Source organism: Hibiscus syriacus, unplaced genomic scaffold (genome assembly GCF_006381635.1).
Source record: "Hibiscus syriacus cultivar Baekdansim isolate YM2019G1 unplaced genomic scaffold, ASM638163v2 tig00111689_pilon, whole genome shotgun sequence".
In the NCBI taxonomy this organism is placed as follows: domain Eukaryota; kingdom Viridiplantae; phylum Streptophyta; class Magnoliopsida; order Malvales; family Malvaceae; genus Hibiscus; species Hibiscus syriacus.
Genome location: NW_024063154.1, coordinates 516,637 through 638,532, shown reverse-complemented (window position 1 = coordinate 638,532; position 121,896 = coordinate 516,637). Strand labels below are relative to the sequence as shown.

The 121,896-nt window shown below is 34.4% G+C and overlaps 11 protein-coding genes and 4 pseudogenes across 12 annotated transcripts in view; 8 read left to right on the top strand and 7 right to left on the bottom strand.

Moving 5' to 3' along the window:
* The first annotated feature begins 8,382 nt into the window (after positions 1 to 8,382).
* Positions 8,383 to 9,852, top strand: LOC120167562 (annotated as a pseudogene).
* A 617-nt stretch (positions 9,853 to 10,469) lies between these two features.
* Positions 10,470 to 11,100, top strand: LOC120167617 (gamma carbonic anhydrase 1, mitochondrial-like). The gene is made up of 3 exons (XM_039176576.1): positions 10,470 to 10,584; positions 10,810 to 10,877; positions 10,909 to 11,100. Exons 1-3 carry the CDS (start codon positions 10,470 to 10,472, stop codon positions 11,098 to 11,100), a joined length of 375 nt encoding a protein of 124 aa, XP_039032507.1.
* Positions 11,101 to 14,288: 3,188 nt separating this feature from the next.
* Positions 14,289 to 17,201, top strand: LOC120167560 (uncharacterized sugar kinase slr0537-like). Its single transcript, XM_039176541.1, has 8 exons — positions 14,289 to 14,659; positions 15,052 to 15,318; positions 15,408 to 15,479; positions 15,601 to 15,639; positions 15,875 to 15,982; positions 16,239 to 16,336; positions 16,455 to 16,566; positions 16,738 to 17,201. Exons 1-8 carry the CDS (start codon positions 14,495 to 14,497, stop codon positions 16,984 to 16,986), a joined length of 1,110 nt encoding a protein of 369 aa, XP_039032472.1. The 5' UTR covers positions 14,289 to 14,494; the 3' UTR covers positions 16,987 to 17,201.
* A 339-nt stretch (positions 17,202 to 17,540) lies between these two features.
* On the bottom strand, positions 17,541 to 19,935 carry LOC120167559 (ornithine carbamoyltransferase, chloroplastic-like). 2 transcript variants are annotated; one of them, XM_039176540.1, is made up of 6 exons: positions 19,692 to 19,935; positions 18,934 to 19,268; positions 18,623 to 18,754; positions 18,248 to 18,523; positions 17,636 to 17,831; positions 17,541 to 17,555 (listed from the first exon to the last, which is right to left on the bottom strand). In XM_039176540.1, exons 1-5 carry the CDS (start codon positions 19,885 to 19,887, stop codon positions 17,649 to 17,651), a joined length of 1,122 nt encoding a protein of 373 aa, XP_039032471.1. In that variant the 5' UTR covers positions 19,888 to 19,935; the 3' UTR covers positions 17,541 to 17,555; positions 17,636 to 17,648. The 2 variants fall into 2 exon arrangements, with proteins under 2 accessions (XP_039032471.1, XP_039032470.1); XM_039176539.1 differs by lacking the exon at positions 17,541 to 17,555 and having other exon boundaries at positions 17,569 to 17,831.
* A 3,105-nt stretch (positions 19,936 to 23,040) lies between these two features.
* On the bottom strand, positions 23,041 to 49,787 carry LOC120167561 (dihydroflavonol 4-reductase-like). The gene is made up of 8 exons (XM_039176542.1): positions 49,783 to 49,787; positions 35,546 to 35,556; positions 24,527 to 24,660; positions 24,255 to 24,424; positions 23,874 to 24,068; positions 23,637 to 23,796; positions 23,373 to 23,565; positions 23,041 to 23,276 (listed from the first exon to the last, which is right to left on the bottom strand). The coding sequence occupies exons 3-8, from the start codon at positions 24,651 to 24,653 to the stop codon at positions 23,102 to 23,104; spliced, it is 1,020 nt and encodes a 339-aa protein (XP_039032473.1). The 5' UTR covers positions 24,654 to 24,660; positions 35,546 to 35,556; positions 49,783 to 49,787; the 3' UTR covers positions 23,041 to 23,101.
* On the top strand, positions 27,624 to 29,804 carry LOC120167558 (mannan endo-1,4-beta-mannosidase 7-like). The gene is made up of 5 exons (XM_039176538.1): positions 27,624 to 27,979; positions 28,066 to 28,260; positions 28,406 to 28,528; positions 28,820 to 29,022; positions 29,107 to 29,804. Exons 1-5 carry the CDS (start codon positions 27,656 to 27,658, stop codon positions 29,558 to 29,560), a joined length of 1,299 nt encoding a protein of 432 aa, XP_039032469.1. The 5' UTR covers positions 27,624 to 27,655; the 3' UTR covers positions 29,561 to 29,804.
* On the bottom strand, positions 29,863 to 34,032 carry LOC120167557 (glucose-1-phosphate adenylyltransferase large subunit 2, chloroplastic-like). Its single transcript, XM_039176537.1, has 15 exons — positions 33,890 to 34,032; positions 33,316 to 33,589; positions 33,071 to 33,178; positions 32,754 to 32,927; positions 32,511 to 32,603; positions 32,344 to 32,427; positions 32,166 to 32,221; positions 31,813 to 31,906; positions 31,507 to 31,692; positions 31,293 to 31,373; positions 30,827 to 30,913; positions 30,645 to 30,749; positions 30,339 to 30,445; positions 30,169 to 30,229; positions 29,863 to 30,087 (listed from the first exon to the last, which is right to left on the bottom strand). Exons 2-15 carry the CDS (start codon positions 33,544 to 33,546, stop codon positions 29,986 to 29,988), a joined length of 1,569 nt encoding a protein of 522 aa, XP_039032468.1. The 5' UTR covers positions 33,547 to 33,589; positions 33,890 to 34,032; the 3' UTR covers positions 29,863 to 29,985.
* Positions 34,821 to 35,408, top strand: LOC120167564 (50S ribosomal protein L31, chloroplastic-like). The gene is made up of 2 exons (XM_039176543.1): positions 34,821 to 34,932; positions 35,038 to 35,408. The coding sequence occupies exons 1-2, from the start codon at positions 34,873 to 34,875 to the stop codon at positions 35,371 to 35,373; spliced, it is 396 nt and encodes a 131-aa protein (XP_039032474.1). The 5' UTR covers positions 34,821 to 34,872; the 3' UTR covers positions 35,374 to 35,408.
* LOC120167616 lies at positions 44,226 to 44,975 on the top strand. Its single transcript, XM_039176575.1, has one exon. The coding sequence runs from the start codon at positions 44,226 to 44,228 to the stop codon at positions 44,973 to 44,975; it is 750 nt and encodes a 249-aa protein (XP_039032506.1).
* Positions 49,788 to 70,295: 20,508 nt separating the features above from the next.
* LOC120167615 (jasmonate O-methyltransferase-like) lies at positions 70,296 to 73,940 on the bottom strand (the record flags this gene model as incomplete). Its single annotated transcript, XM_039176573.1, has 5 exons — positions 70,296 to 70,634; positions 71,296 to 71,339; positions 71,421 to 71,690; positions 73,286 to 73,693; positions 73,794 to 73,940. Coding segments are annotated over 5 exons (1,194 nt in total), but the record flags the coding sequence as incomplete, so codon positions are not given.
* Positions 73,941 to 76,152: 2,212 nt separating this feature from the next.
* Positions 76,153 to 88,936, bottom strand: LOC120167495 (annotated as a pseudogene).
* Positions 88,937 to 89,846: 910 nt separating this feature from the next.
* On the bottom strand, positions 89,847 to 92,934 carry LOC120167530 (transcription factor bHLH110-like). The gene is made up of 7 exons (XM_039176524.1): positions 92,575 to 92,934; positions 91,708 to 92,299; positions 91,033 to 91,161; positions 90,879 to 90,944; positions 90,623 to 90,688; positions 90,280 to 90,339; positions 89,847 to 90,204 (listed from the first exon to the last, which is right to left on the bottom strand). The coding sequence occupies exons 1-7, from the start codon at positions 92,712 to 92,714 to the stop codon at positions 90,046 to 90,048; spliced, it is 1,212 nt and encodes a 403-aa protein (XP_039032455.1). The 5' UTR covers positions 92,715 to 92,934; the 3' UTR covers positions 89,847 to 90,045.
* Positions 92,935 to 99,680: 6,746 nt separating this feature from the next.
* On the bottom strand, positions 99,681 to 103,307 carry LOC120167614 (annotated as a pseudogene).
* Positions 103,308 to 113,643: 10,336 nt separating this feature from the next.
* On the top strand, positions 113,644 to 115,163 carry LOC120167494 (annotated as a pseudogene).
* A 5,424-nt stretch (positions 115,164 to 120,587) lies between these two features.
* LOC120167589 overlaps positions 120,588 to 121,896 on the top strand; it is a 3,637-nt gene continuing 2,328 nt past the window's right edge. The window contains exons 1-2 of the mRNA XM_039176561.1: positions 120,588 to 120,790; positions 121,672 to 121,896. The exon at positions 121,672 to 121,896 is cut by the window's right edge and continues 215 nt beyond it. Coding sequence (XP_039032492.1) covers positions 121,775 to 121,896 — 122 coding nt within the window. The 5' untranslated portion in view covers positions 120,588 to 120,790; positions 121,672 to 121,774. The remainder of the gene's footprint in view (positions 120,791 to 121,671) is intronic.

Below are 121,896 nucleotides of genomic sequence, written 5' to 3'. Positions count from 1 at the left end.
TTGGTTTGAGGGGGGGGGGGTTGTCTTTTTTGTTTTCTGCCTGGCGTAACTGTTTGGTAAGACGTGCGGTGATAGGGTTTATCTTTATGTAGCTAAATGTCAACAGATGTAGTTCTTTTATGAGATCCTGTGTCAGATTTTGAGTAGGAGTGACTCTTTACTTCCAGCCATATTAAATAATTGAATTTCGATATTACCCGTTATCCACTCCTTTGCCTGAAAATTGGTTCTTTTAAATGGCTGTCCCTTTTTCTCATATGTATGTTTTCTCATATGTATGGGGTAAGGGGTAAGGGGGAGGTAAGATAGTATGCTACCCCCAACATCAGGTTGAGAACAGCTTCCGTAAGAGACCTCCAAATTATGAAATGCCCTCCGTAAAACTCGATCCCACGACCTTTTTAGTATCTATATTATTTGAACTCAAATCCTTAAGAAATAACAATAATTTATTTACCACGGAGATCAGTATCTAATAACTCTTAACCTCTCGACATTGAACACTCACGATTCTAACATTCTATAGTGTTCAAACCCAAATCCTAAAAATATAACAATAATTCCTTTATCACAGAGACGACTTGCTTCTTGCAAAAGAGTTTATATTTAGATGTGATTATATGAGATTTTTTTGTTAAAAAGATATCTTATGTATCGAATCATCTTTATTTTTTTATATATAGGGTAAACTACACTTTTAGTACATCACCTATTACTTTTGTTCTATTTTGGTCACCTAATGTATGATTTTGTTTCAAAATCATACGTAATATTACGTTTTGATTTCATTTTGGTCAACCACAGTTAAAAATTTAACGATAATATTGATATCACCATAAGATAATATCACATCATCATTTTTTTAAATGTCACATCAACAATCATGTTAACTTTTAAACGACGGGTGAGTAAAATGAAATCAAAACGTAACATTATATATGGTTTTGAAACAAAAAGTAATTAGATGATAAAAATAGAACAAGAGTGATAGTTGGACTACTAAAGTGTAGTTTATCCTTATATATAATATAGACAAAATAATTTTGTTAAAGTATTTTTTTTATTGATATTCAAGTGAGTTTTTTTAAAAATATTTTTTAAAAAAAAATAAAAAAAATATTTTGTAATTTTTTATGATTTAAATGGAATAAAATGATTATTTATATTTTTTTCTCAAAAAGGTAAAACTAATTCAAGTTGAGGGGAAAAGATGTCATTCAGGAATCCAAATTTTAGTTACTTGATAAGATAAATCTTAGTGTTAGTGTATTGCAATCAAAGCTATTGCACCACAGAATTGTTAATGGTGTGATTAGTAGAATAGTTATGAAGATATTTTGTGGCATATTATATATTCTTAGATTTACTGAGGAGGCATGATATGATGAGATAAATGCGAAGGGAATCCACACACGAAAAGTGCTCATTAAACCCTTATTATCCAATTGTAGGTTCCTTTCTCCATTTTCTTTATGGAAGCCGTTGGGCCGTGTGGTCCTTCCTTATGATTGGAAGTATCTGTGTGGTAAATGATTAATGGTGTATATTGCCAAAATTTAGGAAAGTCTTTACTTTTTATGAAATTTAATGCCAAAGCAAGACCACCTGCATTTTCAGCACCTGGATGAGTCTACAATGTCTCCCATCTTAGGGTATTAAAGGCATAAGGACCACTCATACAAGGAAACTTTCAATAAAGCAAGCATTTCTGGGAACTCCATAAATTAAACACTTATTTTGATTCATCTTTAATCTCATTGGAAGCGTGTGTCGGTTGCTAGGACTATTAGAATCGAGAGAATTTTCCTTTGGCTTAATACCCAAATAAATGCCCAAACTATACCTTTTTCTCAAATTGGTGCCTATAATATTTTTTTGCTCATCCAGTTGCTTATTGTTACAAACATGACCAGTTTAGATGTCCAGGACATAACAGTCGTTATTTTTTTTGTTAAGTGTGACGTTTCACAATTTTGTAATTTTGAAATTTATATATATTTTTTAAAAAAGTATTATATTTATAAAAAAACCCTAATTTCTTTTAAATTACAAAAAAATCTCAAAATCCCTAAAATCTCCAAATCATAACACTAACTCCCCCGTCGACGTAGTATCTGTCATCATCCTAGTTATATGTCATCGTATTTGTCCTTGATTGGTCGTCAGAATCGCAATTTTCATCCTAGGGTATGTGAGGTTTAAAACGTCGATTCGTCATCGATCGATCACGATTTCATAGGGGTTTTGGTCGTCGGTTGGAGGTGATGTTGGGTGGAACTTTTTCGATAGCAAAGGGTGGTGGTCAGCGTGGGTTTAAGGGTTGAAATAAAGATTGTCAAAGTTTTGGGTTATTTCAAAATTTATATGTTTTTAAAAAAAATATATATATAATGTTATTTTTATTTTTTTTATAAAAATGTTTTAAAATTATCAGATTGTGACACGTGTCACTTATTGGAGGAAATTAACAACTTTGACGGTCTGGGCACCTAAAGTGACAATGTTTGTAACGTTAGGAACCTAGATGGGTCAAAAAAATACTATAGGCATCTATTCGGGAAAAAGGATATAGTTTGAATACTTATTTGAGTATTAGTCCTTTTCCTTTTTATTTGTTCTTCAATAATTTTGTTTTCATTGTTAGGGTAGTTTTATCACACACTTTATTTGTTTATCTTTATTAATGCAGGATGATTATAAAAACTCAAACACCCTTATAATTTTTTATGCTCGAGCTTGAATCTTCTAGAAATAATAATAATCATTCTTTTAAGATAGTTTAATTCGTGTGTCATTACTTTATTTTTATTCTCATAAAAAGTAATTTGACAATATTTTTTTCATTAAATTTTGTATCCGTTATTATTTAATTTAAATTTAATTATTATTGATCATCATTCATAAATATGATTTCTTCAATCCATAAACTTAAAATAATAATTAATATAGTAAAAAAATAATAGACCAATCTCAATATAAATCAAGATCGGTTCATCGAACGGAAATAATATAGGGTAAATTACACAAATAGTCCCTTGAGTATAAGATGTTGTTTTATTAAATCCACTGGTTATTAAAAATTATAAAATAGTCTCTAACTATAGGTCGTTGCTTTATTGAGTCCCTCAACTATTAAAAGTTACAAATTGTCATATGACTATTCATATGTTCAAAACTCATCATTTTTCGTTAAAAAATTGGTGGTCGTCTGAACTAGACGTTAATATGTTGATTGAGATAGATAAAATCTGATATTAGAACCGTTTGAGTTGCATTTTGTGAATCAACTTTACGTTTATGTTATGTCGTTAAGCTAGCGCTTAAAACATTATGTAGTCGAGGCAATGTTTGAAAGCAATGACGATGTCAATATACATTATTAAAATGTGATTTTATCATATCACAATCAACATGTTAACGTCCAGTTCAAACGACCATCAAATTTTTAACAAAAAATGATGAGATTTGAACATATAAATAGTTGAGCGACTATTTTTGCAACCTTTAATAATCGGGAGACTCAACAAAACAACATCTTATAATCGAAGATCATTTTATAACTTTAAATAATCAGATGATTCAATAAAACAACGCCCTATAATCGGAATCCATTTATATGCTTGCAACGCCGTATCAAAGATGGACAAAGAATGAAAGATCTTGCAACGAATTCGGATGTCCGAGAATGAAATTGACGATGCTTCGACATGCCCGATTTTTGTATTCCATTTGGATTTTGCTGCTTGCATAGCATTTTTCATCGAAAGCCCATGTTATAGCCCAAACTTCAAGCCCCTTACTATAAATTGTGTAAATTATTTTTAGGGGAAAAAATTTATTAATCCAGGATTGTAAGAAATGCCTATAATATAAATTCTCATGTTAGAAACAGAAACTTTAGATGTAAGAGTGAGACAAGAAGGTTTAAATATTGAAGTGGCAAACGAAATATAATTTGAGAGTTAAATATCGTTTTAAGTGATAAAATTAATAAATTTTGTTCTTAAGCTTTTTGTCTGGGATCACCAAATTTTAATTAATTCAATTAATTGAATTAGTTAGACTTAATTAAGTCAAGTTTTTGGATTTATTCAGTCAATAAATTTGATTCCATCAGTTTAGTCAATATTTTTAATTTTGGTTTAATTATAAACACAATAGCCATGCCCAAACCTGTCCCATTTCTATTTAATTCTAAGCCCAACACTCATATCCAATCTAATCCAACCATATCTATTATAATTTAAATTCATTTATAATTTATAAAATTGAAATTGAAAATTTCAGTTAATTTAAATAGACAAAAAAACAACAGGATAATCTATATAACTACATTAAGGAATGCGGATTATAAGGTTCACTTTAGTTGGATCTTAGCAAAAATATTTAAAATGAGGTATGAAGCTAACAGGTTGTTCTGTTCTGTTAGCAATTGGACTCAAATTAATGCTAGCTGGATTTGGGATAGTATCCGGTGTAGGAGTGATAGGGTCACTTGGCATCGCCTCGTGTGGTTCCCTGGCCATATTCCTAAGTTCTCCTTGATCTCTTGGATGGCAATCTTAGACAGATTGCCTACCAATGACAGACTTGTAAGATTTGGAGTAGTTGTTGACAGTGGATGCAGATTGTGCAGTTCAGGCTTTGAGTCCCGCATTCACATCTTCTCCAATTGTGTATATGCTATGGAAGTTTGGAGTGCTCTTTTGCAAGCTTGTGGCCTTAGCCAGGTGCCTCTGTGCTGGAGTGATCAGCTCCGGTGGTTGCTGCAAAATCTCGAAGGTAAATCCTTATTGGTCCATCTCCTTAAGTTGGCCTGGACTGGTTTCATCTATTATACCTGGGAGGAACGAAACTATAGGATCTTTAGAGGCTCGGCTCGTTCGACTGGAATTATTGTAAGTAGGATAAAAGAAGCTATGAAAATTAAAATGTACCGATGTCATGTTAATAGATTGGATGAGGCAAATAGGCAACTGTGTATAGATTGGGGTTTGATGTAATTACCTTGAGGTTACGTTTGTAGCAGCTTGTCTGCATTCTTTTGGATGAATAGATTTTACTTATAAAAAAAAAAATAACTACACTAAGGGTGCATTTAGAAAGCTATCTCATAATTAAATTTAGATGTAATTATATAATTATATTTGAAGGCTTCGATCACTAGAAGATTAACAGTAGAGGTGAAATTTGCAATGTAAGATTTCGGATAAGGTACACCACTTTTTATCCAAATCTAAAATATCACTCAAGTTCTCAAGTACAAGCCTGAGTATCTAGAGGAAAATGAACTGGCGGCATCGATTGGTCTGTTGAGCTACTACAAGATTTATACTTGCCGGCTACTTGTATTAGGGGCCACCGTTGGCTTTTTCTAATACTATGCATACACGGTTGTTTGAAACTCGACGTACAGCACACTTGCATGGCAAGATAACGAACAAAAGAACAATATCCACCATAATCTATACAGACAAACCATTGATCTGGGTAATCCAGTATATTAATGGATGTGGAATGTCCAATTTGGAGTTGAATACTTCAAATTGGGAGATAAGACGATATAACTGACAAATAAGGTCAAAACGCGTGCAACAGCCTACAAATTGGCTGGAAACATGGTTGAGGGTAAGAACGAGTAAAAAGGTCAACTCCTCGACAGAAAAAAAAAAGGAAAAGATGAGGCCCCACTCATCTATATAAAAGCATTTTCTCAAGATATTTGCTACGTGGTATTACTTAGTTTTGGTCCAAGCAAGTGAAGGATCGTCAGTGAAATGGGTTCTCTAATGGCAGGATGGGATTCTCCTGTATCAGATTCTGAATCAGGTTAATAGCGGTAAATTCTTATCTGCTTTATCCAACATGGCATAATGTTTCCATGGTGTTTTCCTTCCTGCTTAAAAATCTTTCAGCAATACTCCAAAGGAATCGATCACTTACCAAGGATGAGATTCAAGCTTACTGGAAATCCAAGAAGAAAACGGAGGAAGATCATCTCAAGGCTATTTATAGTCCATCAGATGGCAGCAACCAGCTGCAGGTACAGTTTTTTTTTCAGTATTAAAGATTTATACATGCACAGAGTTTTACTGAAATAGTATATCTTATTTTCATATCCAAAAAGGAAACTCCATTGGAGGAAAATGGAAGTAAATTTATGAGATCAAGTTCCATGCCTCTACCTCGAGCAAAATAGGGTTTCCTGGACACGGAGAATATGATAGAGAAAAATGGGTGGTCGGTAGCTAACATTAGTCGACTCATTAAAAAAATGCTTTCATGTTGACGGTTTTTGTTTAACGTAAAGTTTTTTTCGAAGGTGGACGAGGAGCAATTGGGCGTTCTTGAATGAGCCTTCCGTTCCTGATCACCCTACTGATAGTTACACATCGCAGTTACACATCGCAGTTCCACATTGCAAAACTTGGTGCTCCCAAGCTTAACAAAGATACTGGAATCAGTGCTTAATCTTTACCTCCTAAAGCTATCTTTTGTCAGCGTATCTAATGTATCCGTGTGTCCAAGACGTATATTCAGACACATGTTTCGAAATAAGATTTGTTTCGCAATCAACTGGCAGAACTGCAAGTTTTTTCTCATTTTCCCTCTGCTCTCTGCCAGTTTTATCAGGTTGTCAATTAACTTTGTTTACTTTTCAGAAACATACCATCTATCAGTGGCGGATTCAGAAATTTAGAAAGGAGGGTCCAAAAATTTTAATACTCTTCTTTTCAATATAATGGATATGCAAAATTTCTTTTTTTTCTTAAACTTTTAATATATTGAACTATATTGAATATCTAATCTAAAATAATGTGTGTGCATTTGGCCCCAATATGACCATATGCATCCGCCCCTGCCATCTATTGTAATTTAATCATCAAACAATAAAAACATCTGTGCATGGAAGATTCACATTGAAGACAACAACAAATCGGTAATTATGCTTCTTTAAGCCTATTTTTTTATAATAAGCTGTAAAATTACTTGTTCTTCATCGCTTATGCTTTTCTATACCACAATAAAGAACTAAACCTACGAGAATTCTGCAGAATCCATTCTGAACTAGATCTAAGATTTGGGCCAATGCAAAGAGTATGAAGTGAAGGGCCACTGGACCATTTCCCGTGCTTAGGATTTCAAGCCTGACGCGAACATGATACAAAATATGCAGTTAAAGATACACTTTGACCCGTTAAATGTTAATTTAGGCAGCTTACTTGGTAAACGATAAAAGAACTTTTTACAAAATACGTGGAGAACATAATTATAACAATTCTTGAAATAGGCAATGGATGTTCCTTGTCATGTTCACCAGGTTCATCACAGATCTTAAACATCGAACTGTACGGGACATGAGGTGTAAACTTCATGATAGCTTTCACCTAACCAATTCTTGAAGGCATGATATCAAAAATAGCTTCCAATATTTAAAAATGATCATTTTGCTTTTTCATTGAGTATTTTAGATTAAAATGATCTCAATATTTGATCGAATAGTCACTTTAGCCCTTATTCTTTATTTCAAGAGCATTTTGGCACTTGGCGTATTCTTGTCGTAAAATGAAACAATGAATGTCAAAATACTCTAAGAAAAATAATACAAGTTAAAATGATCATTTTAATAAATATTAGAAGCTAATTTTGAATTATATCATTCTTGAAATGGGCAATGGATATAAACTTGTTATGTCAGATCAGGTTCATCTCATTTTTAAAACATCAAATTCAAGGGGAACGACGTGTAAAATTCATGATAGCAATTGCCTAACACAACTAGTTCAACAATAGATTTCGATGGGAAGAAAATTGTGATTGTGAGTTTAAAATTCAAATTTTAAAAAGTTATATAAATTAACAATTAATATTAGCATTTGATGAATACATGTATAATATGAATATATATATAAGAAAACAATTATAATATATTTCAAATAAATTTCAATAATTACTTCGTAAATTTTTATATTTATTTTCAAAAAATTTGTGGGGTCACAATTGAAACCTTATATAAAATATTTTTATAAAATAATCTTACTGTTTTATGGGGTTAAAATTGGAATTTACATAAATTAATGTATACATAAATTTCTATTTTGAGGCAATCGGCCCCACAATTCTCTACGTGTCTTCGCCACTGAGTTTGGAGAGTTTTCCAGAAATGTTTGAATGACATGGAATTTTAACCTCCTGTTTGCTCCTAAACAAACAAGAACTTCAACATGACACACCAACAAATTTACCTTTAATGGAAATAATTTGTGGTCCTTAATGGTTTCGAACCACTTTTGTTCCAACCACAAGGCTATTCTTGCCACTTGACGTCCCTCATTTCGTCCATAAATAGTGCCCCGTTTGTGTTCTCCCTGCCAAACTCCATTAGGAAAAAAAAAAACAATAACTCAAAACCTCCTCACTGGGTAAGTAGCTGAAGAATTCTTCAATGGCCGGAAAGAGTAAGATTTTGATCATCGGAGGCACCGGATACATTGGGAAGTTCATCGTTGAAGCCAGTGCAAAAGAGGGTCATCCCACTTTTGCTTTAGTAAGAGACTACGGTCTCTGATCCCGTTAAGGGAAAAATCATTGACAACTTCAAGAACTTAGGGTCCAATTGCTGAAAGTAAGTACATATTTTGAGTTCTTGTGAATGTGGCACATTCATTAGAAATTTAGAGTGCTGAACTTATTTTTGCACGCGGGGGGATCTTTACGATCATGAGAGTTTGGTGAAGGCAATAAAGCAAGTTGAGGTGGTGATATCTGCAGTAGGTCGCAGTTAGGAGATCAAGTTAAGATCGTTGCTGCCATTAAAGAAGCTGGGAACGTCAAGGTTAGTTACTCTTTTGTTCTTTTCTTTTTCTTATGCGAATTCTTCATTCCATTGTAAGGGTTTCTTTTTCCTATCTGAACAGAGATTTTTCCCTTTGGAATTTGGAACTGACGTTGACCGTCATCATGCGGTTGAGCAGGCGAAATCAGCATTCTCTGTCAAAAGCTCAAATCCGTCGTAGTATCGAGGCTGAAGGGATCCCTTAAACTTACGTGGCCGCTAACTGTTTTGAGGGCTATTTTCTTCCAAATTTATCACAGGCAGGAACCACCACTCCCCCAAGAGACAAGGCCGTTCTCAATTTTGCCTATGTCTCACGATCATATATATCTGGTATCGATACCGCATTGCTCCGTATTCGGATCGTACTCTATGTTGCAGCTGTTTTCAACTATCAAGGTGACATCGGCACCTACACCATCAAGCCGTTGATGACCCCAGAACATTGAACAAGATCCTATTCATCAAGCCTCCTAAAAACATCTACTCATTTAATGAGCTCGTTGCACTGTGGGAGAAATTGATTGGCAAAACCCTCTAGAAAACATATGTTCCGAGGACCAACTTCTAAAACAGATCCAACGTTGGTGAATTCCCGCCTCGCTCTTGTTTTATTCATCAAACGATGGCCATGTTGAGATTTATGTTGGTTTTTTCCATATTTTCTTTTTTGCAGAGGCTCCAATCCCAATCAATATCGTACTGTCAATCAATTATTCGATCTTTGTTAAGGGAGACCACACCAACTTCGAGATTGAACCGTCATTCGGAGTTGAGGCTTCCGAACTATACCCTGAAGTGAAATATACCACCGTGGAAGAATACCTCAGTCGTTTTTGTTTAAGATGAACCATAGCTCCTTGTTAATGTACACCTAATAATCGAGAAGCTGTCACCGAGATTTGTGCTGACGGCTGTGTGTGTTCATAAGTTTCTTATTATCATTCGATCCGAATGAGAACAACGGTGTTGTTTCTATATTATGAAATATAAGAGCCGCTGTTGTCTTTACTCTTTACTTAATTCTCTGTTATCAATGAATTTGAACAGAACAGTCATGGAATTTACTTGCTTATGTTGCTCTAATCAGTCGAAACATGAATCCATACATTATTTTGTCAAAACAATAGAATTTTAAATGCGTCCCCACAAATGAATTTCCTCTCTAAAATACCTCGCCCAAAACAACCGAAAGGATTAACCAGCGGAAAACGACAGCATTTCCAATATTAAGAACTGTAACAGTGTAACCTACCACTAGTGTCATGTAATGGGTAATGACTCAACTCGACCCACTGCCATTTCTGATTCTCGTGTCAAATGCCAGTCAGTCACAACTCACCCCCACTCATCCACTGGGGAACTCCGCTTCAACCTCTCACTGCTAAGGCAAAATCATCCGTCTAACATTAGCCGTTGATTTTGACTTCTACTGACGTATTTATCAGGAAAAGGATGATTTCTGAGATCTGAAATCTACCCTACCTCGTGCAGAGGAAGATATAATTTTATTGTTCATTTGAATTTTTTCAACAAGATTAGATTGTAGTTGTTTAGGTTAGGGCTATTCTTTGACATTATATTTTACTAGATTTTGCTGATGGTCGCACTAATTTTTATCGGTGAGCAGGAGATGTCAAAAGGCATTAGTGTTGGATCTGGAACTAATATACAAGACAATTCGCTTGTTCATGTGGCAAAGTCTAATCTAAGTGGGAAATCATCAGGGACAATGAAACGGATGGGGAGTAAAATGCATCTACTATAAATATGAAGTTCAGACAACATAAAGATAAGATTGGCCTTATGATTCTTTGGTGGTAAGTCTAGTGGTAACTGATATAAGAGAGAGTTTCTACTGCTTTTGTTAATATTTTGAGACAGGGTGCTGAAAAAAGGTGTTTAAATTTTTAAAAGTTTTAGTACAGTCTGTATAGATGATGCCAGTGTTCTATCTTTATTGGTTATTACAGGTGTGGGGAGCGAATCTAGCAATGTTCCTGAGGAAGCTAACCGATTAAGAGGCAGCATTTATTTCTCAGTCAGCCACCAATTATACCAACCTTGCACAGGCGCATGCAGCCGACAATGCAAAGCCCTTTTACGAGAATGAATTTGAGAAAGTCCTCCGCAATAAGTTTGCTCGTAGGGATGAAGAGTATGATTCAAATTCAATGCTGGGCGTCGCACGAGAAACTCCCCCGGAACTAGTTCTACCAGACAATGTCCTATCTTACAAGGAACATAAGTCTTCTCTAATGTGATCCTTTTCAAAAAAAAAAATTAAAGGGTTTTCTTCAAGCTTTTGACATCAAGGAATATATTTTCTTATCTGCAAGTATATGGCAAGAGGGATGATTTTTCTTTCCCAATAATGCCAGACATATTTTCGAATAGATTTATGGCCCCTTTTAAATTCTATAGAAAGCCAGTCATTTCATCACCATAAAAATGTATTTTGTACGGTCACCTGTAAATTTGTATGGTCATATATAAGTACCTAATAACGATCTAGCTATGGAAAACTGGTAGTGAATGAGTGAAGAAGAAGAGAAGTGAGGACGAAGACTAAGCTTGATGTTATTTCAGAAAATCAGAACAATACAAAGTGTTTAGGAGAATTACAAAGTATTCGTATATTTGCATAGTGGACAGGCCCACTATTTATAATACCAACTGATTAGCCCAACTGAATAGATTCAGTTATAACAGATTAACCATCAGTTATAACAACCTTCAACCGGTTATAACAACCTCTATTACATAATACTCTAATACCTGTGGGATGTGGGGTCAGTTGCATTATTCTGCAGTTGGTGCTGCAGTGTTTACATGGTCAACCTCAAGAGCAAATAAAGCTAGTGGCCACTGGCTAACTTTAAAGTAACAGACCATTATTAACTTCTTACAGCATGCTGGAATCTAACCCATGTGCGAAAATTCCTAACCCCAAAACTCTAGATTCTAGGCTGTAGCCATGTTAAGCTAATGCTAATCTATTTCAGTGTTTATTAATAATGCTAATGATCCCATCTCTTTCTGCAATAATTAAGGAAAATCGTTGATTGATCCGAGAATCTAAAAAAGCCAAAGATACAATTAAGCCTCCCCGTAATTTCGGCTGCCTTTTTCTGACCGATCTTTATAAATATCGTACAAATCTGATATTATAGATCATCTTCCATCTTTTCTCTACATTTTGGTGTTTAAGTGCTGTGTTTATTTCCCCCATTGTCTGTGGCCATTAAAGTTAAACCCATTTATTTGTAAGATTACGAATGGCTTTTAATCATGAATTAGGATGATAGTGCAGTCAGAAGTGACTGTGAGCAAAGCTTAACCACTGGTTTGTTAGTGGTGTATATTTTATATGAGATATATGTATTTATTAAATTATCTAATTTGAGTTTTGGAATTTTAATGCAGTAGGGAGTTTAGAATTTAACAGGATAGATTGAGGAGTGATGCGATAATATTGTCTTCAAAAATTTTAAATCTTCATATAATTTAAATAATTTTTATATTTTTATTAATAATTTAGTTTTATTTCCTTTTAAAATTTTAATATATATATATATATATTTAAAAATTCACATATCTAATATAAAATGATTAAGCTTCCTGATGCAAAAACCAGACAACCATTCAAACTTCCAATATATAATAGTTGTAGTTAATACGTTAATTAAATTCATAAAGATTATGCAAAACCAGACCATCATTCAAGCTTTCATTTAATACATCAATTAAATTCATAAAGATGCACTACGTTTTGGCTTTTTACCGGATATTACGCTTTCTAAAATTAAACAACCTCACGAGATATTGAGGTGGAACTCGACAATAGAGAAGCGGTGGAGATCCTCAATGGTTATCCAAGAATGCATGAGGATTCAGCCATCAAGACAACACGTAAACTGCTTGGCAAACAACGGAACATCAAGATTTATTTTGTCCGAAGAGAAGCAAATGGAGTTGCAGATGCCATGGCACACTTAGGATGGAACGATAGATTGGAGCTGAATGTTCTAACAGAACCACCGGGAGAGATCCAAAGTAAACTGTCCCGCGACAGGATAAGGGAAACTTAAGTTTTTTTACACTGCTGGTGCAGTACTTTAATTGTAACCAAAAAAAAATTAACAACGCCATATAGATTAATAGATATCATTAACATTTTGAATAACATCTTAATGTCATGTTAGATGAATACATATTATATTGACAACGTAGATAAAAATACAGATAGTCAATCGTAATTTTTTTAGGTTTAAGTATTATACGTAAAGTAGGTTCAATCGACTATATATTTCTTATATTTTAATAAAAAATATATTATTGGAAATTTGAATGTCTAATTTTAAAAATGGTAATATATAAATATAAAGGCCCTACATTTTGTTCAAGTTGGAATATTGCAAATGATTATTATCTTTCGTCTGGGGCTGGGTGTGTAATTTTATATGTTTCTTGATATTTGAAGTCTGCAATGGAAGTATACGGCGATTATTTCTTGTCTTCCAGTTTTTAGCTTTTAGCTTTTAGCTTTTGTTTCTGTCCATGCAATTTACATTTATTTTTCGATAAAATATATGATTATTAAAATACGTTAAAATATTATTTATTATTATATTAAAATTTTAAAACTTATAAAATTAAATTTATCATATAATTAAAAAATTAATTTTATCAAATTATTATAAATTAATTTTATCAAATTATTATAAATTAACTTATTGAATTGTAATAAAATAATTTTTTATTTATCAAAATTTATTATTATTTTATAACATACAATGATTGTTTTTTAATATTTTAATAAATTTAATAATTATTTTATAGTTAATTTTTAATATAATTTAATGATTATTTATATATTTTGAATTCATGATAATTAAGTATAATTTTAATGAAGGGCAAGAACCAAGCCCCAATGCCGATGTTCCCGCCTTCCAAAAAACCGAACTGCAGCAAGCTCTTAAATCATGCCGCTTTCCAATGATCCAAAAATGGCAAAACAAAGTGTATAATACTTTAGAGTAATTAGAGAGTTGAACTTTGGTTATGAGTTATATGCATGAAACTACTTTCACCTAAATCTCCACACCATCTGTTTCAGTACTATATGGAGTTTCAGACATAAAGAAAGTGTGTAATGTGATGATGATTATCAATAATCCATCTCAGAATGGTCGATCAAGTGCCTGAGTTTCAATGCAACTGTGATAAAGGTTCCGAAATTGCTTTCACAAATTGATTTCAGCACAGTGGGAATTATTGAATGGGACACCTTTTTACCAGTTAAAGGAGTCAAGTTTACGGAATACCATTCGTATTAGCCGACGAACCCCAAGAAAACTTAGCTGTCCGAATCATGATTCAGAATCTACACCGTTGTTGGGGCCAAAAGGCCGATTTTTGTATTAATAAATAGAAATAAAAAAGGTAGTTTTTTTTTTTACTTTATAATAATAAAAAGGGAGTTAAATAGGCCGAAAGGGGGAGCGTGATATCGCGGACTATCCACATCTGCTTGCAGTGCGGTTTACGCATCTTTAGCCCTCTGCCTATATAATAACATATGCTCTTAGCGAAGTCAGAGTCTTCAAGGAATCCGGGAAACTAGAAATAGTAATAGAAGAGTCACCACTTAAAACCATGGGAGTGGAAGCTTTGTTAAACAACAGGGAGGCTGGGCTTCAGCTTGAACCCAAGGCCCCTGTTATACTTGGACTCCAACCAGCCGCCCTCATCGATCACGTCGCTCGTGTCGATGGTTCCTTGCTCGACCAAATTCCCGGTGAACGCGGTGGTTCAATTCCAGTATGTTCTTATTTTTTTGTTACTTTTTATCCAATTTTCTTTCTTTTGTTACCTTATAATTTTCTGGGTTTTTGACTAACAGGAATGATTTGATTGCTTTGAATTGCTCCCGTTCTACTCTTAATTTCGAATCCCAATGTGATGGGTCTTTTTTGAGTTTTTCTATCTTTTTTTTATTGGTTCAAGCTTGCGCAATTTCTTGTTGCTATTTTGGTTTATTCCTGTCATTTTCCATCTTTGGTTTCCATTCCAAGTGTTCCCCAGAGAAAAGTAATTACTTTCAACCTTGGAACTGAAATCTGTCTTCTTGGTTGATAAGTATGAGCATAATCATACAGTTAGTACGAACTTGGAACGAGGTTCTGTTGTTATTGAAAGCTATCACTGTGTAGGTGGCGATTGAAGAGCTTGAGCACATACTAATGGAGCTGAATAGACACATCCTTGCGTCAGCTGCTGATGGTCAATCTCCTATAAAGACTATGGCTGGGGGAAGTGTTGCAAATACTATTCGAGGACTTAGCTCAGGCTTTGGGGTTAATTGTGGGATGATTGGGGCCTATGGGGATGATGAGCAAGGTCAATTGTTTGCAAGTAACATGAACATTAGCGGGGTTAACACTTCAAGATTGAGAAAGAAGAAAGGAACTACTGCTCAGGTGATCATTATGAATGCAATTTCTATGAAATTGAATTGTGCTTTAAATGGTTAAGTGTTGAAACTTTCTTGGTAATTGTTATGGTTCAGTGTGTATGCCTAGTTGATGCATTTGGCAATCGAACAATGCGACCTTGCCTATCATCCTCTGTAAGAGTTCAGGTGAATGTCACAATCCCCCTTTTTTTCATATTTAGTTTTCTTTCTTGATTTTAAGGATATATGTTTGCTTCTTTCTGAATAGAAACTCACAATCAATTTTTATTCCCTTTTTTCTTTTCAGGGGGATGAATTGACCAAAGGGGATTTTAGTGGCTCCAAGGTGAGTATTATTTTATAGAATTAAAACAACAAATCTACATTAGCTGTTTTTGGATTTTTCTTCCCCGTCAGTTATAAGCAAGGAACCTCGATTGTCATATTCTTTTCATCATGGTTTTCAATGACTTAAGAATGTAGATGGATAGAATCACATTTAGAACACATTATATCGTTCAGCACTTTGCAGCTGGTTTGATTGTGGAGCATTCAACTTAATGGTTTTTCTGTCATTGCAGTGGTTGGTGGTGAGATATGGAGCATTCAATTTGGAAGTCAATCAAGCAGCTATAAGAATTGCCAAACAAAATGGTGTCTGTGTTTCGTTGGATTTGGCCAGTTTTGAGGTAATTAACGAATAGGGTGAAATAGCCGGTCTATGTTAGCATGTAACCAAAACAGTTTCTCTACTTGGATATTTTGAAAGTGATCATGAAAGGAAATTCTTTAGATTTGTGGTTGCTATTCTACTAAAGTGGTGGTATATCATCTCTGATTGGCATCTTAGTTCTCAATTCACAATTCTTCTTTGTTGTTGTTTTCAATAATCACAGTTTTCAGGTTCTGAATATTTTATCTCATAAAGCCTATGACTTTTATCAGATGGTTCGGAATTTTAAAGAATCTCTTCAACAGTTACTGGAGTCAGGGGATATAGATCTATGCTTTGCCAATGAGGATGAAGCAACTGAGTTGCTGAGGTGGCTGACACTTTTTTTCATAGTAATGAATGGAGTCGTTGACATTCAGGCTTTCAGAAATTGATGCATTAACCGCATGTGGTAGCTGCTGATACTATTTTCTGTTTTACTTCTTTAGGAGTGAACAAAATGCTCATCCCGAAGCTGCACTGGAATATCTGTCCCAGTATTGCCAATGGGCTGTGGTTACATTAGGGTCCAATGGATGCATCGCGAAGCATGGACAAGAGGTTCATTTTTTTTTATCACTTCAGATGCAAATTCTTACTGTTTGAGATACTATCAACCTATCAATGCCTACATTCAAGGATGTGTTTTGCTCTGACAGTTACCGTTCTCAACTCTGAAAATATGATCAAACTATGCCCTTCTCATAGTCTGTTGATTTCCTTTTATGGCAGATTGTTCGAGTTCCAGCTATAGGGGAGGCAAAAGCGATTGATGCCACAGGAGCTGGGGACCTATTTGCTAGTGGTTTCTTATATGGATTGGTGAAGGGTTTAACCCTTGAGGAATGTTGCAAGGTAGGCTCATGTAGTGGTGGATCAGTGATTCGTTCCCTTGGGGGTGAGGTAACCTCAGAGAATTGGAAATGGATGTACAAGCAAATGCAGATGAAAGGCCTCTCACTTCCTGATATGCGGAACTGAACATCTACATAATATAAGAACCATTCCATTCCACTTGCATTGCTATGGCTTTACTTTTCTGCAAGCAAAAGGGCAGCTTTTGGGGCTGGATTGACGTGTTTACACGACTCTTTATCAACGTAAGCTTCAACATATATATTCAATGTTGAGTCATCGTTGAATTATTTCTGTAGGAACTTCTCTGCAATGGCTTTAATCCTTGTATTGAATGTTATCAAAGGAAAAGACTTATTTTACCTCGTTCGCTTCCTTCGTTGATATTATATTAAACAGCATCATAAAATTGTTATTTTGAGCATGAATCATCACACTACAAATTATTAGTGCTAAATATCTCAAACATGCAATTCAATCCTAATGCCCGCACAATCCACCTCGGTCTTCCAGTGAAAAAAGCAAGTTGAAAGCATTCATCTTGATCAAACATATGCACCAAGATATAAAAGATGACAACACATTATTGACACTAGCAATGTACATCTACTGAGACAGGATTGTAATCTGCACGCTAGATAGTAAAAAAATATTGAGTTTCGAACCCTTACACTCATAAAAAGAAATCAAAACTCAAAAAAGTTTTGATTGTGTCTAGGATGAAAATGTAGTTCCAGAAGTAACATGGCGTAACGGTTTCTTTTTGTAAATGCAGCAATGCCATGCAATTATAACCCAAGAACATGGAGCATTATAGCATTCTGTGCGTGCATGCGATTTTCTGCTTGTGGAAAGACGATGGAGTTTGGAGCCTCAATAACATTGTCAGTCACTTCTACTCCTCTTTCAGCAGGCAAACAATGCATGAAATAAGCTTTTGGGCCTGCTGTCTTCATAAGAGCATCATCAACCTGAATCGAAACATGCAAATCAATCAAGACGGACACACAATTGAGATTGATCATACAAGGGAGGAAATTTGATAAGCAAAATAAATAATGATGGAAATTAGGTATAGAATGGAACACAGCTGATCAGGTTTCAATCCATTCAAGAACTGAACTATGTATAATGCAATTGTACGCACAAGTTGCAACACATAAATCTAATTAAAACTCATAAGATATCATTCATAATTCAAGCAGATATTTCTAATTATATATTTAAATAATATTAAAGCATAAAGGATTTTAGCATTTAAGATGGCATTGTCAAACCCAATACCGGCATCCCAGGAATAGCATTATGAACTAAATTAGTATCGCTATTACCCAATGTTTATATGATGATATCAATATCTAAAAAGAAGAAACTGAGCTAAAGGCACCTGAAATCCTTGAAACACTTGACGACGATATGCAGCCTCTTCCTTTTGTCCCATGCTAGCCCACACATCTGAGTACACGACATCAGCATCTTTAACTGCTTCCTTAGGATCATTTGTAATCTCAATCTTGCTGATCCCAGCTTTCTGTGCCTTATCAACAGTCTCTTTATCTGGCTCAAAACCTTTAGGGCAGGCACAGACAAAGTGGAAAGGAACAACTGAAGCAAGCAACAACCAAGAGTGCACAATATTGTTTCCGTCCCCAACATAGACAACCTGAAATTTGCATTCACATAAAACCAAAGTTAAACTGTACAGACAATTCTAGATCCGCAATATAGAACATAACAAAGGTGCAATGGAAAGAAAAGACACCTTTGTTCCTTCCAACCGGCCAATATGTTCAATAATTGTGAGTGCATCTGCCATTATTTGACAAGGGTGGTTGTAATCTGTCAAGCCATTAATGACAGGTACACTGGAAAATTTGGCCAAATCAAGAATGTCCTGCAACCAAAATGAAAATGAATTGCATCTTTACTCATAAAATTAACCCAGACTAGAAGATGCATCAAACACAAATCATGTGGACCTTTTAAAGCAATCCTCTGTTCCCAATGTTTCATTTAAGCAACAAAAACCTTATATATAATAACTCCACAAAATCTCACTAGTTAGTATCATACCTGATGAGCAAAGACACGTGCCATAATAATGTCATTATAGCGAGATAAAACCCGAGCAACATCACGAGTTTCTTCACGTTTACCCATCTGGATATCATCTGGTCCCAAATATATAGCATGACCTCCAAGCAAGAAAAACCCAGTCTCAAATGAAACCCTTGTCCTCATTGATGGCTTTGCAAAAATCATAGCCATGGACTTCCCCTTAAATGGAGTAAAGGACCTATCTCCTGATTTCAGCTGTGCCTTTACCTCTGCGGCCCTATCTAAGATCTTCAATATGGTGGCTTTATCAAAATCGCTACTATGCAAAAAATCCTTCTTCTCCCCTTTTGCTGCAAAATAACAAGCAAAACTGAGAAGTACCATAAACCATGTAAAGCTAACAATGTGTCCATTCAAACTATTGAACAGAACTTTTGCAAGAGCTTTTGATACATTTAGTATTTGATTAATTTTATATTATAAATGCTGCATAAAATTTTGAACAAATAGCGAACGAGCCAAAAAAAAAAAACTTCAATTATAGATGAGCTCATAAGCATGTAAAAGTACAAAACCTACATTACATGAAAAGAAGAACAAAATTATCTTTGCACTAAACGTTTCAATTATTATGCCATAACTAAGTAACAACCCTAACTCCAAGCACAGTAACCAAATTAACTTCTCAAATGAATTGTGAGATTATGCCCATCCCAATACAGAAACAAATAGAAGTTTTCCAAGAGACTAAAGTGTAAAACAAAGAATCGAACCTGTCCCATTGGCGGAGGAAGAAGGTGGTGACGTGGCAGAGGAGGCCTGGCAAGAGATATGGGTTCGGCGTACCAACGAAGGAGCAGCGAAGTAAATGCTAGAAGATCGGAGATTTCCGCCGTCGAAGGAGGAGGCGGGGACGGTGAGAGGCGACTGGTGTGACCGGAATGTGCAGTGGCCAGATATCGCCGCCATTGTTTTTGGTGGGGAAGCGAAAATGCCGGTTTTTAACGGGACCGGGGGGGGGCTTAAGAAGGGGTTTATTAAGTATGACATTTGTATTGGGTGCTTGGACAGTGAATAACATTAATTTCTTTTGTTAAGTATATAACGATCTAATAATTTTAAAAATTTTATTTAAAATTATATATTCTTTAATAAAAGAAAACACATATATTTTGAAATAATTTCAATTTTTTAAAAATTTTAGTTTCAACCCTTAAATCCACGCCGACCGTCATTTTTTGTCGTTGATGAAACTCTACTCGACCTCATCTTCCCCCAATGATCAAAATCCTTATAAAATTACGACCGATCGACAGTTGATCAACGACGAATCAATGTTTTATACTCTGCAAACCCCATGATGAAAATCGTCATCTCACACGATTTTGACGGTCAATTGACGACAAGTATGGTAGCATATAACTAGGATGATGACATAGACTATGTTGCGATGGTTGTTGTGGCCGAAAAGGGCGTCAAGTTAGAGTTAGGATTTGAAAATTTTAGGTATTTTGAGACTTTTTATAATTTAAAAGCAATTATGATTTTTTAAATATAATAATATTTTAAATAATTTTAAAGAAAATTAAAACTATTATATTGTGATATGTGTCACTTAACGGAAAAAACTAACGGTAGTTATGTACCAGGCATTAAAAGTGATCACGTTTGTAACATTAGGCACCTCGATAGTCCAAAAAATACTATAGACACCTATTCAGGTAAAAAATGTATAGTTTAGGTACTTATTTATGTATAAAAGCCTTAGTATTACAAAGGTTAATGTATAAATAAGTGTCGATACTATATTATTATTTTTATTTAGGTATCTAAATTATTTTTTATTCAATTTAATTGTCTAACGTTATAAATGTTACATACCACAATTGTAACGATCGTTACAAAATTTCTTTATCGACCACATATCACGTTTAAAAGAAAATTAAAATTTATATTTAAAATTAAAAATTAAAAACTATAATTTTTAAAAAAACCTTTGATTTTTTTAAAATCTAAAAAAAAACTCTAAACATTAAAAACCTTAATTGTAAAATCTAAAAATCAGTCGTCTATGAACAATTATCGCAGTTTTTGCCGATCTCCTAATGACCGTCACACTACCCCTAAATTCCTAAACTTAAATTCTTAAATTCCAAACATTTAATCCCTAAAAATCTTCTAAATCTCTGTGACCAACCTTGACAGTCCATCGTTTGCTCGACCGTGGCAGTCGACCGTTTGATCACTTACCTTCGGTCATTCTGCAATTTGAGAAAAGTGAACGAGGATGCAGGTGGGAGGAGACAATTACAGGTACGCAGAATTGAAGGAATTGGTTTTTTTTAATGATTTTAAAATAATAATTTTTAAAAAATAATATTTTTAGAAAAAAATTAAAATTATATAAATAGTAAATGTATCATTTAACATTCTATTTTACTTATGTCCTGTGTACTTAAAATTACAGCGTGTATAACTTTAAATATTTAGATTGATTGAAAAATAATTTAATTAACTAAATTAGAAAAATGATATAATTTGGACATTAATTTTTTATATTAAACATATTATAAAAATGTATTTTTTTAAATGCAAAATACACAAATCATCAATTAAGTTTTTTATCACTCCTGTTTTAATCGTCCAAATTTAAAAAAATATCAATTTAATAACCAAACTATATACATTAAATTCTTTTATTCATTTCTCCGTTAATTTACTAAGACTTCACTAAGATGTGACATTTTAACCATTTGTTTGACTTTTCAAATTTTTTATTTCCGCATTTAAAAAAACAAATTTTTTATTTCCATTTATCGTTTTCTTCTTTAATTTCATTTCTTCTTCGTTCTATCATCCGACTGTTAAAGCTACAGAGGATAAAACTGAGAATCTGGAGACATCAATCGATCAACTTCTTAATGTTGAAAAGCAGATTCATTGGCTGGTGATGTGATCGCTACCAAGAAAGCCTTCACTAAGATTTTACAGCTTTGCTTTGAAGCTAAATACTGAAAATCTCTCAATGAACAAATCATTAATTTGTGCAGAACCTTGCATTTGGCTTCCCTAATCCTTCTCGAAAGCTTCTGATCATTTTTCTTTTATCTTTGAAACTCAATGACTTGGAATCATTGTAAATTACAATGCTCTCTTCAAACACGTCCTTCTCGTTTCTCCGACTCTTCCATACAATAATATGATGCAATTCGTTTTGTTGTTTAAATAGAGATTATGGCACTTCAGTGATCATCAGCGACTACCCTCTCTTCTCAAAACTGCTTTAATCATTTCGACGAGTACCCTATCTTCCCAAACCGACGTTATTTTATTAAGTACCTCAACTATTAAAAGTTATAGAATGGTCCCTTAATTATAGGATGTTATTTTATTTAGTCCTCTGACCGTTAAATGTTACAAAATGGTTACTAAACTATTCATATGTTTTACACTCGTATTTTTCTATTAAAAATTGATGATTGTTTGAGCTGGATGTTAACCTATTGATTGAGATTTGACAAAATCATATTTTAATGATGTCTACTAACACCGTCGTTGCTTTCAAGCATAGACTCGACGGTATAATATTTTAAGCATCGGTTCGATGACACAATGTAAATAAAGAATCAACTATAAAAGAAAACTCAAATGTTATAGGATTAGATTTTATCATATCTCAATTAACAGGTTAACTCTCAGCTCAAACTGCCGTCAATTTTTAACGGAAAATAATGAGTTTAGAATAAATGGATTTAGAATAAATGAATAGTCATATGATAATTCTGTAACTTTTAATAGTCGGATTACTCATCAAAATAATGTCCTATAGTTGGGGGATCATTTTATAATTTTTAATAATAAGAAAACTAAACAAAATAGCATCCTATAGTCATGATATACTTTATCCTAAGTATTAATCTTTGATAGTTTAATCGATTTTATTTTAATAATAAAACAATATATTTTATAAAATTAAATTATTAATAATTAATTTATACTCTATAATTCATAATAAGTAATTGGGATATGCTTTTAATCTAATTTCCGGACAACCTGGGCGAGTCTTTTATTTCTAAGAAAGTTAAAACACATAAAAATCATGCAGGATTTAAATCTTTATTTTTTTTTCACAGCACGAAATGGAAAGACATGGCAGGCATTCATTCGTCGGCAGTTGATCTTTTTAGCCTACAGTGACATGCTTCTCATTAGAAAGAGGAAGCAGGCCCTTTTCTCGGCATGTCTCGACAGCTCCTATGAACATGTCTGCCAAGCTATATTCAAACCGAAACCCCAGCTCCATCAGCTTTTTTGAACAGAATTCAATACTCTTCAAGTCATCATTCACATCTTTGAACCTGACCAAAACTTGTCTCGTCAGGCCATGAATCAAAATTAGAGTGATCGTATAGGAACTTTGAATCATGTGAAGGGAACAGAAGGGGTTTGTTTACTTTGTTGGAACATCATATTCAGGGTACTTTTCTCTGAGCATTTTGGCAAGGTCGACAATGGTAGCATGGTGAGAGGCGAAAATGTATCGGCCTTCGGCTTTCGGATTCTCGAAAAGAAAGATATGAGCTCTACACAAGTCATCCAAATGAATGAATTGGCCTTGTTTTATGATCGAATAATGAGCTTCATTCCCTGCATTTGTCAAGACATCTCATTAGATTCAACCTACTATTGGCACGTTTTGGAATTACAGAAGCCTGTACCAGTGATTGGAGAAAGTGCAGTTATGAGGCTTGGCGGCATCGACTGCATAATAAATGGACCAACCACTAAAGGTGGTATTATGCTGACGAAATCTATGTTATTTTCTTTGGCAAACTTCCAGGCTGCTTGCTCAGCCATTGTCTTGGAGACAAAATACATCTATACTACCAGGGGAAACAAAGGGTTAGAATTTGACCATTTCTTTTGTTCTTGGTAAAGCCGGAAGAAATACTAACCCATCCGGTCATTTTCTTGGCCTGGATAAATTCAAGGTCGCTCCAACAGCTTTCATCATAACAAGGCCTTTGTTGTTCTGCAACGTCGATAGTTCCAGCAGATGACGTGAACACTAACCTTCGAACAGTTTCGGATTTGGCACATGCTTTCATGATGCTTAACACACCATTGATCGTCGGTCTTATGACTTCGTTCTGCAACTCAGACCAAAACCTTTTTACTTACAATCAGGAACAAACATAAGATTTTATGTAATGAGATGAACTTATAATATTTTAGGAAATAATTAACTTATAAAATTTTAGAAGGCAAAAACATATTATCAATAGCAAAATAATATCTAAAATATATGAGATTGACTAGCTTATGTATTAAAATACCTCGGGGTCCTTGGACTCGAAATCCATAGGTGTGTCGACATGGAACACACCGGTGCAGCCTTGAATTACATCATCAAAGCTTCCATCATCACCTAAATCAGCTTTCCAAAGAGTTAGGCTTGTCTTTGCTTTAGGTAGTTCCAGTAAATGTTTCACCTTCTTCAAGTTGTCTACTCCATTAATAAAAAACAAAAATGGAAATTATCAATTAAAACATTATTAAACTAATAATTTCATTTAAAAAAATAAAAATGATGGTTAAATCATGCAACCAGGGTCCCGCACAGTGCCGCGCACGACATAACCACGTTCTAGGAGCAGCTTGATGAGCCAAGAACCGATGAACCCAGACGCGCCTTTGACGCACACGATCTCGCCTTCCTTCTCTGATGACCCCATTATGAAATTCTCTGTTTTTAACACTAACTGGACTCTGTTTTTCAGGTTGGCTTATGATTCTTATAAACGACGATATAGATTCTCTCCATCTAACTCATGGGTCTTCATCACGTGGTAACCTGCCGGTTTTGCACGTGGGTGGTAGTTGGCTCGGTCGTTAACTACTATATTGTCCACTACACGTGGTATCTTACGTGCTTTGTTTCACTTGATGACTTGAATTTGAATCCTAACAAAAGGTCAATGCTACCCACCTATATTATCTAGGTTTTTTTTATTATTAATATGTGATAAATACAAAATACAATACTATCTAGGTTAAATTATGCTATTAGTTACTATTAATATATATATATATATATTTGAACAATGTTAACTCATACATAAAATAAAAATATTAAATCAAAGATACGAGAAAAACAAACATTTCGTTGAGAATGATGTTAAACACCAAAAAAACCCAATAAGTTTTATAAAACTCATTATCTCTGTTGAACGAAACATTTAAAAAGTGATAAAGGAGTGGTGAGTAAATGGTGGACAAACCAATCTGAAAATAAATATCGTGAGGATCTTTGTGTGAATATCAACACGACCGTAGAAATATATAAAAAACGTACCAAAAGTCATAAGAAACATATCATAAGAGTGTAGAATAACGTGTAACAAGAGTATAAAAAATATGTCACAAGAATAAAAAAATTTATTAGTATATTTTGAAAAAAAATGACATATTATGAAAAAATAACAAGAATAATAATAATTATTGTCAAAAAACAACTAATAATATGGTACAAAAATATTGGGAGAAAACTTAAGTTAAAAAACCCTTAAAAGATACTATTAGTATATTTTTAATCATTATAATTAGGTGTTATATTTTTAGTTTTTATAGCTTTTAAATTTTTAACTTTTATCGTCACCCAAAACCTTGTAAACTTGTCAAGTTAAAAGTCAAATTTGCAGTTAGTCCTCATGATATACATAAATTGTAAATTTGATTTTTTTCTCTATTTTAATCATTAATCCCAATAATTTAATTTCTTTGGCATTAGTCGTTTAAGGTCAGAATTGAAATTTTAAATGTTCACATGTTAATTTTAATTAAAAAAATATAAATACTTTTTAATATAATCTAGATTATTCAGATATACTCATTTTTAAATTAAAGGATGATAAACATTTCAATATATTTGATCTCACGTCTTCTCGCATGTTACACCATCAATGGTGTCAATTAAACTAAACTCAAATAATAATTTTTTTTAAAATAATATGATCTAATATAAAAAATTAACCTATGATATTTATTTGAATGGTCATTTTAATCCATATTATTTCTTTAAATATTTTAACACTCGGTGTTTTAATTTTTTATCAAAATGGGCATTGTTGGATGAAAATTATTACTTAATAACAGTCAACACATGTTGCTGATGTAATATTTTACATGCGTCTAATTACTGATGTGACATATGTCAAATGATATGTCATCGCATAGAGTTAAATGTTGCATGCTGCATCATCTCTTTCGGTGTCTTGTTGTATGTCATGTGATCACCTTATGTAACATCTCATGTGACATGTCAATAATTTAACACATGTTATAATGTCATTCTTGCAATATGAATTAATCGTTAGTCAGTTAATAATTTTCACGTAACATGAGTCATTTTAACTAAAAATTAAAACTAAAATGCTTAAAAAAGTATATGAATTTGTAAAAAAAAAAGAATATGAATCAAAATAATCATTTGAATAAATGTTCAAAATTAATTTTATCAGTATGTCAAATTATATTTACACTAAATGACATATACCTACAACTTTCGTAGATGAAAGGAAACTAGGTGCCAAATATAACTATTAAAGTACACGTGTCATTGAAAAAAGATTTACTATAATTTAGGGACCATCCATACCATTATCCCAAAACTGAAGTTATTCCATATAAAACAACCCTAATCAAATACAATTGCTGCCGTGATGTGCGCTGGATAGATGATTTTACGCGCATTTAAGGTAGTAGATTGGAGTATTAATGGGTAAACCAAAAAGGGCTCAAAATCCTGTCTTTTATTTTATTAAGAAGGTGACATGTGTTAAACATATAATTGAAAGATTAAATTTATTAAATTAAATTAAAAGTATGATTAAATTAAAAGATTATATAAGTATTGAAGATCAAATGTAAAATTATATTAATTTTATTAAATGTCAAGTTAATACTTCTGTTAAGGTTAACAGTAAATGAATTGATTGATATCATTTAAATATTTAAGGGATCATAGTTATTATTTACCCTAAAATTTAATACATCCGCCTATGCGTACCCTGACATCGGAGCTATTCCGATTGTCCATAACGAACAGGGCGAACTTTTGAGTTCAGCATTTTCAGCTTACCTAACATGCAATGAACAAATATTTTTTTATTTCATGCTGATAATATACATATGGCTTCCTTATGCAGAACAAGTGGACGATGTTAATCTGTCACACTTTTAATTTTTATGGTAATTCGACTCGCACTCACATTTTTTTAATCGTAGAACTGAATTCTAAAACCGTGATTTGACAGGGTTCAGGACAAGATCAATTTGTTCAGTTCAAGTGAAGAGTGAAACAAAATCCGCGGTAAGTTTCACGGATGTTTCGTTTCCATGAATTAAAGTATCAACAGTACAACCCCCGGCTTTCTCAGCGTTGGTTTTCCGATAGCTTCACCAGGTGGAGCCGTGGAGGATCTAGAAAGTAACGTGGACTACCAAATGACGGCCTTAATTTTAACACTTGGGTTTGTCCCCCTCTCCCTGTCGGGCCATTCAAATCTACTTTTTTTCTTTCTTTTGGGGCACTGCAATGCCCCGCAATAAAGGGTTTTCAATGCCCTCGTGTCGTAACCGCTTCTACTTCCACAGCTATATAAACCTACAAAATCTGTTTCGAGATTATTTTTTTCCCATTTTTGATTCTTTGCTGCTTTCCCAGAGAAGCCAAAAAATGAAGCATTGGGGTCTGGTTTTGTTTGTTTCTCTTTTGTTTCAACTAGGAACTTTTCTTCGGCATGTCAAAGCTGACGATGGATTTGTGAAAACGAAAGGAGTTCAACTAATGTTGAACGGAAGTCCTTTCTACGCAAATGGGTTCAATGCTTATTGGCTCATGTACATGGCCTCTGATTCATCTCAGAGAAGCAAAGTCTCCTCTGCATTTGAACAAGCCAAACAGCACGGCCTCGCCATAGCCAGAACTTGGGCTTTCAGTGATGGTGGAGACAGACCTCTTCAGTACTCACCTGCCTCCTACAACGAACTGATGTTTCAGGTTCAAATTAAAACATTTTCACGTCCAAAAAATCCGGTCCTTGATCTTGTTCTGATTGTTTTTCTTTTCTTTTTGTTTCCGTGAAGGGATTGGATTTTGTAGTATCTGAGGCCAAGAGATATGGTATTAAGCTAGTTTTAAGCTTTGCAAATAACTATGATCAATTCGGAGGGAAGAAACAGTATGTGAACTGGGCAAGAAATCAAGGGCAAACCATCGGCTCTGATGATGATTTCTTTACGAACTCTGTTGTTAAAGAATACTACAAGAACCATATCTATGTCAGTCTCTGTTTTCCCCCCTTCTCTCTTACACCCTTATCTTTTTTTTTTCTGAATAACATGGGGTGATTTGACAACGCACACAATTGATGTAAAGAGCAAGTTTTTTTTTTTTTAATTTCGTTCTTGTTTTTTGCAATAATAGACTGTTCTTACAAGACGAAACACCCTGACTGGAGTGGCTTACAAAGATGAACCAACTATAATGGCGTGGGAACTTATGAATGAGCCCAGGTGCCTCTCGGATCCATCAGGAAACACCATGCAGGTCAGCTATATATCATCATCAGGCTGTTTTGCTTCACTGTTAATCTGCTTTCGTTTCAATTTTCAAAAAACTTTTTTTCTAGTTTTTTTTCTTCTCTCTGCTGCATTTAATGCCAATGGTTTCAGTCGGTGCTTTTTGCCGACTCATGCATGATCCATTAAAGTGGAGTTGGAAGTTGTAACTGCACCACTTTACTATCAGCATTTTGTTTTAATGGATTCATCTTTTACCTGCCTCCTATGTTCAAACTATCGACCAACAGATTTTGCTTTGATTTTGTTTTCTGAACAGGCCTGGATTGCAGAAATGGCTTCCCATGTGAAGTCCATTGATGGTAACCACTTACTAGAAGCTGGTTTAGAAGGGTTTTATGGGCCATCGTCGTCTCAGAAACAGCAGTATAACCCTAACTTTCAAGTAGGAACTGATTTCATTGCAAACAATCAGATTCCCGGAATTGACTTCGCAACAGTTCATTCTTATCCTGATCAATGGTAATTTATATGCTCAGTGAAAATAGTATAAAAGACAATGTATCAAATCCTTCCCTGAATTTGAACCATTTGCTTGTTGAGCAGGTTACAGAGTTCCAATGATGAAAGTCAGATTGCCTTCTTGAATACTTGGCTAAACAATCACATCCAAGATGCTCAGAACATCCTTCAGCAACCATTGCTTTTTGCCGAGTTTGGAAAATCTTTGAAAATTGCAGGTCCTAACCAAAGAGATGAGCTGTACAACACTGTGTACACAGCAATTTACTCGTCGGCCAGAGGCAGAGGTGCAGCTGTTGGTGGGCTATTCTGGCAACTTTTAGCTGAAGGAATGGACTCTTACGGAGATGGATACGAGGTGATCATGAGCCAAAGCACCTCAACTGTAAACCTCATTGCTCAAGAGTCTCGGAAACTTAATCGGATTCGGAAGATGTATGTGAGGTTGAGGGACATGGAGAAATGGAACAAAGCAAGGCATGTCAGAAGAGCACCATGGTGGTCTGGAAATGGTGTCAGTAACACAGGAGGAAATTGAGAAAGGAAATGTATGATGGTTTTAGAATAATTTAAGTATTTGAAGATCAAGTAACAAGATGTACTGCCAGTTTTATTTTACATACAGGGTTTATAACGAGGTGAATGCTCTTATAGAAATGAATTGTTATAGCTAAAGATTAATAGATCCTGCAATTATGTACTAGTCTGATGATCCAGCTTATGTTGTGCTGTAAGCTCGAGTATTTGCTACTGAATGAATCCAAGAAGAGAGAATCATAAATGAAGCAAACGGAGTTCGAGTTTCTTTTAAATCTGCGAGGAAACTTTATAATCTACGTATACAAAGCATTACTCCTATATTTTTCATCACTATGGAACAGCAAAGGAAAGCAGGCTGTGGCCCCCCGGCTTTTCGTCACCGGTTCAATTCAAACAGCACAGCCTCTGCAAGTATTCAAAATTTTATATAACAGTTCCATCTCTGATTGTTGCATTCTTCAGTATAACAGTGATCCCAGACCTAATATAAAACCCATCTTCTGGTCTCTCAGCTTCTTCAACAGCCTGAGTGCGATCAAAGTAAATTAAAATTATCAAAGGGAACAAGCATTCCACGTTCATAGAAACAAGGAAAGCAATACTTACGTCAGCATTTGATATAATCACACCTTTTCCTATCTTGGCGTTCTTGTCAATTATGCAATTCCTTGCAAAACACAAGGCAAGAAGCTTTTAGTTAATTGTGTAAGGAATTATTTAGATCCAAGAACTAGGTTCTGTCGATCGGCAGATGATTTTTTCGATCTAAATCTTACTTAATCTTGGAATTTTGTCCAACTCCGACGGGAACCTTTCCATTGGCTAGCAGAGATGCTATCTCGGACTCAGTTTGGTAGTAGTCTGCTCCCATCATCATGGTATCCTGCAAAGAGAACATGTATATGTTTTCACACCAGAAGCAAGGAAACGAATTGGGATTTCAGATAAAACTAAATGTAAGGATCTTTAAAAGAAATTGAGAGAAAAGCAGGTGCTTCTAAAATACAGTTTATCATCAAAAAATAGTACATCTAATCCCCTTTTAGATGCTTTTCTATGGGAAGGAGAAGACGATGGGTCACCTCAAGCTGAACGCCAGACTCCAAACGTGAGCGCACACCAATTATAGAGTGCTGTACACTACATTCTCGCAAGAAACATCCATGCGAAATTATGGAGTCAACAATCTGCAGTGACACAGTAACCATGAGACAAGGTGATCAAATTATTATTTATGCCATAAGCTAAAAGCTTAACATCATACCCTGCATTTATCAACTTTGGTAGGAGGCAAGAATCTTGGAGATGTATAGAAAGGTGTCTTAGGATCATAAAATTGAAACTTCGGTGGCTGCATGGAGAACACGGACAATCATTTTTCAGGGAATAGATACCGAATGCCATGTTTAGGCTTATGAGAAGTACATGGGTGGAATGAGTGAGGTGCCTCATAGTGCAACATACCAAATGAAGAAATACGGCATATGATTTCGATATCTATATACAGACATGATGACATGGCAGCATCTTAATAGAAGGATCTATATTTGTTTATTTTGCAGAAGTAATGCAAAAAAAATACATAAATGCTTGTTACTGCAGATGGCTTCTTTAGGATCTATACTTATTGGATTATTGCAACTAGATATAAATGAGGGGGGATTTAGTATCTTTGTTGATTTGCAAAAGACATAAAAGGTTAAAACTTTTACAGAATAAGTGAGAGCAACCTGTTCTGTGAGGGCTAAATTGGCATCAAAGAAGGACTTTATTGTTCCAATGTCTTCCCAATAGTCGTTGAACAAATATGCCTGCAAACATTCAAACAGCCAGAAACTCAGCAGTTTGATCACTAGGTTAGAAGTCCTCGTTATTGCAAATAGTAACTGCTTACTGCACACAGTGTAAAACTAAAGGTGACAGTTCTTTTGAAAGTCAACTTACCTGGACATTGTGTTCCTTTACAGCTGATGGAATAATCTCGGAGCCGAAGTCATTGCATGATGGATAGCTCCGAGTCAGAAGCTTTAACAAGACATCGGTTTTAAACACATACACACCCATTGATGCAATGTATGGATATCTTGCAGCATCTTGCGCTGATAGGCCTAATATGGAGGTATCAACTTGCTGCATACAAGTGTGAAATCAAATTCCAGTAAACATACAGTTTTAGCTTTGATTATCAGGAAATAATAATTCGGAAACAAAACAATTATGAAAATGTGAGTTATGAGAACAAGCATGTACCATAGCTTTAAGATTGGGCCCCTTTGGTTTCTCAGCAAACTGGACGATCCGTCCTGCTCCATCTATCTTCATTAATCCGTAATCTGATGCACGGCTGCAAAAAAAGAAGGTGAAATTATTTCCTGATTCCGAAGGAAAGGAACCATTGTAAATACTTCATGCCCTGAGCAACAGTAATTTAAAAGCAATATTCAAATAATCCGAAAGCAAGATAGAGGACCAATATTCAAATATTGCATAACATTGTAATAAATCTGTTCCCTGTAACTCACACCTTACACTGAGAGAATCACATATAATGAATACTTTTGTCTCAGAATATTTGACATGACATAAGAAAACATGATAAATACCCGTCATCCATTGGTAAACATGAGACTGTGATATCAGCATTTGAGTCGATATGCCTCTGCAAGAACAATGACCATGGTTTAGCAGATGATTTTTCAAGGCACAATCTTCATTTATGAGAACGTACAAAGAAGAGGCTTTGAATGCCATACTTCAGCTGTTAGGAATTGCACAATGTACCTGAACAAAATCCATATAGTCTGCACGGTAAAGATGATCGCCAGACAATATCAATACGTGCTCTACATCTTTGGCCTTGGCATCCTGATAGCAAAACAAATCACATTCAGTGAACTTCAGGGGTAAGGCGGATGATCTCAGCTCAAACACAAATCATAGTAACTAACCTCAAAGACCCACACAAATTGCCTCACGGCATCAGCTGTGCCTTGGAACCACTTTTTCCCTGCTTCTCCTGATGTTTGAGTGGCCGCCAGAACCTGTGACAGGCAACGTAGTTTTCATCAAAAAATTTAGAAATGTAATGAAAACTTCATGAGGATAAAATTATCACAAGAAAAATGGATTTCTGAATAATACGCATAATTCAGAACATCTATCCCAGTATTGCTAAATCAATATAGCCTTACCTCCACAAAACCATCTCCAAAATTTACGCCATTTCCGAAGTTGTAAATCCGAGCTAAGTGACGGTTGAGGGAAAAGGAGTTAAACTGAGTTAAGATAAATATCTTGTTTATCCCACTGTTGATACAGTTGCTCATTGGAATATCAATCAGCCTGTAACACCCTCCAATTGGAACCTGAAAACCAAACAATAATAGAAAACTTTAATCCCACCAATGTGAAACTTCAAATTTGATGATTGGGTTTCATTTTCAAGTAGAAAAATATTTAATTTCAATCCAAAACATTAAAAAAAAATCTCCTGACAATGGTTTCTTACTGCTGGCTTAGCTCTTTTGCGAGTAAGAGGAAAGAGGCGTGTCCCAGCACCGCCCCCCAATATAATGGAAGCCACCTTCTTCGGGTCTGCTTGTGGAGTCTCAAAATTCTGACAATCAAAAGATTCAAGTGCCAACATTAAAAAGAATCTGAAAATCAGAAAGAAAGAAAAATAATAATAGATCTGACACTAGTTGTTTAACCCTTGGATCAAGCACGACATTAAAAATGCTTTCTTTTACTTACCATGGTCTCCTTATTAATTTCTGGGGTGAGAATAGAATAAGCAACGCCAAGCTTAGTTTTTTTTACCCCATTTTCAGGTCTCAAGCTCTTCCATAACTGTGTTCCAAAGTCCCTGCTTTTAAGACCTCCTCTGACAGTCTCACCCCAGAAAACTGTGCCTACATTACAGCAACCTTTGTTGACACTAACCGGGCTGGCATTGGCCTTGAGTGGCATGCAGAATGATTCCATAGCTGAATTTATTTACCAATAACCAAACGATTCTCCGGAAATTCTAACAGAAAAGAAAAGGAATAAATATTAAAAGACCAAACCTCGGCAAAAATGGAATCTTAGTAAGCAAATAAAGAAAATCAGACAAAAAGAAAGCTACTTTGTTAGTGGTCACAAGATTTCATGCCCACAAACTGTAACTACTAACTTGTAAGAACAGTGATCAAAGAGTGATTGATTAAAAAAGACGACTTTAGGCTTCATCGAAGTCAAAGAAAAATCGAAAGTCCGAAACACCCAGATCCGATAAAAACTCTAAACCGAAGAACCCATGTGCAACTTTTTTTCTTTAATTCTCTACCTGAAAAAAGAAATATCTTTTGGTTGAAGTGAAAGTGAAAATTAGTGGGAAAAGGTCACGGAGCAATGAGTATAAGTGGGAAAGATTTTGATCAAACAAGAAATAAGTGGGAAAGATCCATCTTGGTTTAATGAATATCGGCGTGTGAGCCGTCACGAGAAGCACGAAAGTTGGATCTTTTTCTTTTCTTACGGTAGTATAATTACGTTTCCTTTGCTCTGTAATTTACTTTTCTTAGAGTCTTATGCAGTTTCCCAGACTTGGTGAGCTTTCTTTATTTCTTCTACTCACCAATGTATTTGGGCCATCGACGTACATGGCCAGGAATAGCAGATGGGACCCTTTTTTTTCTCATCTTGAATCATCTTATATGTATTTATAATATCCGTCTTAATTAAAATTTTGACGCCGATACTTCGGGTAACGGTACGGAATTTAACGATTAGAATCAAATAGACCGTAATAGGGCTAGAGAGGCCCTTATGCCTCAAAGTTTTAGAAAATTACAATTTAATTTCTCAAACTTTTAAAGAAATTATCATTTTTAATTTTAAAATTCTAATAATTTAAAAAAAAAATTTAGTTAATTCTTCTTTTATAAGAAATTCAAAAAGAAATCTAAATTCCATTAATTTCTTATAAGAAATTTTAAAGTAATAGATATATTTTGTGAGGCATCCAATTATTTGATAGTATTCCAAGCTTAAATCGGCCGGTGGTGACATTTATTTTCAAGAGTAAAATCAGGATATCCGAATAATTTAGTAATACAAATATTTGATATAGGTTTGGGCCATCTACTTATTATCTGAATCTCTTTTAAAGCACAATAAGGTTTCGCATAGACCTAGGCCCATTGAAGGAAGAGAAGTCTTGGGGCTGTCCTGTAAATTCAGAAGTTTGGAAAGCCTACCTCAGAATCTCCACCACTAAGCGCCATCACCTCTTTCCAGTTTTCATCCCGTTGTATAGCTACAGAAGAAATGACCATAACTCTCCCCAACGCATTTCTCCAAATCCCCCCTTCATTCTCCACCAGAAAGGTAAATACGCCAATGCCCGAAACTCATTTAATCCCTTCTTCAACCCTTTAATCATCCAACTTAACGGGTTCCCCTTTTTTTCTTCCTTTCTTCGTTTGTTAACAGGCGGTGACTGCAACTGGAGGGAGCTACAGACCACAAATTACTTGCCGGAAGAAAGAAATCCACCCGGAATTCTACGAGGATGCTAAAGTTTACTGCAACGGAGAATTGGTGTTGACTACAGGTGGGACACAGAAGGAGTACGTGGTGGATGTTTGGTCGGGCAACCATCCTTTCTACCTCGGAAACAGGTCGGCCGTTCTTGTGGACGCGGACCAGGTCGAGAAGTTCCGTAAGAAGTTTGAAGGGTTGCCTGAGATTATGGAAATTCCGGTGCTTAAAGGCGAGATTGTTTTGCCCACTAAGAAGAAGTCAGCTGGTAAAGGCAAGAAGAAGTAGATTAATTAATTGCTACTAATTTAATTAGTTATTTTTCCTTGTTCAGCGTTGCTAATGGTACGGTATTGACATGCTTGGTTTGTGTTTGATATTATGCTTAATTGATAAAAACGAGTACTTAATCTTGTGACAGGCAGGGCGTTGGTCATGGTAATTGGTTAACAAAAATGTAGAAAAGAATGACTAACACTCACTAATATCCGTGAATTTGTTTACTGACAGAGATTGTCAATGACATGAGGACCTTTGCTAAATCAGTATTGAGTTCTGAGAAATTTAGGGAACTATTTTTCGTGTTTATGATAGTCATTGTTTTTGGGTTCTAATTGATAAATGCATCCTCGGAATATCAAGTCAATTTTGCTTGTAAACAATCATCTTATTGTTGTGTGTCATTGAACTCGGAATATCAGGCCACCATAGCCAGGTCTAATAAATCTCTCATCACAAAATTGGATTGCTGTATTTCCTGCTGCACTTTCGTTCCTCACTTGAAAACTTGCTGGTTTCATATTTGTCGAAAGGCTGAGTTTTTAGGGTTCCAAATGATGATTGTAGGACATACCCCATTTTCTGGAGGTATTTTAGGCAAATTTGTGCTTCCACCATTTGCATCTCCGCATTATTCCACAATTCATTCAAATCTTATGTATATGGGACAAACTGAAAGGAACATATTATAAATTAAGATATATAGCGAGTTTACCAGAGTAAACGAGGAGGAAAAGGGATGGTATAGATATTTTAATCATTGACATACTTATACTTTAAAAGAAATGATCCATTTATTATAAATTCATAATTGGATGACTTTGAAACGTATTTTTTATCCTAAATTATTAAAGACAAAGCAGGAGCCTTTTGCACTTTCTTTCCACATTTCCCCTTGACTTGACATGGTACATCAATTCCAATTTACGTTAAGATTATTCTAAGTGGATATACACTCTCTTCAATGACAGAATTGTCAAATTAAAAGAAAAGGGCTAATCAAGGAAAAAAAATTATCCTCGACCAATTATTGACCTGTTACCCTTCTCTGTCCTCGCTTGCTCACTCGTTGAGTTGAAAGTAGCAATGAAAATTCGAACTGTCGGGATTCTTCTGCAAATATTTGGTTGAGCTGGTGAAGAATAAAAATCTTATTTTCAAAATGAACTTCAACAACTACAGTAGACAAAACTAATGAAGTATTGGAATGTGAGAGAGGTTGAACATTGGCCTGCTCGAGGCGATTTGACCAAACTGACATATATTTATCGAATATTTATCTTTTTAGCACCGTTTGATATATATTTATCGAAGTGGCACCTTTTCGGCTGAGCTGGCGAAAGGCGCGTCTCCGGGGACGCGCTTTACCCGTGTTTTCGCTGAGTTGGATGCCACGTGTGGAAGGCGCATCCCCGGGGATACGCCTTCACGGGATTCTGATGACTCGACTGTCACGTGTGGAAGGCGCATCCCCGGGGACGAGCCTTCCATTAAATGCCATAAATGCCCCCATCCGTTTTCCCTAACTATCCCTCCTCCTCCCCCTATATAAACCCCCTCAACCCTCCCTCATTTTTCACACCAAAATCATATTCTCCTCTCTTATATAACTCAAATTCTCTAACTATTTGAGTTTTAAATTTGTTATTAGTGGTAAGAAATTTATTTTTATGTTAGTATTTTTTTAAATAGTTATTATATTTTATATTAATATATTTATGTAAATATTATTATTTTTATTAAAATAATATTTATATAATTATTATTTATTTAGAATTATTAATTTTTTTGTGCTAATTATATTGTTTTGTCTACAGTTATAATGGAAAACGAAATGCTGTTGCGATTGGATATTGATCATATCAACAGACATTTTAGCGATATGGTAATATTTTTTATAATTAATGTTAATATTTAAATTTATTTTTATTTTAAAGTTATTATGAATTTATATTATTTTTTATTTTTTATAATGTATATTATTTAGGATAATGATCGTATTTTATAGACTTTTATTAAAAATCCACGTATACCGACACCGGAACGTATTTTGCAATATTTGGCTTCTGTCGGGTTCGGGTATATTGCAACAATTATTGGCGGTTGCAAACTCGAACTTGTCCTAATTTCCGCACTGATTGAGAGGTGGAGGCCCGAGACACACACTTTTCACCTTCCATGTGGAGAGGCCACAATTACATTGGAGGATGTCTCTATTTATCTGGGGCTTCCCGTCGACGAAAATATGATGTGTGGTATGGCGGATGGTGATTGGCAGTCAATGTGCATTGATTATCTTGGAGCTGCTCCGCCAGAGTTTAATGGAGGTATAATAGCTTTATCTTGGTTGAAAGCTAATTTTGAGGTTTTAAATGAAAATGCTTCAGAGGATCAAGCAAAGGCATGTGCTCGGGCATATATTCTATGAATAATTGGAGGAATATTGATGCCCGACAAATCTCGCAACCAGGTGCATTGTATGTGGTTGCGGCATCTGATCGATTTTGATGAAGCTGGAAGATATAGTTGGGGCGCTGCAGTTTTAGCATTTCTTTTTAGAGAAATGTGCCGGGCGATGAATTATAAGAAAACTACTATCGGTGGATGTCTCCTGCTTCTACAATCATGGGCGTGGTTCCGCATGCCTTTCTTATGCTCGATCGTGAATAAACCATACGTATTCCCCTTATTGTTGAGGTAATTTTCGAACTAAATTTTGATTTAAATATTTTCAATTAAATATGGTGATATTTAGTTTATATTATATTTCATAGGTGGTCGTTGAAAAGAAATGACCATAAAAGTATACCTACTGGGTTAGAGGAAATTCGTTTACTTATTGATACAAAAACTGGGTCCGAGGTATGTTTTTAAATTTGTTTAATTATTAATATTTTAATTTAAAATGCTAGATATAATTAGAATATTTTATTTATTTGAATTGTATATTTATATTTCAGTTTCAATGGATACATTATGCGAGCGATGAAGTGAAGGCTTGAATCCCACCCCACCTTAGTGGGTCATTAAAGGTATGGATATCGATTATACCTCTTATATGTTATACTATTATTGAGTGGCATCCAGTTGATCGCATGCTCCTTCAGTATGGTTATACGCAATATATTCCTGGAGCACCTAGGAATTTAGACGATGTGCATAACATAGATAGACGAGGAAAGAAAGATGTTAACTGGGTGGTGAGACACAGAGATTGGATTGCGCTTTGGGAGAACCGATATACACTGTTGGCCCCTCGACAATATTACGCTGAAACTGGTCATATGGTTACGGATAACTATATGGATTGATTTAATGAAAATGGGAAGCCGTTTCTACTTTCGGCGGAAGCACGAGGGGTTAACATTTCTAGGCGCCGAGAAAGACGTCAACCGTCTCAATATCATCGTCCCCCAACGCGTGGACGGAGAGAAGGCGCTACCGGTTCTGCATCAGTCCCACCACATCCTTATCCGTCGATGCCGCAGGAATACATGCCCAGCCCTCCACTTCATATGCCAAGCCCACCAGTTCATATGCCATCTCCATATGGTTACATTCCGAGCCCGCAGGGTTACATTCCTAGCTCGTAGGGTTACATTCCTAGCCCGCCAGGTTACATGCCTAGCCCGCAGGGTTTTATACCATATGGAGGTGCATATACGACTATGTTTAATGATCCATCATATGGTTAATATGCATCTTATTTGGCTGGTGGTGCTTCTCCGCAGACACCTCAATCTCCATCTGGATCACAGACATCGATGTCAATGTTTCCACAGTTTTCACAGTTCCCGGGGAACGGTGGGATTGTTACTAGCACTCCTCCAGGGTCGTTATTTTATACAGGCCCTTCAGCCCCTTCAGCGTCATCTACACCAAATGAAGAAAATGCTGCTGATGATGATAGTGAAGATGAGGAGACTGAAGAACAAGTTCCACGAAGAAATCCTCCACGAAATAGACAACCACCGCCATGTGGAACTCATTCGAGAAGACGACATCGGTGATCCAGTTGTATTTTAATGTTATTTAAATAGTTATATTTCAGAATTTTATGTAATTTGGTTATGTTATTTAAATGTTTCATGGTTGTTACATACATATTTTTAATGTTATTTTTTATTCACATTTAACATTAAATGTTTGATAAATGTTTTTTAAAATACAAATTATATTATTCGAAATTTAAAATAAAAATAAAAATAATATTATTTGAAATTTAAAATTAAAATATAAATTATAGTATTCGAAATTTAACATTAAATTTCAACTTAATATTCCATTTGTATTCGAAATTAAAAGTTATATTCCAATTATAGTTCACAATACTTACATTGAAATTAAATTTATCCATACATATGATTTTATCATTAACATATATATTAAAACGTATACATTAAAATCAACTTATCACTTCACATTTATTCGTAAAAACATCTCGATGCTCATTCCATACAATTTCAATGTCACAATCAACTTATCACTTCACATTTATTCAATTTATCCATAACATTTTATCTAATTTATTCAAACTTCACATAACGTTTTAATTTAAGCTATGAACTTAAATTAATCTATATGTATAATTTATTCTTAACTTGCTGAACTTTCAAAAGAAGTTAAATTTTGGTTATAATTTACCTGATTTCACAATCCATCTAGTGTCCCCGAGGGACATGAGTGACATAATAGGGCAATGATAACATATTCTCTGACAAAATAATGGAAGGGGGTTTGAGTCGATGCTACAAGAGCTGTTTGGCAAAAATAAGAAGGAGTGCGAGTACATTATGGACATCAGCAAAGAAATGTGGACAAATGCATATGACAGGGGGTATCGCTATGGTCATATGACAACAAACTTGGCTGAAGCAATAAATTCAACCTTAAAGGGGGCGCGTCATTTACCAGTCACCGCGTTGGTTAAAACTACTTATTTTCGTTTGGGTCAACTCTTTGCAAAGCTCGGTGGACAAGCTCTTACTTGGATGCAAAACGGCCATATTTACCACCCAAGACTAGTAGTTGATTTACAGAAAAAAAAAATGGCTGCATCAAATGAGATGTTAGTTACAAATTTTTCTCACACCCGTTAATTGTTTCGTGTAACCGAAATGCCACGTCCGTTGCAAGGGATTGGAGTTAACTCTTTCAGAGTTAATCTGCAAGAGAGGTGGTGCGATTGTGGTTTCTTTCAAGCACTCAAATATCCATGCTCTCATGTCATTGCAGCTTGCTCACATTCGTATTTGGACTACAAAAATTATGTTGATCCCGTATACCAACTTTCACAAGTATTCAAGGTATATGAATTTGAGTTTTCGCCCATAGGAAACGAAAGAGACCCAAATGAGATTCAAACTTGGCTTACAATTGTACCAGATCCATTGCTATTGAGAGACTCATGTCGTCCAAAATCTACTAGAATACATTGTGATATGGATATTCGGGATAAGTCAACAGAACAAAAACGATGTGGGCATTGTAGAAACATCGGGCACAATAGAAAAAAATGTTCAGCTCTGTTATCATCATATAAACGTTAACTTTTATGTAATTAATATTGTATTTAAATGAATGTTTTTGTTTCTAATAATTTAATGTTATTGCATTTATATAATTTGTCAATGTATGTACACCTAAATAATTTTTTTTAACTTTTAAATACATAAATATTTTCAATATATTTATTTAATATAATAATTAATATTATTAGTTATAAATTTTTTTAAAATATAATAATAATTTCACCTTCTAAGTAGAGAAAAATGTTAAATTAAACAAATTAAAAGTTATTAAAAAATGTATGTATACGATGACACATTTCATGTTCTGATTGGAGGATTAAATTTATTAAATTAAACTTTCAATAAGACTAATTTCATAAAATATGTAAGTCTTAAAGATTAAATATGTAATTATACTAATTTATTAACTTATGCATAAATATTTTCGTTAAATATTGATAAGAGATGACTAGATTGATAACATTTATATAATTAACTGATAAAATTAATAGATCGATAATCAAAATCAAAAATAATAATATAACCATATGTGTAATATTATAATTTCATACATTTTTCCTATAACTACAATAAAATCAAAACTGGTTTTCATATATTGTTCTATCATATTAATGTAGATAATTCACTCCACCTTTAACACACATTAACAAAATACATTTGATAATTCTTACATTATAATCGAAACACTTTACATAATATATTATTAATTTATAATAATAATAAAAATAAAATATTTATTATTAAACAAAATACCAGTATGGCAGTCGAGTCAGTGAAGACGCGTCCCCGGAGATGTGCTTTCCACACGTGACATCAAACTCAACGAAAACACGGGTAAAACGCGTCCCGGAGACAGCATATCTCACGGTTGGTATCGTCTGCAATGAACATGAGCTGATCCATTTGGCTACAAAGGAAAACTGCGACTGTTGGCTCAGTACCCACGTGATATTCATATTCCTTTTCTTTCTTATTTTTCGTTTCGTTAGAGAAAATCGCGCGTGATTTTCATACCAGACCTTGTTTTCACTTTTAATGTCTTATGAGAGAGTGCAGGTTGAACCAATCAACGTTTCACCTCCCCACGGACAAAACCTCGAGTTCCATTGTCATGTTTCACAAGTTCATGATTTTCCCAAAAAAGAAATACTCAAACGGCAAATAGGATTGGTTTAATACTGACGGGGCGTGGCCAAACGGTGACTTATTCTATGAAGCATTGGTCCACCCCTGATTATTATTATATAAATTAATTAGCCTAATTATCGTACTTAATGACGATATCTCAATTGTTTGATAATTGATAATCAAACCCACCACAGATTCATATATGGTCCTTGTCAATCAATTTCAGGATTTGTTCATAATCACTTTGAGACGCATCAATATTTTTTTTTTAAAAAAAAAAATCCATTACACTCCACACCTAAACAGCAAAAAGTTTCCCCAAAATTATTAGTCTTGTCGAAATGACTTGCAGGCAATTTGGACCTTTTCCTAATAACTAATTGGTTTCTAAAGTTGAAATATAAGAGAGGCTTCATTTTCTAGTCAGCTCCATATTTGGCAGTACAGTTAACACAACTCAAATGTCATTAGTTGTTGCTTTTATATTAGATAAGTAATATTTTTACCAGTAAATGTTAGTCTAATGATAAAATATTTTATTCATTTTTTAAAATAATTTTATTGTAAAAATAATATTATTAATAGTAAAGGCCTTGAACTAAGAGAATATACTTGAAGCTTCAATTTTTTTTAAAAATAGTTAATACTTTCGTACTAAATGCAGTCCAGGCAATTGAGAGAGTTTCATGGTTCATTAGGAAACGTTATAGGAAATAAACTTCTTATATTAACACGTCTTAATTAATTTCAAAAATTAAGGCCAGGACCCACCTTTACTTTGGATAATAGGAAGATACGACATGCGACACGGTCATAAAAAAGGGGGGAAATATTAATTGGTACCACACTGGGACCCTTCCGTCTGCGCACCACCTAACCTGACTCTACCCCTGTTCGGTTCCAGTTCTATTTCACAGTGCCTGGTTCACTCGTTCTTCTATACTCTGGCGTTATTCAATAATCATATATTTCACATCACCTTTTTTTATGTTATTTATTTTAAAAACAAAAGCACACAATTCATTTGGAAATCATTTAATTCACATCATGTAAGATTATTTTTGTAAATAAAATTATTTAAATATTTATTATTTAATATATTGTTAAAAATATTATATTATATTATTTAATTTATTTGATAAAAATATAATATTATAATATTTAGTTAAAAATACAACATAAAAAATATATGTTTTATCAAATTGTCTTTGAATTCAAGATATGTTTCTGTTTTAACAAGTTGAATTTTCAACATCAAACTCTAAATATTACATAAAAATTATGTATACAAATAACTTAATATTTTTTATTTTTTAGTTCTTTGAAAATATTGAAATATAAACACATTAATATAATTTTGTATTTACTTAAAAAATAAAATTGTGTATTTACTTTTAGATACCAAGATATTGAGAGATAGATATACTTACAAATTAAGGTGTAAGTGTGTGTTAGTACTACTACATTTTTTTTATTCATACTACATATATGAGTTGTATAACAAAATATCATATTAAATTATTTGATAAAAGTAAAAGAAAACATAAATAATATAATATGGAAAACCTTTTATAAAAATTAATCCTAAAAAATAAACCTAATAAAACATATATCATAAATAAAATTTGAATAAAACACATACACAATAAATAATCGAAATAAAATAAAATATTATTTTTTTTGTTTTAATTTAATTTTATACGCATTGTATTATTTTATAATAAATATTAAAATTTGGAACTATTAAAAAAAATTTAGACTTGTATAATTATTTGAAAAAATAAAAGTCGTTTAAAATAACTATATTATTTTAGGAGTATAATTGTTTTAAGAAAAAATATTTATTTGAAATCTAAAAAAATTAAAAAAATGATATTTCATAAAAAGAAACTCAAAAATTATCACAATAGAAAATACTTTATTATTTTAAAAAGAAATATTATTAAACTAATGAGTATGTGATTTTAGATAAAATTATTATCTTTAATAATAATATTTGTTCGTGAATCAAAGGCCGCCTTATATATAATGGCTTTCGAATCTATTCATATCATTCAGTTTCCCCGTACCTAAGAAGAAAAATACTAGTGCCGCCCGCTTCGGACTTATTTTTCTTCATTGTTTTTTCTCTTATGATAAACTCTTGAAAGCAACCTTACACCTTCTCCTCTTTCAGTTCCTTCTTTGTCTTGTTATAAAAACATGGCTTCCGGTGAATTTGACAATGTTAAGGCGGAGAAAGAAGATGCTTTATGGAATTACAACATGGAGGGAAATTTGAGGATCGGTCTTAGCTTCGTCGGGATTTTGTTGGTTTTGTTTTTGCTGTCGTTGTTCTTGTTACCCTCTTTGATTCCTCCCACCGTCGAGATTGCTGGAGATTTTCGCAGATATTTGGTTTTCACTTATGACAAGCCACTCTTCATTTTCATCCTCGTAAACATCATCATCCTCGCTGTTTATGTTTTGTCTAAGAAAAGCCAGATCCAGGAACCAACCGCCGGTAGTGATATCTACGACAAGTACGTTAGCTCTCGCCGAAGTGTACCCCCATCGTCCGTCGATTCCGCCGCTCTCGCCACAGACGAGACCACGGTGGACAAAAAAACCATCCTGGTGAAAAATGCGGCTGCTCTAGTTTCTCAAGTAAAGCAGCAACGTACAATTACAGAGACAAAATGTTCCGTTTCCGCAGATAAACAACAACCTACGGAGAATCGTACAGATCCAAGCGAAGTGATCAAGCAAAGGGAGTACCTAAGAAGTCGATCGATGGTTTCAGAATCTCTAATTCAACGAACCCGCGAGTTTCGGAGGTCGGAGACGGCCATGATCAGTGGAGAACTGATGATTTCAGGCACAGAGCCACCGAGGAAATCAATGGATGAGATGAGCAGCGAAGAGTTTCGGTGGATAATAGATAGTTTCATTGCCGAGAAAAAAAAACCCTGATGCAAGAAAACAATGCCGTGGGATGTATATTTGTTAGTTACCATGGGATGTATAGCGATAAACTTTCCCAGGTTTTGTGGGATAATCAAGCTTTATGAAATATCCTGCTCTTTTGCGTTGTCTTTATCTATCGTTTACCATTTTACTGCCTTTCCCCCCTTAATCTACGTATTATATCCTCGATTTGTGTTGCTGTTTGACTCTGAATCATATGTGCAATTATGGTATATTCTTTTCTGGGTAAAAAGATGGAAGTGTATTCTGATTATGAAAGGAAAAATTTCTTGAGGGCACAAAACAGGAACCAACAGCCACGGAATTCAGGGACAATAAACCTCCTATTAATGTCCTGCTGAGCTGGTCATATTTGATTATATTCCATAAACTTTGTAAATTGGATTCATTCTTCATGCTTATAGCCTAGTTTTGCAACCTTTTTTCTGTCAATTTTATCTTATTCTATGTGTTGACCAATACCCAAAGATTAAATGATGAAAGGCAGAAATTAAAAAAGGCTATGAAATTCATCAAAAGCATAAAAAAGGTGGCACTGATGGGTGTCTCCCAATCATAAACATTTCACTGTTATTCTGATTAAAATAACGTTTGTTTGCACTAGCCTAATAGAAAAGCACTTTTACACCTGCGTAATGGAGTAACAAATTAGAGTGGTGGATTAATTTACTAGCAAAAGCTTGAAATCTTACACGGGAAACTAAATAACTTTTACCCTACTATAGGCACGTCCACTAAGCAATAAACTAAACAGCTTTGTCTTAATTTCACCTATAAACTTTGCTTGTATCATTATCTACACAGTAGCTAGTGGGGGCTTCGAGGAACTTTAGACATGCATCATCTTAACAGCTTTGTCTTTAATTTCAGTTTTCTGCAATTCCGGACAAAGTTTCCCACCAGCATTTTTTTTGTTTCTTAATTATCCGTTTTGTCCCTTGAAAGTGACTTCTCAATTCTTCTTCTAGTAATTCATTTCCCCCCTTTTTTCTGGGTACATGATTACAGAAACCAGTGAAGTACAAAAACCCCAGGAAGCTTTTTTTTTTTTTTAATCTGCCCTGGCTCCATTTAATTCTTCAACAAAAAACATGGTTTTTATTTGGTCCTGAGTGGGATTAAAGAAACAAGGTTGAAGTGTGAGGAGGATTCTTTGTAATGAAGTTATGAAGAACCTTGCTCTTGTCCATTTGTTCTGACAAAAAAAATGGCACATATTCTAAGAGTGTGTCCTTCATTAATCCACCAATAAAATCATTTTGTTATTAAAAAAAATAGCTGTGCAGGACACATTTCAGCATCACTGCATCACATTTTGTGCAAATTGACTACATTTTAAATTAGTGATTTTGACCGTTGCTGTGAAATAACATGATTTCTGATCTTTGCAACTCTGTAAGCAACCCTAAAAACCGGAAAACTCCGCCAATTGTATCATGATCCAATTCCATAATCTACATTTGACCGAGAAGTTCAAACTGCATATAGATTTCCATTGCTTAATAAGAGAAAACAAACAATCAGTTTCCATGGAAATGGAAGATCCCGATTTCTCGAAAAAAGGGCTGGTTGTTACATTCAAAAAGTAACAATAATTATAATAAGCGAAAAGGATCAAACGACAAATGCCGATAAATATATATTTTTATACTTCATATGGCAATTTATTCATATTGGAGCGATTGCATCCTTCGTCTGTAATTGAAGAATGTCATTTCATTTATATTTATAAGGTTGAGTAGCTATCGTATGGGGAGAGGGCAATCATTAATGGATGATCAGGATTTGTTTTTAGTACTTGTTTGAGTTGGAGTTTGATCGTTGGATATTTGCAAAAATGGCCAATCTGAGAAATGGAAAACAAACTTGAGAGTGATTGTGCGTTGGAATGGGCATGCTAATTTGGAAAAAGCAGAATAGCAGAGAGGTAATTATAAGACTACAAAAATAGAATAGGAAACTGCGTGTAAGTGAAGACCCAATAGGATGTTAACAGAAAAATCTGTTTTATAATGGAGCTTTCAGATGGCAATCATTCCTGAATGGAAAACACAGAGCAAACATGGGTGAAAGAGTGCGTTGGGGACGATGTCCTCTGCCCCTACATCAAAGCTCCGTCTCCCCGTTTTGGGTAATAAGGTTAAGGTGGTCGGTAGGACTTGCTGGATTAATGCTGCCCCCACGGCAGCTATACCTATTCGCTCTCTATTCTCACAACTCCTTTTAATGGGCTATGGCTCAGGCTTATGCTATCTTTTTCTTCCTCTCTTTTTGACCTCTTAATTTGAAACGGTATTTATAACTAACAAACACCAACAATTTCTAATGAGATAAAGTACCGGATCTTTTAAATAAATATTCGAACTTTGATGTTTATGAATTGAACAAATTAGATTGAAAGAATTGACTCACCTCTACAGTATTGAATCTAAATTAATTGATTAATAAATCAGAACCAATGTTTATAACATTTCTCCAATCGTAAATGGCTTTAACTTTTCTCTTTTTTAATATTAATATTTGATAAAATTCTATATATTGGATTTTAATATAAAAATGTAAAAAAAAAAAAAGAAATTCACATAAAAAAAAATTTGATATTTCAATATTCAACTTCATATTCAAGTATGAAAGTGTTTAGAGAACTCATCAAGTGATCTTAGTTGTTAAAGTGAGTGTTATTCTCCCTAACAGTCATAGGTTCAAGTAGTTGCGTCTGCATGTGTATATACATTGTCAATAATTAAGAAAAATTATAAACAAATATTATTTTTTTAATCACATAGATTATTAAAAAATAAAGTACCAAAGAGTTTAAATGAGTCTTTTTAATACTGGATCCGTATTTGGTATTGGGTCTCAAGTTGTAAAGACCCTAAAGCATTCGGGACAGAGGCCTGATAGAAAAGCCGAGCTATATTAATTATTTTAGGATTGTATTTCAGTCTTTTTACGAACTGAATTGTTAACAATTCTTTCGTGTATTTTCCTATTTAAATAATAAATAGTTTATATAATATATATATATATATATTATAAAATAACTGATTAAATTTGTGTTTTTAATTAATTTGAAAGAAGGCACTAATTTAATCAGAAAATAATTATAATATTATTTTTTTAATAATAATTAATTATTACTAAAAAAATATTTTTCTTTCATATACTTTTTAAATAAAACAATAAAAATTACTATTTAAAAATCAGTACAAAACTAATTAGTTTGTATAAAATTATTGTATAAATCCACTGATAATTATATAGTAAAATAATTTTTTTGTACAAAAATTTTGAAAAATTCTACAAAGCTCGTCGAGCGTAAATGAGAACGGTTAACAATAAGCACCATTAAATTATAAAATATTAAATGTTTAAATATAAATTAGTTAAAAATCTAAATGTAATTTAATTAAAACACAATATTTATAAAAACATTAGTTTTTATGACCCCTTCGACGCTTCTTTCGCTGTATACCCCCTCCATTCCATCCTTCGAAAATAAAAGAAAGGGCCCCATAACGCTAAAAAAGTGGGGGAACAAGAGTTGACACGATAGGAAGGAAAAATGACTATAAAGAACCAACGATTCTCTCTTCTGAAACAACCTATATCCTCCACACTTAATCAACATTTGATAGATTATCCAACCCCGAGCAATCTTAGTTATTGGTGGGGGTTCGGTTCGTTAGCTGGTCTTTGTTTAGTCTTTCAGATAGTGAATGACATTTTTTTACCTATGCATTACACACCTCTTGTGGATCTAGCTTTCAACAGCGTAGAACACGTTATGAGAGATGTTGAAGGGGGATGGTTGCTACATTATATGCATGCTAATGGGGCAAGTATGTTTCTCATTGTGGTTTACCTTCATATTTTGCGTGGTCTATATCATGCGAGTTAGAGTAGTCCTAGGGAATTTGTTTGGTGTCTCGGAGTTGTAATCTTCCTATTAATGATTGTGTCAGCTTTTATAATAAGATCAAATATTAATTTGAGAAATTTATAAATACTAATTTATTTTTATAAGTCACTGTCGTCGTCACCTACGTCACTACTGATGCCATCGTCATCGATATTGATTTTCTTCATCAATTTAGTCTTTGTTGTTCGTATGGTGAAAGATGATACCGATAGCGACGACGATGACGAGAGCTTCAAAGCTATGAAAATAAATTATGTTTTATAAATTTCCCAAATTAATATGTGATCTTATTATAATTAAAATAAGATTATAAAAAACTAATGTTTTATAAATATTATATTTTAATTAAATTACATTTAAATTTATAATTAATTTATAATTATATATTTAATACTTTATAATTTAACATTCTATAAATTAATTTAATGGTGTTTATCTATATTTGTCAAACTTGACAACATCATCCAAATATTTAAAATTTATTACTAGTGTGTAGTGTAAATGTCAAATTATCGGATGGTTTCAAATGAGTTGGAGCGGGGCCTTGTGATGGGCACCTCCCACCACGTCATGCATCCGTGTGAACGTTTTACATAGTTATGTACCGCACGTTTTGAATATTGTATTAATCTCTTCATGGACTTTGTAATGTGCACGTTTTTCTAAACCCCACCCTGTAGAATGTGCATGAAATATAATGTACATGTAACCGACGAATACTTTACTATTGAGCGAATAGAATTCCTCTGCCCCTATTATATATGCCTTTAATGTGTCCCTCCACTAAAATTTTGACACGTGTTTGTATTCATTCTTAAGATACGAGGATTGAAAGTACGTTTGGATTTATATCAGTAGATTTATGCTAACAAAAGAAAATTGTGATAGACAACCTAATTAATTCATGGTTCACAGTTCAACGATGAATTTTTTGTTCAACAATCATTGACTGAATGAGTATCTATAATGTGAACTTCATAAGATTTTATGCGGGAATTAAAATTGTGTTATATTTTCTTGATATTTTTCTTTAATTATTGTTGATGTGATTTGTTTTATCGTTTATGAAAATTAATTATTTTAAAAGTCAGTTGACACCTTATTTTTCTTATATATATTTTATATAAAAAATTAAAAATATGGACACCACTTTAAAAATACAATATTACATATTGTTTTTTTAGACAATAACACTTTTTTTATTTTATTTTGGTGTTATCTAACAATATTGATATTAATATTTAGACTCAATCTCTCTAAAAATATAATACTATATCTCATTACTCACCTCCACACTTAATAAAATTCGTAGATTTCACCTTGGAAAATTCGTTTAACGGTTATTATTGGACCTAAATGTTATAAAATGACCTTGAACTGTTGAAAAATTATAAATCAACATAAGATAAATAGGTTTTAAACATTTAATTTTGAAAATAAATAAATAAAATAATCCAAAATTTTAGGTTCCATCATCTTAAACCAAATCGTTTCAATATTGACATGAGTGAATACGACAAAGAGTATGTTTATTATTGATAAATAAAGCATCAATGGTGGAAAAATTGACTTCTTAAAAATTGTTCATCAGCGATTTTAGTGAAGATGATTTTCTTACATGGACCTTGATCTCCGGTGTGGAACTGGAATGAAAAATAAGTTGAAATAGATCTATCCACGTGTAAACACAAATTTCCGTCAATGTTTATAAATATATTTATATATAGTAAATATATCATATATATTTATAGTTTTATCGTATAGTACATATTTTTATACAGTACATATCATATCACACTATAGTATAATACATATATTATATTATATGATATTAAAACTTTTTTTTTCTTTTGTTTCGTGTTGTGCTAGAGCCCAAATGACCCAAGTTTCATGGCTGTGCATACGAGGACTTCTGAGCTAATTTGCATTGCAACTCCAATGAAGCATGTTCTAAAGCTTTTCTCTCTGCTGGTGGTAATCTCTGCACTTTGGATCGGCCTCTTGCAGGCATCCATAATACCACGAACCCATACTTGGTAGCTCCCAATCTATTTTATTGTATCACTTGGATGCTATGGTTTATTAATGATTGGAATTGGTGAGATACGTTCCAAGTTGAATTGCATCACAAATCCATACATTTACTTGGGATCAGTTCTACTGATTTGATTGCTAAGGGAAATCTGCATATTTCCTCTCGCCAAATAGCTGCAAACAAGTTTCTGGATAAGACATTTAAAGTTCGATTGGGCCGAGGATTGTATTGGAAGTGCCAAATCAAATTTCACCACTTTTCTATGTTTAGTTCAAGTTTTCTAAGGGAATTAGAATCCTTCATGGCTTCAACTTTCCATCAAATGAGGGAAAGTGAATTCCATCCATTCTATTGTCGGAACCGTCTTTCGGTTGGACCCGGAATTGGGCTTCGACTTGAATGAATGGGTTAGGAGTCGCCACCGATCATTTATTTTAAAACAAATGGGTTGATCGGATACCTTATTCCTTACCTGATCTGCGTCTTACCAGTGATATGTCGGATTCGGGAGTCGGTTACAGTCAAGGAAGGGTTAGCACCCTTGTACTGCCCTTTCGGTACTGCGTAGTTTCCAGTTGTCTTTAATTAAGAGAATTTAAAGTTTAACTTAAAAGGTAAAATAGCGATCCGAATTGCTTACCTTAGATTGATTTGAAATCATCCCTTAAAAAAGTGTCAAGAAACGTATTAGATAAAAAGGCGATGGAAATAACTACGATATAGAAAATAAAGGAGACAACGAAGTAAGACAAAAATTGAAGGAAAGGGAAATAAAAACAAAGATGCGATGACAAAGAAAACATATCAAATGAAGGACATAAGAATAATATAATAAATAGGTGAATAAAAATAAAAAATAAATAAATATTAAAAAATAAAATTAAAATAGTAAATATATATATATGTAAATAATATCGATAATAAAAAAGAAAGAAATATATATATATATATATATATATATATATATATATATATATATATATATATATATATATATATATATATATATATATATTAAATAAAACGAATAAGGGAAAGGGAAAAATAAATAAGTAAAGAAATATAAGAATATAAATAGAAAAATATATCTAAATACATATATATATATATATATATATATAACATAAATATGAAAGAAAGAAAACAAACTATAAAATAATAAAACAAATAATAAAACAGTAAGAATAACAAGAAATGGAAAATAATAATAAAAGATAATAAAATAATAATGACAAAATAATAAAAGGTAAAATTAAAATATATAATAAGGGACTAAAACGAAAAAAAAACTAAATTTAGGGACCAATATAAAGATGATTCGGGTTTTAAAGTCAATTGTGGGATCAAAATAGAGGTTTGAGGAGCCAGGGGGACTAAATGCGTAGTTTACTCATTTAATCTTGAAAACGTGTGGATCTGGGTGCTATGGGTCGGATCATGGACAAATTCGGGCCTGCTATAAAACTTAAAACATTTTTTATGTTTCTTATTTCTCTTACTTGCAAACCGTATGCTCCCCCCTTTTTCATTCATTTCTCTGTTCTGTGTTCATCCAAGGATGAACGGTCGCCTGGGTTCTTGATGAACCCAGAATCCGGCCATCGCAGCACCGCCTCGTCGTCGTCGTCGATCGACGTCGGCCTCCAGTCATCAGCGGCAAAACACAAAAAGGTAGGCTTTTTCCAAAAGCTTTCGACCCCCCCGGTTTCAAAAATAAACATTGTTTTTGCAAAATGGCCTCAGAGGAGACTAGATATGGGTTTTAAAACCCCGAACCTTCCTCTAGAGTTCATCGGCCGAGCCTCCTTGGAGGTGTTTTCTTTGGTTTCAAATGAAATGAAAACATCAAGCATGCAACGAAAGCCAACTAAAAACGAAGGTAAAAAAAAAATACCTTTCTCTTTTATTTATCGTTTCAACGAGTACAAGTATTTTAGCCTTTTGGTCGATTTGTTTGCTTGTATTCTTGTGCCTAATCCTCTCTGTCCCCCTTTTACAACCATTTATGTGTTCTATTTATAGTACAAAAATACCTTAAGTTTAGCCTATTTGATTCCGAGTGAAACTCGGTTTCTTATTGTTGACTAACACACGGCGTTGCTTTGCGTTTCACGTGTTGGTGACGAGCGAAACGACCGGCGGAGTCTTCGGTGCGGAGGAGTCTGTAGTGGAAACGGTGCTAGAACGAGGAAGGGGCATGCGGCGCTAAGGTTCCTGAAAACCCTAGGTTTGGCTTGAGAGCTGATATGCACGTGGGTTTGGGCCTGGTGCTGACTTGGGCCACTGTTTGTTCCTGTAAACGGGTTGGGTGACCTGTACAAAATGTAAAATAATAAAATTAAATAATGTATATGTTTATAATATATATATATATATATATATATATATATATATATATATATATATATATATATATATATATATATAACACATAAATGGATGAAATGGGGGTGTCTACAGCTGCCCCTCTTTGCTTATTATCGTGCAACGAAAATGGAGAAAAGATTAATAGACACAAATTTCATCAGTATCGAATGTCCTCTATCGTAGAGTTGAAATCCGATGTTGAAACTGGTTTGTCAATTTGAATAGCAAAATGACTCCCTCGTCGTGAGGTTGAGTCAAAAACTGGAAAATTCTGAGCACGATATCCTTCGTCGTGAAGTTGAAATCGAACTCAAACTCTTGGCAAGTGCCTCTGAATCATCTTTTGGCTCAAGATACTTCGTCGTGAAGGTGACACTTGACCTGAAGACTTTGGTGTTCTCATTCGTCGTGAAGTTGATCCTGAGAATTGGATATCCTTCGTCGTGAAGTTGAAATCCAAATATTGTTCCGAGTCCAATATCCTCCGCCGTGCAGTTGAAATTGGTCCTGGATTTGGGAAATTGTTTGTTGACAGCCAGCCCCCCCTTCGCCGTTGAGCTTGTGCTGTCTCGAGTCCAATATCCTTCGATGTGAAGTTGAAATTGACTCTGAATGAAACTTTGTTGACAACCAGCGGTCCCTTCGTCGTGAAGTTGAACTTGCGTTGTCTGGAGTCCAATATCTTTCGCTGTGAAGTTAAAATTGGCTCCAAAATTGGGAAGTTGTTGTTGACAACCAGCGGTCCCTTCGTCGTGAAGTTGAACTTACGTTGTCTGGAGTCCAATATCCTTCGTTGTGAAGTTGAAATTGGCTCTGAAATTGAGAAATGTTTGTTGACAACCAGCGGTCCCTTCGTCGTGAAGTTGAACTTACGTTGTCTGGAGTCCAATATCCTTCGTTGTGAAGTTGAAATTGGCTCTGAAATTGAGAAATGTTTGTTGACAACCAGCGTTCCCTTCGTCGTGAAGTTGAACTTACGTTGTCTGGAGTCCAATATCCTTCGTTGTGAAGTTGAAATTGGCTCTGAAATTGAGAAATGTTTGTTGACAACCAGCGGTCCCTTCGTCGTGAAGTTGAACTTACGTTGTCTGGAGTCCAATATCCTTCGTTGTGAAGTTGAAATTGGCTCTGGGTAAAACCTGCAAAGATATGCATATATGTGATGTTATGGATGTCATGCTCTTAGGTATGCCTAAAATGCATATGCAACATATGTTATTCTGAGCTCTGGAGAGTAATCTCGATCTCCGGTGGCCTGTCGTTGTTGACTCTTGAAGTTCCGATCTCTGATCTTAAATTCTTCAAATGTTTGATGATTTCTTTTTTTTTTTTTTTGAAGATGCTCCTCAACCATCTCAAGCATGTGCATGAGCCTTGATTGGCTTCTGAGTACCTGTACTTTTCAACGAATCTTTGTACAACAATATGCGATTATCTTTCATAAAAATAAATAAACCATTAGGTTTAAATCTAATTCAAGATGCTCAAAAGGTATTGGAGGAAAGATGGTCTTTATTCATAAGGGAGGAGAAGAACAAATAATACATGGCAAACATTCTAGAAAACGAATACACAATGATGTGTAAATGAATGTCTTAGATCTCGATAACGGGGGCACTTCTGAGTTGAAAAGCCGGTTGGTGACTTTGAGTGCAGCCTTTGCCAAAGGATCTTTGAAAATGCGACAACGTTTGGGAGGGTGCAACACTTCTCCGATTTGTTGGGTTCGTAGAAGATTCATGTGCCGGGATGTTTCCACCGTTGATATCCAAATTGCCCTTTCCGGGTTTTCAACTTGGACCCATCCTTAGTTACAAGACGCCCTTTGCGGGTTTTCATCTTGAACCCACCTTATTTTCTCTTCTTTTTTCCTCTTTTTTCTTTTTTCAATTTAGGGTGCCCTTTCGGGTTTTCACCCTAAGCGTTCTTTTTTTTTTTTTTTTTTTGAACTTAGGACGCCCTCTCGCATTTTCATCCTAAGCGAAGTATTTCTTGACTGCGTCCGAGTTAATGGGATGTGGCAGCTCAGGTCCGTCCATTTCAGCCAGGATAAGGGCTCCTCCGGAGAAAGCCTTCTTTACGACATAAGGTCCTTCCCAATTTGGCGTCCATTTTCCTCGGAAATCTTTCTGGACTGGCCAAATTCTTTTTAGCACTAGATCCCCTTCACGGAATATTCTCGGGCGTACCTTTTTGTCATGTGCTCGGATCATTCGTTTCTGATAGATTTGACCATGATGAATGGCTTTCAGTCTTTTTTCATCTATCAGATTAAGCTGATCATATCTGGATTGTGCCCACTCTGCATCATTCAGTTTGACTTCTGACAAGACTCTGAGAGACGGAATCTCGACTTCAATGGGTAGCACTGCTTCCATTCCATAGGCTAGTGAAAATGGAGTTGCCCCCAGTCGAAGTTCGTACCGAGGTTCGATAAGCGAACAAAGCAAAAGGCAACTTCTCATGCCAGTCTTTGTAAGTTTCAGTTGTTTTCTCCACTATCTTCTTAATATTTTTGTTTGCTGCTTCTATTGCTCCGTTCATCTTTGGTCTGTAAGCAGTGGAATTGTGATGTTTTATGTTGAATTGTTCGCAGGCAGCACTCATCATCTTGTTGTTCAAGTTTGTTGCGTTATCGGTGATAATCCTTTCGGGTAGACCATACCGACATATAATTTCTTTCTTCAGAAACTTGCAAATAGTGGATTGAGTGACACTGGCGTAGGACGCAGCCTCTACCCATTTCGTGAAATAGTCAATTGCTACGAGAATGAAACGGTGACCATTTGAAGCCTTCGGATGGATTTGCCCGATAACGTCCATGCCCCACACAGAGAAAGGCCATGGTGATGTCATTACATGAAGCGGATGGGGTGGAACATTTATCTTGTCTCCATAAATCTGACATTTTTATGACATCCCCTAGCATAGTTGATGCAATCACTTTCCAGCGTGGACCAAAAATATCCGCATCTCATTATTTGTCTTGACATCATATGCCCATTTGCATGTGCTCCACAAACCCCATCATGTACTTCTTCCACTATCATTTTTGCCTCTTCAGCATCAACGCACCTTAACAGAACTTGGTTATGGCTTTTCTTGTATAAAACCTCTCTGTCAAGGACATATCCAGCTGCCAACCTTCTAAGGGTTCTCTTCTCTATTTCAGTGGCTTTTTCTGGATAACTCCGATGCTTGATATACTGCAGAATATTGTAGTACCAAGGCTTAGTGTCTTTCACTTCTTCAATTTGGTAGCAATGAGCTGGGTACTCATACGACTGCATGTTAATTGGCATCATTTCAGACTCCCCACCAACCCTGAATGCGGCTGCCAATGTAGCTAAAGCGTCAGCCATATGATTTTCTTCTCTAGGCACGTAGTGGAAGGTGACTTCGTCGAACTCTTCGAGCAGATCCAACACTAGTTTTCGGTACTCTAACAGCTTTATATCCTTGGTTTCCCACTCTCCTCGGAGCTGATAGATTACCAAGGCTGAGTCTCCATACACCCGCAAAATCTTTATATTTTGCCCCAATGCAGCACGAATTCCCAAGACACAGGCTTCATATTCTGCCATGTTATTGGTACAATCAAAGTTTAGTCTGCTGGTAAATGGGTAGTGACTCCCTTCTGGGGGAGACTAGGATTGCCCCGATGCCATGTCCTAGTGCATTTGATGCCCCATCGAAGTGCATTCTCCAGGAACCATCCGTTGAAATGCTTGCTTCCTCTAAAGATATGGCCATTAAGTCCTCGTCTGGGAAGTCAAAGTCCAGCGGCTCATAGCTCTCATCAGTTCTGCTTGCCAAAAAATCGGATATGGCGCTGCCTTTTACCGCTTTTTGGCTCACGTATTCGATGTCAAATTCAGACAAAAGCATCTGCCATCGGGCTAACCTTCCGGATAGAGCAGGTACACCCATCATGTATTTTAGAGGGTCTAACTTGGAAATCAGCCAAGTGGTGTGATACAACATGTATTGTCGAAGTCTTTTTGTAGCCCATACCAGGGCACAACAAACCTTCTCAATAGGAGGATATCGGACCTCGCAATCGGTGAACTTCTTGCTTAAGTAGTAGATGGCTCTTTCCTTCTTCCCAGACTCGTCGTGTTGACCCAGGACACACCCCATGGAGCTCTCGAATATGGAGAGATACAAGAATAGAGGTTTTCCTGGGATAGGGGACATCAGGACAGGAGTGCGAGATAAGTACTCTTTTACCTTCTCGAATGCAATCTGATAGTTTTCATCCCATGCCCCAGGGCTATTTTTTCGAAGAAGGCGAAAGATTGGATCACACTTGTCGGTTAACTGAGATATAAATCGAGCTATGTAATTTAATCTGCCCAGAAAACCTCGGACTTCTTTTTGGGTTCGTAGTGGAGGTAGATTCTGGATAGCCTTAACCTTATCAGGATCGACCTGTATGCCTCTCCTGCTGACTATAAAGCCTAGTAGTTTTCCAGATGTTACCCCGAAGGTACACTTGCTAGGGTTTAGTCTCAGTTGGAACTTTCTCAATCTCTGGAAGAGCTTCCTCAGATTCTTGACATGTTCACTCTCGGTCTGTGCCTTGACAATCATGTCGTCGACATAAACCTCGATTTCTTTGTGCATCATATCGTGGAACAGGGTCACCATAGCTCTCTGATATGTTGCCCCAGCATTCTTTAATCCGAAGGGCATCACTTTGTAACAGAAAGTTCCCCACATTGTGACGAAAGTGGTCTTTTCCATGTCTTCGGGATGCATCTTGATCTGATTGTACCCCGAAAATCCATCCATGAATGAAAAGTAGGCGTTCCCGGCCGTATTGTCCACCAGAGTGTCTATGTGTGGCAGAGGAAAGTTATCCTTGGGACTGGCCTTATTAAGGTCCCGGTAATCGACACACATGCGTACTTTCCCGTCCTTCTTCGGTACAGGCACTATGTTGGCCACCCACTCAGGGTATTTGGCCACTTGGAGAAAACCGGCCTCAAATTGCTTCTTGACTTCCTCCTTGATCTTAAGGAGCATTTCTGGTCGCATTCTTCTCAGTTTTTGCTGCACAGGTTTGAATTCTGGTTTGATTGGCAGTTTGTGAACTACCATATATGTGTCTAGTCCCGGCATGTCTTGATACGACCAAGCAAACACATCTTCGTACTCCTGAAGTAAGGCTATCAGGTTTTTTCTTGCTTCAGTCGAAAGAGTTGTACTGATTTTAACCTCCTTTCGATCTTCCTCAGTGCCCAAATTTAAGATTTCGATCGCCTCCTCATGCGGCAATATTTGCTTTTCTTCTTTTTCTATCATTCTCAACAATTCGGTAGGTAAGTTGTACTTTTCTTCATTATCGCATTCTTCAAATTTCCCAAGACAAATGGTTGATTCAAAATCCACCTCCGGATCAGGGTCATTAGTGCCCACATTATCGTTATCTGAGAACCTGAAAGGAGGAAGATGTGTATGTGTGAGAGGATAATATCCCACACGGAATGGTCAAGAACTAACTTTGAGAGTAACTGGAAATGAAATACTGAAGGAGATAGATAATGAATAAGAGAAAACTTTGTTTGCCATGGAAAAGAAAAATGCATCTTTTATTAAACTTAAACAAAACATTTATTCACCCTTACAAAAGATCACCTATTGCCCCGGGTATAGGCAAATAGGGATAGTTCGAATATTACTCTGAAAGATTCTTGTAAACCACAGGTAGTTCTTCCACCGACCAACTGCTAGGTACGAATCCATGCAGCATAGGGCATATCCTGGATCTATCTTCGTTGTCAACATCTTCTGTGGTCACGGCATTAACGTTCAGATCTTCCAGAGCCGTTTGTAACTCGGACATGGTGGTCTCAAACTCATAACCACCTGACTTGAATGTTCTGAAGAGCGGCGGGAATGTCATAGGCTTCCATTGGAGTTCGTTTCCAGTCAATCTGGCCAATCTTCTCTCCCGGTTCTTTTGGATCTCCTTTCTTTTTTCATGATAACTGGGCTGAAAACTGAGCCCAAATTGGTCTAATTTTGAGATAGGAATGACAGGATTGATCATCCCTTGCAAATATTTCCCAAAACCTCTCCCGGTTCTGGCACCTCGGCCTAGGGTTTGCTTGATCTCCATCCTTGTGCACTTGGAGAGTCGAGGTCTTGGGATCCTCTTTCCTTCTGCCACGAATGTGGCATTCACAAATTCCAAAGAGCGGAACGAACATTCTACCGCTTCCTAGTCTACTTCGATGTACGGAGCCTCTGTGGTCACGCTTGCCACGATATCTTCCTCAGCGTTGACAATTACTAAGGCCCCATCAATGACAAATTTAACTTTCTGGTGCAACGTGGAGGGTATTGCACCTGCTTGATGAATCCACGGCCTTCCCAAAAGACAGCTATAGGACGGCATGATATCCATCACAAGGAACTCAACATCATAGGTGGCTGGTCCAATGGTCAATGGTATCTCGATCTTTCCGATTACCTCTCTTTTGGTCCCATCAAATGCTCGGACCACATTCTGACAAGCTCTCATATGAGAGGTATCTATTGGTAGCCTCTTCAATGTAATCGAAGGCATCACGTTCAGGGCTGAACCATTGTCGATTAAGACACTTGGTAAAGCGTGCCCCTTACAGTAGGTAGTAATGTGTAACGCCTTCGTTCGGCCTCTTCCTCCTGATGGAATCTCATCATCTGAAAATGAGATGAGATTATCAGCTTGAATATTGTTCACCAGTCGATCCATGCTGACTGGTATGTCTTGTGGCACGAACGTTGACTAAGGACATTCAACAACGCTTCTCGGTGTGTTTCCGAGCTTAAAAATAGTGCTAGCATTGAAGTACGTGTAGGTAAGTTGTGGAGCTGTTCTACAATGTTGTACTCGCTGTGCTTCAAGATCTTGAGGAACTCTTTAGCTTCTTCCTCCTTTATGGGTTCATTGACGACTAGCACATCTTCTTTGAATGGCTCTAGTGGTCTTTGCCCCACTTTACTATTACCTCATCCGGAAGTACTCACCTGACATTCGTACTTCCATGGCACTTGCCGATTGTCCTTATATTGAAAAGGCCGCGGTGCGGAGATTACCACCTTGGCTGGTGTTGTCACTGTCATGCTTGCCTTAGGGGTAATTATCAAAGGACTACCCTACCAAATTTTCTATCTGATGATTCTCCGGTGGCACAAACATCTGCTTCCAAAGAATCTTGAATTTCTTCGTAAAACTCCAACTCCTTTCGATCCATCATGAGCTGGACTAACAATCTGAACTCTGGGCAATCTTGCACTTTATGCCCTTCTTTGTTGTGGTAACAGCAATGGATACCATCTTCATTTTCTGTCGTATCTGGATATGGTGCAAGAAATCCTGCCTTTACTATTTGGCTCCATACCCAAGCCAAAGGAGATTTAATTTCCGAAACTAATTTAATTCTCCTTCCCCCTTCAGTAGTAATGGCATTGATTCCTGTCTCCTGATGATTGGGCAAGGGATTCTGGGCGACGTTTGGTGCTCCGGAGTTGAAAGTGATCCAATTCTTGTTTCTCATTCGTTGCACAAGTCTCTTGAATGCGAGACAACTTTCAATCGAATGCCCCTGCACACCACCATGGTACTCGCAGTGAGCGCTCTCGTCATACCATTTCGGGTAGGGGGGATTTATTGGATTCATAGGATAAGGCGACACTACATGAGTGTCGAAGAGTGTTGGTATAATTCTTTGTACGTCATGGGAATGGGGTCAACTGTTCCCTTTCCCTTTCTCTTCTTGGTTCTCTCTGGTTTCGTTGCACAAGTCTCTTGAATGCGAGACAACTTTCAATCGAATGCCCCTGCACACCACCATGGTACTCGCAGTGAGCGCTCTCTCATACCATTCGGTAGGGGGATTTATGGATTCAGGATAAGGCGACACTACATGAGTCGAAGAGCTGTTGGTATAATTCTTTGTACGTCATGGGAATGGGGTCAAACTGTTCCCTTTCCCTTTCTCTTCTTGGTTCTCTCTGGTTCTGTCTAGAAGTACCGGATGGTACAGCTGCTGTGGTTTGAGCTTGAGATCGTAACCCCTTTGCTGACATTGTAGGTGTTCACATTGTTGATCTCTCGCTCCTTGTTTTTCGTGGGAGGCTTTTTAACTGGAGTCTCCTCCCTCTTTCCTTCCTTGTTTAATGGCCAACTCGATCATTTCGCCGGCCATGACTAAATCTGAAAAACTCCCCGACGTGATTGCTACCAAATGCCCGAAGTAAGGTGCCCTCAGGGTCTGTACAAACAGCTTTCTAGTTTCCTTTTCATCCAAAGGTGGATGAACTTGCACAGATAAATCCCTCCATCTCTGTGCGTACTGTCGGAAACTCTCATTGTGTTTCTTCTCCAGGCTTTGTAACATGACCCGGTCTGGTCTCATATCGTTGATATGCTTATACTGCTCCAAGAAAGACTTGGCTAGGCCTTTCCACGTCTTGATATGTTCTAAGCTGGTTGTACCACCGAATAGCTGAACCGGACAGGCTCTCCTGAAAACAATGGATCAGGAGTTGATCATTCCCTCCTTGTCATCTTTCGACAGAACATAGTGATATGGCTGAAGGGCAACTGTTCCCGTCGAACTTCTCAAACTCAGGAATTTTAAACTTTGGTGGAAGCACCAAGTCTAACTAGGCTTAGCTCCATTGCGTCCACTCCATAATATCATGGTCTCCCTGGACCATCTTTATTTGATCTTCTAATATTTTTATCTTTTCTTCCATCTTTTTGGCTTTATCTTCCTCGTCAAGTCTGGGACATTATAATCATCCGGATGATCATCAGGGATGATTGTAGAAGTTTGTATCTTCAGCAGGTGCAACTTTCGCTTTGGTAGCGAATGAGTCCCCGGGTAGTGCTGCTTTCCCTTTAGCAGATGTCCCCGGGTAATATTCCGGGTGAGAGAACCACTTGCGGGTGGTGGTATGGCTACCCCCTCGAAGAGATGCCCCCTGATGCACTAGCTTGCTGTAGACCTGACAACTTGGCTACGATTGGTCGACCAAGGACTCCTGATTTTTCTTGATGGACTCAAGAGTACTTTCACTGTTCTGAGCCATCTTATCTCCTTTTTGAAGTCTTGCCATGTGTTCTTCGATCTTCTCCATCTGGCTTCCATTGTCTCTTTTTTGCTCGAGTATTGTGCGGGTGATGTATCTGATCTTGCGGTGGTAAGCTCGGTGTCTGAGACATGTTCTGTTAGTTAATATGAATGTAAAACATGGAAAATATAAAATAAACAAACATGAAATATAAATGCAAGAAATGCAATGTATGATGTATGCAATTGGAGGCATTGATCCAAAAGTGTTCATTATATAATCCTTATTCAGACAAAAATGTTTTATCTTTTAGAGACATAAAATAGATTAAAGGTACATTCGGACTAAATCCTCTAGACCCCGAACAGCTTCCAATAGGTTGACAAGTCTTCTGCCTTCATCTGTCACTGGTTGAATGCCTTGTCGAACCACACCACTTCCCTTGCTAGGCCGTGAAGATGACGGGCCGCTTTTTGCACTTGATCCAGGAAATCTCGGATGGTTGCGTCTCGGGCCCTCACCCTTCGCTGTGCTTGTTCCCAACGGAAACGCCATTGTAATCCTCCGTCGAAGGCACCATCTGAAGCTCGTTTGCTTGCCTCTTGAAACCCATCTACAATAGCTTCTAACTCAGCTATTGTCTTGTCATCTTTCTCGTGTTGTTTTTCTAAGTCAGTTACCCGAACTCTCAAGCGCTGGTTCTGATATTGACTATCTGCCAAGCGTCTTTGGGCAGTCTTCATCTGTTCCTTCCAAGCTTTCTCATCAGGCCCCTCAAACTTCCTTTTCAGGCTATGAGCTTCGTCTTTCCAGTATTCAGAGGTTACCTTCAACTTGGAGTTATCCTTGACCTTATCTTGATACCCCTTTCTCAGTCTTCAAGCTCAAACGGACTCTTTTTTGTTCTCTTTCCAGTTTTTCTGCCCGATCTTTCTGAGAGTCCAGCATCAAGCTTCCACTGATACGTTCAGCTTCAAGTTCCTTTATTCTTTGCTTCAGCTCATTATTCACTTCAAACTCGGTCTTGGCTATCTCGAGTTCAGAAGGGACATGCCTGAGATGTTCCTCCATGGTCCGGGTGTCATCACAGTCTGGCACAGGGATATTGTCATTCTTCTCAATCTTCGCCACTCCACATAATCCGGAGTGAGCATGCTTCTGGCAGCTACAAACTCCGTTAGTCTTCCAGTGGCTGTGAATCCAGACCTGAAGGAGTTGAACACACCCGGAAAATCTTCCTCCGCCAGTTCTTCGGCATGATTGAGATCGAAAGGTCTCAGCCAAGATGGCTGGTGCTGGATTGACTCTTCTCGAGAGTTGTTCGAATAGCTCCACTACGTGGCATCGATGTATCCTAAGGTCTTTGGAAATAATTAGACCATACAGACCTAATGCAAACAGGTCTATTGTCTTCCACTCATCGGGATGGTGCTTCATTAGTTGTTTGATGTGAAGCCAAGCGATTCCTTCTCCACTACCCTTACATCGAGCTCGGTCAGTTACCCCATTTTTCATCAACTCCAACCTTAGCTAGTGCATTTTTGAAAGGTTGACTTTTAATGTGCTTAAGGTAGGCCCGCTCGAGTTTGATGTTTTCAATGCAGCAGTGTAGTGTACTCTTCTATGGTGGGCACCATGTCTTCCCGGTTAAAGGTGAAGCAACTGTATCTCGGGTTCCAGAATTGAACCAAAGCTCTAATTAAGGACTCATCAATCTTAACATGAAGCAAAAGTGCAACATCACCGTACCGTTGGCTGAACTTCTGTTTCACCTCATTCTTCCAACTATCCCAGATGTCCCGGAGCTCTTGTACGTCATTCTGCTTTAGGCTGATCGAGGCGTAGCTAACCAGCTCTGACACATAGCTGCCTTGAAGACTGTCTCCCTTTTCCTTCTGAGTCTTCTCGGACCATAGTCGTACCTCAGGGTTTTTAATCTCTTGTATTACAACACCTTTATCCATTAATTCAGATTATTTTGTGCGTAATGAACGTCTTTTTAGGGATCAATGGCCTCTTGTTATGATGCAAATGCTAAAAAAAACAAACACAAAGGTAACAAGTTAGTAAAAAGAAATAAATAAATAAATGAAAAAGAAAAACGTCAGAGGGGAAAAAGCATAGGGACAAAACATGGTTAGGAAAACAATGCCCTAGGTTTTGGAATGTGGTTTTGGGGTAGGCTTTCTTCAAAAGTCTCCCGGTTTAGGTTCTAAAAGGTACTCGAGTTCTCCTTGCCGGTGCCCCCTTGGGCTTACCAGACCCTTAGTCCTAAACCCATCACAGGCTTGTGTGGACTAAGTTAAACTCGAGGGGACACATTCCCTTATGTCTATGCGGAGAATAAATTCACACGAAGACATAAGGTATATGAATCCCGAAGGCTACTTGCTAGGCATATGCGGTGAATAAATTCCACGAATGCGTCGCTTTCACCCCCACTTAAAGGGTTCGGAGCTCGGTATAGAGCCTTTGGATGAAAACGTTTGGAAAGCTGAAATCATTAGAAAACGGTCAGTCCAACTATTTACTCGAAAAAATATATAACCAAAAGTAAGTAATAAGGATCGAAATGTTACCTTAAAGTTCAAACTTACCCTTTTCATTAAAAAAGACAACTGGAAATTACCTTAGCCTGACTCACTTACCTGTGTCCCCAGCGGAGTCGCCAAGCTGTCGGAACCGTCTTTCGGTTGGACCCGGAATTGGGCTTCGACTTGAATGAATGGGTTAGGAGTCGCCACCGATCATTTATTTTAAAACAAATGGGTTGATCAGATACCTTATTCCTTACCTGATCTGCGTCTTACCAGTGATATGTCGGATTCGGGAGTCGGTTACAGTCAAGGAAGGGTTAGCACCCTTGTACTGCACTTTCGGTACTGCGTAGTTTCCAGTTGTCTTTAATTAAGAGAATTTAAAGTTTAACTTAAAAGGTAAAATAGCGATCCGAATTGCTTACCTTAGATTGATTTGAAATCATCCCTTAAAAAAGTGTCAAGAAACGTATTAGATAAAAAGGCGATGGAAATAACTACGATATAGAAAATAAAGGAGACACGAAGTAAGACAAAAATTGAAGGAAAGGGAAATAAAAACAAGATGCGATGACAAAGAAAACATATCAATGAAGGACATAAGAATAATATAATAAATAGGTGAATAAAAATAAAAAATAAATAAATATTAAAAAATAAAATTAAAATAGTAAATATATATGTAAATAATATCGATAATAAAAAGAAAGAAATAATATATATATATATATATATATATATATATATATATATAAATAAAACGAATAAGGGAAAGGGAAAAATAAATAAGTAAAGAAATATAGAATATAAATAGAAAAATATATCTAATATATATATATATATATATATATATAACATAAATATGAAAGAAAAAACAAACTATAAAATAATAAAACAAATAATAAAACAGTAAGAATAACAAGAAATGGAAAATAATAATAAAAGATAATAAAATAATAATGACAAAATAATAAAGGTAAAATTAATATATAATAAGGGACTAAAACGAAAAAAAAACTAAATTTAGGGACCAATATAAAGATGATTCGGGTTTTAAAGTCAATTGTGGGATCAAAATAGAGGTTTGAGGAGCCAGGGGGACTAAATGCGTAATTTACTCATTTAATCTTGAAAACGTGTGGATCTGGGTGCTATGGGTCGGATCATGGACAAATTCGGGCCTGCTATAAAACTTAAAACATTTTTATGTTTCTTATTTCTCTTACTTGCAAACCGTATGCTCCCCCCTTTTTCATTCATTTCTCTGTTCTGTGTTCATCCAAGGATGAACGGTCGCTTGGGTTCTTGATGAACCCAGAATCCGGCCATCGCAGCGCCGCCTCGTCGTCGTCGTCGATCGACGTCGGCCTCCAGTCATCAGCGGCAAAACACAAAAAGGTAGGCTTTTTCCAAAAGCTTTCGACCCCCCCCGGTTTCAAAAATAAACATTGTTTTTGCAAAATGGCCTCAGAAGAGACTAGATCTGGGTTTTAAAACCCCGAACCTTCCTCTAGAGTTCATCGGCCGAGCCTCCTTGGAGGTGTTTTCTTTGGTTTCAAATGAAATGAAAACATCAAGCATGCAACGAAAGCCAACTAAAAACGAAGGTAAAAAAAATACCTTTCTCTTTTATTTATCGTTTCAACGAGTACAAGTATTTTAGCCTTTTGGTCGATTTGTTTGCTTGTATTCTTGTGCCTAATCCTCTCTGCCCCCCTTTTACAACCATTTATGTGTTCTATTTATAGTACAAAAATACCTTAAGTTTAGCCTATTTGATTCCGAGTGAAACTCGGTTTCTTATTGTTGACTAACACACGGCGTTGCTTTGCGTTTCACGTGTTGGTGACGAGCGAAACGACCGGCGGAGTCTTCGGTGCGGAGGAGTCTGTAGTGGAAACGGCGCTAGAACGAGGAAGGGGCATGCGGCGCTAAGGTTCCTGAAAACCCTAGGTTTGGCTTGAGAGCTGATATGCACGTGGGTTTGGGCCTGGTGCTGACTTGGGCCACTGTTTGTTCCTGTAAACGGGTTGGGTGACCTGTACAAAATGTAAAATAATAAAATTAAATAATGTATATGTTTATAATATATATATATATATAACACATAAATGGATGAAATGGGGGTGTCTACATCTATGATGAAATTCAATTCCTTTGTTGAAATTTGACCATACTACCCTCATCAATCTTTTGGTAATTTATTTATATATTGAATAAAAATATTTTTTTTATTACTTCGGGTCGGGTCGGGTTTCTAATTCATATATTTGGGTCGGGTCGAGTTCGAGTTTAGGGTGAAAAATACCATATCCGAAAATATATATAATTTTACCCTATATATTTAGGAATAATTACAATAATACCCCTCTATATATAATTTTTTTTTCAATTAAGTCACTGTTTTTATTGAATAAAAATAAATTTTTTATTATTTCGAGTCGGGTCGGGTTGGATTTCTAATTCATATATTCAGGTCGGGTTAGTTTTTTTTAAATGTGATATTAGGGTCGGGTCGAGGTTGGGTTTAGGGTGAAAAATACTCGACCCGACCCAACCCAAAAAATATATAATTTTACCTTATATATTTAGGAATAATTACAATAATACCCTCTATATTTTTTTTCCAATTAAGTCACTGTTTTTATTGAATAAAAATAATTTTTTTATTATTTCGGGTCGGTCGGGTTTCTAATTCATATATTCGGATCGGGTCAGGTGAAAATTTATTTTGGTTGGGTCGAGTCTCAGATGGAGGTTCCTTTGTTCTCGAGTCTGGTGGACCAAAAACCGACCCGACCCATGACCATCCATAATTGGGATGATTTTAAATTATGATGTTTATTAGCATAATTTTTATAATTTATTGAAATGAATAATCAATTAATCAATAAATTTAAAATTTAATTTTTTTATATTTTTATAATATATTGCTACATGTAATTTATAAAACTAACTAAAATTAAGCAAAAAAAAAATAAGAAAGACAATCCTGTCATTTTACATTAATGAAATCAAATTCATCTGACATGTCTGTGAATTAAACAGAATATGGAATTTGATTCCAATTCCATTTCCTGCCAACCAAACAGAATATGAAATTAGATTCTAATTCTCGACAGATTCTAACTCCTTTACAGATTTCAATTCCCTCATAAACATTCCAACTAATCAAACGTCACTTAAGAGTTAGAGAGGATGGAAACTCCAGTTTAAGCGATGAAATTGGCAAGCAACTTAGCCTAAAAAGCGCAACTGCTGATCATCCACTTGCCAAACAACCAAATCCCGTTTTCCACTAAACCCACGTATCCCAACCATTTTACTAAACCCCTAAAAATCCGGCAGTGCATCCTCCCGGCAGCTTTCTTTTATCCTAAATAAATTCAACCAAACTTCGGGAAGGAAGGGGGAGAGCAATAACAAAGCAAAAAAGGAATTGAAGAGAGAGAGGGAAATCGAAGCGAAAAGAAAAATAAGAGAGAGAAAATCCTGGGTTCTCACCTTTGGACCCCCTCCTCCACAGCGCTAAACAAAGTAGCAAGGCACGCCAAAGCAAATCAATACTGCTTCTCCCACCAGGCATTTCTCTTAATCCAGGAGGGTTCGTGGTCGACCCATGTTGGTTTGTTTGTCAATTTCCTTTTTCAGTTTTAATTGGGCGTTCTTCAATTTAATCATCTGACTTTCTTTTAAGTAAATAGAGGGTGAAATGGGATTGGGTTTTCTTGTTTCCTGTCAAAAGACCTAAGCTTTACTAGTGCACAAGCGAGTTACATGATTTCTAAAGAGACCTTTTATTTAGTTGGATTCGTTTCCATTTTCTTTGATGGGCTTGTCAATGTAATTAAATTTGTGTGTTCTCACTCTTTTTATTAATGTAAATGCTTAATTCTGCATTCTTAGATTGCTGATTATGCAAACTACATTTTGTTGATTTTCTAATTTTAGGATTCAAGAAGCAAGTCTCTGATTTACCCTCACGGTATATCAACATTTTATTCCTTTTGATTTGCTGATATTGCCCGGAAGTATTTCTCGCAAAAGCCTAAATTTTCCTCACCAAAAGGTTTTGAACTCTTCCATGTTTGTGAGTCTGTGCTAAGTGTTAAGAACAAGCACATTATAGGCCGTAATAAGTTATTTTGATGCTGTTATATCCGATGTTACTTTTGTTTTGGAATTCAGTCATAGTTTCTTTATTCCTCTGCTAGCTTACATCTAGTTATTGGATGTCAATGCATGGAAAGATTGACAAAGTGGTGCTTGAGTTGTAGGCTAGCTGCAATTGCATGTATTAATTTGTTTCCACTTGGTCATGACTCTGATGCTGTGAATTTGAGTTCTTGATCTGCACTTAACGTGAATGGGTTGTTAAAAAGCTTCGTGATTTTGCACTTGATTGAGTGGTTTTGAATATAATTAAAATTGCCTTGATTCCCATGGCCGACTTGCTTGGAATATATAAGCTAGTAATTTAATTGTTTATGAATTCCATACGCGTCGTGAGCATGTTTTCAATTTATAGGTAAAAGGCTAATTAGTAGATTTTGGTTCACTTTGGCATTAGTTGACACGATTGAGTTGTAATTATGGCATTAATTTGGTTAATTAGGGTGTTAACTACTTTTACGAGGATAGTAATTAACAGAGTTAATTTTCATGTTTGATTAATAAATTGATTAGAACTCTTTAAACAATTTGTTATTTGATTAATTCATTTGTTAGGTTAGAAAATTAGTGTTATTGAACTCATATTATATATTAATTGGTTTTAATTGGCCTTTGTTTTGGCACCTAAGCACTCTCGTTAATTACCCTTATTCATAATTATATTTTAGGGAAATAATTTGATGATTCAATAATTATCTCTTTTTTGGCCTGAATTAAGAATTTGAATAATAATTTTGATGCATGTTGTTAAAATTGGGTATGTTTGAATCAAATATTTTTGACTTTTTTCAGTAGTAATTTCAATCAATCAAAGGTTAACAATTTGAATCGGATTTTAAATTTTGATTTAAATTTTAATTTTCGCGATTAAGACAACCGAAGAATTAATTGGTACCGAAAGGACAGTTCAAGGTGCTAATATTTCCTTGACTGTAACCGACTCCTAAACCTGACACATTATGGTACAACGCAGATCAGGTAAGATGATGTCCGATCCACCTAAATGTTTTTAAAACGATCGGTGACGACTCTAACCCATTATTTCAAGTCGAAGCTCAATTCCGGATCCACCCGAAAAACGATCGCAATGAATATAAAAAAGAGTTGGGACTTCTCTTCGGGTCCATGCCTGCTTAATAGGTTAGATGATAAATGGTACAGTGAATATAAAAAAGAGTTGGGACTTCTCTTCGGCTGAGCATCCAAGTTGGTTTGATTACCCCTTTTTAACCAGGGAAATCACGAAATTGATGTATTTGGTTCTAGTCTTTGACAAGTAAGTCCCGACAATATCAGCAAACTTGACGAATAAAACATCCAGTGTATCTTGTCCGATTTGAAAGTGACATTCCAGCATGGATTCCACCACAGCTCTGACAGTCTTAGCCACTCGCTCCCCAATCAATGCTTTCCCTTGTTCGGTGTGGATATCAGTTACGGCACCTCCATCCCAGTCCACTTCCAAAGCTTCGAAGCGATCGATCATAAATGTCCCTTCCTTTTGAATCTCAATCTTTATTTCCTCAGCACTAAGAGCATAGGGGTGTTTGGAGGGAGAATGTTGGATTCTTATGTGAATAGAATCCACATTTCCACATTTTGTTAGTTCGGGAATCTCATTCCCGGTAATGTAAGATTATCAATAGTTGATTTTTTGGGGTATATTACCGGGAATGTCATTAGCTCCATTTCTTTAGGTATTATTGGATTACCGATGTTTTGGACTAAAATGTCCTTAAATTTTTATTTTTTTTCAAAAACATCATTCTTCTATCATTGAATAATAAAAATTCTACGAAGATTAAATTAAAAACTTATCCTTAAATTATTATAGATTTACAAAAAAAAGTATATAATTAAAATTTTATATGAAGTTCAGGGGTTAAAATAAAATTTTACCCTTTCATTAAATCTTTTTATATTTTTAATTTTATAAAAAAAAATATATATAAATATTATGAATTTAAATTTTTAAAGAAAATATATAAATATTTTCCAACTCGTAATATTATACAAATATATAACAAGGACAATTTGGTCAAATATACATTCTAATAATCTTTTATTCCTTTAACCAAATACGGTAATCTTACATTCCTGCTAAGCCAACCAAACACAAAATATAATATTCCCAGTAATCCTATTACCTGGTAATCTTACATTTCCACTGATAATCTTACATTCCGTAAACCAAACGCACCCTAAGGTGTATTGAATGAATCTAGTTTTTCCTCTTCAATTAAACCCTGCAAAGAAGAGAAAAAGAAGTTAAAAGCACAATTCAAGTTTTACCAGTAACTCATGATTTAATCCATTCTAATGTATACCTCTTTAACGAGGCTCATCAGCGCTTTGGCTAACAACTCCCACTGGTAGCAGGCTTCTGCAGCTGCAGGATCAATGGAGTTCCTGCCCAAGAAAGAAAGGACCATGCGGCCGCCCGGAACCAACTCCTGGGAAGACTTCATGAACCCTGAGAAATCAGCCTGAAATTGCATCGAGTACGCATTCAACACGCTTTGCGGGCTGCTCTTTGAAATATAGACCTTTCCTTTATTTAAATGCTCCAGGGCATAACTCTCCAGGCCTACTGGAACCTGTAAAATTTCAGAATTTTATTCTCAAGCCGCTGCAAAGCAAGAACACCAGTACTGCATGTTTCTGGTGCAATTCCATATATGTTCATTGTTTTTTCTATATCATCCTATAATATACTTAAATTTTGTGGGAGGAGCAACAGTTACATGTTCTGGTTATGATTGGCTAGACTATTACGCACCCTTTACGGGTGGAAAATAATAATAAATTCAGTGATGCTTTTCGGAATATTCAAGGATAGGAGTCTTATGATTCCTAGGAATCGTTGTCCCACAATTGTACGATGTTGCAACGATAGCAGTAATTACGGTATTTGTAGCTACATGATTTCCCTCGCAATATCTAGGGATGGGGATAGGACCTGACCCGATAGAGGCTTAGGGTCGGGTTTTAAAAAAATCTAGTTCAGGTCGGGTCGTATTTTTTACAGGTGATGTTCGGGTCGGGTCGGATTCAGGTTTAGGGTGAAAATATCTAACTTGAATTTTTTTTATCTTATATATTTAGGAATAATTATAATAATATCCCTCTAAATATTATTTTTTCAATTAAGTCACTGTTTTTATTGAATAAAAATAATATTTTATTATTATTTTAGGTCGGATCGGGTTGGGATCGGATTTTATTTCAAAAAGTCGGGTCGGGTCGAATTTCGGGTGGAGGAATCATTATTCTTAGAACTGATCAGATGGACCAAAAATCCGACTCATACCCATCCCTAAATATCCACCGACTTTGTGTTCTCGTATCTTCTTAATTTATGGTTTGTATTCTCTTTTTTCTCCTAAAGTCTCCCTTATCCTTTCCCCTAGATAGAATTAGGATTAGATTTAAATTATATATATATATATATAAACATTTATTTTATTATATATGGATATTATTACTTTTAAAGCCTTAAATACATTAATTATTCACTTTAAAACGTTCTCATCTGTCATGTATATTATTTCCATTATAACCCCAAGAGCCATTAATTTTTATAACTAATTTCATTATAATTTTTGAACTAATCATTCATTCTTGAATTATAAGAAATTTCAATAATATTTATAGTCAATGTTATCCAACATTGAATATGATAATATAAAAATATGCATGATTAATTTATTTTCCTTTCTCAAGAATTATGTATATTATTCTTAAATGTTTAACTAAATTTGGTGTAACGGATTTTAAATCAATTTAATTAGAAATAATTGAAATACTCTTATTTTAAAAGACAGCTAATATTGTTATTAAATCTTTAATTGAATTTAGTGTAACGAATTTAATACCAATTTAACTAGAAATAATTGAAACACTCATATTTTAAAGCTAATATTGTTATTGTGGAAAGGGATTCATTTACGCTAGTTTAAAATTAAATAAGTTATTTCATAATTCGGAGTTTTCCTATGGAAGCTGCTCTCAACCTGACGTTGGGGACAACCTACTATCCTACCTCCCCTTATCCTATTACATATGGGAATAAGAGTCAGCTAATTATCTAGTAAAAGTAAATAAAGTAATGTAATGTCTAAAAGTAATAAAACAGGTGTAAGAGTGAAGCTTAGACCATGGTTTTAGTATTGTAATGGACCATGGTACTAACCTGGGAGAGCCAGTGAAGACTGGAAAAAAAGTAGACGAGGTGGAGGGTGTTGGTAGGAAACAATCTGCCATAGAAGGATCCTGGGACACCCGATATGAAGCAGTGGGACGCCACTGCAATATCCTTCTCTTCTTTCAGCCTCTTGTAGAATGCCGGTAACGACATGAACAAGTAATTGAAATCGTTGCTATAAAGATCGTTCAAGTAAAGCCTGAACTCCGGCACGGGGCGGCCTAGATGACCACACGTTGCTCGTACCACGTCCATAATCTCCGAGATAACAGATAAGGTGTTGGGTCCCGAAGAGCAACCCAAGTCTGCAATTCCCATGCTCTTTATATCAGTGCTGCTTGACAGTCGTAGTAATGCTTCCTCGATGATTGTTTTGCCGAAAGATATGATTTCCCACTTACAAATGGAAAGATGAAAAGACATAGAGTTAAGGAGAAAGCCCAGAAACAAAGAGGAAAGAGCATGTTAATCGGAAAAGCATGTTAATCTTAAAAACCTGAACAGTTGAGTTCATTGCATAACTAGTATCGTCATTCCCTTTGTTCATGTGAAGAACTTGTATTACTTCCACGCTCTCTTTGTCTCTTGATTTTTTGTATATTGTATTCGCGTAGATTGCAGAAAGATGTGAGCGGAGGGCATATGGGTGCCCAATTTATAGACCGAGTACTAGGTATTATTTATAAAAAAATGATTTTAAAAAGTGTTGTGTAAAAATGATTTTAATTTTTTAAAAATATATTCTAAAAAATAATTATTCTAGCTTCTTAAAAAAATAAAAACAATAGTTTCTTATTTTCAGTTTTATGCGGTTCAAATTTATTTAAGAGTAAAGAATATAAATGGTCACTAAACTTTTAAGACGCTTTTACTTAGGTCCCCCAACTTTTAAAACTTGTAACACATTCATCAAACATTTAGTTCGTTTGCAATATGGTTCCCGACGTAACCGTCTGTTCTACTGCCATTAGAAGAAGATGACGTGGCGCGTGAGGAAACCGTTTGCAACTATAAAAATTAGAGTAAAGTATATAAATGGTCATTGAACTTTTCAGACGCTTACATTTAGGTCTCCCAACTTTAAAAACTTGCAACACAGTCATCAATTATATTCTAAACCCCAAATTCAAAAATACTTCAATTACATTCTAAATCCCAAATTCCAAAATACTTCAATTACATGCTCAATCCCAAATTCATAATCCATTCTCAAAATATACCTTATCAAACTAAACTTAAAGCAACAACCCTAAACCGTCAAAACATAACCCTAAATGCTAAATTTCCCCACAAATTAACCCAACATAATCAACAACAACAAAATCCCCAAACAAACCACCCAAATCACTTGCTCAAGCCTTCTTCCTCTCTCCATGGTTCTCATCTTCCTTAGCAAACCAACGATAACAGTACGTGAATGTGGATTCAATGGTAGATCATGCCAAACAAAGAAATTACAATTTCTCCTAGAACACCCATAATTAACACATCCAAATAATCTCCTTCCATCATTCTTATTCGTCCAAGCTGTGCATAAAATATCTAACGTTCCACAAAAACAAGTTGGGATTGCATTTGGTGGTGTATCCATTGCTTGCAATTGTTGACCAAACAAATAGAAGAAGAGGAATTTTGTTTTTTATGGTTTAAGGTTTTAATTTGGGAGAACAAAATTGGGTTTGTTGTTTTTAGAATGATTCAATTGAGGTTTTATTCAACTGCAAACGGCTTCCTCACATGCCACATCATCTTATTCTAACAGCAGTGAAACATCCGTTTATGTCAGGGACCACATTGCAAACGAATTAAATGTTTGATGGTTGTGTTGTAAGTTTTAAAAGTTAAGGGACCTAAATGCAAGCACATGAAAAGTTTAGTGACCATTTATATACTTTACCCTTTATTTAAATGCAGTTTTATATTTTCACGACCTTTTTTTCAATCTTAAAAATTATACTAAAAAATAATTTCAAGCCTTACATTTTCTTTTAGAAATTTATGGATGTAATAAGTTAATATGTTGGCCAATCAACGAATCTTAAAATATTTAGTGAAAGATTTTAATGATATTTTGGATTTACTATTTTATTTTTATTTTGTATATACTATTCCTCACTAAATAATTAAAAATTAATGAAGAAGTCAGTAGATATTTCTCATGTGCTTTCTTATTCACGTTACGTTGTTCTTTTCAATAAGGCCTGAAGAGAAAAAAGCACGTGTCCGAGAATAATTGATCCATTTTTTTAAAAAAATTCTCAACTTTTCATTTACTCTAGCAAATTAGAGCTTATTACATTTAAGGATTTAAATTCGTAGAAGAAATGTTATATAATTTTATGTATTTTTAATAAATAAAATAAAATTATTTAATTGTATTTTTATTAATAAATCAGATATTAACACTTTATTTTTCACGAACCAAACAACATCGGTGGTAAATGAATTATTGTTATTATTTGAGATCTTAGGTTTGTGCACCAAGAATATCAGTGATATGAGTATTCAAATGTCACTTTATTAAATATTATCTTTAAATAAATATTAAATTATACTTATATCGTATTAATAAAAAAAATTAAAAAGCGAAGTGAGACTTTGATTCCTCAAACACCACAACTCCCAACTTCCTGCAAATTTAACCAATCACGCTCCTGATCCACATATCATTAAGAAGAAGAATGATGATCGAGGGGTGAGGACCGCTACCGTACCCTCCGGAAAACTTTAAGCCACTCATGCTATTGAGCCCAAGGCTCTGAGATGGTCGTAGGTCGAGGACCACGATTCTAAATTCCTGTAAATTTTACAGGAATCATAATGTACATTTTACTAACAATTAACAGAAAAAAATGCTACACTATGGAACACAAATGGGCAGAGAGAGGGAGAGTACCAGCATCCTTGTAGCGTTCCTGAGAAATAGCCTCATTTAAGTCGCTGACAATTTTGAACTCCTCTGAATCGAGACAATGCTGACCACTTGGCCTGAAACATAAATCAGAACACGTTGCATTCAGATACGGGAATCTCGTGACAGATTTTAATGTCTAATTCTCTCAGTAGGTTAGATTGATATTGTTGATCTACACGTGCTACATGTGTTGGTATTTGGCGTGCCAAGATGATGTGGTTAGTTTTGCTGTTAGAGCCAGGGTTTTAAATAGCGTTCGCGGTCACATTTTCGATCACGTAGCGTTTATCGCGGTTGTGGACATAACGGATGCCATCGCGGTTGTGAATTTTTTTAAAATTTCACACAACTAATCTTAAAACATTATTATTGGCCTAATTTTGCTTTGTTTTGGTGGTTATATATTCTCTAAAATAATCAATGTTTAATTTATTTTATTATTTTTGTTATGATACAAGGTAAATACATTATGTTGTAAGACATGAACCAAATTTGAGTGTTTGTTCAGTGATAGGAGCACGTCGTAATACCCTTGAAGACCCAAGTGTGATCCCTTCCGGCTATTTTTTTGGATTCAATTTGTTTTCCTTACATTAGAAGGTCTTTAGCTAAAAACAAAATATATAAAATGTTGTAAACTATTACCAAGTGGATTTAGTCCAGTAGTTTAGGTGTGCTTCTTAAGGGAGCTCTAGGTTGTTGGCTTAATTGCCCATGTTAAGGGTGTTTAAATTCAGACACTTACATTTTAGGTAATCGAAATGTCAGGTATTCGAGACTTTCGAGTCTTGGCCCGTAAAAGGCAGGTATTTGTAAACCTGGTTACACGTAATTTTGGTCTCGTGTACCTAATCAATATTATTTTTATTTTATTTTTTTATTTATATTATTTTTTAAAAAATCCACATAAGAACTAATAAAAAAAATCACATAAAAAATATAAAATATAAAATTATAAGTTTATAATACATAATATTTTTTGGACAAATGAAATGGTCAGCTCTTTATTGAAACTAAAAAATAAAATGATAAAAGTCCATGTGCACCGCACTAACTACATCCATTAAAGCAACAAAGTGGGAGACAGCTGTTAACATACTACTCGAAAAAAATACAAAACTCATCTTAAAACCGTTTGAATGAACATTCTAGAAAACTAAAAGAAGAAAACTCTGTTGGCCCTTCTTTCTCTCCAAACCAGAATCAAGTTTTGTTTTTCTTTTCTTTTCTTTTGGATAAACGAATTGATTTTGTTGGTTAAAACGTGAAGAATGTACAAGGAGTGCCCACACCCAGATGAGAAGAAAAAATTACAGTTGAGTAGGAAGGTGGGACTGGAACCCAGACAGATCAAGTTTTGATTTCAAAACAGAAGGATCCAGATGAATGTGGGTTCAACAGTGACTTTTTCTCTTTTTCTATTTCTTCTCCTTCCTTCCTTCATCTTCCATAACAATTGCAGCAAAGTCCGTTAAGATAAGCAGTAGGTTTTTCTTAAGATATGGCAAATACGGTTGAATAACGGTGATTGCGTCCCGTTATCGGCGCAATCGTCTGTTTCCCGTTTAATTACGGACGTAATCGATCGCGATCAGCGTGAATCCATGACCCATCGCAAAAATTATGAATAATGGTTTCGAACGGTGACGCGACCACAATATTGCGACCACAATAACATTTTCGGAACGCTAATTTGATACCCTGGTTAGAGCGGCTGTTAAGCTATTAAGAGTTTGGTACTGCTGTGTATATAAGAAAGCTAATAATGAATAAAGACAATATGATTCTTGTTCTAATTGACTTGCTTATTCCTTCTTCAATACAGTAAATAAAGCAAATGCGATCTCCAAAGGGGTTTCGAGACTAACTGGTCCAGTTCAGTATGTGGTAAGATATCTGAAGCTGGGGACTGTATGGACAGTTTGCCTGATTCAATCACTCGCATTCCATCACTCGCATTCCATCACTATATGCTAAGTACTTATTCACTTGTATAGGTACCTTCACTGCAGACCAGGTAGGCTTCCAAGGTCATAATTCCAAAAAGCTTTCACATTTGGGCAAAAAGTATAATCAGTCCACAACCAAACACAAAAAATGGTTTCACATGACAATTCGGTGGCCAAGAAAACCGAAACAAAATGGAAAAGCAATATGAGGTCAGTGAGAAAGCATAGACAAGAAGCCCTATGAGTGCTTATCTATAACAGATGAAAGCCAATTATCCATTATCATTATGATTTTTGCGAGGTTATAAACAGAGGAAAGGGGGGAAATCTAACAATTCCCTCACATGCTCTCAGGTATCCTTAATCATGAAACTGGAATAATTATTTGGAATGCTAAAAAAATCATACTAGAGAATAACAAATAAAAGGGTACATTGCATCTCACGGCAATGTTGATAGCATCAGAAGGTCGAAGGTCAAAAGCAACGGACTCTGTTTCATCACTCTCTGGTGACATCTGTTGCGGAAGACGGCTATCGGATAGAGCAAAATCGCAACTGATAATTTGATAAAATAAAAATGAAAATAAAGAAGACACAAATTTTATGTGGAAAACCCCTAAATAATATAGGGTAAAAACCACGGGCAATGGTAGAAGAATTTAACTATGAGAAAATAGAAATTACAACTTCTCTCAGTCTACCAAGGAGAAAACAATGATAATTCTCTCTTAATAAAAAGGAGAAAACAACTCTCAAGAAACTCTCTAAATTCTCTCTAGTATTGTAAGAAAGCTAGAATGCTTTGGGATGATTTTGAAGTTAAATTAGCTAGGGTATTTATAGTTGAAGCTTAAAGACTAATTTGTAAATACCCTAAATTATAATGACTAAAATGAGATTTTACCATTGTTGAAAAAATCAACAATTTCCAGCTTCTTTTCGGTGCATTAATTTTGCACTTTTCGGTGCATTAATTTTGCACCTTTCGGTGCTGACTTTTAGCAATCTTCCACTTGAAAATTTGATTGAAACAATCATATCTTCACACCATTCTTTCTACCTTGTACCTTCATGTTGCTTACGTTTGTGTCAGGCCACAAGAGGATCGACACCAAGTAAATTTATCGGCATTGATCGCCTTCGTCATGAAATCTGCTATGTTGTCTTTGGTATGGATCTTCTGCATATCTACCGTTCCTTCTTCCACCTTTTCATGAATGAAATGGTATTGAACTCGTATGTACTTTGTCCTTGAATGAAATTTTGGATTCCTTGCTAGATGCAAGGCGCTTTGACTGTCATAAAACAGAGAGACATACTCTTGATTGTACCCAAGCTCCTCCAATAACATCTTCAACCAAATTGCTTCTTTACTGGCTTGTGTAGTTGTTACATATTCTGCCTCTGTTGTAGATGTAGCCACAACTGACTGCAATTTTGAAACCCAGCTTACAGCTGCACCAACAACTTTGAACACATATCTTGTAGTAGATTTGTTTTTATCCAAATCTCTTGTATAGTCAGAATCTACATAACCATTGATTAGTAAATTTGATCCTCCGTAACATAATGCAACATTTGAGGTCCCTTTGATGTATCTCAGGATCCTCTTTACTGTATTCCAATGCTCTTTGCCTGGATTCACCATGTACCGACTAACCACTCCCACTGCTTGTGCAATGTCTGGTCTTGTGCATATCATAGCGAACATTAAATTTCCCACTGCTGATACATAAGGTACTCGAGACATCTCCATCCTCTCTTCTTCACTGCTAGGACTCATACTGGAGGATAATTTGAAGTTAATAGGAAGAGGGGTAGAAATTGGCTTACAATCTTGCATGCTGAATCGTGACAATATCTTCTTCAAGTAATTCTTTTGTGAAAGCCAAATCTTCCTATTACTTCTGTCTCGGTGAATTTGCATCCCTAGAATCTTGTTTGCTGATCCCAAGTCCTTCATTTCAAATTTCCTATCCAGTTGTGACTTCAATTCTTCAATATGATCTTTGTTGGGTCTCCTGCAACCAACATGTCATCCACATACAACAGTAATATAACAAAATCGTTATCACCAGATCTCTTGAAATAAGCACAAGGATCTACATTAAGTCTGTTGTATCCAAGACACATAATGAAGGAATCAAATCTCTTATACCAACACCTCGGCGCATGCTTTAGACCGTACAGAGATTTATTCAACATGCAAACCAAGTTCTTCTTTTCTTTTTATTTAAAACCTTCAGGTTGGAGCATGTAAATCTCTTCTTCAAGATTTCCATGAAGAAAAGCTGTTTTAACATCTAGCTGCTCTAGATGTAAGTTCAATGTAGCACACATTTCCAAAACTACTCGAACTGTTGTTAGTCGAACCACAGGAGAAAATATTTTATTGAAATCAATACCTTCTTTTTGAGCATATCCTTTGACCACCAGTCTTGCACGATACCTCTCAACTTGATCGTCGCCATTTCGCTTGATTTTGAAGACCCATTTGTTACCAATTGGCTTCCTTCCTAGTGGTAGTGGCACAAGGTCCCATATATTATTTTTATAAAGGGCTTCAATTTCTTCTTGCATCGCCATCATCCATAGTGAAGCATCTGAGTTGTTTATTGCCTCCTGGTATGTTGATGGCTCACCGTCCTCTGTTAAAAGACAGTATGCAATATTACCTTCTATAACATAATCTGAGTGTCAATTGGGACATCTTCTCACACGATATGATTGACGAGTTGTTGGAGCTTCAGAACTCGCTGGTTCTTGTTCATCATATGCTGGTTCTGCTTCAAAAGAATCTCATTGTTCAAACTCTTTTTCCACATGTATCTGAGTAGTCTCTGACTTTTCAACGTTATCATCGTCTTCTTTTCTTTGTAGTTTATCTTCTACAAAGACAACATCTCTGCTGATGATCACTTTGCGGGCAGTGGGATCCCACAAGCGATACCCCTTTACCCTATCAACATATCCCAAGAATTTGCATTTCCTGGATTTTGGATCCAACTTTGAAATTTTTTAGGAGTTGTACATCACGTACACAATACTTCCAAATACATGGAGGTTTGAATAATCAGCTGGTTTACCAGTCCACATCTCCATTGGTGTCTTCAGCTCTATTACAGTTGATGGAGCTCGATTCACCAAATAACAGGTAGTATTGACTGCTTCTGCCCAGAATGATTTTTCTAGGCCTGCATCCCTCAACATTACTCTTGTTCTTTCTAACAAGGTTTTGTTCATCCGCTCTACCACTCCATTTTGTTGAAGAGTGTTCGCCACTGTGAACTGTCTTTTGATGCCTTCTTTCCTGCAAAAGTCATCAAATTCTTCGCTTGTGTATTCTCCTCCATTATATGTTCTAAAACACTTGATCTTATTTCCAGAATCAAATTCCACCCGCTCCTTGAAGTTTTTGAAAGTTGAAAACACATCTGACTTCTTCTTAATAGAGTACACCCAACATCTCCTGGAGTAGTCATCAATAAATGAGACAAAGTATTTTGCTCCGCCTAGGGATGTAACTGGTGCTTGCCATACGTCAGAGTGAACCAATTCTATAACACTTTTGCCTCTAGAATTTGATGTGTTGAATTTCAACTGGTGCTGCTTACTTGTTATGCAATGCTCACGCAAAGTAAGTGATACATTCGTTAAGCCTGGAAGTAGCTTTTGCTCCACAAGGACTTTCATTCCTTGTTCTGACATGTGTCCAAGTTTCTGATGCCATAACATTGCAGAATCTGAACTACATGAGGCAACAGAGGCTTCTGCTTCTAGCAAAGTCTCTCCAATAATTTGAAGTTAATAGGAAGAGGGGTAGAAATTGGCTTACAATCTTACATGCTGAATCGTGACAAGATCTTCTTCAAGTAATTCTTTTGTAAAAGCCAAATCTTCCTATTACTTCTGTCTCGGTGGATTTGCATCCCTAGAATCTTGTTTGTTGATCCCAAGTCCTTCATTTCAAATTCCCTAGCCAGTTGTGCCTTTAATTCTTCAATATGATCTTTGTTGGGTCTCCTGCAACCAACATGTCATCCACATACAACAATAATATAACAAAATCGTTATCACCAGACCTCTTGAAATAAGCACAATGATTTGCATTAAGTATGTTGTATCCAAGGCACATAATGAAGGAATCAAATCTCTTATACCAACACCTCGGCGTATGCTTTAGACCGTACAAAGATTTATTCAACCTGCAAACCAAGTTTTTCTTTTCTTTTTCTTTAAAATCTTCAGGTTGGAGCATGCAAATCTCTTCTTCAAGATTTCCATGAAGAAAAGCTGTTTTAACATCTAGCTGCTCTAGATGTAAGTTCAATGTAGCACACATTGCCAAAACTACTCGAACTGTTGTTAGTCGAACCACAGGAGAAAATATTTCATTGAAATCAAAACCTTCTTTTTTAGCATATCCTTTGACCACCAGTCTTGCACGATACCTCTCAACTTGATCGTCACCATTTCGCTTGATTTTGAAGACCCATTTGTTACCAATTGGCTTCCTTCCTAGTGGTAGTGGCACAAGGTCCCATATATTATTTTTATAAAGGGCTTCAATTTCTTCTTGCATCGCCATCATCCACAGTGAAGCATCTAAGCTGTTTATTGCCTCCTGGTATGTTGATGGCTCACCGTCCTCTGTTAAAAGGCAGTATGCACCTTCTATAACATAATCTGAGTGTCAATTGGGACGTCTTCTCACACGATCTGATTGACGAGTTGTTGGAGCTTCAGAACTCGCTGGTTCTGCTTCAGAAGAATCTCCTTGTTCAAACTCTTTTTCCACATGTATCTGAGTAGTCTCTGACTTTTCAATGCTATCATCGTCTTCTTTTCTTTGTAGTTTATCTTCTACAAAGACAACATCTCTGCTGATGATCACTTTGCGGGCAGTGGGATCCCACAAACGATACCTCTTTACCCTATCAGCATACCCCAAGAATTTGCATTTCCTGGATTTTGGATCCAACTTTGAAATTTTTTAGGAGTTGTACATCACGTACACAATACTTCCAAATACATGGAGGTTTGAATAATCAGCTGGTTTACCAGTCCACATTTCCATTGGTGTCTTCAGCTCTATTACAGTTGATGGAGCTCGATTCACCAAATAACAGGTAGTATTGACTGCTTCTGCCCAGAATGATTTTTCTAGGCCTGCATCCCTCAATATTACTCTTGTTCTTTCTAACAAGGTTTTGTTCATCCGCTCTACCACTCCATTTTGTTGAAGAGTGTTCGCCACTGTGAACTGTCTTTTGATGCCTTCTTTCCTGCAAAAGTCATCAAATTCTTCGCTTATGTATTCTCCTCCATTATCTGTTCTAAAACACTTGATCTTATTTCCAGAATCAAATTCCACCCGCTCCTTGAAGATTTTGAAAGTTGAAACACATCTGACTTCTTATTAATAGGGTACACCCAACATCTCCTGGAGTAGTCATCAATAAATGAGACAAAGTATTTTGCTCCGCCTAGGGATGTAACTGGTGCTTGCCATACGTCAGAGTGAACCAATTCTATAACACTTTTGCCTCTAGAATTTGATGTGTTGAATTTCAACTGGTGCTGCTTACTTGTTATGCAATGCTCACGCAAAGTAAGTGATACATTTGTTAAGCCTGGAAGTAGCTTTTGCTCCACAAGGACTTTCATTCCTTGTTCTGACATGTGTCCAAGTTTCTGATGGCATAACATTGCAGAATCTGAACTACATGAGGCAACAGAGGCTTCTGCTTCTAGCAAAGTCTCTCCAATAATTTGAAGTTAATAGAAAGAGGGGTAGAAATTGGCTTACAATCTTGCATGCTGAATCGTGACAAGATCTTCTTCAAGTAATTCTTTTGTGAAAGCCAAATCTTCCTATTACTTCTATCTCGGTGAATTTGCATCCCTAGAATCTTGTTTGCTGATCCCAAGTCCTCCATTTCAAATTCCCTAGCCAGTTGTGCCTTTAATTCTTCAATATGATCTTTGTTGGGTCTCCTACAACCAACATGTCATCCACATACAACAGTAATATAACAAAATCGTTATCACCATACCTCTTGAAATAAGCACAAGGATCTGCATTAAGTATGTTGTATCCAAGGCACATAATGAAGGAATCAAATCTCTTATACCAACAACTCGGCGCATGCTTTAGACCGTACAGAGATTTATTCAACCTGCAAACCAAGTTTTTCTTTTCTTTTTCTTTAAAATCTTCAGGTTGGAGCATGTAAATCTCTTCTTCAAGATTTCCATGAAGAAAGCTGTTTTAACATCTAGCTGCTCTAGATGTAAGTTCAATGTAGCACACATTGCCAAAACTACTCGAACTGTTGTTAGTCGAACCACAGGAGAAAATATTTCATTGAAATCAATACCTTCTTTTTTAGCATATCCTTTGACCACCAGTCTTGCACGATACCTCTCAACTTGATCGTCACCATTTCGCTTGATTTTGAAGACCCATTTGTTACCAATTGGCTTCATTCCTAGTGGTAGTGGTACAAGGTCCCATATATTATTTTTATAAAGGGCTTCAATTTCTTCTTGCATCGCCATCATCCACAGTGAAGCATCTAAGCTGTTTATTGCCTCCTGGTATGTTGATGGCTTACCGTCCTCTGTTAAAAGGAAGTATGCAATATTACCTTCTATAACATAATCTGAGTTTCAATTGGGACGTCTTCTCACACGATCTGATTGACGATTTGTTGGAGCTTCAGAACTCTCTGGTTCTTGTTCATCATGTGCTGGTTCTGCTTCAGAAGAATCTTCTTTTTCAAACTCTTTTTCCACATGTATCTGAGTAGTCTCTGACTTTTCAACGCTATCATCATCTTCTTTTCTTTGTAGTTTATCTTCTACAAAGACAACATCTCTGCTGATGATCACTTTCCGGGCAGTGGGATCCCACAAGCGATACCCTTTTACCCTATCAGCATACCCCAAGAATTTGCATTTCTTGGATTTTGGATCCAACTTTGAAATTTTTTGGGAGTTGTGCATCACGTACATAATACTTCCAAATACATGGAGGTTTGAATAATCAGCTGGTTTACCAGTCCACATCTCCATTGGTGTCTTCAGCTCTATTACAGTTGATGGAGCTCGATTCACCAAATAACAGGTAGTATTGACTGCTTCTGCCTAGAATGATTTTTCTAGGCATGCATCCCTCAACATTGCTCTTGTTCTTTCTAACAAGGTTTTATTCATCCGCTCTGCCACTCCATTTTGTTGAGGAGTGTTCGCCAATGTGAACTGTCTTTTGATGCCTTCTTTCCAGTAAAAGTCATCAAATTCTTCGCTTGTGTATTCTCCTCCATCATCTGTTCTAAAACACTTGATCTTATTTCCAGAATCAAATTCCACCAGCGCCTTGAAGTTTTTGAAAGTTGAAAACACATCTGACTTCTTCTTAATAGGGTACACCCAACATCTCCTGGAGTAGTCATCAATAAATGAGACAAAGTATTTTGCTCCGCCTAGGGATGTAACTGGTGCTTGCCATACGTCAGAGTGAACCAATTCTATAACACTTTTGCCTCTAGAATTTGATGTGTTGAATTTCAACTGGTGTTGCTTACTTGTTATGCAATGCTCACGCAAAGTAAGTGATACATTCGTTAAGCCTGGAAGTAGCTTTTGCTCCACAAGGACTTTCATTCCTTGTTCTGACATGTGTCCAAGTTTCTGATGCCATAACATTGCAGAATCTGAACTACATGAGGCAACAGAGGCTTCTGCTTCTAGCAAAGTCTCTCCATTCAGCATGTACAAGTTTGCTGCTATCTTTTCGCCTTTCAACACCACAAGCGCTCCACGGATCACCTTCATAATTTCTTTCCGTGTTTCAATCTTGCTTGCATTATTATCCAACAATCCATAGGATAATAAATTTTTCTTCAGGCCTTTCACGTGCCGCACATCTCGAACAACTTTGATTGTTCCATCATACATCTTCAATTTGATGGTTCCCACGCAAATGATCTCTAAGGCATGATCATTGCAACTATAAACAGATTCTCCTGAGACAGGTTCATAATGATGAAACCATTCTCTTCTTGAGGTCATGTGATATGTTGCTCCCGAATCAATGAGCCATATATCTGCATATCTTTTTCTACCTTCCACGGTGGTTGATGTTTCACAGCATAGAGCATCTCCATCATCTGAAGTGTTTGCGGTATTGCCTTGTGGATTGGAGTTTTTATTTAGACTCCAACAATCATTCTTCAAGTGGCCCTTCTTTCCACAGTTGTAGCACTTTAAATTCTTCTTGCTTCTCGACTTCGATCTACCATGTTTATGACTGCTACTTTGGTCACGTTCTGTTGATCTCCCTCTCGTCGTTGTCAACGCTTCTGCTTGTTGCAGATTTACTTGTCTGTCTTCCTTGTTCTTGCGCCGATTTTCTTCTTGTAGAACAGCAGCTGCAACGTCATCGAAGACTAGACTGATGACATTACTGTTTGTCAAATTGATGATAAGTTGATCATACGAATCTGGTAGACTTTGAAGTAGAAGTTCAACACGTTCTTGTTCTCCTATTGTACATCTTAAAGATGTAAGCTGAGAAAATAAAGTGTTCAGTGTGTTTAAGTGCTCCGTCACTGAAGTAGATTCTGGCATACGGAGAGTGTACAATTTCCTCTTAAGGAAAATTTTATTGTACAACGATGTGGCCTCGTACAGTTTGGTGAGATGATCTCATATCTCCTTAGTTGTCTTCTTCTCCTCGATGCTTGACAATACTTCATCTGCTAATGTTAGATGAAAGTTTGTCATAACATTCTCGTCCGTTTCGATCCATTTGTTGTCATCTGTGAAATTCACTGGCCTTTCACTGATAGCTGCTAGACAACAATCTTTCCTCAGGATAGCCTTCATCTTCAATTTCTACAATGAGAAATTTCTCTCATTGAATTTTTCAATATAAAATTTCGTTGCCATAGCTTCTTTTACGGATAGCTCCCACTATTTCACTATCTTGAATAGTTCTCTAGAACCTTCAAAGAATGGATAATACCTTCTTACTTTCTTATGTTGGAAGATCAATCTTTTGGTGGCAACCACAAAGACAATAAGCAGATATTACACACTCTAATCTGGCTCTGATAACAATTGTTGCGGAAGACGACTATCGGATAGAGCAAAATCGCAACTGATAATTTGAGAAAATAAAAATAAAAATAAAGAAGACATAATTTTTACATGAAAACCCCCTAAATAATATATGATAAAAACTACGGGCAACGGTAGAAGAATTTCACTATGAGAAAATAGGAAATACAACTTCTCTCGATCTACTAAGGAGAAAACAATGATAATTCTCTTTTGATAAAAAGGAGAAAATAACTCTCAAGAAACTCTCTAAATTCTCTCTAGTATTGTAAGAAAGCTAGAATGCTTTGAGATGGTTTTGAAGTTAAATGAGCTAGGATATTTATAGTTGAAGCTTAAGGACTAATTTGTAAATACTCTAAATTATAATGACTAAAATGAGATTTTACCATTATTGAAAAAATCAACAATTTCCAGTTTTTTTTCGGTGCATTAATTTTGCACCTTTCGGTGCTGACTTTTAGCAACATCTACATTGAGTGAAGACTACACGAATATCCCAGTGTTGCAGATCAGATAAATACACTGAAAGAGAAAGAGCAAACAGATGTTCCACAGTCCGCACATGAAGTAGATTTATACCTTTGTCAGGTATAAATGAGCAAAATAGGCCCCATGCACTCTTTTAGCAATTCTAACAAGCTTTACCTGCAGTAGAACGAAAATTTTATCAGAATTCACAATCCAGATGTCAAAATGGTAAGTAGAAACAAAATGAAAATAAATTTTGTTGAAATATTGGGACAAGAAAAGTAATCATACCGAGTAGCCCATCATTTCAACCATGTCCTTAATAACATGATAAAGCGTAGGTCTAACCTAGAAATAATGGCAAGTGACAACCCCAAATGCAATATATCCCATACGACAGGAAAATAAAAATCCGGACTCAATGAGGAAGATAAAAAGATGACATACAGTTCGGACATTGCACAATGCTGCTTTGCGCTAGACACTTGGCGTCTTCACTGAATTTAAAACCACAGATCATCAAATTTATTATGACTGGGAATGGTAATAAATAAATACAAAAGATTGGGATAATGTTCACACACAAACGATGATTGGTAGAAGAAGCCCAGTCCCATCTTCCATCTTCAGAACAATGGCATGATGGGGTGCATATAATTGGGCAGATGCCCACTTTGAGGATTGTTATGAATACATTTTAAGTGACTACCATCCCTCATTTTAATAATAATTCCATCAGGTCCACACTTCACCTCATCTACATGAAACGATTATGAAATATATCAGTCAACAATTACATAGGAAACACGTTATTTTTCAATTTAAAGGAGACAACAGAAGCAGCAACAAGAACCAAACAATAAGTAATCATTGGCTTAATCAGCGCACACATACCAGCTTCGACCACACAGGAATTAACATAATTTTCATCGTTTTCGTCTAAACTCTCACCCATGTTCCCATTCCCATCTGAAGATGGACTGAAACTGCAATGCACCGTGGTCTTGCAATTTCGAAATATCAGTTTACATGACTTACTCTTTCCATCAATCTCTCTTCTGTATCCCCATATAAGCAACCTTGCCCATGGTAAAGGCCTATTTATCATAAGCGAATCAACCCCAACTTGTTTGTTCTGAAAGGCGGGGCAAATCACCGGTCCTTGCAACGAAACCATATTTCCCCGATCACCACCTATACCACAACAAAAAATAAATGTCAGGTGTCAATTATTTATAAATTTTCGTTTCCTGATGAGAACGCATCTTAAATGAATTTTACACTTCGTTTTCGTTTTTCGGTTAGACCTCAGATTTTAAAAACTAAATTGATAAAGAAAATATTGCACCAGGATGCTCTGACGATTAAAAAACTAGTCATTATAGAATCAAAGCATGGATTAAAGTGAAATCAGTACCTGAAAAAACTAATTTTGAGAATGTAATATTTTGAAATATGATTCTTGAGAAAGTTATTTAGTATATTTCAATATATTGATTCAAATTATGAGAAAATTGTGTTGATATGTATGATTCATTAAATATTTATATAGGAACCAGAGAATTTCCTTTCTGTAAAAAACAATTATATGGGAATGTGAGATAATTTTTAAAATTAATCGCATTAAATAAAATATTATACTTCTATATTTTAATATTTGTTATTACTAAATATTATTATTAAATATTTTGAAAGGTAATATATATCTATATTTCTTTATAAATAACCATGCATATACAAATCATGTATTTGTAAAGGTAACCATTGTAAATGTGATCTGACTATGAAAATATAATTTAATGGGCATGCAACAATTTGCGTTCCTACGACTATAATGTCAACATGCTTTGAACCTCGGCAATTATTAGCAGAACAAACATTGGATTTATAAAATAAGTAAAGAATATGCTGCCTAAAAATAAATAGTTAATAAGAAACTTATTTCCTTAACATGAATAGATAAAATAATCTAAATCAGAGAGAATTTTGTCTTAAAGTTTCAAATTACATGGGAAATTATTATTTATCATGAGAATCACATTTTCAAATCAAGAGTTAATGTTGGTAATGGATCAAGTTTGGTCCGTCTTGTAAGCTTTTGTAATTTAAACAAGATGACCAAATTTGTTCCATGGAAACCAAGGCTAGCACTTATTATTCTCCTAGCCCACTTAAGGGCTAATAAGATGATCAGTGTTTTTTTTTTCATAATATATATGTCCCAAGACTTTTAATATCTCTTCTCGCTTCCAATTCCAAACTAACCAGAGGCAGTCGTTCTCCAGTTCAGACGGTGAAGTCATGCGGCTGCAGCGGCCAAATACAGCCACCACTGTCGTTAGTCACGTAAGACATGCATGACAATGGCACTAGACATAGACCTCGAGTTTTGAGATCAGGCTGTCCTTCTTCTTCTTCTTCATCTTCATCCTCCATCGTTGAACCCTGAAGATGATTGAAACAATTTACTTGAAAAAGTTTATATTTTTCCGTTGGCAATTGTAGATAGGTTTCGCTTACCCCTTGTTTGGACCTGGATGTTTTATTACGAGATGACTTCACATACGGAACGCTTAATGTCTGCCAAAAGCAAATATATTCATCATTCAGTGACAGATACAGATCTGAAAGTAAGGGTTGAGGTCTACAGATTGTTCAGTGGAAAATAACCCTATCAGCTAGTTTGCCCGAATATTTTAGGGTTAATTTCTAGCAGTACCCCTCAAGTGGCCGTTTCCGATGGATCACATATTGAGGTGGAAATAATATTTTAAGAATGTGTCAAGATAATAGTAAAAACATAATAATGAAGAAAATCGTAAAATTCGAGGAGAATGTATTGGGAAGGCGATACTGATGGTACCTCAACTTGATTTTGAAGGAATTTGATGTATCCAATAGCCTCCATTAGTACGGACGCTGTATCTGTCTGTGGCATTCTCCCCACCACCGTCGCATGCAAAAATAACCTCGTCATTTTCCACTAACCAATAACCATATCGAAAACCTTAAACTAGTACTATTACTAATAAATAGAACTCTCTTCTGTTTTCTTTCCCTTTTATCAGTATATGCAGCTACTGGTAGTGGTTTATGATTGTGTTTCTTTCCTCTTTTACCTTGCCAAAGGGAGCAACCAATTGTTGTAGAGCTGCAATTCTGTCCCTAAGTTTCTCTTTACTAACCTGTTGATGCAAAATCAAACATAATGCTTCAGGTCGGAAAACATGCAAATTAACAATCAATAATGTCAAAGTTTAAGTTGTTGGTCACCTTAAATGGAGGGCAGGAGGCGCGTGACTCCAAACGAATTTTCTTCACTGCTGTTGCTGCAGTTGCCTTTGCTTCCGATAAAATGCCGGGTCTCTTTGCCTCTGTTATTTCTGTGGGGAAGGGTGACATCTTTCATGGAGTGCAAAGAGTAAAGATCAGTTGAATGATAATCCAAAAAGAAAAAAATAAATAAAGGCATAAAGCTCTGGTAAAGATATAAGCATACATCGACTAAAGCTGAAGGGTGTCCCCTATATATTTGCTTTATTAGGCATGGTTTTGAACAAGATAGTATTCTTAGTTCTTACTTATGAATAAAGGTTTCAACTTTTCAAATCTTTTTCCTAAGGATCATTTAAGAAAGTGCTTCATCAATTAATCACATTCTACTTATTATTCTTGTTAACTAATTCTGTATTAGATTGTATAATAGGGATGTTATGATTTGCTAAACACTTGTAAATACTGAACAGCTAGCTAGTTGATCTTATAATGGTTTCGCCCAATCTTCTCTCAGCAGAACTCCATGATTTATGTTCAATGCATGAAGTAAAAAAAAAAAAATTAAAAAAATAACATGCAGTGTAGTGTTAGAATTACAATAATGTTTTGTACTTGAGGCATGGTTTGTAGTAGAAATGAATGCTGGTACAAGAAAGAATAGAGAACACTTACTTGACTAGGGGAATAAGCTTCTGGCATTTGATTTGACTGCTGCAAATTATGGTGGTGATGGAGACCAAAAGAAGGGCTGATCTCTTTGTGTATACCAAGACTGTCATGATGATCTTCCGAAGGGTAGCTAAATCTACTGCTTCTTCTAAATCTCGGAGGATTTAAGGGATCCAAGGCCTCCATATTCATGTCAAAGGAGCTTGGTATATTCCGGGGAGAAGAAACTTGGTTCAAACTTGAAACATTTATACTAGGATAAATCTGGCTGAAACTCCCACTACTTGGTGAAAAACTATTCCTAGGGATAGAACAATTCTGGGTACTCGAGTAAAATTCTGGTTGTGCAGAAGACATTGGGAAACCAGAAGATATTGTCTTGAACAACTGTTTCTCGCTGAGATCATTCAAATCCATTTGCTCGTTATTCTTCAAGTAGTTTGCTTGAGGCAGCTGACGAGAATCTCCGACGCTTGAGGAGCTGTTAGCCCAGTCTCGGATCATGGAACTGTTTTGAGGAGATGCTAAAATGTCATTTTTCGGCCTTGAGTGCAACATATCCTCATTATAATTTGGATTGAACTCACTCAAGTTGCTGGGAAAAAAGAGAGGGTAGGGAGGCAAATTAGCAAAAAAGAAGAATATATGAAATACTGTACTTGGTGAACCCAAAAGTTCTAGGAATCCGAAAACAATGCAAGAAAAAGAAAATATTCTCTTGAGCCGCTAAATAAGAAAATTTAGAACTACATTATTGTGATTGATGCACATCAAATCGGAAGGGAGTTAAAGTAAAGTTCATAATGGCCTGTGAAGTATGAAGATACAAATATATTTGTAGAAAGCTTCATAAGAGAAAGGGTAACTTACAAAGCAATACTTGGGGCTGTTGGGGTCCAAGCATGGGAGCTTGAAACTCCATAACAGGGAGAGATATGTAAAGAAGAAGATGGCCTAGCAAGCTGGTCTTGAAGCTGGTGGTGTTGGTGATGGGGATTTTCCGACTCCATAATGATAAATTTAAAAGGAATAAAAAAGGAGGCTTGAAAATCCCAAGATTTAGTAATTAAAATTTCACTACACTGCTAGTTTCAAGGAATCTCTCACTCTAATCAAAAAACAGTTCAGGTGACACCCACATATACACCTCCTTATACTTTTACCTAAGCAACTTTTCCCAGTTTTTTTTTTCTTTTCCTCTTTCAGGTTTCCATCTTAAAAGCAGTCTTTTAAAGAAAGAAAGAGAGAGGAGCTTCAACAATCCCTTCTCCCTCGCCCCTTTAATAATTTATTTCATCCACACTTTTTTGCAGCTATCCCTCCATACACGATTTTGCATTAAAAAAATACTCACTCGCTTTGTTTTATTTAAAAAAGAAAAGAAAAGTTCGCTGCAATTACAGATAAATGATTAATACTTCCTCAAGGCCATGATTAAGATCCCTGCCTTCAATCCCAAGACTTTCAACAAAGGTCTGAGAAGAGAAATGATAACAACCATATATAATCACCTTTTATATTGCTTATATATATATAATCACCGATGTAGTTAACAAATATTATAATTTGTTACCACAAACATTCTCCTGTGGCATATACAACATATGTCGGCTATGATAAATAACATACATCCCATTTCTCTCTCTCTTTTTTTAAAGAATTTTAGACATGAAGTTATGCTTTGAACTTCGGCCTGCCCAATGCAGGTGGGATTGCACCTTTTTACACTGCCACTAATGGTTGAAGGAGGTGTTGTTTCAGATAGATATGTCCTTTGTGATGCAGATATGATCAGAACAAACCGTATATGATATAGAAATAGCTATGACAGTCGCTGGGAATTTCCCCATCCCACAAACCGTATATGTATACATGGCTTGCTGATTAAAAGATACCAGAGTCTTAAAATCCTTTCCATTTCATTATGTATTATATTGATTGAACAAAAATACGAAGATCTTTCCCTTCCTTTGTCATGCACTCTCTTCCCCCACTATCGTTTACAGTTTTCATTTTCTTCCCTATTTTATTTCTGTTGTATGCTTATTATTTGTTTATATTTGAACTAAATTAACAATCTTTAAGTTCTAATTGGCTAATTGCGTATGAATCATAAACTCGGTTCATTTTTCTTATATATTTTAGTTTCCTTTTCTTTAAAATTATTCACACCAAAAGTTATTTACTTATATAAATATGATGAAATTTCTTTGGAAAAATATTTTGGGTTTGTATTTGATGTAGCGGTTTATAATTTTATATATAATCAATAAATAAGATTATAGTAAATTATTAAAAAATAATTTTAAAACCTTATTATGATATATCATTATTTAATTTATTGATGATAAATAAAATTTATATAATTCCTATATTGAATATTAAATCAAATATGTTTATAATGTTTTTTTATTATAGTTTTTTAAGGGGAAAGAATAGGAAAATGAACGTAAATGGAATAGGTTTCTCGTGGTGTGTTATCATGATGATCATATATTAACCCATAAAGAAGCATTAATTTATTATTATTCCATGCTCCAACCAATGCCGCAAACTAAAGCTTACCGATGTATTATGATTTTAATTTCTTTGTCTCGTTTATTGTTAGAACTCATAGAAAACTGTTCATTTGAACTTTAATATTGGAAAGAATTTGAAGAAAAATATTATGCTAAAAACTAAATTTTAATAAAAAAAATTGATCTTATTTAAAATATGGGTAACATTTGGATGGTAACATTTAAGGCATGAGTTTAATGTTGTCTTTCTTTTAGTTTAATCATCAATATTCAATTTATTGATTGACTATTTCGGATCGAATTTTACAAAGATTCATTAGGAGAGTGATTCTTCCAAATTAATTTATTCCATTCCAAATGTCAGGATTTGAACTACTGACATTGCTTAAAAGACCTAATACATCATCCTATAAGACCAATCGATTCTTAATTTAATGTTGTTCCTTTTTAACATTGTAATATATTATTTTATTTTATATATGATATAATTTATATTATATCATAACTAAATTTATGATAAAATATAATATTATAATATAAACATAAAATATGTTAAGTTATGTATGTTTAATTTTTTAATAAGTAGAGTGATTACAAGATAATATCAGTTCAAAATCCTTTTTAGTCATTGACAACCTTGTAGACGTAATTATTCAAATCTGAATCTTCAAAGGAGAACAATACTCCCCTTTTACCACTTCAATCATTTAATAAGTTTATTTATGTTTAAATTTTTAACGAAAGAAAGAATATAAAAATTTATTAGTCCTTTGAAAATTTACAAATATGTGAGTGTAGATCCACGGGTTCTAAACATAATTTGGTCCAACCTATGATCAAATTCCTCTCACCTTCTCAAATTTTCTGTTCAATGCCTCCTTTCACTCTCCTCATGCAATTATACATGTATTAATTAAAGTGATAAAAATAAATCTTTTACTTAATATGTATAATTCATAAAGTGTTTATATAAAATTGATTAAAGCGTGAGCAAGCACATTTGATCGGTTGGTCAAATTGTTCATCTTCGTTCTCTCATATTTTCTTAGGTTATGGATTCTAAACCTACTAAGAATATTCTTCTTTCTTCGTCTAGAATTTTCATTCCCTTCTCCTCTAGATAAGATTAAATTCAAATTTAGAATTAGGCAAGATCTTATTTATTAAATTATTATGATTTGAATTAGATGAATGAGTCCCCACAACGAGTGTATAAAAGTTGATGGGCATGACCCCATCTTCCACTTTGTTGTTTATCTCTCCACTTTTCTTCCTTATTGAAAGAGGGCAAAGTGTGTGTGGTTTTCTTTTCCATATTCCCAAGTTCATTACCTTCCAAGATGCATTTCAAAAGCTGCTTCTACATCACATTTCACTTGTAATAGTTTATATACACTGTTTATGTGATTGAACATAAAATATGAGCTACCACCATTTCCAAACTCTGGTCAATATTCAAAAGCATTATTTGTAGTTAGATTTCACTCACTCATGTAATTAATTAATAATTCATGTAGTTTTGTTATCATCTCTTTATATGTAAAAATAGGGTTCGTTTGTTTCACTGAAAATATTTTCCATAAAATATTTTATGTAAAATGAATTATATCTTCTGGAAAATATTTTTTAGAAAACGTTTTACGATGTATGTTTAAAATCCTTTTTCCACTAGTTGATGATTTTTTTAAATTATTTATTACAAATATTAAATAAAATAAATAATATTATTTATCATAAACTTAATATTATTATTTTTAAATATTAAATAATTTATTTATTATTAAAATATTATTTTTATAATTTTATTAATAAAAATATTAATATTGGTATATTTTATTGAAATAAAAATATTATAAATTATATTAATTATTTATTAAAGTAATAGTGTTATATTATATTTTAAAAATATTAATTATTATATTTTAAATATTTATTAAAATATTAAATATTATTATATTAATATTAAATATTTAAATATATTCATTATTAATAATTTAATAATATTATTTCTATGAAATTAATAAATGATATAAATTTTATTAATAATTTATTATATATATATATATTATAATATAATTGATTAATTTATATTAATATTAAAATATATATTATATTATTATAAATATTAATAAATATATTTAAATATTTTAATAATTAATATTTTGATTAAAATGATATTAAAATATTTTATTAATATTAAATTCATAAAATAAATTATTTTGAGTATATATTCTTTGAAGTGAAAAGTTCAGAAAATGACTTATGGAAAATCAGACTGTAAGTCATTTTCCAAAAAACACAAAGGAAATTCTGTTGACCAGGAAAATATTTTACGCTGACCAACTAGTTTTTCTACAACCAAACACTAGAAAATGAGAAAAATATTTTCCAAAAAAAATTACGTTAAACAAACGAACCCCAGGTTGTTAGTAGTTTGGAAATCAATTTTGGGATGTGATTAATCGATTTTTTAGGGGTCGATCATACTTTCTTACTTTCTTATTTTTAAAGACTAAGTTGCCATTTTTGAGACTAGGCAGTAAGGGTCAAACATCCACTCCCTCTATTATATCGTATAATTTATCCAAACTTTTACATAATATTGGATTAGGTTATTCTAACTTTTCTTTTAATTCATGGAAAATATTAATTCATGATAGTGACTATATATATATATTATTAAGAAGAGATATATTACATTTCAAGTCAAATATCAAGATTTAAATATATACAAATTAGTAAGACAATATAAATTATTTGACCACCCAACCATGATCTAAATGAATAAGTATTTTTAAATATAATTATTGTTTTCTCTTTCTTTAATTTTTTAATTGTATATTTAGGAGAATAGTGCAACCAACCTTTGTCCCCAAACATTTATTACCCATTATTTTCTTCTATATTGTTTCACATTTTTCTCTTCTTATTTCTCTCATTTTTATTTTACACATTATAATTTTATTATACTTTTTTTCTTCTCACATTTATTTAGTTATCTCGTTGATCTATTTTAAACTATTAAATTAATTTTCTTAATAAGTGCTCACAAAAATCTTATTTATGCTATGCTTGAATTGTGATAAAGTCAATTATCAGTGTATCGTCATTGTTATATTCTTATGTTAGTGTTGATGATTCTTATCATTCATTACTGACATTGAAGAATGTATTTTTTTATATATATGAATATCGTATATAGTTATAGAAAGCTATATTTAAATTGGAATTAATTAGTATCATAACATTATAAATATTTATAATTAAATGTAAACAAAATCTCAAACAGTTAGACTCAATTTTAATAAACTTGACTTGAAAAAATTAAATAAAGTTTAAGCAATAAAATAGGAGTCGTCAACTCGAGTAACTCGATTGTTCTCAAATTTTATAAAAAGAATGCCAAGATTGTTCTCAATTTATTATCTTAATTTTCCCCTAAGCTCTATTATATTAGTTACGTATATCAAATTATCAATTGTCCTAATTCGGAAGAATTACCATTAGCACTGTTGATATATATCTAATGGAAAACATCCAACATCTTCCCACCCCATAAGGGTCTGCCTTTTCTTGACATATAATCTAACATCATACTAAATGATTCACTATTATTATTATAATTTTAAAAGTTTGTGTTTTCTTAAAGTATAATCTAACATTATGTATGATATATAATGATGAATGATGGATGGGTGATAGATTAATTGACATATAACATCATATTAAATGATTTATTACTGTTGTTGCTGACTTGCTGTTATTATTATGATGATAGTTTGATTCAATAACCGTATGATGTAACTTTAATATGGTCATGAATCAATCATGTATGTACATATACAAAAAAAAGGAACTTATGGTTGTAATACAAAAGTTAATTTTAGGTGTTTATTCCAGAATTGTTTAATTCTTTAGTTTAGATTTGAAGAGATAAAAAAAACTCATAAACATGATTCTATTATTTAGATATATAATCCGTCTATTTAATTTTTTAAATTACTTTTTACTTTTTTTAATTTATTTTTAAAATATTAATCCTAAATTTTAAATTTTAAAATCTAAGATTTTAAACCCTAAAATTTAAGCCTCAAATTCTAAACCTTAAATAGAATTTTTTAAATCTTAAAATAGATAATTTTTTATAAATTAAAATTTATTTGTATATCAATTAATTTGCCTTTATATATATATATATATTGATTAAGTAAAAAAGTATTACAATTTCAAGACAAAAATGTCAAGATTTGAAACCCACACTTTAAGACAATATAATCATCTTTAATCACTTAACTAATTAATGAATCCCATTTAATTTACTTTTAATAATCAGTACATTATTACATATTATATGGGATTTTTTTCTTTCTTTTTTCCCATTTCTTATTCAAGTGTGTTGCTTATGATTTTGCGCTCTCAATATTTATTTTACATCTATTGCAACTTTTTTTAGTAAAAATAAAGAAATGGCAAAGCCCTTAAAAGGGGGTCTAAAGTTTTCTGTATGACATAAAGGTATTGTCATAAGAAGAAGACAAAGACATTGTCATAGCAGAATATATGCTTTGTATCACCCCCACCCACTTAACCCCATATCATCATCATCATATTTACATAGTTGATTCTCTTGTTTTCTTTTCCAACAATAATGGTGCAGATTATCCACAAGTTTACTATCATTGTTAAATATACATCAGCCAGTCGGCCCAATGATTCAGACACTTACGCTCGTACATGTTTCTGTTTCCATCTATGAACAGACCACTTTGATCAAAGTTCTATCCTTTGATTCTTCCAATACGAAATCTTGATGGATCATGTTCTCCATTAAAAAAAAAATCTAGAAAAGAAAGGTGCTTTAGTTCAAGGATCACAAATATGAAACATATAAGACAGTTTGACCAGATTCAGCATATATCTTTTCCCAGGGTAAAATTAAAGGTAGTTGAGGAACTTGGAACAAAACACTTGAAAGATTAGTGCTTCAATTAATGTTTCTCTGATTCTTGCTTCTAACCAGATTAACTTATCTCTTGCACAATTATACTTGGCGATAGAAGAAGGAAGAACGATGGTTTCTGCTATAAATCCATGCAGCAGAACATCAGAGCTAGGAAGTAAGTTGTTTGTATAAAAGACTTTTAGATGAAGATGGAAAACTTGAAATTTATGCCAAAAGCAAAATGAACAAAGTTCACTATTTTCTTGCTGCTACCTGTGACAGAACTACGAAGGAACTGGTGGGTCGTATCCCAAAAAATTTTCATTTTTGTTATATGTATGTATGATATTTGATCTTGATAGTTTTAGATTTTTTAAAAAAATGATTCTCCAAAAATTTAAACTTTTTTAATAACCTCAATAAATAAATAAGGGTGAATTCCACCACAGGCAACTAGTTACTAATTCTATCTCCGCCTTTTTTTGCTCTCATAATTTCTTCCAACATGCCCAAGCCTTAAGGTTGAATCATGAAGCTAACCATCTCGATAAAGTATATATAACTCGACAAATGAATCAAAAGGAGAAGATACTGCCGCTGCATTTCCTAGTAATGAAGCCATTTCCAATCCCCCACCCTCCCAACATTAAATAGTTGCTAAAAGTGTACAACAAAGAATCTTATTTTACAAATGTAGGCCATCTATACATTTAGAATCCAACGCAAAAGAATTGACCTGATTCTGCATGAATGATCTGAAATACAAATACGATCTCTTGAAAAATTGTTGGAATAATTCTACTGTATTACTACAACATGGAAATAATATAGTTTTTCAAGAGTGGAATAGAATGCAGTACTTTATATTGCTATAAATGAGCAAAGGAAGGTCACTTTGATGCACCAAGAAAAAGAAGATATCTGGTTAGTGAGTATCAATGAGCTACTTTGTCTAGTTCAAAACCTCAGTACACCCTCCCTCGCTTCTTAGAAGATGAAGATTCCAGCTCTATTCCGATCTCCAGCTCCCTCTCTATCCAGGCTTCACTGTCTACCTCATCTCTAACTTCCACACACTTCAAATTCGCAGCTCTATCACATCTCCTCCTCTTAAAGGTCTCTCGAATCCGGTCGACATCAATCTGCTAAAGGTATTATGAACAGATACAATCTTAACACTTGAGTTTCCGATGATGAGATTCTCTGTTATTACTCACATTCCCCTTCCCCACTGTCGACAACAGTACTTGCATCACTATCACTGTTTGGCTTGGTAAACTTTCTTTTGCACTTGCTTGTTGTTGTCTAAGGCTACAGATGAAACAGTCTTCAAACTCAGGTTCTGGTCAAATTCCTTCGTTCTTGGCTGACCCTTATCCATCCTCAACAACACTACTTGCACCATTATCATTTGCTTGATGAGGGAAAACTTCTTTCACGCTAACTAGGCCAACACACTGACCCTTTCCAGCTACTTGTCCATAGGTTTGCCAACTTTACTATTCTCAGCTCCAGCAACAAACTGATCCTTTCTGGCTAAAAAGCAGATGACTGGCCCTCTCATGTCTTGATGATAAAGCTCGTCTGTCTGTCTTGCTCTAACCTGAACATCTGCTGAGTGACCTCTGCAAAATTTTGGGTAGAGTTCTAATTTTGGGCCAAAATAATTACGCATGCACCAAAACAATGAAAGATGATCATCACAGGTTTTTTCTTTTTTAGGAGAGAAAGAAGGGTTAAGACTACCATGGCGTGTTATGTTCAAGAAATGTTCCAATAGGCTTGTGTCATTTATATTTATTAAATAATAGGAAAACACAGGGTAAGGTTAACGAAGGTGATTTGAAAAAAAGTTCTGCGTGATCAATGTGTACCACTTAACAAATTGTAGGAGTAAATTACCAGTCACTCTTTCAATTATCAACTATAGTTCCTGTTCATTACAAATATAATGCCCATGAGTAAGACTAGAGCTGATAAATGTGAAGATAGGAAGATATCTGTCGTACAAACCTTGTAATGTTTGGGTGAAATATCAAATTCCAACCACCATACTTTGCCCTTCTCCATAGGAAGCTTTACCTTCTGAAATTTAGCAGCAAGACACATGGAACCAGCTGCAATATAATGGGTTTGTATTGCAAGCACAATGTAGTACAAAGCTGCTAGTTCAATTCATGTAGGTACTTAATATCATGAAGATACAAGGAAATGATCTAAAATAAGTCAACAATAGCATAAATATGAGTAGTTTCCATAGAATGAACAAAATAGCAAATCCTCACCAATCATTAACGAAATTCCATGCCACTTTAAGAGGTTAGGAAAAATTTCCAATTCTTAAAAAGCTGCAACAAGGGGCTTGTACGGGAGTTCGATATCAAGATCAAAAGCAATTGTTGCCAACAAAAGCCTCTCCTCACCAATATCAATTCCTTCTGCTTATCATAAACTTCCTGTGTAGCAAAGATGAAACACATTAGGCAAGCATGATATTGAGAAAACACGTGCTTCAGCCCTAGGCAAATCAGCATTACTCTTTGTCTGATACTGGAGCAGAAGGATCTCGTTATAGATAATTTCATAGCCCACAACAATACATCCTGCAACAAGCGTGGTGTTTCCTCGATTTTGCAAGCGAGAAATGTGCTTACAGTTGCAATAGTCTGTAGAGTTCACAAAAATTTAGGAATGAGAAACAAATCCAACTAGATTTGAACAACTCAATATACACTTTCACCTTGTTAAGAATTACCAAGTTTTCCATTAGACAATTCAAACATGACAAAAACTAATAATATTCCAAAAAAGAAAATAAAAAAGCAATACCATGTCACGGTACTATGCTATGATATTTCATTTCTAAGATGATAATGATATTCTGCTTCCAAAGAATGCAGATAGTGATAATCTAACTATTCGCTGATAATTGGTCTTGTGAAAGTATATTATGACTGCATCTTTTCATTATTAGCACCCATGCACTCAAACGCAGAGTTTCATATTTAGGATGAGAAAGATGCGAGTAAGCATTAACAGAGTGATACAATGACAGCACCGACCTGCCAATCATTCTTTGCGTGAGATTGACGCATGTAAAACCGGTGACACAGCATCATTGCACATGCTATTGCTACTTGAGGCCTGCAAGTAAATTTGTCTATCAGTATTAACAAGTTGTTACACATAATAAAACAACATAAAAAAAGGTTAATGCTTCAAAGCAATATCAAAACAACCACAAAATTGCCAAACTAAGGACTAAATGGTGATATAGGATGTGATTAACGTCTCATTAAGTTAAAGTAAAGAACTTCAAAATAGACATAGTCCCTGCTCTTACACTTTAAGTTTCATTCCAAGCTCTTGAAGAAACGAACAATACAACTTCCGCAACTGCTCCTCAGTTCCAACTTCGATTCCGTCCTTCCTAGACGGAGAATGATTCTCGATTTCTTCTCGGCTGAAATACCACCTGCGTGTGGATGAATGAGGCGCTGCTGATAAACACATCCTAGCTGCACACACCAAGTCCATGTGCAGCTGTTTTGCCAGAACTACAATAAAAGTATAACAAGCAGCTCAATAGTAGTGATGTTATCATAATGTCACATCTTTCTGTTAAACCGAGGAACCCAAGTAAAATTAAACGTCAAACAACATAACATGATAGCAAATAATACATCAACAAAATCCATACCATAATTATTAAAAAAAACTATGATACTTAAAAGGGTAAAATTTTCGAGATAATGTTCTCGAATTTTTTATTTAATGATATACGTACTCCCAAGATTAATTGCTCAAATAGGGCGAATTGCACAGTGTGGCCGTAGGTCGCCATACCTTCCGGGCGACCTACGGCGTGGCAGCTTCCCAGCATAGGTCGCCATGCACTCCGGGCGACCTACAAGGTCGCCATGCACTCCTGGCGACTACAAGGTCGCCAGGCACTCCTCCTGCTCCTCGCGTGATTCCTCTTGCCCTCGAATGCCCTCGCATAGCTCGCTCAAATGCCTCGGTCGGATGCCCTCGGTTGGATGACTTCGGATGCCCAACGTGTTGGAACGTGCATGACACATGCAATCTCTCTCATAGCTCGTCGGGAAGACATGCGACCTAGTAGGCCGCCCGGATGGCATGGCGACCTACGACCAACACTGTAGATTTCACCCTATTTGAACAATTAATCTGATGAGTACATTATCTCGTGAATTAATTTATTCGAGAACGTTATCTCGAGAGTTTAGCCTACTTAAAAGGGTCTTTTTCACTAAAAAAAAAGTAAATGTTTTAGTTTTAGAGAGAAATTAAACATAAACCCTTCAAGGAAATTAAACAAAATTCATTAAATTGTGGCGAAAAGCAGAAGGAGAGGGGGGGAGGGCAATGAACCAATATAATTCAAATTCTTTCGAAATTCTCAGCCGGATAAGATTTCTAAATTGAGTTGAAACAACGATAATTTCAAATTTTTGTCACCTAATTCATGGCAAACATAACTAAAGTTAACGTATAACACATAAAGAATTAAGCAATAAAAGCAATCTCGGAAAACTGGAAAATAGAAAAAGAAACAGTGAAAGGAAGAAACCCCAGAAAGAGGGAAAAGAGGAGAATTACCAGATGAATATTGAATTAAAAAAATAGGAAATTTAGGTACGGTTTGTTAACAGTAAAACCCTAAATTTCCGTTGCCTTTGAACTTGAAACTCAGCTGTTTGTTTGATTTTCAGGGGGAAATTACATTGAGCAGAGTTGACTCAGATCTTTAAGTCTTTTTCCTTTTTTTTTTTTTTTGTAATTATTAAAACCGTAGCTTGGCAGCTAACTATGCGCGTGAAGTGTGTTATCTGAGCGCGTGCTTTTGGTTTCCAAGTTGGGTTCTAATCTAAGATACTGATTCTAACTCTACTCGCCTAAGGCTGTGTCGTGCATCCCACTAAACTAGACTGTTCAATGTATTTTAATTTCGTTTAGGAAGAAAATTGTTAATACGTGTCTGATTGACATATTATTAGTAAATTTATTTGTTGAATTCGAATAAAATAATATTTCTAAACAATTTTTAAATTAATAATCTAATAATCAGTGTTCACAGTCCATTTAACAAACATTAATTAGCCATTTAATCTCCTTTAATGTACCGAGTATTGTTACTATCATCATCCTGACATGATTTAAAGAGACGAAACTTGTAGGGGATAGAAAAAAACAAATCTAGAACTCCTAGCTGTATTTTCTATCAAAATAAACTCGTGTCGTTCATTTCTTCTACAACTTCTTCTTTCTCTCATTGTCAGTACTTCCTCTTCCAGATATCTACCGATCCCTTGGTAGAAGTGTAGATTATGTCAGACTAGCATTTAATTAGTTTAGATGTTTTATGTCCATGGAATGTTGATCTTATTCTTAGTGGCACCTTCTTGAATTATTGGAGGATAAAAACGTTTGTTTCAGCTAATTGATCTCCAATTCTTTAACCTGAATAGGGAACAGGTAACAATCAGGGCATGATTTTTTAGAGTTAGTTAATGTTATAGGTTTAGGGAGAAACATACTCTAGGCATTCAAGCTTTCAGGCATTAATGCTGCTGGCCTGATATTGTAAATTTCACTAATGGATCTGGTATAGTTATGCATCCACAAGCTTAATGCTAATTAATATTGGCGTACTATTCTTCAAAAATTATTTCTTAGGAAGCTTGATGTAAACTAAATTTTGCGTCAAGAGCTTGAGCTTCGGTTAGTGCTCGACCTCTTAACTGTAGAATCTGTTTCCATTACAAACTTGTTTATAAGGGTGCTTTTGTATTGTCTACGAGCTTTTACCTGTAAATTAAGTTTAGGGATCGAGAACTACTATTATGAGCTGTGTAATTTGTATGGAAGAAGAAGAAAAGAGAACTGTATCCTTGTTGGAGTTGAATTTTCACCTGCTGCCGTTTCTCAAAAGCCTACTTGCGCTTCTGGCCATGAAAACATGGTTCAACTGTATTATCTTACCACACCAGAGCCTGGTGCTTTTGGCTACATTCCATGTTGGCTTAGTATTATTTTCCGTTTCTATTTATCTGGAATCTAAAGCCCAATTGATTTGCCTTTTTTTTTTGTAACGTAGGCCACATAAATATAGTCAGTATCACGTGTCTGATATAATTAATCAGGTCAACTTTAGACAAAAGCCCGAAGATGGAGAGGGTCCACTTTTGATTTGCTTGTCTCTTCTTTCTCACACCCCGCTTGCTGTTGTGGTTTGGCTTTTTACTGCTTTTGTTGAGTAACTTTAACGGCATGAGAGGGCCAAATTACAAGGTAGCTCGTTTTTTTAACCCAACAGCTCTACCTTTCTCTTTTCCCTTATGAGGGGCCACGTCCTATGAAGTATGTCCGAAACAAATTCTCCACTGAATCTAATCTCCAAAATCCAGCAGATAAAAATTTCCAAAAACATATTATTGTTCCTCAGTAAATCATCACGTCTCATACAATACTCGAGTGTTTCTCTCACTTTTACTTGCTGTTCTATCATCTTTGCTCTGGTTCTTTGAATATAATGTAAAAAAACTTAGCTACCCTTAAAGATTATGAATTCTTTGAACTAACATTTCTGGAAATTTATTGGAAATATTAATGGGATGCAGATACGATTAGATTGAACTGTGAAAAGGGTAAAGTTTATTGCTTCTTTGTAAGCTACTGGAACCGGAACTTTTTTTTCCCAAGGAATTTACCCACATGCCTATATTATAATTTTTTAATTAAAGAAATAACAGTCAGGCTTCATTGACGTGTATTTTTGGGTTTTCAAGCGGCAGCTTGACTGTAGTGAGGTTTGAGGAATGTATGAATTCAATTCCTTTCTTATCTTTAAATTGAATTTTGTATTCTATATTCATTAGAAGCAAACTTTGAATGCGATTCTCCTAATCATAAAAACAATTATTCTTTATTACATTTTAAATTACAAGTAAAACAAAGAGAGTTGGTCTTTGGGTTCCATTCCCAGTGTGACCAGATACTCTGAATATGCTGTCATGTATGACAGTATTTCTAAGAAAGCATGCTTCTAGAAGACAATTGCTTTAAGTTTAACCCGTCGTCTACTTTATCTCCAATCTTGGGGCAAGTGGAAAATTAGCACTAAAATTTTGCCTAATCGTCTTTCTGTCAACTGTTGGTTTCTAGATTTTGTCAATACATATATCTATTGTGACATTATTATATATATAATACGATTTACTTGAGAATATCTGAAATACGAAATACGAAGGTTTTGGTTACTGCAGATGGCTTTGCTTTTCACCAAATATAGAACTAAAATTTTGCCTAATCGTCTTTCTGTCAACTGTTGGTTTCTAGATTTTGTCAATACATATATCTATTGTGACATTATTATATAATACGATTACTTGAGAATATCTGAAATACGAAATACGAAGGTTTTGGTTACTGCAGATGGCTTTGCTTTTCACCAAATATAGAAATATCATTCTGGGGTGCCTTCACGGTGAAGGCAGATTCATTCAAGATTCTGCAGTTGGATAAAAAGAACCCTCTGGGTAGGTTATCAGACATGAATTGGCACGGAACTGGACCAAGATAGGTGACACGACAGCGTCACCTCACTGTGATAATAACCTTTTACACTATTCCTCCATGCATGTACGATTGAGCTTGAGCGTGACTGGTATAAGGAACCCATGTCTGCTTTTTCTTCTTTTTGAGAGAGGTTGGAGCCGTAAAGATGAGCTTTTCTGGATTCTAAGTTTGATGAGATGCCTTCTTTTTTGCGTTTAAAGTAGCATGTGCGCTTAGCCTGGTTCTTGAGTTCCCCTAGTCCAACAAAGCCACCCAACAGCTGACTTGACCAAAACTGAAACCTGCTTGATTAACCAGCCAACATGATGAACCATTTGTTTTACATCTATTTATATGCATGATCCAAAACAACAAGAAGTGTCCCAGAGATCGATTGCATTACAATATCCAAATCTCAATTTTAACCTAACTGTTTCAGCCTTTCAGGGATTTGGATAGTTTTGTTAGATGGAATTATCAAGGGCTGGATACTTTCTTTTATCTATAAAAAATCTCTTTAAGGTATCTAGCTGCTATGTATTGTATTGTCAGTTTGATATGCGAAAAGGGACTCTGGGACCAACAGCAAGTTGGTGTGATTAAAAGCTACAAGCCGAGGAAATTAAGGGGGAAAGTAAGCATGTGAGAATCACGTGCATGGAAAATCGACATGGAGCTTGTTTCTGGACCCCTTTTAGAAAAGCTGTAATAGACCTACCCTACAAAAACCGACCATATATTATATCCTTAATTTCCCTCTACTGGTTTCTGTCATTTCTAACTGATATTGTTTGACCATTGAGGAAGAAGATTGTAGAAAACATATTGAAAGCAGTAATGGCCGATTGGCAATGGAAGCATTATCATCTATCACTTTTCCTCATAAGTTGTAATTTAAATTTTTATCCACGTAAATAGAATCAAATCTTGGTCAAAGTATTTCAGTGTCCTTTTTAGAACACTTCCTTAACCCTTAATGTGTTTACATGTCTTAGGGATAGCTGGTTTTTCCATTATCTGCATTTTAACTAAGGTAACATCTCCTACCGGCTACCAGTAAGTGGTTAAAGTTTCGTATAGAGAACTTAAGCTTAAAGATTTGTTGTATTAATATTGTATCAATTTATATATCATTAATGAATCAAATTATATATATGTATATCATTATTTAAAATAAAAATAAATTATACTATATACCCTGAGAAATTTATAAACTATTGTGAGTTTAAAAAATCATTCAATTAATCAAATATAACAATCAGGTCGTGTCATTAATCTCAAATAAATGTTAAAAGATATCATTGAAAATATTTTAGAATTATTATTTTCAAGATAAATTATATTCCATGTCAGTATATTATAGTAAATTTACAAAAGTCATTTTATTGTTATTTATTTGTGCCCATTGTCATGTTCAATACTATACATACTCTAACACCGTCTTCCAAGGGGCCTCTCGCCTAGGTCAGTGCTTTAACTGTTTCCATGTCTTAGGGATAGCTGGTTTTTCCATTATCTGCATTTTAACTAAGGTCCATCTCCTACCGGCTACCAGTAAGTGGTTAAAGTTTCGTATAGAGAACTTAAGCTTAAGATTTGTTGTATTAATATTGTATCAACTTTATATATCATTAATGAATCAAATTATATATATGTATATCATTATTTAAAAATAAAAAAATTATACTATATACCCCTGAGAAATTTATAAAATATTGTGATGTTTAAAAAACTCATTCAATTAATCAAATATAACAATCAGGTCGTGTCATTAATCTCAAATAAATGTTAAAAGATATCATTGAAAATATTTTAGAATTATTATTTTCAAGATAATTATATTCCATGTCAGTATATTATTAGTAAATTTACAAAAAGTCATTTTATTGTTATTTTATTTGTGCCCATTGTCATGTTCAATACTATACATACTCTAACACCGTCTTCCAAGGGGGCCTCTCCGCCTAGGTCAGTGCTTTAACTGTTTTGGCATGATGATTCCATCAGCAGTTTCAGCTAAGAACATGTCTCACCGTGTTTCGTACCATTGTCGGCAAACCAATATTGGTAACTATTTCTGATAACGCTGTGTTGAACTGTAAATTATTAGTATCCCTAATTACACCTCTCATTATAAAGCGTAACCACTAATTCAAGGGGGGGAAAAGTGTATGGCTGGTTAGTGTTTTTCATTATGATGGGCTATAAAGAGGCAAGCATGGAAGAGCTTTCATGCTCCCTTTCCGCCTTTGATGGCTTAAGAGGGTAAGCATTTGGAAGAGATAATAATTTGTCATTTCAGTCTGACATAGGCTCAAAGGAATGTCTCGGAAAGGTGGGTTAATATACGGTTAATATACAGCATTACCGGATACATTAAAATGTATTTAATAAATTCGGTTTAGCGGTACCTAATGTTGACAACTAAAATGTTTTAACCGGTAAATTGGTTATTTGGTCGGTAAACTTTGGTTAGTATCTCATTTTTATAAAAGTGTCCATACTTTTAACATATCAAGTAAATTTTACCGTTTTGTTATAATGAATCTGGTTTTGTCATATTTTATCTGTTATATTGTAAATTATCTATCCTTTTTATAAAAGTGTTCATACTTATTTCACTGTGAAAATATATTTATTATCTTTAGTTAATATTGTTAAATTAAATCTAAATATATTTTATAAAATATCAAAACAATCAAATAATTTTTTGTGTAAATGAAATTATTAATTAATATTGTATGGAAAACATGAAACACTATTAAATAAATTGAAACATAAATTACATAACTTTCAAAAAGTATATATCTTTTTATAAAAGTGTCCATACTTTTCACTGTTGAAACATATTTATTATTATATTTGGTAATATTGTTAAATTTAATTCTAAATAATATTTTATAAAATATCAAAACAATCAATAAAATTTTGTGTAAATTAAATTATTAAATTAATATTGTAGGTGGAAAACATGAAACACTATTAAATAAATTGAAACATAATTACATAACTTTAAAGCAGTTTTAAATCCTAAAAAGTGTCGATACTTTTAAAAAATATATCGATCCAAAACGATATACCAGGTAAAATATGATAAAACCGGTAACAAAATGATAAAACCGGTAAATTTAAAAGTGTCGATACGTTATTAAGGATCGACCTTTGTGAATTTAAAAGAGAAGCAGTTATAGCGCCTATAATGTGTCGATACTTTAAAAAAATATATCGATCCACAACGATATAACATGTAAAAATATGATAAAACCGGTATCAAAATGATAAAACCGGTAAAATGATACCGGATATATTGAAGTGTCGATACTTTCGTAAGTACGTGTAATAAATTATCGACACTTTCAAAGAAATAGGTAATTATCCTTTCGAAAGTATCGACACCTGACATAAAAGTATCGACACTTTGTATTTGTATCGAATATAAATAACATATCCGATGAAAATATAAAGGCCATAGCTAATATCCTCTGAAAAAAGATAGAACGGACGAGTTTTTGAAATCGAAGAGTAATTGTTGCTGCATTTCAGAAGGCGTTTCTAAATCGAAGTTTGTTTGTTTGTTGCTGCAGTCGAATCGAAAAGTATGTTGTCGAAACCCTAATTTTTTTTATTACAGTAATCGCGATAGGGTTTTTTATGTGTGTTTGGGGTTTTGGAGTAAGGAAGCATTTGGGACCGATTGCAGGTAGAAATAGATATTCAAGGAAAAATATAAATGTCGATACTTTTATTAAATATTATAGGTAGAAAATGATATTATAGGTTGTATAAATGTGCCGACACATTTTGGTGTGGCCATTCAAATTCTTTTGAAGAAAACCGTTTTACCACAAGAGTAGTTATCTATCTTTGTATATTGAATAAAGTGTATGTAACGAAATAATTTGATTTGCGTAAACTAATATATGAAGGAAAAATTGAGTCAATGGGTTGGAAAATTGTTGGTGGAGCAGATGACTTTGAAATTGAGGCCGAGACTCGAAAGCAACCAAAGGGTGGATATATGTACTTCTAGTAAGTATCAATGTCCTTTTGTTATTATTGTTGAAATGGTAATTGGATTAAAGTATCGATAAACTTTAAATTGATTACAAATTTTAAATGTTAACAGTATGACCGAATGCAGTATGATTACGAAATAATTTTAAAGTATCGATAAACTTTAAATTGATTACAAATTCTAAATAATATTTTATAAAATATCAAAACAATCAAATAATTTTTTGTGTAAATGAAATTATTAAATTAATATTGTAGGTGGAAAACATGAAACACTGTTAAAAAAATTGAAACATAAATTACATAACTTTTAAAAAAAAGTATCGATCTTTTTTATAAAAAGTATGGACACTTTCAATATAATAGGTAAACATATGATGTAATAGGTAACGCTTATATAATGTAATAGGTATCATTTGTATAATGTAATAGGTAGTGGTTATATTGTAAAGTGTCTATCCTTTTTATAAAAGTGTCCATACTTTTTTCACTGTGGAAAACATTAATTTAAGGTTATCTTTTGAGTGAGTTTTAAGATATTAATTTAGTAATTATAGGCGTCTAATGATTTATTTTTTTCGTTATATATTATTATTAAATTAAAAATTCTAAATATTATTTTACAAAATATCAAAACAATCAAATAATTTTTTGTGCAAATGAAATTATTAAATTAATATTGTAGGTGGAAAACATGAAACACTATTAAAAAAATTGAAACATAAATTACATAACTTTAAAAGAAGTATCGATCCTTTTTATAAAAAGTATGGACACTTTCAATATAATATAATGTAATAGGTAAATTTGCAATGCTCACTGTGGAAAACATTAATTTAAGGTTATCTTTGAGTGAGTTTTAAGATATTAATTTAGTAATTATAGGCGTCTAATGATTATTTTTTACGTTACGATATATATTATTATTAAATTAAAAATTCTAAATAATATTTATAAAATATCAAAACATCAAATAATTTTTTGTGCAAATGAAATTATTAAATTAATATTGTAGGTGGAAAACATGAAACACTATTAAAAAAAATTGAAACAAAATTACATAACTTTAAAAGAAATATCGATCATTTTTATAAAAGTATGGACACTTTCAATATAATATAATGTAATAGGAAAATTTACAATGCTATCGGTATAAATATACCGGTTTACTTATAAAATAGGTAAATATAAGCGCTACCTATTACATTATATAAGCGCTACCTAGTATGTTATTGTACTTTATAATATTTCCGGTTAAATAATATAACATAACCGGTCTAAATTTTAACCGGTCACTTGTTTAACCGGTCACGCCGTATATTAACCGTTTTTTAGGCGCCGCACCGCATAACTACCCTAGGCTCAAGTATTGTAACAGAAAGGTAAACCTGATGACATCAATTAGGCAATTCTGGTGTTTTAGTTGAACCGAATATTCTCAAGTATTCGTGATTCATCAATTATATTTCATAACAATGTTGATACTTCATAGTTTTCATCTAAAGACCGATGTCTCGGATCTGAGATTTTATTGGCCGGGCCATTGAGTACTGTTGATATTTATAATTATACGTGGATCTCTTTGTATGATTTATCCATAGCTGGTTTATGTGATATCAGTTAAAGGCCTAAAATGGAAAATCTTTCTAATTAAGTCTTATTATTTGCTACTGTCTAGATTCTTCAAAGCAAAATCAATGGCACACAAAGAGTCAAAACCTAGGTGATTTCTTTATGTCGCGACCCAGGCTTTGGCACCATTACTGCAGTCTCAAGTTGAACTTGCGCACACGGATATGGTTTTGTGTCTTTAAGTTTCTCGATTAGTGGCGATCATCAAAACACGGGTTTGCAATTAAAACACAAACAAAATTTAATATTTCTGTCAATTTCCCCTTGTTTTATTAACAAATAAAAAACAAAATGGGCAATTCTAGTTTCTTTGGTGTTTGGTGAAAGTGAAGTTTATTATTTTTAGATTAATACAATAATATTTGTATATTAAAATAATTTAATTAAGATTAAAAATTAAATATACGAAGGAATAAGTTGTACATTTTTCAGATTAATATCTAAACTTTGTTTTTAGTTTACATTGATATCTGAACTTGCCTATTTTTTTCTACATTAGTACTTACCTTTTTTTTATTGATATTTTTCTTGTAAGATTGTTAAAAGGGATAATGTGATATTTTAAGATTGTGTCACATTATCATTTAAAAATTAAAAATTAAAATTGGTATACAAACGTTAGATACAAATATATTAAAAAACGAATTAAGGTATTAATATGGATTAAAATGTTACTTATTCATACTTTTAATTATAAGTCCGGGTAATTATAAGGTAGAGTTATTATTCAGATTTTTTCTTAACATATTTTCTTGCATGTACACAATATAGACGCAACAGCTCGAATTATTTTTTTTAAAAGAACAAAATTATCCTTTATCACTGAAATTATTTAATGGTTTAAGTTTGTATTACTATTTTAATAAGGATAAATTAACTATATTTTAATTATTTTAATTTCCGATGACATAAGAAATGATCAAAGAAATGTCAGATTAATGTTATATTACATTTAAACTAATTTGACAAATAAAAATAAAAGTTCAAAGATTAAATGAGACACAATAACTTGGAGATTAAAATGACTAAACACATAAAGTTAAGAGCAAAATAGGTAATTGTGCATATTTTGTATGGTGAATGCGATGGTGACGCAGCCTAAATTGGAGGGTGGTGTAAATTTCGTCTCATCTCCCTCCAACAACTCCAAAGAAGAAGATTCTCCAATGCTCTTTTCTTTTTTATTCGCATTTTAATTTCCCTATTACCTATTCTTTTCCTCTATAAATTGCCTCATCAACACTTTCAAAAATCCCCTTCTCCTTCTGCTTTCTTCCCCCTCTAGAACTTAGCCTGTTTCTGCTCTCTTCTTCCTTTGAGCTAAACTTCTGCTGGCTCTTTTCGCCCCTGTTTTCCCTTGGTTTCCTCTCTTCTTTTCATATCCTCTTGGGACGTATTTTCCCTTCTATCGGGGGATTTTGGTCGTTAAACTCTAGATTCCAGACTCCATACCCAGCTCACAAAGTCAAAACTCTGAAAAAAAAAACTCCTTATCTTACTGCAAGAAAGGAAGAAATATCTTGTTTTTTTTTTGCTGATATTTTCTACGAAAAAGAAGTTTATTTTTTTCCCATGCTGTAAGTCTTGATGCTGCATAAGTTGTTGTTGTTGTTGCTTGAGACTCATGTCTCCAGTTGTCAGTGAAATCCTCCGATCCGGGTTTATGATAAATTCTTCCCTCAGACGCAGGACCCATCTCGTTCAATCGTTCTCCGTTGTCTTCCTCTATTGGTTCTATGTTTTTCATGAATAAGCTTTTTGTAATTGCTTGATTTTCACTATATAATAACTATCTGTCTATATTAATTAGCTAGCGTCGGTTTCCTGTCGTCCCTGAGGTTATAGTATCCTGAAATATTAGTAATCTTTAATTTGGTGTAAATATATTAATATGGCTTCGTCCAGTGGAAACTCCAATTCCACGAGCTCCTCGCAGCTTCAGAACTCTGGCTCCGAAGTGGAGTTGAATCAGATGAACATGATGGATCAAAGAAAGAGAAAGAGAAAGGAATCGAACAGGGAATCAGCAAGAAGATCCCGGATGAGAAAACAGCAGCACTTGGATGAATTAATGGCCCAAGTGACTCAGCTAAGCCAAGACAATAACCAAATCCTGACAAGCATCAACTTCACCACCCCACTACATCAACATTCAGTCTGAGAACTCGGTTCTGAGGGCTCAGATGATGGAACTGAGTCAAAGACTCGACTCTCTGAACCAAATCCTGACTTCTCTCAACACCCCCACGGCCATAAGCAGCAACGCGTTGGTGTATGAAACCGATCAGTGCTTTGAATCAAGTGGTGACCACGGTTTCAACAACCTTTTCAATCTGCCTTATCTTAACCAAGCCATCATGGCCTCTCCAGACATCTTTCAGTACTACTGATCCATAATCATCCTCGTATATCATTACTTATAACTGGAAGAAACAAATTGGGTCAAAATCTAGGGATGCCTTTGCATTCTATATGCTTGGTGGGTGTGTTTTTTTTTTCATTTTGAAAAAGAGGGGGTATTATTATTATTTGCCCCTTTCTTTTATCGTTATTATCAATGAGCAAAATATTAGTGTTATTGGCAACTACCCGTAGGAAGGTGATGTAAAAGAGAGATTTGGCACTGAGCAAGTGAAGGCTGCTTGCTTGGGGACAAATTTATGGGCTTTGCCCCTTTCATTTGCCTGTAGATGGGGGATTTCAGGTATAAAATATGGTGTGAATGTATGTAATCTGGTCTCCCACTTTATATATTAGTTTCCTTCACTTGTCTGAGATCTTTTGTTTTCATCCAAATGTTATCTCTTCTAGTTTACAAGTGAATATAATTCCCTGGTGTTTTCTCTCTGCCTCTTAAGTAATTTCAAACAACCATAATTTCCACCTTGTATTTAATTTGAGTTTGGGCCAAAACATTAATACAATTCTTTATATATTAGTCAAAACAAAAATAGCGTTTGGTACACATTAAAACTACAAAATTTTACCTGAAAATTTTATATTAAATAGCAAACGTGTTTGAACCAATACCATATTAAATATTTCATTCGGAAAAACGAGGGCTATTATATATGAAAAATAATTTTTACATAATATGTATATGAAAAATATGCATCTTTTAACTTTAAAATCCCTCTTTATATTTTATAATTTGAAATCATATCTCACCCACCTCGATAATTTTCTAATAAAAATAGTTTGATTAACATAAAGAGAGCTAATGGTTCTCATAAAGGGTACAAGGAAAACAACAAGAACTGAACTGAAAGACAAGTAGCCAAGGATATAATGAGAAATAAAAATGTTAACGGTGATTGAGAATTAATTGATAAAATGAGATGATATGTTAAATTCTTTAAGTGATATTAGAAATTTAAATTTTAAAATTTTTATTAATAAAATAAATTGTGTTAGGAGGATTATTTTTCTATTAAAACTTTATAGTATCGAATAATTGATTAATAAATCGAATATGAAAAATCACAGAAATAGAAAAAAAAATGCTCCAATGGCTTTGTAGTGCTTTATTGAATGCCAAAGTAGAAAAAAATAATGATAATTAAAAGGCAGAAAGAGAATTGATGTCATTTTTATTTACAAAAAAAGAATTCCAAATCATAAAAGGAAGATAGGCCAGCAAAACATGATTACTTCAACAATTATCCATTAAAGTTCATCCCTAATTTAATTTTTATTTATTTATGAACTCAGATTTATAAAGAAGATTGCGATTTTCATAAGCCCAATTATCATCTTCCTTTTTGTTCAAAAGTCTTTGTCCGTGCCAAGATATTAACTTGGTGTCTTTACCTGTTGCTGGTTTATTTTAATTCCTCAGCAGTTTGCTTTCCTATTTGATTTGATTATAGACATTCAATCAACAATCAATTCATATATTTCAAGACATCCCCCCTGTTGTTTTCCTTTTCCTTTTGATGGTAGGCCAAGTGATATGAAACTGTGAAAGGTACTGACAGAAGATGATGCTAAATTTTTTTAAATAATTGAGTCCAGAGTAACATAGTGTTAAATTCATCCAAAAGAATAGCAGGTTATAGTTTCATCATCTCAAATCATTAACATAAATGATAGTAATATTAATCAGAAAGGATCACCATTACTGGAAAAGATTATCAGGTTAGCACTGAAGTTAGCCAAGACCTAAACAATGTTCACTTAATCGTCATTAACTAAAGAAAAGGAGGGGAACGAAACCCCACTTGGAGAGGAAGGAGGCTGAAAGTAGGGACAAGATGCTTGGATGGGTATACAACATCAGATAAAACTTGAAGATTCCTATACTACAGAAGGGGACCCAAGACAATATTCAACTCAAAACATTCAGAGCTGCTTGAAAATTTTCCCAAAACAAACAGTACATAATGTAAATATAGAAAAGTTTGAGCTGTCAGTTTTCCCTTGATCATATGAAATCTAGATATATGCAGCATCACAGTTTCACTAACAAATGGAATGTCAGTGTACATACCAGTAAGTGCACATCATATGCACTACAAAACAGCAAAGAGATAAGGAACTATAGTTCTCCAAAAGTGCATCAAACTTGCCCCAATAGACTGCAGGTGGCATCCGTGGGCTCAATCACCTGCAAGGTATTCTCCAATAACATGCACAGTGCCACGTGATATCTAAACAACAAATTAGGTCTGCATACCTTGTTTAACGAAGGCAAACCCTGAAAGAAACTCCCTTGATCCAATGGAGTTGATGCAGCAGAAGTTGCAAGAAAGGTACATCTACAATACAGAACTAGTTATATATCATTGAAAGACGAATGATTAGGAGTTGGGACATCCACCAGTCCAGACCAAGAACCACAGAGGAGAAAAAAGAATGACCAAAAAATGGTGTATACTAAATAATGTATGTAAAATAATAACCAAAAAATGGCTTATACCTTCAACTGACAACTTCAGCTCCCATTAAGACCCCGGAGAACTACTTCTGCAATGGAATAGAGCTGTGGCAGGCAAATGATCAAAAGCATGCAAACGCCCGAGCGACTTCGCATGGGCAGAGGAAGCCTTGAACTTGGAGAAAAGGACCTGGATGGAGAGGTGAACACATTCAGAATCATGACAGCTACCTTGTTGAAGATCAATGAAATCAACGTATGAAATCTTATCGGCACAGGTTGGGTAAAATGCCAAATGTTCAGAAAACAATCAAAGGCAAAGAAATTATCCTACTTCACCCATCCAAACAATCCAGCCATAGTAGGCCTTAAATAACAGGCAAGTTAGCATTTCCTTGGATGAAAAACAGCAGGAAATTCAAGCATCTGTTCGATAAGACGGAATAGAGTTATATTAGGAAAGTTTTCTTATCAAAGATTATTTTCCTGCAAACTGAGGAATATCGTTTATCAACATCCCTAACCCATATTAGCATGATATATTGTATCTATACTACTAGTAAATATTAAACAAGACATTCTCTGTCACAGAAATTTTCTAATATCAACGCGATCGTTTGTGTTTCACGATCAATATTGTCCCCCATTTAATCACTGGTTCTTAACCTCTAATATGAGTCTCAGCTACAATGCAATCGCCATCTATGATTAAAATTACATTCACCGATTACTGCTAAATTACCCATAGGGTGGGGACATGTTTACTTAAACATAATTCATATTGCATTTACATCTTGTGAATCCAATGCAAAACTCAGCAGAACAAGGAACAAAAAGGAAGCAAAATCAATGTAAAATTTCGTTAACTGAAGCCTGGGATAGATTAGTTACCTTAATACGGAAATTAATGAAGTAAAGCTGCTTGAAATGGTAATGGTTAGCTTGCATGCTGCCAATTTTGGACATTATTATCTTCTTTTATATAATTAATTAATTTTATTTATGTTCAGATAATAATTAATTTATTGAATAATAATTAACTATATTTTAATTTATTAAAACACACCGATTTTAATATATATTAATACTAAATAAAAATGATATATTTATCGGTATAATATCAATTATTTTTTATATAAGAAAATGAGAGAAACCAGTCGCGTGGGCTTTGGCCATGAATACATAAATCCAGTCCAGACTGACTCACGTGTCAGTAAATAATTGATTGATGATGGCCCAATTACTCTGTGTGTTGAGAAATTTTGAATTTAACGAGGTTTATAGTTTTAAAAATAAAATAATGGAAATATTTTTATATTTTATTTTTAGATTAATTATAATTTAATTCAAGTTTTTGTTTCATTTAATCTAACGAAACTTGATAATTGTCTAAGCCAACTACTAATTAATAGCATACATAGAAAACGATGTTTTTAAATTTATTTCTTTTTTAAAAAAGTGTTGATATTTAATGAAACGAAAGCTTTGAACTTTTTTTTAACATAAAAATTATAGCCTTTGAATAAATTCATCATCTGAAGAAGAGTCCAACTTTAGTACACTTTAAATCGTTTTATTAATGAATAAGCTAACGGTGCACTTCAAAAAATGATATGAAATAAATTATTTATATATATTTATATATATATGAACTATTAGTTTATTAAAAAATATAAAATATCTTTAATATAATGAAGGTTTATAATGATCAATAACATAAGAAACTAGTCACTTAAGATCACATAAATATCATACAAGGAAAAAGTTAAAAAATTTAACCAAACAAACTCAAACAAAAGATAAATATGAACATATTTGGCTGCATTGGCAAATGAAATACAAAAGGGAACCAAACTATTGAAAGACCATCGACAAACTGCAAATCAGAGTCGAACAACGTGAAAAATTATATAAAAATGTAAATAACGTATCCAAATTCAAATAAGGGTCCAAAACAGAAAAGATTAATATAATAACAAATAAGCGTCATCTGAGTCAATCGTGACGATGTCAAATTCAACCACGAGAAAAAAATAGATGACAAAATAAAACGAAAAACATATCAAAAGGCAGAGAAAAACGTTCACATTACAGTCTATAAACGCACTCACATCTTATAAACATGAATATTAAAACCTAATACCTCTAAGAAAAACGACATTCTGATTCCCATTTAAATGGATTTAATAAATTATCAATCTTAGATGTATTAAATTATCTAAATTAAATATAAAATAGAGTTATTTGAATGATAAGCTAACTAATTCCAGGCATTGGAGCATACGTGCACATTACAATATCAACGTATATGTTTTTGACTAAAATTACAACATATATATTTGTCTTTTATATATTATTTTTTTATGTATAACGAATTTTAAAATATTCGTTAAATTTAAAAGATCAAATTTTATCCAAAAGGCCGATTTAATAATTAAAAAATATTTAATAATTAATTTTTTAAGTGAGAAATTAATAATAGAGGATAGGAAAATGAAGACAAATAGTTTATAATGATTTCACATTAATTGTATGATTTTAATATTTTAGTATTGCATGTATAAAAAAAATCAACTCTCTATTTAAAGTTGCTTAGAAAAATAGAAATAAACAATTTTAATTGAATGAAATAAATTAGGTTTAAAGATTGTTTTCACAATGAGTATTTATAGTATTAATATTGATTGATTGATTAATTAATTAATTAAATTTTAATAAAAATAAACATAAACATAAAAATATGAAGGTATTTACATTGATTTTTTTTATTTATCTAAAATGATTGAAAATCTAATATTACACCTGTGGAGAAAGGATACTTCGCACGGAAGAAAGAAAGACGAGTGAAAATATGAAGTGAAGCCCCGAGTCAAAGGTCGTTATCAGCTTTCATTACAAAAGTTCACAATGTCTGGGACCGGACCCACCAAATGAAAAGAAAGATAGGAAGCGGTGCAATTCTTATACGTCTTCAGCCTTCTTTTGTATATATTTATATACACGCATATATTATAAATACACTAAATGGTAAAAACACGTTACTCAATTTTAGCTTTTAAAAGATTAATTAAAAAAATAAGAAAGTCTAGATATGATAATATTCGAATATATATATATATAATATTGGACAACATCAAAATACATCGTACATATAATTGTAAAAAATAATAATAAAAAATAAAAATACTGGCGCATCTTTATTAAAATTTTAATTTTATGTGATTTATGGTGGAAAGCTTAAGGAAAATAAAGAAAAACAAAAAGGAAAAGTAAACTTAAAAGGAGAAGGGAGCGGAAAAAGAAGCGGCACTACATACAGACGAGGAGACACAATTCCCCATACAGACCCCTTGACTCTCTCTTTCGATTTCACACATTACTCCCTTTTCCTCGTTTCCGCCGCGACCGTCGTCTTCCTCCCTGCCCTTCCCCACCATCCGCCTTTGAAATTTTCGACGCCCTTCAAATCTCTCCCTTCTCTCTTTCTTCCTCAGCTCCATTATTCTCTAATCATTCCAATCTGTAAGTTTCTTCCCTCTTTTTTCATTAAAAATAATGTCAATATGTTTATTTCAGTTCTTGCGTGGATAATAGGTTTTTTCTTGGATTTTGAAAGCTCGAAATCAGTTCTGGTAATGGAGTAGGTACTAAACCGTTTTCGCGCCCTTGTTTAAGATGCTTTTAATTTTTCCTGGATTTTCAATAACTTTTTATGCCATTTTTGTTTGTTTGGTAGAACAGTAAATGTTCGGAAACTCTCTTTTTTTTGGCGTTGTGGGAGTTTATAACCTTTCTTTGTTAAAAAGTAAAATAAAACTATGCTCTGGAATAGTTTAACTTTGAAGACTTTAATTATGCAAATATTCGTGACTTAAATGTTTTATTTTACATTATTCTTATTCTTATTCTGATTTTGAAGAAAGCCAGATAATGCTTAATTAATTATTCAATTAATTGAGGATGATGCTTTGCACTAGCTGGAATTTTCGCGGTTATTGTTTTACCTAACCCTGCTATCCGCTACTAATCTATTTTTCACTTATACTATTTATTTATTTATTTTTCTTAATCTCAAAGTGCACTTCAAACTTAATATAAAATAACATATACGATTCCCATGCAATTTACTCTTATTTTATTTTTTTATTTACTTTCTTAAAATTGATCTTCTTGGGCTTTTATATATATAGAATATTGTTAGCTCTAATTTTTACCCTAGGTTTTGATCATGGAGTTCAGAGCGAAATGAAATGAAATTGTAAAATTGCTCTTTATAAAAATGAAACTTATCCAGTCAGTTGTGGTTAGCTTTGTTTGAAGTAGCTATCTTTTAAGTATGTGAGGTTGGTTTAAGCTGTCTATTCAATTTATCTTTGCAATTTCAAATTGTGATTTTTTGACAGGCAATTATCGATTTTATCATCTATGCAGTATTTTCCCTTGAGTTCATAGCTTGAATCGGTGTTGCAGCTTCGTAAAAGATCACTTTTGGGTATTTGAGTGATCATGGGATCCGCTTGTTGTGTTGCCGCAAGGGACAGAACCATTCCAAACAGAACAGGACGTGAGACTTCGCATAGAAATGTGAGGTGTTCGCCATCATGGAGCTTCTGCCGAGATAATCGCAG

Excerpts from the sequence above, each read along its gene's own strand:
- LOC120167559 (XM_039176540.1), bottom strand. The coding sequence starts at position 19,887 with ATGGCGGCGATATCTGGCCACTGCACATTCCGGTCACACCAGTCGCCT. Across the intron at positions 18,755-18,933 it reads CACGTGTCTTTGCTCATCAG|GACATTCTTGATTTGGCCAA; the intron begins GTATGATACTAA and ends TTTTGGTTGCAG. Across the intron at positions 18,524-18,622 it reads GCCGGTTGGAAGGAACAAAG|GTTGTCTATGTTGGGGACGG; the intron begins GTGTCTTTTCTT and ends TGCAAATTTCAG.
- LOC120167561 (XM_039176542.1), bottom strand. The coding sequence starts at position 24,653 with ATGGGGTCATCAGAGAAGGAAGGCGAGATCGTGTGCGTCAAAGGCGCG. Across the intron at positions 23,797-23,873 it reads CCAAGAAAATGACCGGATGG|ATGTATTTTGTCTCCAAGAC; the intron begins GTTAGTATTTCT and ends CTGGTAGTATAG. Across the intron at positions 23,277-23,372 it reads GAATATGATGTTCCAACAAA|GTTCAAAGATGTGAATGATG; the intron begins GTAAACAAACCC and ends AGTTTTGGTCAG.
- LOC120167557 (XM_039176537.1), bottom strand. The coding sequence starts at position 33,546 with ATGGAATCATTCTGCATGCCACTCAAGGCCAATGCCAGCCCGGTTAGT. Across the intron at positions 32,604-32,753 it reads TTGGAGATGGTTTTGTGGAG|GTTCTGGCGGCCACTCAAAC; the intron begins GTAAGGCTATAT and ends TGCCTGTCACAG. Across the intron at positions 30,088-30,168 it reads TGATTATATCAAATGCTGAC|GCTGTTGAAGAAGCTGAGAG; the intron begins GTAAGTATTGCT and ends GATCGCACTCAG.
- LOC120167560 (XM_039176541.1), top strand. The coding sequence starts at position 14,495 with ATGGGAGTGGAAGCTTTGTTAAACAACAGGGAGGCTGGGCTTCAGCTT. Across the intron at positions 14,660-15,051 it reads AACGCGGTGGTTCAATTCCA|GTGGCGATTGAAGAGCTTGA; the intron begins GTATGTTCTTAT and ends ATCACTGTGTAG. Across the intron at positions 16,337-16,454 it reads GAAGCAACTGAGTTGCTGAG|GAGTGAACAAAATGCTCATC; the intron begins GTGGCTGACACT and ends TTACTTCTTTAG.
- LOC120167617 (XM_039176576.1), top strand. The coding sequence starts at position 10,470 with ATGTCAAAAGGCATTAGTGTTGGATCTGGAACTAATATACAAGACAAT. Across the intron at positions 10,585-10,809 it reads GACAATGAAACGGATGGGGA|GTGTGGGGAGCGAATCTAGC; the intron begins GTAAAATGCATC and ends TGGTTATTACAG. Across the intron at positions 10,878-10,908 it reads GAGGCAGCATTTATTTCTCA|GCGCATGCAGCCGACAATGC; the intron begins GTCAGCCACCAA and ends AACCTTGCACAG.
- LOC120167558 (XM_039176538.1), top strand. The coding sequence starts at position 27,656 with ATGAAGCATTGGGGTCTGGTTTTGTTTGTTTCTCTTTTGTTTCAACTA. Across the intron at positions 27,980-28,065 it reads ACAACGAACTGATGTTTCAG|GGATTGGATTTTGTAGTATC; the intron begins GTTCAAATTAAA and ends GTTTCCGTGAAG. Across the intron at positions 29,023-29,106 it reads CATTCTTATCCTGATCAATG|GTTACAGAGTTCCAATGATG; the intron begins GTAATTTATATG and ends CTTGTTGAGCAG.
- LOC120167564 (XM_039176543.1), top strand. The coding sequence starts at position 34,873 with ATGACCATAACTCTCCCCAACGCATTTCTCCAAATCCCCCCTTCATTC. Across the intron at positions 34,933-35,037 it reads CTTCATTCTCCACCAGAAAG|GCGGTGACTGCAACTGGAGG; the intron begins GTAAATACGCCA and ends GTTTGTTAACAG.
- LOC120167616 (XM_039176575.1), top strand. The coding sequence starts at position 44,226 with ATGGCTTCCGGTGAATTTGACAATGTTAAGGCGGAGAAAGAAGATGCT.
- LOC120167530 (XM_039176524.1), bottom strand. The coding sequence starts at position 92,714 with ATGGAGTCGGAAAATCCCCATCACCAACACCACCAGCTTCAAGACCAG. Across the intron at positions 90,945-91,032 it reads CCTCCTGCCCTCCATTTAAG|GTTAGTAAAGAGAAACTTAG; the intron begins GTGACCAACAAC and ends TTGCATCAACAG. Across the intron at positions 90,340-90,622 it reads TCCTTCAAAATCAAGTTGAG|ACATTAAGCGTTCCGTATGT; the intron begins GTACCATCAGTA and ends TGCTTTTGGCAG.